The sequence below is a fragment of the Trichosurus vulpecula genome, chromosome 9, assembly GCF_011100635.1.
Source record: "Trichosurus vulpecula isolate mTriVul1 chromosome 9, mTriVul1.pri, whole genome shotgun sequence".
Classification (NCBI taxonomy): Eukaryota; Metazoa; Chordata; class Mammalia; order Diprotodontia; family Phalangeridae; genus Trichosurus; species Trichosurus vulpecula.
In genome coordinates this window covers 141,690,171-141,834,349 of record NC_050581.1, presented here as the reverse complement: position 1 = coordinate 141,834,349, position 144,179 = coordinate 141,690,171, and the positions used below count along the sequence as shown (strand labels likewise).

General features: G+C 43.5%; 1 protein-coding gene across 1 annotated transcript; it reads right to left on the bottom strand.

Annotated features, from left to right (window-relative positions):
- Window positions 1–25,243: 25,243 nt before the first annotated feature.
- Window positions 25,244–109,624, bottom strand: WNT7A (Wnt family member 7A). The gene is made up of 4 exons (XM_036739008.1): window positions 109,554–109,624; window positions 106,346–106,572; window positions 68,063–68,334; window positions 25,244–25,911 (listed from the first exon to the last, which is right to left on the bottom strand). Exons 1-4 carry the CDS (start codon window positions 109,622–109,624, stop codon window positions 25,432–25,434), a joined length of 1,050 nt encoding a protein of 349 aa, XP_036594903.1. The 3' UTR covers window positions 25,244–25,431.
- Between the last annotated feature and the right edge of the window lie 34,555 nt (window positions 109,625–144,179).

Here is a 144,179-nt window from a genome sequence, read left to right as displayed (position 1 = left end):
TGAGGTATGAGAGTAAGGCCATTATCAACAGAGATGATCAGGCAAGGCTACATGGAAAAAAGGATTTTTTAATTGGCCTTTAAAGACTAGAAAAGATTGAAATTAACCTTTAAAGAATAGAAAATACTATAATTGACCAAGAAAAAAAATTCTGCAGATACTGCATACTTAGATTTCATCAAGGTGTTTGATAAAATTTCTCACACTATCCTGAGAAATTTTATCAAACACCTTGATGAAAAGGTAGAGAATTATGGCCTGAATGGTATTATAGTTAGCTTAAGCAATTTTATATGCCCAAAGCATGTTGCTTAATGGTGGCTGGGAGTGGAAGTGGCATGAGGCTGTCATTAGCATGATTCTACCCAATATTTTTATCAATGATTTGACTGAACATATAGAAAGCATGCTCATCAGGTTTGCAAATGGCATGAAGGGGAGGAGAACTAATATACTGGGTGACTAAATCAAAATTGACCTAATTAGTTTTTCAGTCTCTAGGTTCAGTCCCAACTTTACTATATCTCATTTCTTTGGTACACTCACTGTCAATCTCTCCATCAACACCTGCTGGCAGCCAAAGCCTAGAGGAATCCATTTGTAACACTCACTTCTCCCAACAAAGGCCGGGAAGAAAGCTCTTCTCAGAGCTCACAATTAAACCCTTCATCTGTGCTTGTCCGGATCCTGGGGTTTTTGATCATAATCAACATCTTGAAATAACCTGAGCTTTCAGTACAAACCAATCAGTCACAGAGGGTGTCAAGCACTCACATTCACTCAGCAGAATCACTTCTGTTTATATATAAAAAGCCCAACTTGAGAAGCAGATAAATTAATAATAATAGCTGCATTTATATAGAGCTAAGCAGTTTGCCAAGTGCTTTGCAGACGTTATAACAGACCACATTTCTACTCTGTGAGACTGGTTGTATTAATATTATCTACCCCCATTTTATAGATAAGTAACTTAAGACTCAGAGGGGTTAAGTGTTTTCTAGACTCAAGTATTCTCAGATTGTTAGAGGTGAGAGAGAATGTAGAGGTCATCTGGTCCAATCTGTTCATCCTTCTAATGAGGTAACCAAGGTCCAGAGAAGGGAGGGGTTATCCGGTCTTCTAGGGGTCACCCCAGTTATCAAGGGGTAGAAGAGGGTGAGAAAGCAGGTCTCCTAATTCCAAGCCCAGCACCTATCTTCTAATGACCTCAACTCATTATTTTAGTTGATCCTCAGAACTGTTCCTCTCGTGAGAATAAGCTAAAAGAATTGGACATGTTTAGCCTGGAAAAGAGAAGACTTAGGGGAACGTGCTATCTGTCTTCAAGTATTTGAAGAGATGTCACAGGGAAGAACGATAAGCTTTTCTGTTTTGGTCCCAGAGGACAGAACCAATACCAGTGGGTGGAAGGTGGGCAGAGGCAAATTTAACTTTGATTCCAAAACTAAAGGGACAAACTGCGGACAAAGTTGGGTGACCACCTAGTGGGTGCTTTTTGCAGTGTGGCTTAGACTACATGGCCTCTTAGATACCTTCTAACTCTGAAATCCAGTGATTCTGTGATTCAGCGGGAAATAGGGAGGCATTCAAGATTTCTAAGCAATGCAGCGCATGATAATAACCAGCATTTATATATAACTTGGAAGTTTGCATAGTGCCTTACAGTTATCATTTCAATTCATTCTCATAACAACCTGGGAGGTGGGTGTTATTATTATCCCCATTTTACAGAGGAGGAAAGTTAGGCAAATAGAGGCTAAGGGACTTGCTCAGAGTCACCTAGCTAGGAAGAGTCTGAGACTGGCTTCGAACTTAGGGCTTCCTGACTCTAGGCCCACCGCATAAGGTGATTGGCAGCAGTTTGAAGAATAGATTAAAGGAGGAAGGGTGGGGGAAGGCTTTCCAGAGGGATATTGTAACAGCTTAGTCAGTAGCTATGGAAATCTAGTGGAAAGAAAGCATGGCAAAAATGGGGGAACCAAAAGGACTTGGTCATTGGAGGAAAAGGAGAGGGAAGAGACAGAGATAACAGGGTGAATATTGGGGCCGTGGAAAGGAAGAGGAATAAGATTAGGGGGAAAGACATTGGGCTCCTCATTTTACAGGTGGGGAACCTGAGGCTCAGACTGATTAAATGATTGGCCTAAGGCTACATGCTTCTCAAGTAGCCAAGTCATGTATTGTTGAGAATAGATAAGTCATTTAAAATTCTTCATTGTGCAATGTTGCTGTTACTGTGTACAATGTTTTATTGGTTCTTCTCACTTCACTTTGCATCAGTTCATGTAAGTCTTTCCAGGTTTTTCTGAAGTCATCCTGCTTGTCATTTCTTATAGCACAATAATATTCCATCACAATTATATGCTGCATAGCCAAGCTTTACCAGATCCAGATCTAAAACTTTATTATAAATTAGCAGTCATCAAAACTACTTGGTACTGGCTAAGAAATAGAGTGATGGATCACTGGAATAGGTTAGGTACACAAGGCACAGTAGTCAGTGACTATAGTAATCTACTGCTTGATAAACCCAAAGATTCCAGCTTCTGGGATAAGAACTCACTATTTGACAAAAACTGCTGGGAAAACTGGAAAATAGTATGGCAGAAACTGGGCATCAACCAATATCTTACACCATATCCCAAGATAAGGTCAAAATGGGTACACGATTTAGACATAAAGTGTGATACTATAAGCAAATTAGGAGAGCAAGGAATACTTTACCTGTCAGATCTATGGAGAAGAGAAGAATTTGTGACCAAACAAGAGATAGAGAAGATTATGAAATGCAAAATGGATAATTTTGATTACATTGAATTAAAAAGTTTTTGCACAAACAATGCCAATGCACCCAAGATTAGAAGGGAAGCAGAAAACTGGGCAACAGTTTTTACAGGCAGTGTCTCTGATAAAGGCCTCATCTCTAAAATATAGAGAGAATTGAATCAAATTTATAAGACTACAATTCATTCCCCAATTGATAAATGTTTTCAGATGAAGAAATTAAAATTATCTATAGGCATATGAAAAAATGCTCTAAATTACTATTGATTAGAGAAATGCAAACTAAAACAACTCTGAGGTACCACCTCACAGATATCAGATTGGCTAACAGGACAAAACAGGAAAATGACAAATGTTGGAGAAGATGTGGGAAAATTGGAACACTAATGTATTGTTGGTAGAGTTGTGAACTGATCCAACCATTCTGTGGAGCAATTTGGAATTATGTCCAAAGGGCTATATAACTATGCATACCCTTTGATCCAGCAATACCACTCCTAGGTCTGGATCCCAAAGAGATCAGAAAAAAGGAAAAAAGGTACCCACATGTACAAAAATATTTATAGCAGTACCCTACTGCTACCTCCCAATCATAGGATCATTGGATTATACATTCTCAGCTACAGCAGGGGCAGGGGGTAGGAGGGGAATGGGGTGAAGATTTAATACAACCTCCTAATTTTACAATAGGGGAAACCAAGACCCTGAAAGATTAAATGAATTGCCCGAAGTCTCACAGGAAGTAAGTGGCAGAGACAGGATTTGATCCCAGGTCCTCTTTGTCCTCCTATGATAGCTTTGGGATTAAAGACTTAAGTAACTCTCTGGCCCTAAACTTCCCCATGTACCAAGTCCCTGAAATGTCCTGAGACTTCACCCTCAAAACAGAGGAGACTACTTTGTCCCTAACAGTAAACAAAGGGCCATTGGCTTCAAATTCTTTTTGGACCCACCAGAAACTTTCATAAATGACAGCCTCATTGAAGACAGATGGACGTCTGATCCAGCCCCTAGAGCCCCTTCTCCCTTTGATCTGGGGAAACTCCGGCCCCTTGAAATTAGAGCTGAGGTCATGCCCAGGACATGGGGAAGGTGTTCCATGCAGCTGTCTTAAGGTGCCCTGAAGCTACTGTGTCATTTTTCCGGCACCCCTGGCCTTTGAAATTGAGCAACGCCCCTCCAAAAGCCCCAAAGGTTAAGGAAGGAAAAACTTGCTGCTCCACTGTATTAGGATATAGAGAAAGAAAGTTAGGCTTGGGACCATAAAGTGTGCTTCTGATTTGACACTGCTATTTAGAACTGTGGAATGGATGTTCAACAACTCGTGGGCTCATAGGATCATAGATTTAGAGGTAAATGTAGTGTGTACCATCCAATCTATTTGATAGTTGAGCAAACCAAAGCACCGAAGAGTTCCATGATTTGTCTGATGCCTGGAAATCATAAGTGGCAGAAGCAGAATCTGGACCTGGATCTCGTGTCTCCAAATCCCTCGTTCTTTCCTCAGCACCAAGCTGCCATCCCCCAAACCCCTTCATTTTTCTGGGCCTTGACTTCTTCTGCAAAGTTAATATAATACCTGTTCTACCTACCTCCCAGGGCTAATATGAGACAAATTAGATAATGCTTGTCAGAGTTTTGTTATAGCTACAGAGCATCATGTAAGTAGGATATTATTTAATTGTTTATCAGTCTGCAATATTAAGCTTCGACCTAACTGTATTCAAATTTTCACGAGTTTTGCGTTAAAGGACTTTGAATTCATGGGTTTCATTCAATTCCTCTCTGAAACTCTGGAGCCTGGTTCCTTGTAAGCCTCTGTTTTCACTGGGCCTGAGGCTCTGGGGATGTGGAAACCTGAAGGGAAAAAAGGCAATTCTCAGAATTATAGACTCAGCAAAGGAACCTTAGAACACAGAATAACAGAGCTGGAAAAGAAACCTTGGAACATAGAGTGGTAGAGCTGAAAAGGGACCTGAGAATATAGAAAGTCAAGAACTGAAAAAGAACCTTAGAACGTGGATTATCAAAGCTAAAAAGGGACCAAAAGCAAGAAAGAGACCTTGAATACAGAGTGCCTTCATTGCTTTAGAGCTGGAAGAGAATCTCAAGAGATCATTTAGTCCAGGCGTTCTTAACCTAGGGGCCATAGGCTCCTAAAGGGTCTATGGATAGATTTCATAGAGCCTGTGAACTTAGATGGGGAAAAAAAATTACATCTTTCTTTTCACTAACCTCTAACTGAAATTTAGCACTTTCTTCAATTATGAATGTATATAAACATATATACACATATACATACATATATTATATACATATATATGTGTGCATGTATATATGTGTGTATAAGATATAGATATAAATTCTGAGAAGGCTTCACCAGATTGCCAAAGGGGTTCATGACAAAATGATTTAATTCAATCCAAACCCCTCATTTTGCAGAGAACGCTGAGTTCTCCCATAGTAACGTGTTTTCTTCATTGCCCCGTACTCCTTCCCCCAGAAGGCTCAGAATTCCACCACCAGAGCCTCCATAGCCACTCCCTTCCATCTCTAAGGGCCAAGGGATTGGCTCACTGACCTAAGTGCTTCCTTCTTTCTCTCTGCATGGGGTGGAATGGAAAAGGAGAGCTGCTCAGATAAGCACATGCTGGGAAATCAGCCCTAAAGAAGGAGAGGAACCAGAGAGAAAAATCCACAGAAGGGGTGGAAAGGGCCAGAGGAGGTTTCCCTCACAGTGTTAACTTAAATGTTTCGTATTTATGTGAGTTTGGAAGGAAGGAAGGAGGGAGGGAAGGAGGGAAGGAAGGAAGGACGGAAGGAGGGAAGGATGGAAGGGAGAGAGAAAGAAGTAAGAAAGGAAAGAAGGGAAGAAGCGAGGGAGGGAGGGAGGAGCACCTAATCCAATCTCCCATTGTTTGTCATTCATTCTTGAAGAGGACCGACATCAGGAAGGTGATGCCATGATATGCAAGTGAATTAGATTTAAGTGAAGGAGCGTTGTGCAAAGTCACCAGCCTCACTCTCTTTTCTGGAGCCATCCAGGTCCAATGGCCAGACATAGATTGGGATGAATGGAGATGGTCCTGGATGCAGCAGGAGACCTCGGCCTTTTTATTTTAAGGACTTTCCCACATCTCAGCTTGATTGAGGACATAGTACAAGAATTCTCTCAATAACATCCTGGTCAGCCATTCAATCAGCATTGACTGCAAAGTTCTCCAAAGGCAATGAGGCTTTACCTGAATTAGGGTAATGTTATTAAGCTATTAAGTGAAGGAATTTTGACTTGAACCCGGTTCTTCTGATTGCAAGCTCATTAATCTTTCTACTGAATAAAAAAGCTTATAATAACCTATTTATGAATAACCTACTCATTTCCTTATGAAAATGGCCACTCTCTGTGGTCTCAAGAGAAGATAGCAAGGATGCCAGCAACCTAGTTAACAAGTTAGTTCCTGATTCTTAGACATTCCTAAAAAATAGAGTATGTCTTTCTCCTAAAACTCACATATGCTGCCCAGAAGATTCCCTGGAATTTTTATGAAGAGTTCAGCATGTTCTAGCAATAATTTTCAGACACTACAATTTGTGATAACACTGAACAGAAGAAAAGGAAGCAGATGAGAAGGGGTGCCAATCAGCTTACATATAGCCTACCCTGAGGTTGTTTTCATGGATTTTTGCTTGAACCTAGGGAGAATTATATTCCACAATCAGGTCTCAACCTCTTTTTCCAGTATGAGCTTTCATTGCTCCCCTACAGACACCTACATTTCTAGCTAAACTGGACTAGGGACTGTTCTGCACTTTCCCACCTCTGAGACTTTGCCCACACTAATCTCCATGCTTGGCATGTCTTCCCTGTTGTTGAAATCCTACTCATCCCTCAATGCCCAGTTCAAATGCCAAAGGCTTCAGGAAGCCTTTCCTGATCCCTTTTCTGCCCCAATAAAAAATTATCTTACAGAACATTAAAGCTGGAAGAGATTATCTAGTCCAGGGGTAGGGAACCTACAGCCTTGAGGCCACATGTGGCCTTCTATGTCCTTGGGTTTGGCCTTTTGACTGAGTCCAAGTTTTACAAAACAAATCTTTTTATTAAGGGGATTTGTTCTGTGAAATTTGGATTCAGTCAAAGGGCTGCACTTGAGGACCTAGAGAGCCACATGCGGACTTGAGGCTGCAAGTTCCCCACCCTGAGATTCTAGTCCAACACCATCCACCCATTTTATGGATGAGGTCACTGAGACCCAGAGGGGTAGAATTCTCCCTTTGTACCCCTTCTTATTATACTCTCACCTATACCATGTTTTACAACTGTTAGGTACAGAGCTCACTACTACACTATAAATTCCTTGGGAATAACAACTACTTAATAAATGTCTGATGGATGAATTCATTGTTCTCTCAGCTGCTCTCCCATAGTCTTGAGTGAAGTACCCAGTGGTGCCACTGGGTAGCCTTTCTCTGGAGATGGGCGGTTGAGTAGAGCAGCTGAAAGTCAGATATGCAGTTCTAGGCTGAATGTGGGACACACACTATCATCATCACTGCTCAGATGCCCCTTTTGGTACATTTTGGGGATTTTTTGGAGAGTGGGAAGGCAGAGCAATTGGGGTCACATAGCTAATAAGTGTGTCAAGTATCAGAGGCCAGATTTGAACTCAGGTCCTCCTGACTACAGGGCTGGTGTTCGTCTCACTGCACCATCTAGCTATGCCCCCCCCGCTTAGGTACCTTTTGTGCCCACACTCTGGGGTGGTACAGAACCTAGTCCCAGACCCACACCAATAGCCCAATACAAATCCTTATCACATTTCCCAGAAGTCAAGGTGTAAACACTACACAAGAAGAGACAGTGGGAAATTCAATGGAACCTCAAGACCACTGAAGTACAAGCTAGAGCATCACTTCTCCCAATCTTTCTTGGCTTCACCTACACAAACTCTCAAAACCTGCACAATGACTAACCCCAAAGACTGGCCAATGTGATTTCTAAACCTCAGTGCCATTCCGCCTACATGAGGATAGGGACTTGGAAGGCTTTGTCAAGGCTGCAGCTGTCTCTGGCCTTGTGACATAGTCATCTTCATGCACTCCATCAGTGCCCACCATAGGGCCACTGGCAGCAGCTGTTGCCCTTCTACGGCTAACAGCTCAGCTTCCCTACCACCCTGATTGCGCTTGTGTCCTAAATACCTTGGCTAACTACAATCCTAGGGGAACCTCAACTGAACCCAGCTGTTTTTTGCAGTCCCAACATGGTAGAAACATCCCAAGCACAGCTCTGGTATGTGCTGTACCTAATACTGCCTCCCCACCACCGTGTTTTCCTTCACCATAAAGTTGTGGTCCATGATTCTCCATCAGAAACATGGAGCCTTTCACTACATTCCTGAAGGTCTATACACCCACTCTGTTTTCCCTCTTTAGTTCTCCCTGTTGACGCTTCTCATTCACTTTATCAACATGTCTTTATTGAATACCTATTACGTACCCAATGCCCTTCTAGGCATTCTGATGAATTCAGAAAAGGCATGAGCCTTACTGACAATGAGCTTATAGTCTACTAGATTCAATACTAAGACCCAGGAAAGAGCTAAGGGACATCAACAAATCCAGAGCTTTGATTTTGTTTCCCTTATAACAATGCCAAAGTCTCCCTGGGATCCAGCCCTGAGATACAGGCTATACAACCAGGGTGCATTTCAGCGGATAACTTTAGGTCTTAGACACAGGGGCAGTCACTGAAGAATTCTGTAGCTTGGGCTACCCAAGAAAGTGACCATCAGGAAACAGCTGCTGACATCCTGATGGTGCTTCATCATCATAAAGCCTTTACTTCCACTAGCTTGTTTGCTCCTCACAACAACCCTATGAAATAGGTAGGGTCATGGTTCTTCTCATTTTACAGGGGAGGAACACTGAGACTCAGAGAAAGGCAACGATTTGCCTAAAGTTACACTAGTAAGTGAGGATTAGTAAGTCCTTATCAAAAGGTGACTACGTGGTGCAGTAGATGGAGTGCTGGGTCTAGAGTCAGAAAGACCTGAATTCAAATTCAGCTTCCGGTACTTACTAGCCATTAGACCCTGGGTAATCACTTAATCTCTGTCGGCCTCAGTTTCCTCAGCTGTCAAATGGGGATAATAGCACCTACCTCCCAGAATTGTAGTGAGGATCAAATCTGATAATATTTATAAGATAGCACAGCACCCAGCACATAGTAGGTGCTTAATAATTGCTTGTTTTCTTCCTTCCTAAGTAGAGCATTCTTTCCACTCCCCCACAATTGGGAGAGATTCTGAAGGGTCTAAGTCCAATTCCCGGACCTAGTTCCCCTCCTCACTCCCTTCCCTCCTTGCCCCACGGGACTAGCCCGCTCATACCCAGTCAATACGACCTCTTTGATAGGAACACCAGCATCCTGGGCCGGTGATGTCAGGGAAAGTATTTTGCTCAAGGAAGTAATTACATATTAAGTGAAAAAGTCAATTTAAGTGCTCAATAATTTACTTAAGTGGCTTCCTTGACTGATATGTTGCCGTGACCCAGTGGGGCCAAGCAGCAGACACTCGGTGATGGCACAATTCCAACAAAAACAGACGTCGTCAAGACGTCCGCCATAAATCATCAGCCACTGTCGCATTCCAGGTGTATGGAGCGGCTGAGAGAAGGAGGTGATAAAATTTATGTTGGTAAACATAACTCTGTCAGAACTAATCCTGCCGCTGGCAGATGAAGATGTTATCCACCTCACCCTGGGTAAGTGGATACCCACATTTTCAGGAAATAATGCCCTGGCTACAGTGTATAATTAGCTCTAAATGACAAGCCCAGGGAGCCCATGGTGGGTTTGGAAATTGTTTTCGTAAGTCTCCAGTTGTCAATCCTGGGCATTCTGTTGGCGTGCTGGTATGGATTCTCTAAGCACCATAACAATGTGTACTGAAAGGCAGTTGGCCTCTGGAATACCTGGGTTCAAATTGTGCCTCTGATGCTTACTGTTTGACCATGGGCAGGTCATCTAATGTCTCTGAGCCTCAATTTTCTCAGCTGTAAAATGGGGACAATAGTACTATTGGTATCTACCTAACAGGGTCTCTGGAAGGTTCAAATGAAATAATGTAAAGTGTTTTGTAAACTTTAAAACATTATAGAAGTGACAACTGCTATTGTTACTATGATCAGGAGCAGAGGCCCATCCACCCACAAAAGGGTGAGAAGCCCAGATGGAAAAGCAATACTTCCAGTCTTCAAGAATCTATGACACCCCATTGGTGTTAGCACTTCTTCTCTCCTTCCACCTTCAGTGATGAAAGAAGCCAGGCAGTCAATAGGCATTTATTAATCACCTACTGTGTGCCAGGCACTGTGCTAAGTGCTAGTGATACGAAGAAAGGCAAAAGACAATCCCTGACCTGGAAGAGCTTATGGTAGTGGTCTTCCATTGTGGGTGTCCTTCCAATGATCACTTCTCCAAATGTAGCTAGTCTGACCATCATGTGACAGACACAGAGTTTTTCATCAGCCCTATACCACAGATTCTTTTCCAGCCCAATTTTGTGCACTACTTGCAATCCTTTAAGAATTCAGATAACGTGATACAGTAGAGACAGTGACCTATTAGGTGTTAGAAGACCTCAAAGACCTCCAGTGAGGGAGGGTAACCTACCTTCTCTCAAAGTGTCCAGATTAATTAAGGGTGGAAAAGAATCTTAATGGTCATCTAGTCCAATTCCTTTATTAACAGATGAGGAAACTGAGGCCCAGAAGAGGGGAATGTTTTGCCTAAGGTTTCACAAGGAGTAAATAGTCTGTCAATAAACATTTATTAAGTCCCTACTATGTGCCAGACACTGTGCTAAGTTCTAGAGATACAAAAAGAAGCAAGAGGCAGACCCTATCCTCAAGGAACTCACAACAACAGGCAAACAAATATGTACAAACAAGCTACATACAGGAAAATAGTAAATGATTAACAGAGAGAAGGCCCTAGAATGAAGAGGGAATGGGAAAGTCTTTCTGTAGCAGGTAGGATGTTAGGATAATGAGACCCCAGCTTCTCTGGCTCCAAATCCAATGTTTTTTTCCACTGTGCCACACTGAGTCACTGATGTAGAAGGCACGGATCTTCGAAGTCTCCATTAAAAATAATAAATTCCAAATGATTTACAATTTGCTAAATTGAAAAAATGTATATAAATATATAAACTTTAACAAAATAATAAATATAATTACTTATTTTCTCCATGCCCTCTTCTGATCTCTTTTCTGTCTGCGATCATCTGTAGCTAACAAACCAACTAAACTGTGCTTCTGGAACTCCTGGTCTATAGGTCGGGACTAACTATTGACTAGTTGGTGCCTGGGGAGTAGCCACAAGAATAAAGACCTCTCAGTGGGAGTTGTTCTTGACATATTTTTCTTTGATTCTATGAATATGAGTAAATACTCTACACAGTTCAACACTACTAGGGTAATTGAACAAAATGTAGCACAAAGAGGGTAGGGAAGAGTTTTCCAGTTGATGGGGGCTGAGCCAATAGAATAATTGGGTATATCCAATAAATCACACTCCAAGACTAAGGAAGCAAGCATTCCCAATCACAAAAGGTACAAAGTTAAGAGAAGAGGTGGCCAGCTCTCTGAGAACTATAAAGAGTTTGGCTTGTCTCTTGATTATACTCTGGTGACCCATGGGATAATTAGAAGTGCTAAGTGCTTAGTCTTTATTGCTGAACATGACAGCAAGTGGCCAGCAGTGCCCTCTGGTGATTAAATCTTCAAAATGAGAATAACAGTCCTTGCATTACCTACCCTGCAGTGTTGCTATGAAGAAAGTGCTTTGTAAAGTGCTTTAGAAAAATGAACTATGACAGTTAAAGGCAAAATGAAACTGTCCAAGAGTGGGATATGAGCCTTTTCAATAGGCAGAACCAGGAATAATCCCAGTCATTTAGCCAGCCCAGAGTGGAACGAAGAAAGGTGAAAGTAGGAAGGGCTTCTCTTGGGATGCCCAACCAGAGAGTCCCTGCTCCACCTCATTAAGAACGCAGCATGGTGTGACCCTCACAGGTCCTCAAACAGGAAATGCTAAGACTGGGAAAAAGTCATTTGAACAAAGAGGCAGAGAATGAGCCTAGGTCTCCTGAGTGGCTCCCAAAGCTAGTTAGTTGATGAATCACTGGCATCATTGTAACCTTGACATAAGAAGGGAGCAGATGAGTTTGTTAGCTAGGTGGTGGAGTGTGGAAGGAAGAAACAACTCTATGTCTTACCTTGCATTCATTCATTCCTCAGGATAGCAGATCACTGTGCTCCTGTGTCATCTTTCATCTCATGCCCCAGATGATGGTGGTGGTGGTGGTGGACAAAAAAACCCCTCAAGTATCAGTCATTTCACCAGTATGAAAACAGAGCACAGCCCCTCTACAACTTAGTAAATGGTCTTTGAGAGTTAACTGTGGCCAAACTTCATTTCCCCGTTGCCGACCTAGTAATGAGCCTCTTTCAGCTTTGCTAAGCTGGTCGTCCTACAACAATTATACTGTATATCACTAGGGCCATATTCAAAAATCTTTCCAACTTGGCAATAATAGCTGACACAAATAGTGCTTGAAACTTTGGAAAGAGTTTTACATTCATCTGGTAGGCATTGTGGTCCACATTTTTCAGATAAGGCAACTGGTGCAGAAAGTTAAAGTGACTTGCCCAGGGTCACTCAGCTAGTAAGGTAGGACTTAAACACAGGTCTTCCAGATGCCAACACCATCATTCTGTCACCTATTCTGTATTGCTTCACCTAGGACCTTTCCTCTGCCTTTGAGAACCTAGGTTCAAGTTTATATCAGAATCAGAGTAAGGATTTGATGGAAGAATTACAATATGGAAATCTGCAAGGTTTTCAAAGTACTTTCCTCAGAAGAATGCTGTGAGGTTGGTAGTAGTAATATTATCTTTATTTTACAAATGCCATGGTCATACACCAGGACATCCAGTCCCTCCGTCCCAGGGTCACAGGATCAATGTAGGAGGCCTCATCTCCCAAGAGCCCCCATTCCCCCCAGCCCCCGTCTCCACATCTTAGGCCTCCATGTTGCTCTCTTTCCAGGTCCCCGTGCAATGGCCCAGTGTCCTGTGGTGGGGACACCTATGGCATAGAAAGATTGATGCTGATTGCAGTACAGCCAATCACCAAGCATTTATCAAGTGCTTACTATATTCCAGGCACAGCGCTAGGCTTTAGGGTTACTAAGACAAATATGAAAGTCAATGTCTTCGAGGCATTTACATGTGGAGGAGATTTAATAAGATAAATAGATGGATAGATAGATAATATATACATACATATACATATTTACACATGCATATATATGAGAATATATGCAGTAGATATATGTGTGTATATACAAATATATATAGTAGATACATACACATACGTACATATATATGCATATACATATGTGGTCATGTATCTATGTGTGTAAATGCGTGTGTGTGTGTGTGTGTGTGTGTGTGTGTGTGTGTGTGTGTGTGTAGTGGATAGAGCACTGGACTCAGAGTGAGGAAGTCCTGAAGTCCTGGGTTTGGATCCTGTCTGGAGTATTTTCACGATGTGACCCTAAGCAAGGTCCAGAATCTCTCTGGTCCTCAGTTTCTTCTTCTGTAAAATGAAGGGATTGGACTCAATGACCTTCAGGTCCCTTTCCACTCAAAAGCAATGATCATATGCTACTACATATATACAAAATATAAAGAAAATAAATGCCAGGTAATTAGGAGTGGAGAAGACACTAGTGACTGAGATGGTCATCAAAGACACTGTGCCCCTTGGAGAAGACCCCTGGGCCTCCCTCCCCTCATCGCTGATCCTGGTTTCTATATATGAATTTATGGCACAGGCAGTTACCAACTTAGCAACATAGGAACAACTACCTACCAGCCCCATCCGCTTCCAGCCCCCTCCCCTCCCATTCCAAACTCCCTCTCCCCTCCCCTTCCCACTGCAGGAGCACCATCCAGAGATGGCAGTGGCCCCTTGTGACAAGTTTCAAGAGCCTCAGGACTTATGGCCTCAGATTCATCGAAATCCATGACTCCACTCAGAGGATTCTCATTTCATAAAATTAGAGATCTTGGCCTGGAAAGAAACTTTGTTGTTGTTTAGTTGGTTTTCAGTCATATTCAACACTCTGTGACCCCATTTGGGGTTTTCTTTCTAGAGTGGTCTGCCATTTCCTTCTCCAGATCATTTTACAAAGGAAGAAACTGAGGCAAAAAGGATGAAGTGACTTGCCCAGGTTCACACAGCTAGTAAGTGTCTAAGGCCAGATTTGAACTCAAGTCTTGCTGACACTAGGTCCTGCAGCACTTAGAAGTGATCCAACCCAACCTCCTCATTTTACAGATGAGAAATTGAGACCTAGAGAGGTGAAGACATTTGTTCCAGGTCCCACAAGGAGAGAAAGGCAGAGCAGGGATCTGAATCCAGGTCCTCTGATTTCCAAATTCAGTGTTCTCTCCAGTAAAGCATGCTGACTCCAGAGCTCTAGATTTGGGACTTTGAGGAACTAAGAAGTCTTTGGATTCAGAGGAATTCAGACCTAGGGGTTCATGGACCTTTCAGGTGCATTATGAGTTAAATTAGCTCTTGTGGGATGGCCTTGGAATCTAAGCATGGCTCCTAACACTATTGTTAGGAGAAAGTGCCCCATGAACTCCACGGTGAGCTTCTAGAACCCGGCCCCAGGCGTGTCTGTGAGGATGCCAAGATGTGTTGGGTAGGTGGGTCCCTGTCCTTACATGTGGCTGGATACAATCATACATGGCTACACATGCGTGTGGGCATATAGGGTACATTGTGGAGATATTGACATGGGTGCTAAGGGCATGCAGATCTTGTACTCGCTCATGGATTGGCTTTCATGCATATCAATTTCTGTGATACAGTAATGGAGAGTACTAAACTATCTGAGTGAAGAGACCTGGTCCGAGTCCAACTCTGTAGCTTACTACCTTGGGCATATTAACTCTTTTACCTCTGTGAGGCTCAGTTTCTTCATCTTTAAAATGGGGATAATACCTCATCTATCTATTTTATTTGGTCATTGTGGTGAATTTTAAAACGCTGCAAAGACAGAAAGGTATTGTTGGGAGTAGGTGGGAGAGAAGGGGAGACAGAGAGACAGAGAAAGAGACTGAAGAGCTCACTGGATTTTTGGTCAGGGAGACCTGAATTAATTTTACCCTAGAGCTGAGCAGACTTTATGATCTAGGAAAAGCCATCCAACCTTTCCTTATCTGCGAAATGGAGACAAAGAAATAATGTCCCCCTCCCTGGGCTGTGGCAGAGGATTAAATGGTTTTTTGGTTTGTCTGTATTTCTTGCCCCGGCAAGAAGGGCATCTGCCATTCACAGCCCAACTTCACTGCTGATCATCATGGAAGCTTGGGGATTCACATGTCCTCAGGCAGCCGAGAGGCTCACCATATTGGTGCCAGACTTCGTAGATGTCTAATGGGTTTAGTCCCACTGAAACTCAGAACTCCCAAGTCAAGCAATTCAGCAGCCTCAGCCTCAGGGGGCAGGGGTTATAGACATGTACCATCACGCCTGGCAAGATAATTCATGTAAAGTGATTTGAAACCTTACAGTGATATATGAATGTTAGCTATTATATGCACATGTGTATGTATTAAGGTATATATACATTATATAGATATGTGTGTGTACCTATCTGAGCACATATATGTATATAAATACATTATAAACACAGAGAGATGAGAGAGAGGCAGTATTAGCATAGTAGACAGAGTCTGGCATTAGGAAGACCTGGGCTTCAGTCTTGCCTCTGATAAATTTCTGTCCAAGTCACTTAAATCTCTCTACGCCCTCAGACAAATGCCCAGGAATTTAAGGTACACTAGCAGAGGTGCATTAACATGTTCTCAGCCAGGAGTTACCCCCCACAGCTGGATTTCCCCTAGATGTGAGAGGCCGTGGTGCTCAACAGCTAAAGGGTCAGCTTCAGGGTCAGGACAATCCAGCTGTGAACTGTGCCTCTGACATTCCTGGCCATGTAACCCTGGGTAATTCACTTACCTGTGCCTTAAATCACTGTCAGAGATGGAAGGACAAAGGCAAGCCACCAATTGGCATCAGAACAGAGTTTCCTCATGATGAAATCAGAGATCTAGACTATTTTCCATATGTGTGTGATAGCTATGTTGCTGGATTTGAATACAGAAAGGTCTGGGTTCAAGTTTTACTCCCCCCCATACTTAGCTATGTGAACATAGGCAGCATACTTCTGCACCTCTCTTCACTTTTATAGATGAGTTGTGATCTGGAATAGTGGAGAGAGCTTCCATACCCACAAATTCACAGGCCCTCATGAGTTGGCAGATGACAAGAAGGGTTGTGTGTCCATGTGCCTATATGCGTGCATGGAGATGTATGTGTATCTGCCTCCCTGGGACAGGGAGGCAGATATCTCTGTGTCCTTGAGTACATCTGCATGAGTAGGTTGACGATCCCCTCAGGCTATGGTTTGCATCTCTAGCTCTCTGTTAACTCATGAAGAGTATGCCCCATCTCTTGCCTCCTTCTGAGATCCATTCCCAACCTTTTCTCCGCTGAAGTTCTTGAACTAGGCTCCGCCAAGAAACTGTAGCCTGACTGGTAACTCTTCAGTCTTACTTAACATTTCTCTTTTTCACAAACTCTTCTATTCCAGCTAAACTGGTTTACAGGCTGCTCCCTGAACTTGTTGTTCCATTTCTGTTCTCTGTTCATTTACACAAACTGTCCTCTGTGACTGAAATGCCATGCGTCTGCCTATCAGAATCTTCCCATCCTTCTTCCTTCAAAGCACGACTCAAACATCAATTCCTCTGGGAAGCCTTTCTTGACATTCCTCTTAATTATTCCTCTGTCCCTCCTCAAGTTACCTTGTTTTTATTTACCTGTTCTGGATCCTGTATTACTCAAGTGGAATGTAAGTCCTTGAGGGCAGGAACTATTTCATTTTTGTTTCTGTACCTACACATCCACAAGGATTTATTAAAAATGACTTCTAAATGCCAGACACTGTATATGCAGTATGCCCCTAAGCTCCGCCCTGGAACATATGTGATGCTTAATAAATGTTTGTTGAATTGTAAACCAATGGTGGTGGTGGTGGCAATGCTGGTAATTTGATTGAACAAACCTTTATCAAGCTTCCACTCCATGTTATGCACTGGGCAAAGCACTAGAGATAAAAAATTGAAAAGATGGCATGGTTCTGGATCTCAAGGAACTTATGGTCTCAAGGTGGAGGGAAGATGGGGGGAGGAGAGGTATATGACAGGTGCACAAATAACGAATGATGCAAAGTAGACAAGGGCAATAGTATAGTGGAAAGGCTGCTAAAGTCAGAAGACCCTTGGGATTCAAGTGCTGGGCCTGATATCACCTGACTGGGTGACCCTGGGTGATGATGACAAAGGAGAAAGACCCAGAGTAGTATAGGAAATAGGGGGAGGGAGTGACTGTTCCCAGCTGGGAGGATCAGAGGTTGGCGAAAATGATGTTGATGACAATCCCTAAGATTCCTCCCAACTCCAACATTCCACGAATGGAGGCTGGGCCAGGGGTAAGAGGGAGGGTTCTCTGTTGGCATTTTCACTGGGGTCTCTGAATGGGGATCCTTTTCAGCATTTTTCTTTGGGCTACTGAGTGTGTGTGTGTGTGTGTGTGTGTGTGTGTGTGTGTGTGTGTGCACGCGCACGCGCACACCCCCCTGCATAAACAGCAGAAACAAAACCAAGCCCTGTTAGGTTTCGTGACGATTTTGCTAAGGGAGGAGGAAGGTTCTCTGAGAAGCCTGACAGCATTCTCTACAGGCTGTCGGCGTTGTCGTAGCAACTGGTGGCTGCTGTGTCAATGGAAGAGATGCCATTGTAGCTGGAGAAAGGGAGAACAATGGCTCAGGCCCAGTCTCTGCAAGGCAGCATCCCTGACAGATTGGGGGGCTGGGACTCCACCAGGGGCATCCCTGCAAAGGCTTCCTGTTTGCCCAGGAGTGGATTTGGTTCCAACCCCAGCCTCCCATAGGGCAGGGTTCTGCTCTTCCAATTTCCAGCCTGCATTCTCAGGGCTCTTTGCCGTCTGGGGTTTTAGCTTTCATAGGATCACATCTGAATTCGGTCTATTCAGCAGGTTAGAAAAGGGCAAGTATTGTATGTTGTAACAGAAAAACTCCGGGGTTCAAGTCTGAGCTCTGACATTTACAAACTGTGTGACCCAGGAGTAAGTCACTAAACCTTTTTAAGGATCAGTTTCTTCCCCTGTAAAATGGAGCTGGGTTCAGATCTTGCCCTTGATACACACACATTGGCTGTGTGATCCTGAGAAAGTCTCTTAAACTCTCAATTTTCCTAGGCAATTCTTTAATACTGCAAGCCTCAGAAAAGATACAGATCTGACTCTTGGAGGTCCTCAACAGGGATGTTTTGTGCCCATGAAATCACAGATCTATTAGTATTAGTAGTGTATAAATATGGGGGTTAGTGAGATTGCAGCTTGGAGAAAACCGTGTTCAAATTTCAGCTCATTGTGTGTCCTTGGACAATTCAAGACCCTTCTTAGAGTCTCACTTTCCTCTTCTTTAAATTGGGAACAATAACATTCACACAGTGCTGCTGCGAGGAAGGCATTTCATCAGCCTAAAAGCCCTAACACCCAAATGGGTGTTGTTGCTGCGATCCCCAAGCAGGGAATAGCATGGATGTGTGAGTGGTGGGTGGTAGGGCTCAGTAATTGTATTGTCGTCCACTTCCATCAACCTTCTTTAGGTAGGAAGGAATGAAAGAAGGAAAGGAGGGAGGGAGGGAGGGAGGAAAGAAGAAAGGAAGGAAGGAAGGAAGGAAGGAAGGAAGGAAGGAAGGAAGGAAGGAAGGAAGGAAGGAAGGAAGGAAAAAAGGGAGGGAGGGAAGGAGGGAGGGAGAGAGGGAAGGAGGAAAGGAAAAAAGAAGGAAGGAAGGAAGGAAGGAAGGGAGGGAGGGAGGGAAGGAAGGGAGGGAGGGAGGGAAGGAAGGGAGGGAGGAAAGATGGGAGGGAGGGAGAGAGGGAAGGAGGAAGTAAAGAAGGAAAGGAGAGCGGGAGGGAGGGAAGGAAAAAGGAAGGAAGGAAGGAAGGAAGGAAGGAAGGAAGGAAGGAAGGAAGGAAGGGAGCGAGGGAGAGAGGCAGGAAGAGAGGGAGGGAGGCAGGGAGGGAGGAATTTATTATGCATTTACTCTGTGCAGGCACTATGCTAAGCACTTGACACATTATCTCTTGTAGCTGGGGGCACAGTGAATAGTGATGGACTAGAGCCTAGAAGACCTGCATTCAAATATAGCAAGTGCCACTTAGCTGTCTGACCCTAGGCAAGTTCCAGAGTTGTTGAGAGGACCAAATGTGATCATGTATATAAAGCACTTTGCGAACCTTAAAGTGCTCTGTAAATGCTAGCATTATTATTATTCCCTGTCATTGCCATCTGGGAGCCCTAAAGCCGAGGTCACTCTGCCGAGTCTCCATTTACTCATTTACAAAATACAAATAGTGTGGGAAAGATAATCCTAGAATACAAAGCTGGAAGGGACCTTAAAGATTATCTCAACCGACCAAAACGACGGGCTTGTCCAAGGTCGCACAGGTGCTAAGTGGCAGAGTTGAAATTGAGAGCCAAAGTTCTTCCAATCATGGATCTAGGGCCAAATGGACCAACCGGTCCACCTCCCTCATTTTGACAGATGAGGAAACTGAGGACAAGCGAATTGTGCAAAGTCGCCCAGGTAGTAAATATCAGAGGTAGGATTTGAACTCAGGTCCTCTAGCTCCAGAGCCAGGCCTCTTTTCACCAGGTCATCTGCTTCCTGGATCCAATACACTAGATTCCCCTGATTCCTCTGGGGTCTGCCAAGGAGTGCCAGGTGTAGAGCAAGGTCTGTGGATTCTCTTTTGGAGATGGCATACTCCTGCCTCTACTCAACCATGACTTCCTAAAGTAGAAGGTGAATCTGGAGTCTCAGCCTTGTCTGAGCCTGGAATGAGACCGAAGCTCATGACAGCAGTGGGCATCAATGGAGATGGCCCAGTCACATCACGCGCCATTTTCTTATTGGGACTGACCTGGCAATTTGCCCCAAAAGAGATAGGTCCCTTAACCAAGGAGAAGGGAATGGCATAAAGCCCTGCTGTGGGAGAACCGACATCCATCTGTCTCCTTTCGTGGATGACTGGCACCTTCTGCCACCCCCACAGAAGTAGAGAAATATATCCTTCCCCAGCACCCCAGGTCAGCCTTGGTTACCCAAAGGCAACATAATAACATAGAAATAGCAATATAGTGTAGACTGGAAGCATCAAAGGCTATCTAGTCCAACCCCCTAAGTTTACAGATAAAGAGACTGAGGCCCAAGAAGGTTAAGTGAATTGCCCAAGGACACACAGGTAGTGTTGGGGATGGGTTATGCAGTTAAAGGATGTGAATTCAAATCCCAGCACCTTTGGGACCCTGGATACATTTCTTCTTTTGTCTGGACCTCACTGTCCTCACCTGCAAAACGAGGGAGTCACTGCATGGTCTTCTGGGTCCCTCCTAGCTCTAGGATCTTATAGAACTTCCATTTACCAAAGCTAGGCCCAGCCTGAAGGGGGAGATGGCATCCTTAGCATTTCTCCAGCTTTATTTAGTCTCTCCAGCAGTGGGGAACCTGCAGCCTTGAGGCCCCTGGTCTAGACACAGCTCTAATAAGACCCCTGTATGGCTTGTCCCCTACCTCAGGCTTAGGGTAGATTCAGGGGAAGGACCCTTTCAGATGTCCCTTGGTCCATAGCTTGCTCATTTTGCCATCTTTGCCTTTTATTGGCATTTTTGAAAAAACACTTAGCCTGTTGGATGGAACAAGAACCACCCACATTCTATAGTACCTTTAAATTTGTACACCGCTTGTCTCTCAACAACCCTTCAAGGGAGGTTAGTTTAAGCATTCAGAATACCCATCCTCCTGAACCATGGTATAGAAGCTTTCCTTGAAAACATTCCAAGTTCAAGCTTTATTTTTCTAGGTTTTAAAGCTAAGTCAAAGCCAGGGGCCTGAGGTATGTCTGAAGGGTCCTGTAAATAACTTCCTAATAGAAATTTCATAAAATCTTCAAGCTCTTCATTTTCAGTGGGGAGGCCCACAGATAGGAATTGTCTTGTCCAAAGCGACATAGCAAATGAGTGGCAGATTGGGGCTAGGACACAAGTCTTTGTATTCTCTCACTTCCCACCATGCCGTCTTCTTAGAGAGGACCTTTTTGGGGACCACTTCCAAATATTGGTTGATGACGTAAGTTTTCCATTTTTGTTCCATGGCATTGCTGTTGTCCGGTGGGGATGGAGGGGAGGAAGAAAGCCACTTCTTTGGGAACCCAGAGGAAAAAGAAAACTCTCATCATACAGAGATCCAAATGTTTATTACTATGAGTAAAAGTGTTTGAAGAAGGGTGTTTTTTAAGGAGCTTATAATAATACTTAGCGCCCATCATCACTTTGCAGCTGAAAAGTGCCATACGAACATTAACGAAGGGATCCTCACAACAGCCCTGTGAGGTAGGTAGCTATCATTATCCCCATTTTGCAGGTGGAGAGACTGAAGCCCCAGGCACAAACAAGGTGACAGTCACTATCTGTGCAGAGATGGGACATCTATCTCCCTTCTCCTAACTCCGAAGGAGGAAGAAATGAACTCATTCGGGACTGGGGAGGCCGTATGCGTGTTGGAGGAAGGAGGGGTGGGGTGTGTGTTAGGGGGAAGGGTGGAGGCTCAGGACTCTGCTCCAAGGAGACCTCCTCCGTATTTGGGGGCACAAGATGAAACGAGCCTCACCCTTGGACTTGTAGCCTCCGAGGGCAGTGTCTGCCGTGTGTCTCCAAAGGCAAATCCAGAGCAAGAGCTGCCTGTGATGTTTTTGCAGGAAAATAACCAAGCTGACAAGATAACAACTTTCTTATTACCAAAAATACTTTCATTCTTTTAATTATATGCTCAGCTGGGGCCCTGACTCCCCACTGTGAAAGTAAATGACAATTTGATAGGGGTCACCTGGGGCTGAATGGTAGGGAGAGAGGCCTACTAGGAGGGTGGAGGTGGCAGGTGTGCAGAGCCAGGCTAGGGGCTTAATTACACTCTGTGTGGAGCACACTCTGTTTTCCAAGAAGAGGTTTACTCAAAAATCCCACCATTCAATGACCGAACCTGGAAAGGCATGTGATCTGGAGGCCCCATGCCTCCTTCCTAGTGGCCCTTCCCTGGCGCCATGATCACAGGGGCACTGTGGATCAATCAAGAGCCCCAACAGCTGAGTTCTAAAGCTCCCTGCTCCCCAACCACCCAATTACTCCCCAGGGTCTTTTCTTCTAAAGGGCAGTTCTTTCCCTAAGAGGAAAGGTTGGGTATACAAAAAGAACAGGACACCAATGGCTTCCGTCAACTCCTGTTCATCACTAAAGTGACAAGCACACAGACATACGGAACATGTAGACAATGGATGCAGAAAGAAACAAGGTAAAATGACTATGGAGGCATGGCTACATAAACATGTACATGGAGATGGTGTGGTGATAGAAGGAGCAGTGGATTTAGAATCAGCATGCCTGAGTTCGAATCCTATAAGTTCCTGGGCAAATCATTTCCCTCTGGACTTCTGTGTGTCATTTTTCCAACAATGGGGTTGGATTACACCAAACAGAAAGGGGGATCACTAAATTGCACATAAGGATCCTTGTGGGAGTTTATTGACTTAGAAAACCACTTAATAACATTATATATATTCTACCATATTTTTATTGATTCTGTTAAATGTTTCCCAATTACATTTGAATCTGGTTCAAGCCACCCCAGGTCATACTCAGCTCTAAATCCTATGCTCCCACACACAAACACAGAGCCATATATGGAAGCAGACCAACCTACAGAGACACATCAACTACTTGGCATCCAGTCCTCTGGGAATCACAGGATTTAAGCTAGAAGGGAGCTGAAAGGTCATCTAATCCAGGGTTTCTTAACCTGGGGTCCATGAACTTGCATTTTTAAATAGAGTTTTTCAATATAATTTTTATTCCTGGTAATCTTATGTTTTATACTGTATGCATTTAAAAAACTTTATTCTGAGAAGGGGTCTGGTCTTCACCAGCTCACCATAGGAGGCCATGTTGCAAAAACGATTGAGAGCAACCCCAGATGAAGAAACTGAGGCCCTGATAAGTTAAGCAACTAGTTCAAGGAAGGTAACTTACACAAGAATTAAGCAGCAGGGTCAGTATTCAAATCTAGGTCTCCAAATTCAAGGTTCTTTTCACTGCACTCTGAACACACTCCCCCAAATGAGACCTTCCTAGCCTGGGAAGCAATGGGTGTGAGAGGCTGGAGATCCAGGCTAGGCTAGGGAGAGAAGAGCTTCCATGATTTAGAAACTTTGTCTTACTAACTCCTAAGTGCCTCTCTCTACCTGCTCCCCCTCCCCACCACCCCCAGAGAAGGAAAGGCAAAAGGGGACAGGAGAGGATAGGAGAAGAGAGAACCTACTTTTTCTCAATTTGCCCTGGGTGGTTTGCACTTCCAGTCTTGGACAGTGCACTCTCCAGTTCATTGGTCACTTTGGGGCTGCAGCTGATTGGTAATGAATAGGCTGAGGAACCCAAAGGTCGATTGGTTGAATGTCCTATTTTCTGATGGGATATTTTAGTGTTTTGTGGAAAAGTCCTCTAAGAAAATGTTGGTAGGAGCTGGGGAACTCAAAGGCATCTCCCCAAACCCATTTCATCATTAAAACAGGGTTCTGGGGTAACCACTATTTGTGGGAGGCGTGTGTGTGTGTGTGTGTGTGTGTGTGTGTGTGTGTCTGGTCGGCAATGTCCAAGCCTGCTGATCTTGGCTGATCCAATCCATTGTGACAGTACCACAATGTGGGGATTTCAGGGCCAATACACCCACTGCCTTTGCTAATCACAGGGCCACAGTTGACTGATCCAGGCCACAAGGGGGAGGGAGCTTAAATTTGTTGGGGTTGGCTTTTTTTTTCTTCCCCCAAATGGGTTCAGAGAGTATCCCGTTAATACCAATCACGCCTTTGAACCATGTGACTGAAGGATCTTTTGCATGCTTGGCAAATTGGATCCCAAGAGCGGGTTTGTGTGATATGAGGGGAAGAGACCCATTTGGGCTCACTCTGAGCTCTATCCTCCTCCATCCCGAGGCTTCACCAGCCTTCCTCTGATAAACAGGATGAGATGGCTGCCTGGTTTGAGAAGTAGAACAGGTTATAGCATGATACAGGCAAACATAGTATAAATAAAATATTCATATAAAAATAGTCTCTTACAAAATATACTCTCTTATCCTATGGGTCATTTTCCAAAAGATGGAAATTGTCTGGAGTTAATTTCTGTTTCTCTTTATAGGCATCTCAAACTCAATTTTCAGGATGGTGAGTCTTACCTGGCAGGGAATAGCGGGAAAGAGGGTATTGGTATAGATCTCAAGATCAACGCCAACTTGAGTTTCCAGACAACTAGCAGCAAACAGCAAAAAATATATATGTAAAAAGATGCCTGCTTTTATACTTAAACATCTAGGACTGCAAGGAATAACTTGCAAAATCAACTAGTAGAAATATCTGCATAAAGAATAACTATGTACAATTCCAATTGTTCCTTGCCCAGTTGACAAAATTATTCCACAAAGAAAGCAAGGAGCCTACTTTGATTGCAGAACCTTTTCCAGTGGTAGAGTCCTTTTAATTAAATAAATTAATATTATTTTTATCTGAATAAATTGTTAAATATTGCTATTAGTAAGCTCAGGAGCCTGACGTCCCTGCTTAAAAAAAAATGGCAGCTCAAAGGAAGGCCATCTCACTTCTAGCCAAAATACAGCAGCAGGAGCAGTAGTGGGGTTTGCTGAAGTGATGTGAGTGAGATGAAAACCAGCTGAGAATTTCCTGAAGCATTTCCATGAGTGCTGAAGCTCAAATGTGCCTGGTGGTAGCACTCTGCAGGAATAATCACACTGGGGTACTGATCCCCCCAGCAACAATTTTCTCATAGTTCCAGTGCTTCTTGCTATGTTTGATTCCTGGTGAACAAACAGTCACTGTGCAGATCGAACCATTTGTTCCCAGGGGGAGGCTAACCCCTTGAGTCATGGGGTCCTGGCCTGGCCCAGCCTGGTGGTCTGCCTAAGGCCACCTGGGCCCAGAGTGACTCCAGTGACTTAGTGGCTGAATGTACTTGTAGAGGGGGTTGGATTGGCTGCTCTCTGCTCTTCTCTTGGGTCTCACGTGGAACGTCCCAGCTTCACCATAAGAAGCCAGGAAAAAACCTCCACTCAAGGCTGGTCTTTTGGAAGAGGCCCCGTAGATCTTGGCTACAGCCTGGAGAAGGTCAGGCTAGATCATGGGGAAACATCTTCCTGGGTTTTTTCCGTCTTTTTCCTTTCTCAGGGAGCAGTGGGATGGTGAGGGGGAGAATGGAAGGGTGGCCCAGCACTTGCTGTCCCCTCCCCCTTTCCGTCCACATCCCCGGCACCCACCCAGTCCCCCAGTATCTCCCCAACCCACACAGTTCACTTACAGGTGTACACTTCTGTTCGTTCACTACATGTGTTACATTTCACGTAACAACACCAGTGAAATTTGCAATTACATTGCCACACGCGTGCATACTGGTGGGTGTTGTAGCCCCTGCCGCAGCACATGAGGTCACAGCCGCTGGCCTGGGGGGCGGTCTTGTTGCACATGCGGCCCTGGGTCCCCACGCTGCCCGTTGCGGGGTCTTCCTCACAGTAGTTGGGTGACTTCTCAATATACACCAGATCCGTGTCCATGGGCTTTCGGTAGGACAGGGGCTTCTTGATCTTAAGGAAGGTGGGCCGCTTGTTGCGGCTGGCCCGCACAGGCTCCACGTGCACCGCCTCGTTGTACTTGTCTTTCAGGATGTAGCCCAGCTCGCGGAACTTGGGCAGCGTCGTCCAGCATGTTTTGGTGGTGCACGAACCTGACACCCCGTGGCATTTACATTCCAGCTTCATATTTTCCTGTAGTATCTGCAGGAAGAGAAAGGAGGAGAAGGAGAAAGAGGGGGGAAGAGGAGAAAGAGAAAGAAAGAGAGAGAGAGAGAGAGAGAGAGAGAGAGACAGAAGGAGTGAGAGGAGAAAGGGGGAGGAGAGGGAGAGAGAGAGAGAGAGAGAGAGAGAGAGAGAGAGAGAGAGAGAGAGAGAAACATAGCACAGTCATTTAAATAAAGCCATGGGACCAAACCCTCTTCCTGAAATCTTTCCCCACCCTCCCACTTCATAGGGACTTTTCTCCATCTTTTAATTCTGAATTTATCCTAAAAGCAACTGATTATGAATGTGAGAGCTCAGAGGAGCATAGCATGTTAAACCCTGCAACAGAGAATATCAAAGCAGCAAGAGACCCAAGAATATAGAATGTTAGGGCTTAAAGAAAAAAAAATAGGCCCTGGGGGAGGTGAGGGGTCAATTATCTAGTCCAATCCACTTGTTTTATGGAGAAACTGAGGCACAGAGACATTAAAGGGACAAAGCTGAGTTCCACGGCTAGTTGGTAACAAGGCTGTGGGGGACAGCTCCTGGGACAGACTTAGCCCAGTTGCATTCTGCTTTTGGATACTGTCAGAGAAAGCTTTGTCTAGAAAGGACATGCACATGTCAATGAATCCATTACTCTTCCCCTAGACAAGAATAAATTGAAACCTTCCCAGATACTTTATTTTCAGACTTTTTCTGTGAAACTTTGAAAAGTGTGGGATCCTTGGTTAAACAGGGCCACCGTCAATCAGTCAATAAATATTAAATACTAAGTGCCTACCATGTGCCTCGGATACAAAAAGAGGCAAAAGACAGTCCCTGTGGTCAAGAAGATTACAGTATTATAGAATCATAGGATTTCAGACCAGAAGAGACTTTTCACATCATCTAGTCCAAGGGTCCTTAACCTCTTGGTTGAGATCCTATCTTAACTTCTTGTTTTTTAAAAAATATTCTGATGACTGTGTTTCAATGCAACTGGTTTCCTTTGTCATCCTGTATGTTTTATTTCATACATTGAAAATGTTATTCTGACAAAGGATTCATAGGCTTCCCCAGACTGCCAAAGGAGTCCAAGACACAAAAAAGATGAAGAACCCCTGCTCTGGTCCAACCTCACAAATAAAGAAAATGAGGCCTAGAGGGGTGAAGATATTTGATCAAGGCCACACACATAGGAAGTGGCAGAGCTAAGATTTGAACCAATTCCAAAGAGCCAAATTTAGGGTTCTTTCCACTAGATCACTCGACCTCATGCCATATTCACTTTTTTTTCAACCCAAATATCCAACAACAAATCACGATAGATGTTGTTGAGTCGTTTCAGTCATGTCCAACTCTTTGTGAACCCATTTGAGGTTTTCTTGGCAAAGATACTGGAGTGGTTTGCCATTTCCTTCTCCAGTTCATTTTACAGATGAGGAAACTGAAGCAAAGCAGGTTAAGTGACCTGCCCAGGGGTCACACAGCTAGCAAGTGACTGAGGTTAGATTTGAACTCAGAAAGATGAGTTTTCCTGACTCCAGGTCCAACACTGTGCCACCTAGCTGCCCCCAGTAGACTCTCAACTAAATGGAATGGTCAGGAAGTGGGCTCTGGTTAAATTAACATTCTGGTTAATTTGGATAACCAGAGGAACCTTTTTTAGCTCAACACTTGTTGAAAATTCTTGTAAAAATGTCTGAGTCCAACATACCTACTTTCATCAGCAAAGTCTAGCTGTATGTGACTTACTTAGGCCCTTAGGGCCATCAAAGTGAAAATGAGTGATACAAAATCACAGAATGTCAAAGGTAGAAAGGACCATCCAACAGGCACAATATGTACACAAAAAAGAACTCCCCCTACAAGATACCCAACAAGTGATCATTCCACCTTTGCTCACAGACCTCCAACACAGGGGACCTCCTCTTCCTCCTTCTCTCCCTCCCTCTCTAGAGGCAGGCCATTCCATTTGGGGACAGCTCTAATTGTTAGGAAATTTTACATTTACCTCTTTGCCTGTGACCTTTCACCCAGTGTCTTTACTCCTATTCTCTGAAGCCAGTCTAGAGAATCCCACAAGTGAAGTCAATGCAAGTCAACAAACATTTATTAAGCACCTACTGTGTATGGTTCAGGCACTCTGCTAATGCACATGTTTCCTGTTGCCTGTTTCTTTTCCTGTGATCTGCCCTTTCTCCTAACACCTAATTCAAGATGCTGGTACATTGGTTTCTGGTTAACGGGGGTTTAGTTAGTACAGCAAACTAGACTTATGAGTGAGCTTTTACTTGACAAATCTGGTCTTTTCGCAGTCCTAATCTTTATCCACCTATTTGCTACATTTGACCCACCCTCTATCCTCCTGGATACTGTCACTTTTTTTTAATTAGTCAATTTATTTATTTTTAGTTTTCAACATTCACTTCCATAAGTTTTAAATTTTCTCCCCCTTCCTCTCTCCTTCTTCCCCAAAACAGCCTGCAATCTGATATAGGCTCTATACATACATTCCTATTAAACATACTTTCACATTAGTCATGTTGTATAGGAGAATTATAATGAATAGGAGAAACCATGAGAAAGAAAAACAAAACAAAACAAAAAAAGAAAACAGTCTACTTCCCTCTGCATTTAGACTCCATAGTTCTTTCTCTGGATGTGAATGGCATTTTCCTTCATGAATCCTTTGGAATTGTTTTAGGTCCTTGCATTGCTGAGAAGGGCTAAGTCTATCAAAATCAGTCATCACACACTGTGGCTGTTACTGTGTACAATGCTTTCCTGGTTCTGCTCACTTCACTCAACATCAGTTCATACATGTCTTTCCAGTCTTTTCTTAAGTCTGCCTGTTCATCATTTCTTATGGCACAATAGTATTCCATTACATTCATATACCACAGCTTGTTCAGCCATTCCCCAATTAATGGGCATCCCTTCAATTTCCAGTCCTTGGCCACCGCAAAGAGAGTTGCTATAAACATGTTTGTACATGTGGGTCCTTTTCCCGTTTTTATGATCTCTTTGGGATATCGGCCTAGAAGCAGTATTGCTGGGTCAAAGGGCATGCACATTTGTATAGCCCTTTGGACATAGATACTGTCACTTTTCAAGTATTCTGTAACACGACTCTCTCCTGCTCTAGTTCCTACCTACGGACCTGCTTCCTCTCAGTCATCTCGTATGGTTGTTCATCATCCACTTCACCCACCCTACCTATGCATATTCCCCAAGCTTATATCCTAGGCTGTCTTCTCAGTCTATCCTTTCTCATCTGTCCTTATGAGTTTAACTATTATTCTTACGTACAAGACCTATATATCCAACCCCAGGCTCCCTCAGCTTCAGCCCAACACCACCAGTTAAGTACCTGGTGAAAATTTCAAGCTGGACATCCAACCTAAACTCAACGTGGCCAAAACTGAGCTCATCACTTTTCCTCCAATCCCACCTAGCTTCTGTGGAAAGCATCACCTTCCTTCCAGTCTCCCAGGTTCACAGTCTAAGCATGATGCTGTCCTCCTGACTCTCTTCCTCACCCCACATATCCAACCAATTGCCAAATTTTGCCATTTCTCTCTTTAACACATCTCACATCCAGTGGCACCTCTCTATTCACACAGCTACCACCTTAGTTCAAACCCTTTCGCCTAGATTATTTACAACATCCACCTAATTTGTCTCTTTGCCTCAAATCTCTTCCCACTCCAGTTCAGGCTGCATGATGCTAGGAAAACAATTTTCCATAAGCATGAATCTGACCATGTGATTCCCCTACTCAATCAACTCAAGTGACTTCCTATTGCCCCTAGGATCAAATAGAAAATGCTCTCTCTGTTCAGCTTTTAAAGCCCTCCCCAATCTAGCCCCAAACTACCTTTCCAGATTTGTTGGACTTTTCTCCTTATCCTGCCCTTGGTGAACTGGGCAAACTGACCCAATGACCTTTTCTCCATTCCTCGCACATGATGCTCAACCTCTCAACTCCACACCTTTGCACTAACCATCCCACGTGCTTAGAATGTACCTCCTTTTAACTTCTGCTTCATAGAGTTTCTCTCTTTCTTTAAGACAAACCTCAGGCCAGCATCATCATCGTCAAGAAGCCATTCCTGATCACCCTAACTGCTGGTGCCCTTCCTCCTAAACTACTTTGCACTTAATGACTTTGTATATATTTGTATTTGTTAACTTTATACTTGTACTATACACACAAATACATACATGCATATACACACACTATATATTCATGCACATATGTGTACATGTGTATGTGTACATATACATACATATATGCACACATTCACTTATCAGCTCCCCAATTAGAATATAAGTCCTTTGATGGTAGGTATTATTTCATTCTTTGAACTTGACCTAGGGCCTAGCATAGTACTTAGTACATAGTACTAAGTATAGAGTAGGCACTTAATGAATATCAGCTGATTGGTTGATTGTAATATTTCAGAAAAAATCCATAATTTCATCAGTATGGCTAGTCCCTCCACTGATACAGATCACAACCCCTCTCCTCACCAGACGCTCTTTGTGAGTAGTCGTAGCCCCAAATAAATCCATCACTTTGTCGCTGCCTTTTCTCTGATGATAATAAAAGTATTTAGGGCTGGAGGGGTCCTGAGAAATCACCACAGTTCAATCATCTCATTTCATACATGAGAAAACTATGGTCCGTCATCATACAGGTGGTAGATAATAAAGTCAGTATTCCAACCAAGGTCCTCTAACTCTCCTTCTTTCTACTTCCCCACTATCCAATCCTTCCTCTTTTCAGATTTAGCTGGGCTTGATCATAGATTCATAAACCAAAAGCTGGAGGAGGCCTCAGAGGCCATCAGGTTCACTTCCCTCTTTTCACAGATGAGAAAAGTCAGGGTCGAGGATGCTGAGTAGCTGGCCCAAAGGCACACAGGTCAGAGGCATCAAAGGGAGGATAATTCAGGTTCTCAGACTTTCGAGTCAGTGATCTTCCCCTCCGCCATACTTCCTGCTGCAATCTATGGAATCTGCCACTGGGTCCATAGTCAGAAGCTCTACCTTGATAGGTTTGCGTAGACTGGCATGAGCTTCAAGAACCCAGGGTCATCTCTATATGGGGTGGAACTAGATTGGGGGTGTCAGATATGGTAACGTTGGCACTGCCTACCTCATGGCACTGTTTAATTCAATTCCACAAGCAGTTACCAATGATCTAGTATGTGCAAAGTACTGTGCTGGGTGTTAGAGACACAGAAACACAGCAAGCAAAAAACAAACAAATTTTTAAAAGCCCTTGCCCCCAAGGAGCATACATTCTCTTATTCTGGGAATCAAGCAAAATAATGTTCCGGAAGTACGATAAAAACATGAGTTGCTGTTTTTACTGAATTAGGGACTTCAACAGGCTGACTTCAGATGATGTTTTCATCTCACATAGCCCTTGATTTGGACCTATCTTATGCTTTTATCTTTTGTAATATATAACCTCCTCAAGAGTGCTGCCTATGGCACGTCTTATCTATTTTTGCATATCTGTACAAAGGGCTCATAAAGGACCTCACACCAAGTGGCACATCAGATAGAGTGCCTGGAGTCTGGAAGACTCCTCTTCTTGAGTTCAAATCCAGCCTCTGACACTTACTAGCTATGTGACCCTGAGCAAATCACCTAACCCTGTTTACCTCAGTTTCCCCATCTGTAAAATGAGCTGGAGAAGGAAATGGCAAACCACTCCAGCATCTTTGCCAAGAAAACCCCAGATGGGATCACCAAGAGTTGGACACGACTGAAAGACTGGACCACAACATAATAAATATCTGTTGAATTAAGTATCCTCTTAATAAATATCTGCTGAACTAAATTGTGTGTTATTTTGTATTAAATGAAAGACACAAGAGCTGACTTAGGGAGACAAAGACATGGGTTCAAGTCCTCTCTGTGGCATACACTGGTTGTGTGGTACCCTGGGTAAATCATAACTTCTCAGTGCCCCCAGGCAACTCTCCAAAACTCTTAATTACAGAGAATGTGCCAATCTGCATTGGTAGAGGAAGTTCCTCATGAGAGTCACTACACCAAAGAAAGCAAAAAAAAAAGTGTTATTATTGTGTATGTACTATATTCCCTTACCAGATTTTAAGCTCCTGGAGGGCAGGAATAATATTCCATCTAAACTTGCATCTCTGTCAAACTGAATGGAATCCCCTTGAAGACTGACTCTCAGCCTTCCTTCTGGATAAGCAGTAAGGGTGTTTCATGTCAGTGATTCTGCTGACAGGAATAGGTAATAGAACTACTTAATTCATTAGGCACAGCGAGCTCCTGTGTGAAGAAACTCCCTTTAACAAGGACCTACTCCCTCTTCACCTTCTCTGCAATGTACAGTAGAGTTGCCTGAAGAGCCAAAAGAATAAATTAGCCCCCTAGCATTCCACAGCCAGTCTGTTTCAGAGGCAAGACATGAATCTCACACTGCCTGGTTTCCAGGACATCTCTCCATCCACTGTGCCACGCTGACTCTCAAATTTCATTCTGGTAAGCAGTAAAGGTCAATGATTTTACTGATACCTGTAAAAAGATAAATTGCCTAAGCCTATTTATGAACTGCTAATCCTTGGATCCTAATCTACAAGTCTGTTTCTTTCTTTCTTTCTCTCTCTCTCTCTCTCTCTCTCTCTCTCTCTCTCTCTCTGGAATTTCTGTACTTTATCACCTGCATGAAGTAACTAATCCTCCTTAAACACTCGCCTTCTACAAGGGCCTTCACCTGATGTCCCAGGAGGCTTGGAGCCCATTTTGGACTTGGGTGTTCAGCTCCATCCCCCTTTTCCCCACCCCCACCCCTACCCCAGTGAGGCAGCCTCCTCCCTTTGTTACCATGATCAGCATGCAGCAGGCATTTCAGGGAAAACAGAGTGATGGGCACTATAATCACATTAGCTTCACCAGCCCTAATCCTGCAAACTATGCTTTTGGGAAGCCTCAGTGGTCTCGCTGGGTTGACATTAAACTGGATCTAATCTAGGCCAGGACCAGCGCTGGTCACTCAGCAGGCTCCTACCCAGGGTCTCCTTTGGATCAAAGGAGCAAAGGAGGCAGGTGGTCCAAAAAATCTCATGCTAAGCCATGTTCCATCTTCAAGATCCCCGACCCCAAAATATAAGCCCCGGGCCAGCTCAAAAATGTGTTTCATCCAGCTGGGAAGTTTCTGGGCTCAGTAATACCGGTGCCCCCCTTTATCTGGGACTCCTCTGCTCTCTCCACTCGCTGTGCACTCCATCCAAGTGAAAGGCAATGAAGCACAACAGAAAGCCTGTCACACTTGGGAGTGGGAAGATAGGAATTTAAGTCCTGGTTCTGAGGCAGCTTACTAGAGTAAGTGTGGCTTTGGTTAAGGCACTTCTGTCTGAGCTCAGTTTCCTCACCCAAACAATGGGGACAATAACCCTCGAACTTCCTACCTCTGAGGATGACTGTGGTCAAGTAAAAGAGTGCCCATAAGAGCCATTAGTAACCATCAGGCAAGCTAGTAGTAGTAGTAGGACGATGATGATGATGCTTATCTTTTCTTGAAAGGCCCAGGTCAGCCAAAAGGACAGAAACTCCCTCCTAAAAAGTACGCCACAACCTTAAATTATTTAAAGGGAGGTACCTGAGGAATAACGAGGGGAACTGATTTGTTCAATGTCACCCAGAAACAAATCTGCCTTTCTGTCGATCTCCAGCTCTCAGCAAGGCACCTGACTCTCAGTGAGCAGCTAGACTCGTCCACAGCATCAGGGGCAGGATCTGAACCAAGGCTGCGCCGACTGAAAGCACCTTGCTCCGGCCTCCACACCACCCCACCCCTCACCTTTGTAGAGAATAGTCAGGTTTCTTGGGTTCAGACAAAGGGTTGGCATAATATCCAATTATTTCTTTTCTCACTATTGTTAATGTAGCCCACACCTGTTGTTCAGTCTCACTGGGTAGGATGGAAAGGGCAATGAATGTGAAATTATAAACCCTGAGTTCAAGCCTCAGCTCTGGTGCTTACTGTATGACCTTGGTTAACAGCGTCAATAATAACAAACAACTGGCATTTCTGTAGAGCTTTAAGGTTTGCAAAGTACTGTTATATGTTAATTCATTTGATCCTCAAAATAACCCTGAGAGGTAGGTGCTATTATGATCCCCTTTCTACATATGAGGGAAGCAAGGAACAGAAAGGGTTCCTTGCCCAAGGTCACACAGCTGCTAAATGTCAAGTCATAACTTCTCTGAGTTTCAGTTTCTTCATCTGTAAAATGAAGAGATTGAAATAAATTACCTCTAAGTTCCCTTGCAGCTCTATTATTCAAATCCTTGCTCTTCCCCCTTAATACCTGTGGGACCTTGGATAAGTCACTTCTCTTGGCTGGGCTTCTATTGTCTTGCCTGTAAAATGGGGCAATGATCCTTACCTGGGTACCTGCTTTCCAACAGCCTTCCTCCTTGCCTGGATATGAGCCATAATGCCACATTCTGATCTTTCCCCTCCACTCTGACCCGTGCTCCCAGACCACTGGCTTCCAGGCCTCACCCTGCAGCTGGCCCGCTTGTGTGTCTCTAATTTATCTGGCCTTCTTTGCCTCAGTTCTGCTCACACTGGCCCAGTTCAAGCCCCGAGTCTAAGTCTCGATGAATGAACACAGCTCTTTCTCTCCTCACCCACTCTCAGAGCTGGCTTACTCATTTGCAGTGAAGATTGAACAGAAGTGCCTGGAGAATCAAAGAAGCAGCCTGGGGGCCTCAGAGCCACAAAGTCAAGGTTCTCGTTCCACCTCTGCTATTCACTGTGTGAACTTGGAAGTGACTTGACTACCCTGAGCCTCAGTTTTACCATCTGTAAAACAAGAAAGTCAGTGTAGATACTCAAGGTCCCTTCTGACTCTGAAAAATTCCATGACTCCACACACTTAATGGTATCCCTGAACTCAACTCCCCACCTCTCTGTCCACTTCTGCCCAGTACCAGGAACAGAGGAAGTGGAAGGAGGGAGGTTTCACACCCTTGGAAGGAAGGAGGAAACTGTCCTCCCCTTGACATTTCACCTAGGGAGTACCAACAATGTACCAGAGTGAGCCCCAGGCATCCTCCTCTCCGGGAGCTGAGGAGGGGCCTTGAGAAACACTTGGCTGAAAGATAACTTCCTGGCTCATCCCCAGAATAGATACTATCACACTTGGGTTGGTTTGCTCTTTTTTCCCCAACAGCTGATCTTTCAGAGTCTAACCAGTGGGTTATGTGTCCCAAACCAGAGAAATATAAGTGGTCCTGAATTGTAACCGGGGTGGGGAGTGGAGATTACTCTACCAGCTTGGAGCGCATCCCTGGACTTAGAGCACAGAAACCCCTCACTTTCCACAACAGCCACAGGCCTATCAAGTTCTGGGGAAATCAGATTCATGTAAATTAAATTCTGCCTTACAGTGTACATGTATTTTCATTTCAGATTCGGTAACTAGGCTCATTATGAAATAAGCAGACACTTGAGCTTTAAAAATGTCTTTGCTGCTCACCCCACCCCTGCACCCAGCCCCTCTGTCAAAGAACCAGTCGGTTAACAAGCATTTATTAAGTGCCTACCATTGCCAGGCTCCATGCTAAGCTCTGGGGATCCAAAGAAAGGTATAAAAAAAAACAGCCCCCGCTCTCAAGACACTCACAGACTAATGGGAGGGACAACTTGCAAAAGCTCTCCAAAAATATAATATAGACAGGATAAACCTGGGGCAGTGTCAGCGGGAAGGCATGAAGATTAAGGCGCTCATGGAGAGGCTTCTCATCAAAAGAAACCCAGGGATTGATCACTTACTTCTTCTGGGCACTCAAAGATTTATAAAGGGCTTTTGCTCACAGTGGTTTCAGAATTCTTAGAGGCTCAGAGCAATCAGATAACTTGTCCACTCTCTCACAGCTACTATCAGTCTCCCTACTCCAAGTTCAGCATTTATTCTACTCTAGACCAGTGCCATTCCTCAAACACTTTCCCAAATGCCTTTTAATTCCAGCGCTTTCCCTCTCTTATTTCCCATTTCTCCTGTACGTAGCTCATTTTGCATATTTTTGTTTGTATGTTGTTAGATTGCAAGCTCTTCACAGGCAGGGACTGTGTTTTGCCCTTTTTTTGTATCCCCAGAGCTTAGTAGAGTGCCCGGCACATAGTAGGCCCTTAAACGTTTACTGAATTGAATACTTAGATACACTGGGACAACCTTTATTTAAAGGGACTTTGCAGCAGGGAGAGCAATGTCTCTGGAGTCAGGGACCTGCATTAAAAATCTTGGTTCTAACACTAATTGTGTGACCTTCAACAAGTCACAACCTGCCTGGGCCTTGATTTCTTCAAGATCTGTAAAATGAAAGGGTTGGATCCTCTCTGGATCTAAGATCTATGAGCTTATCCGTGAAATGATAAAGTTAATCATCTCCCCCTTCATTTATTGGTTTGGTACTTTGGGTTACATACCAAATACAGTGCGTTCTTCCTTTCTGAGATTTTTTACCGAGGAATTTGAGTAAGAACAGGTCAGCTCTTCTAGGGAGGGAGCCTGCTGGCAATTTAGAGACCTTGTTGGCCACGGGGTCCAACCTATTTATCTCACAGATGAGAAAACTGATGCTAAGTTACTTGCCCCAGGAAGACACAATTAGGAAACCTCTAAGGCAGGATTTGCACCCAAGGATCCCAACTACAGGTCCGGTGACTTAGCCACTATATCAGACTGCCTCTCACTGGAAGTGAGAATCAGGAAGGCCAAAGTTGGAATTCTGCCTCTGACATTTACTGTGTGACCATCAACACATCTCTTAGCCTCTGGAGAGCCTCATTTCTCTCATGGGAAACAGGAGGATTATAATATCTACCTCCCAAGGTGATCATGGGGATCAGCTGAGACAATCTCTATAAAGCAGTGCTCTCATAATGGCGGCCACTCATCAGGTTTAGGATTACTTGGGCCCTCTGGTTCCTGCCCTTTTTCCCTTTGTGCTCTCTACCTTGTAGCATTCCAACTTCAATTGGGTCAGGAGCAGAGCTAGGAGAATATGCATGTCAGGTTCTTAGTAGTAGCTCTGGTAAGAGGCTATCAGGGACATAGTCCCATTGAATTTAATAATCAATAAATATAAATTGGGAAGGGATGGGAATAAGAGACTTAAATATTGTTCAGAGGTAATGCCAAACTTCAATTATATGCAAGAACTGGGCCTGCTGGATGAGGAAGAACTCCCTCCACCAATATGAGTTGGCATCTTTTCTGCAATCTTTAGTCCTAGAGAATTGCCTGGAGAGCAAAGAGAGGTTAAGCGTCTTGCCCGTGATCACACAGCCACTTGAAACTTGAACCTAGGACTTCCTGACCCATGATGCCTTAATAATGATGATGCTGAAGAGGATAATAATGACAATGGATGGCTATAATTTTTCTTCTAAGAGCTAAAGCTAAAGTATTTCTTCCTTGGAGTCACAAAAGTCCTACAAGGCAAATCAGAATTACTGCCTCCTATTCATACTTGGGGCCAACCGAACAAAGGGAGATTCATCGGCTTGCTCCACGTCATACACAGGCTGAGGCTCTGGCCTCTTTACTCCAAGCCTAGTGTTCACTTTAATCCAGCCACCAGTAATGGGGTACCAGGGAAGGGAGTGGTCATCGCTACCCATCCCTGGGCCATGTTGGTTGTTAGGAGACTGATGGTAGGACAGACAGTAAACAGGAAAGAGGCTGAGGACAAGGGAGGAAGAGTGAGGGGAGGAGTCCCAGCTGAGGTGGGAAGTGGTCTAAGGACTACTGGATGACCAGATGGGAGGGAGTTCTGAATGGATTAACTGTGGCCAGACTCGGCTACATCAGAGTGAATGAGATGATCATGGGATTCAGAAATAATCTGGTCCAGAGCCTTAATCTCAAAGATGAAGAAGATGAAGTCCAGAGGAGAAATGCGATTTTTCACACAGTTACAGGTGGCAGTCAGGATTCCTCTGAGTTCAAATCCAGGGTTCTTTCTATTATACAACTAAACTAGAAAGAAAAGACGCCAGGGACCGCTTATCCCATGGTGATCATCTTTAAATACTCAAATTCGACCAGAACTGTGATCTCTCATTGATTTGAGAGTTTGCCCAAAACAATGTTTTGCATATTGCAGATAACAATCCATCCCTACCTTCCCATTCTATGCAGCTCTTGTCTATGTCCTTCCAAAAAGTCTGCCACAGGGGGTCTGCCCAACATGCTAGAGGCTTGACTTCCTTCAGGGTACCAGGGGAATACTCTGTCCGTCCACTTCTTTTCCTGTTGTACAATCTCTCAATGTCATCCTGTTCTTCAGAGTTACTTATAAGCTATGGGCCACAACCTGCTCACACCCACCATGCCCCTCGCCATTGTCCTTTGTACAGGGTGTTCCTAAAGTCTGGACATATAGGCAAAATGCATATTTTCAAGAAATGAAATGGATGAAATTTTTGACCACATTTTATTTAATTGGAATATTAACAAATAACATCTTCAATATGATTTCCATCATTTGCAATGCAAAGGTTGACACGCTTTGCAAGATTCACATGAACTCGATGCAATAACTCCACATTGCCATCAATTTTCCTATGTGTCCAGACTTCAGGGACATCCTGTATCATACACAACTTTAGTTCTGTGGAAGCAGCAGTGTTCTAGCAAAATGGTAAAATGTTGGTATTGAAAAGATGGACCTTGCTTTTATGAGAGGCTTGGGGTCAGTAAAAGAACTTTGTACCTTTACCAGGAGGGGAAAAAACCATTAGAAAGAAGGCTATAGGTGACGCTGGATTGTAAAGATTTAGAGGCCTGAGATCATCTAGGAAAGACGTTAGATACTTTTGCTTTGGGGCATAGAGTCCTCATGCTCAGCCTCAAAGATGGCTATGGGCTTCAAGGCAAAGTCAAGAATGCACTCAAGGAACTACCCAGGCTGCAGTGGTTAGGTTAGGGGCCCTCAAGAAGACCAAGGTCCAAATGTCTTTGTCACTTAGAGTGTTGAAAAGTGAGTTGTGTGAAACTCCAACTGAACCTTAAAGATTATCTAGCATCTAGCCTCTTCATTTTTCAAACAGGAAAACTGAGGCCCTATCACAGGAAATGCTTTGCCCAAAGTCAAGCCCTGGGGTTGTAGATTTTGATTTGGGAGGAACCTGAGTAATTATCTAATCCAACCTTTTTAATTTAAGATTGAAGAAACTGAAGCCCAGAAAGGTGAGGAGGATAACCTTGCACAAAGTCACTCAGGTAGTAACTGGTACAGACACAGCTCAAACCTGGGCTTTTGTGGTCTTCCGGGCTAGCAGTGTTTTCACTGTCCTTCCCTGCTTCTACCTGAGCAGTGGTCCCTGGGGCCACAGGTCACAAGCATGCATCACTGGGCTGCTCCCACCACATACTGTAGGCTCAGAGCAGCAAAGCCCCGGGGTCAGAAGATCTGAGTTGAAGTTCCAGCCTGGGACAAATTCCCTAGACCTCAGTCTTCCTGACTTTATCTGCCCCTTGGAGACAGTGAGAAGAAAGAGACTCTAAAGCCTGCAGAAATGGGAGCCACTCTTACTATCCTTACCGTCCCAGAACTTCTACGTCACACAGTGTTGATCCCTCCCCACCCAAGGCTTCACCTCATTCAGATGCAGGTGTGTTCCTTCTGGACAATTCAGATGAAAGCAAGAGAGCGGGAAAGAATTCTTCAGTGAATAGTTCAAGTTTTTCTTTCTGGCCACATTCTTCTAGTCAGGAGGCACTTCGTGGCTTCTGCTGAATATTCCTGTTTGACTGAGCTGGAAACGGTAGCTATCCCCAAACATAGTGGTTGGAATGCAAGAGAAATTGCCCGGAGTCAGACAGCTTTGCTTCAGGTCTGTCTGTCCGGCATCTACAGGGAGAGTGCCGCTGTTGTCGGTTTCAACACCAACCAGAGAGAGATACCTCATGGCCCAAATCTGTCCTCTTCGGAAGCTCAAGTATCATCGTGTCGTTCGACTGCTGGAAAACATTCACTGACTCTCCATCCCACCCCCACCACCTACAGGATCAAATCCTAAGTAGTCTGTCTGGCATTCAAGGCCCTCCACAAGCTTGCCTCACCCCACCGATCCAAACGTGGCTCCCATAACTCCCCAGTGTGTACACGCATAGCTCCAACCAGATCACCTACCCTCCAGGCTTACAGTCCCCCACCTTTGCTCTCACACTCTTCTCTGCTCCTTCTCTTTCTCCTTCCCCTCCACCTATCCAAATTCAGCCTACCTCTTTCTGGAAGCCTGCCTTTTCTATTCTTTCTCTCCATCTCCAGGTTCCTCTAGCACTTATGATCTGCACCCTAGACACCAATAATAATAATCACAGTGGCTCACATTTATATAACACTTACTAAGCACTTTGCAAATGTGTCATTTGAGCCTCACAACAACCCTGGGAGCTAGGTGCTTTTATCATCTCCATTTTACAGATGAGGAAACTGAGGCAAACAGTTACTCGCCCAGAGTCAACAACTAGTAAGCTTCTGAGGCTGGATTTGAACTCAGCTCTTCCTGATTCCAGAACTGGCTCTTTATTCACTATACCAGCTAGCTGCCTATATCAGACAGATACTGTGGGGGTTCAGAAATAGAAAGAGCCCTAGGTAAGGTCATCTGGGCCAATCATATCATTTTACAAATCCTTCCTTTCATGATAATTTAACTGTTTCACATAGGCAGGTCTTCCAGCCTCAGTGAGACTTTAAGCTTCTTAAGTTCAGAGCAATTGTCTTGTAAGTCTCAAGCGGCCTAGCACAGGGCTGAGGATATAATAGCTGCTCAACCAAAACCTAGTGAAAGGAAGTGAACTGAGTTGATTTTGAGGCAAGCCTCTCCGCTGTCACAGAGGCCCTAGTTGTCGGGGCAGGGAAGCCAGGGAAGTTGTGAGGCTTTTGGTACAGCCTCTCTTTGCCTCATAGGACTTGTAGAATCCCAGACCAAATTCTCTTCTGGCATCAGAGGCCTGGCACATCTCCTGGGGGTGCCCTCGGAGAATCCTCCAAAGTACGATCTGCATTTGGAGAACGGAGCGATAATCTACTGAATCAATCAGTGCAGGTGGCCCGCCTGGATCATTTAGACTGGAGGAATTTTCTGGCTTTTGTCTCAGTGGCTGGGGATTCCCACCCATCCCCCACCCCTCACCCCACTTTTGTCCCCATGCGTCTCTCTCTCTCTCTGTTCCCTCTTTTTACTGAGTCTTGGCTCTGGTAGGATCATAGGCTGCACCCTCTTTTAGCTACCTTAATAACCAATTTCCGCACCTGAGTAACTGACCCAATTCAGCCATGGTTGCCAAACGGCATGTCCTTAATCCAATCCCAGTCCATAAGAACGTTCACCCCCTTGGATTTTCATTGATCCTGGCCAGAGACTGAACCTGAGAAGCTCGAGGGAAAATGGGACAAGAAGCATTTCTCTCTCCTTGGCCAGAGTTGAATCATGGCTCATCTTGGTGGCCCCCCTCAGCACCTAGCTGGAAGTTTTACATACCAAAGGCACTCAGTTACTATTTGTTGAATAAATGAATGAATGTGAAGCCATAGTGGTGCTGGCCAGTTGTAAGAGGGGAGTTCTTAATCCTCCCAGTCCTGACCCCTCATTTCTTTTCACCCACAAAGGCCAAATGGCTCCCAAATCAGAATTCAGTCCCTCCCTCCTTCCCAAAGGATCCAAATCCTCTTTTCTATTACATATCTGGAGAAAGGAAGCCGGTATCCCAGTGACCAGTTTAGCCATTCTGGGAGCTGGGCTCAGCTTCCATCCTGCCCCCCACCCCCACCCTGAGCCCACAGGAGTCAGGCTCCCAGAGGCCAGTTTCCTAATATCATCTTTCCTGTTTCTGGCTGAGTCCTTTTACTTTCCAGCCCAGCTTTGGGAACCACCCTGAATTATCTCCCTCCTTCCTCCTCATTTCCAGCTGAGAGTTGGGTGGGGACTGGAAGGTGGGGGAGAGGAAGAGAAGGGAGAATCTTGATGAACCACTACCCCTTTACCCTGAGGTAATGACAGTGGTGGGGGTGGGGGGAGGCTGCTGAGTAGTCTGCCCCTCACCCTTTTGGCTAGAGAATCTTCATTCCAAGAAGAGGCTGGAGGCCCATGGGCCCCACTCTTTCAGGAGACTAGAAAAGGATTGAGTCGTGAGGGAGTCTCCATTCAGATCTGACTTTGTTTTAGCTGAGTACCATGGGAGGATCCGAACGCAGAGAGAGTTAGCTCAAGTTTCCAAACCCAGGGAGAATCGGCTCCAGGAGAAGAGATTGTGCTGAACATCCTAGTAAGCCTCTCTGATCCACTAATAAATTGATAGCAGAGCAACTCCAGCTAAAAACACAGCCCAAGGGGGTGGGAGCACTCACAAAAAGGAATTTGCAAAAATAACTTGCAAAAATAGAAAAATAGTCTTGCAACTAAACCAATTACGAGGAGAGGGTGGGCACCTTCTCCCAAAAATGGGGTAACCAGCTAACATAGTAAAACGAAGCAAGCTCTGCACCTGATGTCAGAGGATCTGGATTCCAATCTTTATGTCTCCTACCTGTGTGACCCTGGGCAAATCACTAAACTCCTCTGTGTCTCCGTTTCCTTATCTATATGAGGAGATGGGGGATTAAATGCTCTCTGAGGTTCCTTCTAAAACAGGGTCATCTTAAGTATTTTTTTAAACTTTCTGGAATTTTTCTTAACAACAGAAAGATATCTCCAAAAAAAAATTTACTTGGAAATCCATCCATTCTAAAAACCCTAAAAATGCCTCTTTTCCTTTGATTCTGAAGAGTTGGCCACTGTGTTTTCAATGGCACCAAATACAGAAATGAGCACAGGAGTAAATCACTCACAGGTGCCAAGTTTTAGCTCAGGGCACATTTTTACGGTTGAGCTGTAAACCATTGAAAGGAGGGAGCTGTAATTAAAATGCTGACAGACTCACAACTGTGAAAAGGCAGAAAGAGCCATGGCTAGAATCCCCAACAGAGGAGCCCAGGAAGAAAGGCACAGCCCCCCACTCCCTGTCCTGCCCCAGCCCACCCACCCCCAACCATAGCAGAGCGAACCCCGGGCTAGCTGGGAGACCCTGGCAAAGGCCCAGGGGCTAAGGTCAGCCAGCCTGAAGGTGAAGCACAGAACCGGGCACTGGTCTGGGACCTGAGGGGTTATCTGGTACATTTTATAAATGGGGACCCTAAGGACGAGAAAGAGAGGAAGTGATTTACCAAAGGTCCCCCACAGCTAGTGAGTGACAAAGCCCAAAGTTGTAGAATTGGGTTGAGTTGTAGAAACTCAGACTGAAAAGACTAGATGTGGGGACACTGCCTGGGTATGTCTACCATCAAAATACAAAGAGCTCAGCTGAGATATACCTGCACCCCCCCTCACCCCACCCCACACCCCCCTAAACTCTACCAAAAAATTGCCCTCCTGTCATGGAGGCAGCCGGTGACCGCACATCTCAGGGTCACAGATATCTCTGAATATAAGTTGGCTAGTCAGCTTCTGCCTTTCACCAGCCTCATTGTTGGTGGTAATTAAATTAAATCAAGCCCAACCTTCTGAGCCCGGCATTCAAGGTCTTCTATCATCTAGCCTCATTTTTCCTCTCCAACCTTCACTCCTCAGGGTTAATCATTAGCTCTAGAAAGGCCTCAATCTCTACCACCTTCATTCCATCTCTGTGCCTCTAATCAAGATGTTTCCCTCTCTCCCCCCATGAGGGCTCTCCTTTTCACATAGCCAAGCCTCCTTAAAGTCCCAGAGAGAGTCTGTCCTCTTCTAGAGGTATCCGGTGGCATAGCAGATAGCCTGGGCCTGGAATCAGACAGACCTGAGTTCAAGTCTTGCTTTGGGCACTTACTAGAGGGGTGACTCTGGGTGAGTCATTTCACCGCTGCCTGCCTCAGGTTCCCCATCTGTAACATGGAGATGATAACGGCACCTACTTCCCAAGGTTGTTGTGAGGTGACATTTGTAAAGCACTTAGCATGGTGCCTGGCACACGGTCATCGTCATTCAGTCATATCCAACTCTTCATGACCCCGTGGACTTTAGTTTGGCAAAGATACTGGAGCAGTTTGCCATTTCCTTCTCTAGGCAAACCTAGCAGGTATTTAACCAATGCTTGTTTCCTTCCCCTTCCCCCCCTTCCTTGAGGCTGCTGACTATTCCAGTCCCTGCAGCTCTCTCTTTAGCACCATTCATTTTAGTTCTTAATTATACCATTATGGATTGTTCCATAATCACAACGTAATAAAAAGTATGAGGAACTCTGGAGTCAGAAAGGCTTGGGTTTGAATCCTGCCTCGGACACACGCTAGCATGTAGCCCAGTGTATATGCATCACTGCTGCCTGCCTCAGCTTCCCTAACTGTAAAGTGGGCATAGTAATAAGCACCTGCCCCATAGGGTTGCTGTGAGGACCAAATGAGATGCTATGTGTAAAGGAAGCCTTCCAAGCGTTAACACACAACGGAGCTCTCATCTGTACCAGTCTCACCTTCCAAAATAGCTCGTATGCCCAAACGGGGATAGGCTCATGATGTCCACATCAAGACAACAGGGATCAGGTCTTTCCCTCCCTCAACAGTTATCATAAGAGGTAGATTAGCACCATGAGTAGAGGCTGGGTTTTACAGCCTGCTTCTGACACTAGCTGTGTGGGATCGTGAGCATGAGGACCTCTGAGCCTCAGTCTCTTTCATCTATAAAATGGAGCTAAGGGTTGCTATAAGGCTCGAATGAAGTGGTCTCTGTAGATGTGATTTGCAAACTTTAAAGCACTATAAAAAAAATCAGCTATTGTTACTGCCACAAGTCTGGGCACATGTGCCCGGAAAGACTTCTAGGTAAGTGGTTGAGTTGCAGCGAAGAAGAGCCTTTTCTGAAAGACAGTAGCTTTCACCTGAGTTTGAGAACCAGTTCTTAGATTTATTAACTCATGACCGTTTGTCATTTACCTTCTGTGGGCCTCAGTTTCCTCCCCTGGAAATTGGATATAACAATACTTGAGTTGTTATGAGTACTTCACAAACTGTCAGGCGCTAAGAAAATGCGAGTTATTGTTACGATTACTATTAGGATTATTTTTCCCATAAGCCAAGTATTTTGAGGCTAATGGACTCTCCCAGTGGGGTCACCTGAAATGGAACTCTTGACTTGCTATGGCCTCCAAGCATTTTGGAATGACTCCAGTTAAAAGGCGGCTCACTCTCATTTACCCAAAGCAAAGGGGATAAGCAGCAGCCTCCAAGCAGACAACACTTGCCCCCTCTTCTACACCAAACCTTTTAACAAGAGCCAAAGGGATTCTTTCCCATGACTCCTCCTTTACCCTTTTCTGATAGGTTTCACCTGTGAGCAGTGAAATGGCCCAGAGTCAGGTAGAGGCAACAGAAAGGCCAGAATCTAGGTCAAAATCGTCTCCCTTTGCACCAAGGAAAGACTACTGAAAACTACCTTAAAAAATATAAATTAGGGGCAGCTAGATGGCACAGTGAGTAGAGCATCAGCCTTGGAGTCAGGAAGACCTGAGTTCAAATTCGACCTCAGACATTTGACACACTACCTGTGTGACCTTGGGCAAGTCACTTAACCCCAATTGCCCTGCCTTCCCTTCTCAAAAAAATATATATATAAAATAGAGAACACTGTTGGAGTGACAGAAACCACCTTCATGTCCTTTCTTTTTCATTCATTCTATTATTCCACAAATTTTCCCTGGGTACCTACTCCGCACTGGGTTCAGTGTAAGGTACTATGGTCAGCACAGTATTGAGAACTGGTCCTTCTCAGCACCATCCATAGAGTAAGTGCTGAATGAATGTGTTTTCATTTATCCATTTCATTTATTCAGGGAATCTCATTCTCCAAAGAAGTTAAGAGTGAACTTTGCTTTACACACAAGTTACATTTCCCCTAAAAGCGTGGCAATGAATGAAAAATGTGCCTCCTACAGAATGTGACATTGAGCTGGACGTCTGCTCTACTAAGTTAGTCCATCAGTGTCTAGGAGAGGCACTCAGGATGAGTTGACTAGGATGAAGAAAGCCGACGATATTGTATTTTAGAAGTATGTGTGCTTTTTTGATCCCTAGCTACTTTCTAACATACAAAAACCCTGAAAAAGAAAAGATCATTAATGTATCCCTTAGCTCCTTTTAAAAGCTTTGGTGTGGAAAAGGTGGAAAGTATTGTCGGCAGGCAGGCTGCCATTTATCCCAATTGTTTAAGATGAATTTTTGAAAATCAAATTCCATTTTAAATTTAGTAGGGGAAGTGGTCAGCTATTGTGATAACTATCACATTTCCTGGGTGATACCCCTTAAGCCACTTGTTCAGTACAGGTCATTATTAGAAGTATTTTCCCATTGGCCCACCTATAACTTCAAGTCTCTAGAGAACATGGTGCTCCATGACCCACAACATCACCAGGAGAAAAATGATCTTTTATTTTCAAGGATTTTTTGGTATGTTGGAGATCAGCTTGGGATCTAAAGAGCACGCAAACTTTCCAAAGTACAATCTGGTCAGGGTCCATCTTGAGCACCTCTCCTAGATACTGATGGACTAAGTCAAAAGACATACAGCTCCATGTCATATTCTATGCAGGGGGCATCTTTCATTCATTGAGCTTCTATGAGAATTCTTGGATCGTTTGGTTGGTTATTTGGCAAAAGCAAAAGATAACATATGGCCACAGCCTGAGTCCTATACTGGTCCCAGCAAAACATTAAAAAGACCAAGAGAAAGGTCTTCATCATCTTGAGTAGACCCTTGGCAGAGAATCTATGGGAAAACCTTTAATAAGAATCATACAGGAGTAGAAGGTTTTGATTAAGGGTTCTTAACTTTTTTCTTAATATCTATTTTCATATATACTAGCTGTATTTCCATGTAATTAGTTTTCTTTGGAACCCTACACATTTTATTTTAAGCAGTTAAAGCCATGATTGTGAAAAGGGGCCCAAAGGTTTCACCAGACACTACACAGGGGACTCACGAGACACACAAAAAGTTTACAAAACCCTGATTTTGATACAGACCAATAGAAGGAACACCCACACTCATCAAAGAGACTGCAGATCCACCAAAGTTTTATGACTTTGAGTTTGGAGTTTGGAGTTTTTGTTTTTTTTCTGTCCTGAACATGTGGGGAACTCACGGCTTGAAAGTACCACCTATCAATGTAGATTGGCAACTGGTGCATAACATACAGTCTTAGTGTGTCTGGGCAGAAAAAGAACGCAGGTCTTCCAGATTCCAAGTTCACTATAGCATGATGCCTCTATAAAATACTGTTAATTATATTATTACATCAATAATAATAATAATATTTGCACAATGCTATGGTTTTCAAGTATTTGCACACAATTATCTTGTTTAGTCTTCTCATTAGCTACAAGGAAATGCAAGCCCAGAGAGGTTAATGAATTTGCCCTGGGTCATGCAGACAGTAAATACCAGGGCTAGAGACTCTTAACCCAGGTCTTCTAATTTTTAAGTCCAGACTTTTTTCTACTTATTTAAGTATGCCCTGTGATGAATCTTTTTTCTCAACTGAATTATTGGCCCCTAACATTAGCTGGGATGTCATAGATTGGGTTTGCTTAAAAGAAGAAGCGGAGTTATCCATGTGGGTTATTTGTACTCCAACCCCCTGTGTGCCCACCCCAAATACTACCCTTTTGGAAACCAACCCTGTGTCTTTACTTCTCTGCCCCCTCCTTGCCCCCACTCCTTGCCCCTTCAGATTTGATAACACACAGAGCACTGTGGGTCCCCAGCAAATGGAGTACTCCACCCCTAGGGAACAAAGGCCTGATTGTCACCTGTGAGCGGCGTTTGACTCAGGGCTCACTGAAACGTAAACTGAGACTCAAGAGTTCATCTCACTTAAGACTGGACCCCTGAAACTAATGACTCTAGCCCCTCCAGGGTGGGCTGGATTTCAAACATGTTCCTGAGCTGAATGGCCAGCAGCTAAATTTTCCATATCCTGGGTGAAATTGAGTGGCCAACGTTTGAGGCCCCAAGGGGAAAGGTTTCACCATTGGACACCTGAGCCTTTTGCCAGGATGGAGTCTGATGTCCCCTACATCAGCCCTTTATGGAAATCAACCAATACAGGAATTGCAAACTGCTACTCCTGACAATGCAGCATATAGGAACCTCTGGTCTGCTTTCGGAGACAAGGCGTGGGCTTTTTCTTTTAGGTTGTGTCCAAAATCTTAATGACACAGGTCCAAGCTAAGGTCTCAGTCCCTTGGAGGCAGGTAGGTTTAGGGAAGTACATTGCAAGCAACTAGGCCATAGTGGGGATGTAAGGTTTTAGAGAGGGTAGAGACCTAAGAACATTGAATGTCTGAGCTGGAGGGGACCTTAGAGAAGTGAGGTCAAACTCAAATGGAAATGTGGGCCATTAATCCATACATAAAGAACCCTGGGGGCCACATAGGGACAATTTTGAAATGTAATATTACCCATGTTTTATTGTATTTTTATTTATTTTGTTAAATGTCTCCCAACTACCTTTTAATCTGGTTCAGATTGATGGGAGTGTTGCTGGCCACATGTTTGACACCTTGGCCTTAAAAAATAAAATCTCAGAGCTAGGAAGGAGGTTGGAAGATCAGAGCCAAAAGGGACCTTAGTAAATAGAATATCAGAACAGAGAATGTCAGACCTAGAAGAGATCTTAGAAAATGGAATTTGGGGACATAGAATGTCAGAGACAGAAGGTAAGAGACCTTAGAACTCAGAATTCTGAAGCATAAAAAGTCAGAAGGAACGTTAAAATATTGAATTTTGAAACAGAGACTGTCAGAGTTGGAAGAGACATTAGAACATAGAATGTTAGCACATTCTTTTTGCTCTCTCTTTTATTTTTCCTTTTTTGGTTTTGTTTCTCCTTTCTCATGATTCATTCCATTGGTTGTAATTCTTCCTTACAACTGGACTATTATGTAAATAAGTTCAGTGTGAAGGTATATGTAGAAACTACGTTGGATTACATGTTGTCTTGGGTGGGGGGGGAAGGGAGAGGACAGGGAGGGAGAGAAAATTTGGAACCCAAAAACTTTGTGGAATTGAGTGTTATAAACTAAAAATAAAAACAAATTTATTATAAAAATAAATAAATAAAATTTAACTTTAAAACTCAAAAAAAAATGTTAGCACATTGAATGCCAGATGCAAAAGACCTCAGTAAATGGAATTTTAGAACACAGAAGGTTAGAGCTGGGCTGGGACAGAACTTTAAAACAAAAAAGTTGAAAATTGGGAGGGAATTTTGAGATCCCTTCCTCCAGTCTCTAAGTGTTTCTTTCCATGAGTTGGAAATTGTTGTTTAAGAATCTAACTGAGATTTACAATGATGAGTCCCAGACCTTGAAAAGCCCTTTTCCAGCTGATTTTCTACAAGGAAGCTGGCTAAACAGCAAACTAAAAGAAGAGGCTAAAAGAAGAGGAAAAGGAACTTTTTCCCCCAGTGCCATCTACAAAAGCCTCTGCTCCACTCCCACAGCTAACATCACCCTCATCTTCAACAACCTACATAGATTGAATCCCACCAACACCAGCCAAAAGAAAAACACACAAGAACAATACTACAAAATAGTGTGTGACTAAGCAGGAGATTGCTAGTGAAAAGATGCTAGTGAGAAGAAGAGAGAGATAAGAGACAGAAGTGATAATCAAGGAAGGCTTAAAGGAGGACCTGAAGGGAGCCTGGGAAGATTGGTAGGATTTGGATAGGCAAAGAGGCGGGGAAAAGGCAAAGGATACAGAGTGAATGAATGAATGAATGAGTGGGTGAATGAATGAGCGAGTGAATGAATAAGTGAATGAGTAGGTGAATGAATGAATGAATGAAAAAACATGTGATAAATATTTACTGTGCTGGATTTGAAGGGAAGGGGAAGGAGGTGGAGATGAATACAAATATAAAAATAAGGCAGTCTCTGCCCTCAAAGAGCTTCCATTCTAATAGAAGAAGACAACACATACTATAGGGAAGTGGTAGGTGGGAAGAGATCTGGGAAGTCACAAGGATGGTGAGTTGACCCCATAGGGAAGTCAATTGAGATGTCCTTTCCAGAAACAACAGTAGTGAGGTAGACGCTATTCCTGAGGCCTAAAGAGTTGTAAAAGGTGTGAGGCATGATCTGGTCTAGTGTTCTGGAGCCAGTTAAATAACAGTGGGCTAATTAGGTGTGTGCTCACCCATTCACTAACCAAGGTAGTTCAAGCCCAGGGCAGGAGTCCCAAGCAGCAGGGATTACTGAGCAACAGAGCTGTCAATGGCAGAGGTGGCCCCAGTGGCCTGGTAGTGGCAGCAGCATGGCAGGCACTGGAAACCAGGAGAGAGCGGAGAGTTTATCAGCCATAGGCAGCTCCTGCTTATGCATGCCATTGGCAGCAAACGTTTCTTCCCCCAAGCAGGGGGATCCTGAATTTTCTTGTAGTGGCAACTCAGTCCCAGAGTGACAGGAGGCTTCTCCTAGATGGGGAGGCAAGGGGTGGAGGGAACCTCCCCTAAGGAATTACCCTGTCTACATTGGCTATGTTTCCCTTGTGGTACTAACAGTCCAAGAAGAGATAGGGGATCAGAGCAATGTATCTCCTTGATAAAGATGATGATAAGGCTCTGGAGGCTGCTGCCACTGCCAGCCATTTTCTTTTCTCTGTGGGAAATGGAATCCTGAGGTCCTCCCTGGCAACTCCTTCCCTCCCAGCTTCCCAGGAACCCCTCTTATCTCAGCTCCACCCTTCCTGACCAGCACCATGCCTTTGCTATCAAGGTCCCCATCACAAGCTCCTTAAGGCCTTGGAGATGCCTCTTTGCTGTGTCATCTCAGGAAGCTAGAAAACCCCAGTCTCCAGCTGGTACCCATCTCCACTGCTCCAGCTGTCCCCCAGCAGCCACTCTGCTGGCTCCTCACCAGTTTCCATTTCCAGGAGCATGGGCCCTGGGGCGTGATGGGTTTTGTGGAGTCAGGCCCAGCCTCCTTCTCTGGGCCTGCTTTGCCCAGCCTGTCCTCCTATGCTTCCATTACTCAAAGGGCAGTTCTTCCTCCCCACTCATCCCTTCTCCTTGTCTCACAGCCCCTGTGAGGAGCCCCTGTGCTCATTCTTGGGAGGCCTTAGCTGCCCCCTAACCACAGCCCAGCCCCTCTGGCTACCTCCCCTCAGAGTGACGGGGAAAGAATTATGTCCTGAAGGACTAGCCGAGCAGAGGAGACAGGAGCCTGGAGCTAAGAGTCCACCAGAGTGACACCCTTCTCCCAGTCCCACCCCAGACATACCTGGGCCAGAGGCACTCACCCCCACCCCTGTGGGAGGAGTTGGAGGCTGCCTCACCCTCCTAGACTCTAGGGAACTTGGAGCCAACTCATGCCTCAGAGAAGGGAAACGCAGAGAGTTTTCCAGTGGGGTGGTGGCTGACTCCCAGGCTGAGCCCCTGCCTTCCTCTCAGGTCAGAATCTATGAACCTCAGTCCCTCTTGCTAGGCCCTTGTCATGCTTCCTGGCCCTTCAGAGGGGGCAAATATGTAAGTGGCCCTTGTGGCTGAAAGGGCAGCATTGTGGGGAGATCTTTATCTTCAGCCACTCCCCTGATTGCTCTGTCCTGGTAGTCATGGAGATGGGTCCTCGGAAGACCTCCTGGGTCCCTGACTCACCATACAGTGAAGCAGGGGTGGGAATTCACCTCTCGCTGACGCCATGAGCACCCGAACAGGGGCAGGAAACTACAAGACCAAAATCCCTCCGCCAAGGGCCTGGTGGGGTGACTCCCTCACTCTCTTGCTAGGCTGAAATTCCATCCCCCTGAGCTCACCTCCCTGGAGCTGCACATTCCAATCAGGCTGAGCCCCAGCCGCCCCTGCCCCTCCTGTCCCCCACCCTGGGGGCTGCAGGGAGTGGGAAGCAAGATGGAGCCAGACTTGATCCAGCCCTCACCCACCTGGTCTGGCCCTGGCCTAGTCTGAAGCAGCACACTCTGGGCAGTATGGACATCACTGCTTTCTTATTCTCCATAGATGCACTAAATATAAGAAGGGATTAGCTCAGAGATCTACTCCCATCTAAGATTGTTGGGGGTTTATTTGGGGAGTGGGGAGAAGTCTAGCAATAGGAAAGAAGACATAGTCTGACCCTACAGAAAAGATGCTAGTCTACAAGATGCTCCACCTGGCTACTTTTAGTTTCTCCATATATGCAGGTATTACATGAAGCCCCATAGTTTCTTTTGAGGAGGTGAATTAGTATTGGCCCTCCAAAGTCCCCATAACTGGTAACATTTCACCCTGCACCTAAGATACTAATACAGAGTAGAAACAATGGCCCAACCAGGTATTGGGGGAGGGGTGTCCCTAGAGGCTCAGAAAAATTACTGTTGGGAGACAGAAACATCTAGATTTAGGCGCAGTGTTTTTCCCCCTCATATGCTTTGAACTGACCACCTGCTGCTTCCTAGAGTTTTAAACAGCCACCCCATGCTGCCTCAGTTTCCCTAAGACATCCTAAGATGATAGCACTTAGAATGGAAGGGCCCCCAAAAATCATATAGTCCAACCTTCTCATTTTACAGATGGGGAAGCTTCAGGCCATCAAGCAAATGATTTCCCCAAGGTTGAACAGAGCCAAGTCCCAAACCCTGACTGCTTCCTCTCCTAAACCATATGATGTCTTAGAATGAGGGCCAGACATCCCCAACACCAGCACTCCCTAGAGGCAATGGGAGAACCTAGTCACAAGCCCCCAGTACAGGAGGAAATAACCAAACCCCAAAACTTATGCATACTCTGTGTGGCAGGATGGCTCTCTTCACCACCCCCACATCCAAGCTGGGCGTGGGCACCACTCACCTGGGGCTTCCAGGCTTCGAGTCTCTAAAGCAGACTGCAGGTGAGCAAGCAAATTCATCATCCCTTAATCTGCAGGATGAATCAGGAAGCCTCTCCTCCACCCCCGGAGATGGAGCAGCCAGCTGGGAGTCAAGGTCCCGCAGGCAGAAGGGTCAGAATCTCATACTAGCAGTAGGAAGAGAGCTCCTCCTCACCCATTTTGACTCCAGTGCAGCCTGATGCCATCTTGTAATTCAGAATGACATTAATATCCCCTTTATCTCTCACTCTTGCTGCTGACAAGACATGCCCAAGGACGACTATCTCCAAGGCAAGAGTGCACGAATGAGTGATAAAAATACATCTTTGATCCTTCCAAATATCGTCCAACCCAAAGGTAGTGAGACAGCCAGACCCCAGGCACATCCTTCCTTTCCTGCTCCCTGTAGATGGTGCCCATGTGATTGAACTGCGGGACCAGTCTGGGCAAGAGGTGGGTGTCTGCTTGGGGCAGCTCAAGGCGAGTCAGCAAGCTCTTGGAGAAACAGACGGGGAGTCACCACCATGACAGGACAGAGAGAGTCCACCAATCCCTGCTGAGCCAAACTCAGCCATTAGTCAGGGGATCATCACACTCAGCATTTGCAGGGTCCCAAGAGACCAAGTAGTCCAAGTTCTGCGGAGACTGAGTTCCAGAGAAAGCAATGGAGAATCATAGACTTAGAAGCCGTCTGCTCTAACCCTCTCATCTTACAGAAGAGGAAACGAAACCCAGAACGGGGAAGCAATTTACCCAAGACCAGGATTTGAACTCAGACCTCTAATTGCTGTGTTCATGTCTTTTCCACTGTGCTATCCTGCCTTCAATTTACCCCAAGATCACAGGGTACTAAGTAGCACAGACAGCGTCCAAACCTTTGGACTCCAGCTCATGGGCTTTAACCACTAAGCGACAGTGCTAGTCTCATCAAAAAACCCAGGTCGCTGCCACAAGGGCAGTGAAGACTGAAAGAAAAGAAAGAAAGGAAAAGAGACAACAGAGAGGAGTGGAAAGGATACTGAATCTGGAATCAGAAAGACCCAGGTTCAAATCCTACCTCCGATGCTTATGGACTTAGGAGGTATTTAACTTCCTCAAGCCTTAGTTTTCTCATCTGTAAAAAAAAAAAAAATAACTTGTAGTATAGAGTTCATCAGTGCATGATGCCCCAAGGATCAAATGAAGTAACAATGCTTTGCAAACTTCAAAAAACTATAAATAACGAGTTCATTTTTACACAGTGTTTTGAGGTCTACAGAATGCTTTTCACATCACCTCCCTTGATACTCACGACAACCTCGTGAGCGAGGTGTTAAAAATGAATGCTAATAGAATTAAAGAGAGGAGAAGGAAGGGCAGGCGAGTCTGGACCTACCAAGGCTGGACTAAAGCTGAGTTTCTGTCTGGAGAATTAAAAGGGTGAGTAAAATCGGGAATCTCTATGCCCCCACTCCTAATGCCAAGTTCCATGGGATGACCTTTTCCCAGGCCCTGACCTTGTTAGAGAGCTGCTTACAAAAACACTCAAACCCCACCACTAATGGGTATTGGCTAGGTGAGGTGGGAGTCCTGCCTGCCCTGCCCCTGAAAGACAAAATTAGACTCACTGCCCCCCTTAGGAGGGGATCCTCTGCTAGCTTCACTCCACACACACACACACATACACCCCCAACACCCCTATCCTGACCCGAAGGCCCTCATGTCCCTACCACCTCTGCCTAATGGTTTGGGTACAACCTACCCTCCCAGTTGGCCTAAGGGAGAGGATCCTTCTCAACACTTGCCCCACCCTCAAAGAGGAGGCCTGCCCTGAGACCATGGGTGCTCTGAGGCCAACCTCACTTCAATGTTTCATTGACAAAGTGGTTCCAGTGCTTTATATGGGGAGAGCGTCATGGAATGAAAGAAAGAACTCTGGACTTGGAGTTCTGGTACCAACCTTTGTCATCAGCCAGCTGAGTGACTATGGACGAGTCATCTGACATCTCTGAAACTCAGCTTCCACAAGTTGTAAAGTGAAGGGGCTGGGAGAGATGATCTTCAAAGTCTCCTCTAGCCCGAAATTCATGACCTTGTGATCTCATTCAATCCTCACAACAGGTCTGTGGGTGTAACTACTATCATACACATTTTGTTAATGAGAAGACTGAGACTGGAAAGGCATACTCCTCTGACCCTGGTCATAAACTCAAAAACTCGGGATGCAAGACCCCAAATTCATTTTTTTTCTACTATATCATGCTAGATTCCCAAGGTTAAAGACATCACAAAGCCAAGGGAATCCAATGCAAATTAAAGTGTTGTAGAAATTTGGGGGGTCACTGGAGCTTGGGGAGGATATGGACAGCAACCTAGATTTAAAGAAGAAATTGCTCTCAAGGCTTGGCTCAAAAAGCTCTAATCCTCACCCTCTGCTTCGTTTAGTCTGTTAAGAGATGAACTGAGAAGCTGGAAGGGAGAGACATACTGCCCTGGGAGGAAAGGGCTTTTCTTTCTAATGGAGCTCAGATTCGTGGTCCCCCTTTCCTTCCACTAAACCAGCTTATGGACTTTTCCTCCAGCCATGAGACCTCAGGCCAGCTCAGCTTAGATCAAGGACAGTGAGTAAGGACAGATCTAGATTTGATTTCCTCCTGTGCCCCCTCCCAACACTAGGGTCCCTCAAGGATAAACTTCATCCCTTCCTGGCCCTGCTCCCTTCCTTCTTCCTTCCTTCCTCCTTCTTTGTCTAACTCTCCACCCCTTACTCCATGAGTGCCCAATGTACTTGCTAAACTATACCCTTTGCATTTCTGCCTTCCAAGGAAATTCTCCACCCTTCCAACCCTTCCCCCCATTCCCAGTCATCCTCTCTGTGGTCATGCCTGTCTCCCTTTTAGTTATGTAGAGAGAGTGAATTTTCTCTTCTAAAGGGGAACAAATCATGAACTTTGCGGGGGTGTTTTAACTAGAAGACAGTTATTGTAGAAAATAATAAATTGTACCTGTGGTTAAGTTTAAAGGAAAGGAGGAAACTAGTCATCACTTGAGTATGTGTGTGAGAGCAGAGCACCACAGGCCTAACCAGCTGGCCATATATGACTGGCTGATCTTTCAAATGGACTGACCCTCTTGTTAAGTCCTACTCTGATGCTGTGGTATAAAGATAACCTTTGGTTCTTAAAGATAATGGAAGGAGAATGGAAGCATTGGCAAAGCCAACCAAGCTGGAAAGGCTTTGAGTAGGGGCCCCATCACAGACTGTGTATCTTTCATCTGTGAACCACGTTGGCTAAATCTGGAAAGGTTCATCACCAGACTTTGGGCCTTCTCCCCTCTAAGGAGATCAGATGGATCTGTGAATATAGGTCTGAATTCTTTGCTTGACTCAACATTTGTTCTTTTCCATTTTAGGTGAAAGGATTGGAGACACTGGCATCCCAGCATCTGGGTTTGCTGATAGTTCAGCATCAACGCTCCCAAGGAGCAAGGAGTGACATTTTGGGACCTAGGCCAGTAGTAGGTTAGGCTGTATTTGATGTGAACTTGACGGAATCAAAGCTAGGTAGGATCTGAGCTAAGTTTGAGCCCACTGTTTCCAGAGACTGAACTGGAAGAGGAGAAAGCGTGTCCCCCAAGGAATTAGGGGGAAATGTTTGTACTTTTGCTATTGTCATGTCTTTGAAATAAATATCCCTTTGTAAAAACTAATTGATGTTTAGCAATTAAATGGAAGTAGAGCACTTGTCTCTGGTATACTGCTGATGGGGGCTCGAGCTGATGGCATTAGAAAAAAAGACATTTCTATCCCTTATTGAACCCTAGAAACTGGAAAAGACGTAGTCTTCTTCACTCTGGGATAATGAGTCAGAGAATAATCACTACCCCTCTCTCCCTCTCCCTCTCATATGCATATACATATATATGTTTATTTATATACAAATACAGATATATATATATATATGAAAGAAATACGCAAATGAGATACATAAAATGCAAACTATATGTATATACAAATGCACATATATTTCATACTTTATGTATCTTGTGTAAATTATACACACATATAATATAAATTATATGTATATTAAATTATGACCATGCAAACTAATTTATACATATTATACATCTCACATCATGTAATATACATACATGTCCTTTTTAAAATGTATCTCATCATTTACATGTTTCTCCTATCAGAATGTGAGCTCCTTGAAGAAAGAGACCTTTATTTAGCTTGTTTTGGGGTATTTTTTGTTGTGTTTTCTTTGTATCCCCAGCACTTAGCACAGTGCCTGACACATGATAAATGCTATTAATAAGTGCCTGTTGACTAAAGACTGGTAGGTTGGCCGCAGGCAATAAATGTTTTGGCCACAGCATCTCTTGAAGACATCTTCTATGTCATAAAGAGATGTCCATCTGCATAGTTAAAGGGGGTGCCTACATCAAGAATTACAAAGTCATGAAGAGCTGGAGCCTGGAGAAACAGGAGATGGGTGTGGCCAAACCAACACAGAGGGCGTCAGCAGGGACAATATTAATGAGGAAGAAGTTCAAGGCTCTAGGTCCCTGGCTTAGAGATAATGATGGACCCGACGTGCCAAGTTTGCTGACAGAATCTGAGCCATTTACACTTGCCAGTCAGTCACAGGAGGATGCTAGCACATGCTAATGGATCAATCAGGCACCGATGCATCCAATTTCGATTCCCAGCCTTATGACTTACAACCTGCATAACACTGGGCAAGCTATTTCTCTTCTCTAAGCCTCGGGAACTGGACTAAATTATTTTAAAGGGCCCTTCCCACTCTAAAAACCGACGATCTTTGCAGCTTGTTGATTATTTATGGATTTAGCCTTCCTTTCAAAATATTATAAACTCTTAAAACAGATACAAGCACAAGAGAGTATATGCAAAGGGTATTGGGAAGAGGGATAGGTACTGAGAGAGAAGCCAGAAAAGCTGATCCCAACCTACCTTTCTAGCTTTTCTTTCCACTGCTATCCTAATGCAGGCAGATTGTTCTTCCCCACCCCACCCCCAGCCACCCATCAGTGTCCCAGTCTGATCAGCTCCAGCTTAACTGCATCTGTGGCCAGACTATCCTCCTCTGCACTACCACAACTCCCTACCCTCCCCCAACAGTTTCTGCCCCAGGTGAAAAAATGCCTGTTTACAACTCTGCTCACTCCAGCTTTTTGTTCATGCCTTTTCCCTACCTGAAATAGCCACCACGATTCAGTCTACCTGCATTCAGTTCTGCATGCCTCCTCCATGAAGCCCTCCCTGAGACCACCTGCCCACAGGGACCTCTCTCTCTCCTCTCAGAGCCCATGTAGCATATGCTGTCTGTTCCATTCCTTTAACACACATGACAACCTGCCTTACATTGTCAGGAAACTTTTTCTGGGTTGGAGTTTTCAATATAACAAATCCAATAAACTTTTTTTAAATGCCTACTATGCCAAGCTGTGAGTATACAATGGTAAAACCAAAAATGGCCCCTGTCCTCAAATAGCTTTTATTTTACTGGAAAGAAATAGCAAGAAAACCAAGATATACAAATGCATACACACAACTCAAGGTGGGAGAAAACACTGACCACCATCCTTATCTCTCCAGCTCGGCTTTAGGCTCCCTGTGACACTGGGTCTAGTATATCCCAGTCAGTGCTTTGGACACAGTCAGGGCACAATACCTAATTACCAATTGCTTCTTCATCATAGAATCACAGATTTTTGACCTGAAAGGCATTTAGTCCAACCCACTCATTTTAGACGAGGAAACCCAAGGCCTGAGAGTGACTCACCCCAAGGTCAGACAGGTAATAAGGATCAGAGTGGAATTTGAACTTAGGTCTTCCGGATTCCTATCCTAGAGCGATATCCACTATACCACACTGCCTTCACAGAAGTGGGATGGTGCCATGTCTGGCAGGGTGATTCCTTTTCTTAGCAGAGGCTGCTTCCTAGCTTGTTTTCCTACTGCTGAATTGTCCTTGCATCTTTGGTCAAGAGCAATGGATTTTTTGCTGAAGCCTTTTTGTCTAGTGTAACAGGACTTTGATTGAGGCTGGGTACTAGAAACCACTTCCTAGCCTGGCCTAAGGGCAATTCTCAGCCCCATACAGGAGATTCCTGGGAGGGAAAGCATGTCTCATCCTCACACTTCCCCAGAGCTCTCCTCATTCCAGACAGCCCCAGACAAGACCCCACAGCTTAAGAAAGTATCACCATGAGTTCTCTCTCTCTTCCATAAATGACTGGGACTGCTCTGTTGCTGGTCTAGAGAGAGACAGCCAATCAGAAGCCACCTTGAGGTACCCTTGCTCTCTGGTCACAACCACCCAGGTAATGATGGATCATGGTGACTCAGGAGACAGCATGAGGTAGCCCTAACACAGAGGCTTGCTGTTCAAGGAAGGGGGATGGGGGCGGGAGGGAGCAAAGGAAGAGAGAAAGGGCAGCCAGAAGGAAAAAAAAAGCAATTTGATCTTGTCCCCACCACCCACACAGAGCAAGCAAGTAACAGAGGATGACAGGACCTGAGAACAATAGAAGAGTCTCACACTCCTTTCCCCTTCATCTCAATCCTTGACATCCACTGACAGAGACACAGCTCTCTGGAGTGACTCTCTTCCTCCCCTTTGAAGGTATGAAGGACACAGGCACACACTCTCACTTCTCAAACACACCTATACCCTTGCTCCTTAGAGGAACAACAGCTCCAACTCCTTGGGGATCAGGGGGTGGTAAGAGCAGCCACAGGCAGGAGCCCAGCCAGACTTGGGTCAGTCCCAAAAGGGTCCATCCTGCAGCCTTGTTCTGGACCCTACAACTGGTCTAGGGTCTGGATACTTCAGTCCTGTTCTGGGAGCCGCTGATAAACTTATCCTGGTCCCATGTCTGGCATACTCATAGAAAAGAAAATATTAGTTGGATCCATCTCTCCTACAGTCACATACACACATACATACTCATAAATACACTCGACCTAACACAAATACTCAAAATGAAGTAAAAGGAATGATTCACATCTAGAACGATGTAGTAAGAGACAGCATGGGATAGTGGATAAGGGGCTTTACTCAAAGTCAAGATCTATGTTCAAATCCTGCCTCTGGTACTAACTAGCTGAGAAGCCAAACTCAAGGATTTTAATCTCTGAGTCTCAACTTCCCTATCTGCAAAACAGGGACAATAATATCTGTAATGTATGTGCATACACACATATACACACATATATATACATATACTACATATATGTATGCAACAGATGTCACATAATAATATATGTAGTTCTCCTACATAATAATATTAATCATTATAGATTATTATAGATCTATAATATCTATTCCATAGAGTTCAAAAAAAGCCTGTAAAGTTATCTATATAATATATAAATATGCCTATGTAGGCACATATGTATGTACATATACACTATATAAGCACTATATAAATATCAGATGTTATTATTATTAATGGAAAGACCTTGAATTTAGAGGGCCTAGGTTCAAATCCCTACTCCACTTTTTACTACCTGCACAACTACAGGCAATTCCCCTATCCTCTGTTAATTAGGCTCTGTTGCCTTAATTTCCTCATCTGAAAAATGAGAGGGTTAGCCTCAATGACCCCCCAAGGTGCCTTCCAAGCCCATGACCTATGATCCCAAAAGCCCAGGGAGCAGAACTAGAGACGCAGTAGCCAACTGGGGTTAGATCCTAAGATTGTAGATTTAAATCCAGCAAGGTCCTGGAAGGTCATTGAGTCCAGATGGTGCCAACAGGCAGGGACCCAGAAGAGAAAGAAGAAGAATGCTCAGCTCTCTCGTGGTTGACTGTCGGCCTGTAGATGAGCTATGAAGACAGCATCGAGAAGCTGGGAAAAAGATAAATTAGGCCTTGCCTTCTCACAGCTGCCTAGTCATCCCAGCAGATGGTGATGCTCAGACCACTAGCTCATCTTCCTTCCAGTCCGTTCCAGGACACACAATGACTGTGTAGGATCAGTCCTGGTCGCACAGTGTGATAAAAAGAGCCAATGGGAAGGTCTTCCCCACATCAGTTCCAAAATACCATCCCCACTGACCTTACCAGTAGATCTTTAAATCTACAATTAGTGATTCATTTCTTTGGACTAAAGTATTATGTCTTCAAAACACTACCGTTAAGTGAAAATACCCCCTCAACAGAGTAACACAGCGATTTGTCGTCAAACTTTATTTTCTAGTTCAAATAGGCTTATCAGATGAATAGGGAAGGAAGAAGAAAGGATAGGGCACAGGACTGGTCAGTTTTTATAGTAGCAAGAGGAAGGGAAGGTCCTAAACATGGGATACTATAGGGAAGGGTATGCCTGGGGAGTTCTACAAGTCAGGGGTCTCAGGACCGTTTGGAAAAGAGACAAGTGGGCACAGGAAAGTCATATAGGAAGGCACAAAAGCTAAACTGCTCAGACTTTACCATTTGACCAAATATCACCCCTTACTACACCCTACCATGTGTGTACCTTAATAGTGCCACATCCTGCCTTAACACGTACATGGCATGCCCTAACATGGTTAAGCCAAGACTTAACATTAGTATAACCACACTGTACTCTAACATGCCTACATCCAGAACTGGCGAGGTGTCACAGTGGATGAAGCCTTGGACCTAGAGTCACAAAGACCTGAATTCATATCCAGCCTCAGACATTTATGGGTTGTGTGACACTGGTCAAGTAAATTGGCCTATCAGCCTCAGCTTCTTCATCTGTAAAACGAAAGGATTAAATTCAGTGGCCTCAAAGCTTCCTTCCAACTCTAAACCTGGGATCTGATGATCTTGCCTAATGGAAATGACCTTGGGATAGAAGTCAGGAGACCTGGGTTCTGGACCTTATCTTTCTTAAGTCTCAGTTTCCTCTACTGTAAAATGATCTCAAAGATTCCTTGCATATGTGGCATTTTGTGATAATAATCAACAAGCATTACTGAGTACCTGCTACATGCAAAGCCATGTACACATCACAGAGGAGGGTGCCAAGATGGCCAAGACCCAGTCCCTACTCAGGAGGAGCTTACTTACATTCTTGCAGGGCAAATAAGACATAAAGACAAAGAACTCTAGTGGAAGACAGAATGTGAGAAGTACCACATAGGAGATACCAACAAAGTTGATACGGGAAGGAAGTTCACAAGTTTGGATTCAGTCAAAGGGCCGCACTTGAGGATCTAGAGTGCCACATGTGGCCCTGAGGCCGAAGTTTCCTTATGCCTGGTATAGACCATGATCAGAGAGTAGAGAAAAAAGAGTAGCCTAGCTGGGTGACCACACAGGACAAATATGGAAAGATGAGTTGGGGCCTTGAATCGCTGGAAAGGAAGTTTGAACTTCATTCCATAAGGAGTGGAGAGCCATTGAAGGTTTTTGACCAGAATCGATCCTTTAGGAAGATTCTACAATTCGATAACATATGCCCTGCCCCCAGTGTGACTACACCCCATTCTCACATGTTTCTAGCTTGCTTTCACATCAGATAACCCTGGTCAGTGTGTTTTCCATTCCAACAGAGAAGGGAGGGAGGGAATGAGAGAGAAAGAGAAAGAGAGAAAGGGAGGCACTCTGGGATCTCCTGCCAACCCACCACTTCTCGAAGTGTCAGGGGAGCCAGCCAGCCGGGTGGAAAGTGATCCCTATAGCAATTACTGTGCTGATGAGGAGGCATGTCGGAGCCTGAAGGGAATCCAATTCGGCTGCACAGTAGCTGAGGCTGCTATCACCAGTTCCCAGTGCCTCAGACATAGGGCCTTGCCGTCTCTTTTTCTTGAAGCTGCACAGTCTTTTTTTCCCTTTTATAAGTATTTTTATACATCTAAACAGTGGGTCTAGGCAACAATCTGCTTATGGGAGGCAGGGCAGGGATGCCCATCCCAATGGATGAACAAGGAAACTGATGTACAAGGTCGTCCAGTTTATGAATGGCCCCAGGTTTCCTGACTCCCTACCCCTGACTCTTTCTATCAGCTCACGCTTCCTTTCTTTGGGAAAGAGGATATGACAGTCTAAAGGCTATGCTGTGCCCATTATGATCTCACAGATTGATAGACTGATAGTTTTTGGAGAAGGAAGAGAATTTAGAGATTGTCTAATCCAGGGGTTCTTGATCTTTTTTGTGTGTTATGGACCCCTTTGGCAGTCTGGGAAGCCTAGGCACCTCTTCTTTTTAAATGCATAAAATAAAATGTATAGGATTACAATAGAAACTAATTATAGTGAAGTAGTTATGAAAATATTAAAAAAAATTCATGGGTCCCAGGTGAAGCACTCCATCTAACCAAACCCCCAATTTTCATTTTGTTTTTGTATTTGTATCCCCACCATCTAGCACAGTGCCCTGGGCATGGTAAGCACTTTATGCTTATTGTATTGAACTCAATCTCCCAAATGAGGAAACTGAGGCCTAGAGTGGTTAGCTGACTTCCAAGACTAGAACCCAAGTCTTTTAAGTCTGTCTGGTCCTCTACACCAGTGATATCAAACTCAAATAAAAATAGATCCCTGCTAGCCTCATATTGCCTTGAAAAACCACAAATTAACATTATTTATGCTGCATTATCTTTTTATTTTGTTAAATATTCCCTAATTGTGTTTTAATTTGGTTCAGGCATTACTTGAGAATATTATGGGTTGCTTGGTTTGACAGCACAGCCACCTCCCACCATATCCCAGTTGCCTCAATCCCAGAGTTAAAAGGGACCAGAGTTAAAAGGGCCCATCCTGTGTAATCTATACCTGAAGAAGAGAGTACCCTACGATATATCCATCAATAAACATTTATTAAGTTTCTACTATGTGCCAGCCATTGTGCTATGCTCCCTGAGTACTCATCCAGTCTTTGCTGGAATATCCTGGTGGAGGAGGGGCGTAAGGTAGGGACTGTAACCTACTACTCCCCCAAGGCTGCCCATTCCACTTTGGGACAGCTCTAATTATTAAGAAGTTTCTCCTTACATCAAACCTAACCTAAATTTGCCTTTGTAACCTGTCACTCCCAGTTCTCCCCTCTGGGTCCGTGAAAAACAAATCTAATCCCTCTTCCATGTGACAGCGTTCAAATACCTGAAAATAGCTATCCTGCCCCACCCCTAGACCCAAGTCATCTTTTCTCCAGGCTAAACATTCCCCACTCTCTCAGCCAACCATATGGCATGATCTCAAGTCCCTTCTCCATCCCAATAACCTTCTTCTGGATGATCTTCTGCCTATCAATGTCCTTCCTATAGTATGGCACTGGTAACTGAACATAGCCATCTGGATGTGATGTGATGAGGGCAGTAGACAAAAGGATTATCAATCCCCCTAGTCCTAGATGCTATATTCGTTTCTTAATGCAGACTAAGATCATTGAGCTTTCTTGGCTGCTATATCATACTGCTTGCTCATATTATTAAGCTTCCAATCCATTAAACACCTGAGCTTTTTAGCAAACTGCTGCCTAGCCACATATCATACTTATGAAGTTGATTTTTTTTGAACCAACAATACGACTCTAGTCCTATCCTTATTCAATTTTATCTCCTCAGATTCCCCTGGTCATTCCCACATCTTATGGTCTTTTCATCTTCTGTATACATTATTACCTCTCAGAAACTCTGATATCCTGCCCAGACTATCACTTTCTCTGTTCCTCATGAAGGATACTCCATTTTTAGAGTGACAGAGCAATAGAATAGATTAGGTACACAATACATAGTAGTAAATTAACATTGTAACCTAGTGTTTGGTAAACCCAAAGAGCCAAGTTGTTGGAGTAAAAAGTGACCATTTGACAAAAATTTCTAGGAAAACTGGAAAACAGTTTGGCAGAAATTAGGCGTATATCAACATCTCACAGCTTCTACCAGAATAAGGCTAAAATGAGTAAATGATTTAAGAGACAAAGTGTGACATCATAAGTAAATTAGAGGAGCATGAAAAAATGTACCTGTCAGATCTATGGATAAGGGAAGAGTTTATAAACAAACAAAAGACAGGATCACAAGAAGTAAAATGGATAATTTTGATTATGTGAAATTTAAAAGTTTTGCACAAACAAAACCAATGCAGCCAAAATTAGAAGGAAAGTGGGAAGTTGGGAGAAAATTTTATAGCAATTTTCTCTGATAAAGGCCCATTTCTCAAATATATAGAGAATTGAGACAAATTTATAAAATTAAGAGCCATTCCCTAGTTGATAAATGGTCAAAGAATATGAAGAGGCAGCTTTCAGAACAAGAAATCAAAGCTATCAAAAATGCTTCAAATCACTATCAATTAGAGAAATGTAAATTAAACAACTCTGAGGTACCAACTCACACCTATCAGATTGGCTAATATGACAGAAAAGAAAAATTATAATTTCTGGAGGAGATTTGGAAAAAATAGGTACATTAATGAATTGTTAATGGAGTTGTGAACTGGTTTAACCATTCTGGAGAACAATTTGGAACTATGCCCAAAGGGCTATAAAATTGCACATTCCTATGAACCAGCAATATCACTACTGGGTCTGTATCCCAAAGAGATCAAAGAAAAGGGGAAAGGACCTATGTGTACAAAAAATATTTACAGCAGCAGTTTTGTAGAGGCAAAGAATTGGAAACTAAGGCGATGTCCATCAACTGGAGAAGAGCTGAACAAATTGTGATGAAATACTACTGTAATATAAGAAATGATGAGCAGGATGGTTTCAGAAAAGCCTGAGAAGATTTATATGAACTGATGCAAAATGAAGTGAGCAGAACCAAGAAAACATTGTAGACAGCAACTGCAATATTGTAAGGATGATCAACTACAAAAGACTTGGCTACTTTCATTAAAACAATTATCCAGGACAATTCCAAAGGACCCATGATGAGAAATACTATCCACCTCCAGAGAAAGAACTAGTGGAGTCTGAGTGCAGATTGAAGCATACTTTTTTCATTTTCTTTATGTTTCTTGCTTTTTTCTTTTTTGCAACATATCTAATACGGAAATATGTTGTGCATGACTTCACATGTATAATTGAAATCATATTGCTTGCCTTCTCAAGTGTGGGAGGGAAAGGAAAGAAAGAATTTTAATGAATGTTTAAAAATAAATAAGTTGAACTAAATAAAATAATATGTAAATAAATAAAATGAATGTAAATAAATAAGTTGAAATTTTAAAAAAATAAGACAAAAAACCAAATGATATTTCATCTCCCATCTCCATGCCTTTGCCCTGACAGTAATCCATGGCTGGAATGTCCTCTCTCCTCCTCATATTCACCTCATAGAATCCTTCTCTTCCTTTATGATACAGCTTTATGATACCACCTCATACATGAAGCCTTTTCTTATTCCCCAACTGTTAACACCCTCTCTCCCTAACTACATTCCCTTTAACTACTTTGTATGTATTTATTTACTTGCCTTCTCTCCTGTCAGAATATAAACTGCTTGAGAGTGGACATTGTTTCATTCTTTGTATTTGTGTGCCCAGTGCCTAGCACCATGCAAGGAATATAGTAAGTACTTAATAAATGCTTATTGGCCTTGGATCCCATTTCTTCTATCCAATGTGTTAACTATCTTTCCTAGTGTCATGGCACTGACAAATCTGATAGGCATGTCACTGATGCCTTTAGCCAAATCATGAATCAATAAAAAGTTAAACAGCACAGGCTCATACAGAGATCCCTCGTAAACTATGCCTACAGTAGTTCTCTGACTTTTCAGTGTAGTAATCCTGTCAAAAAATGAGGCTAAGTTGGCATGACTTGCTCTCGATTTAGTTATGAAAGGTCTTTGGGAGCACAGCTTCCTTTTCTAAACATTCACTAACCCTCCCTTTACTGTGTTCTAGAATCTTGCCAGAAATGAAAAGTCAAGCTCATTGTCCAATTATTGGCATATTTCATTTTCTTTAACAAAAATTGGGGTGTCATTTGCTCTATTTCAGTTTTGGGGCACTTCTGTTCCCCAGGGTCTTTCAAAAGACACTGACAGCAATTCAGCAACTATATCCAGTCTTTACCTTGTAATAACAACCACACACACACACACACACACACACACACACACACACACACACACAATGGGGGCCAGAATATCATGGCTTAGAATCACCCAATCCTATAATTGCAAGGCACTTTAGCGAGCATTCAATTTAATCTCAACCCACAGTACGAATTCCATTTATAACATCCTGACACATGTTGTCATCCAACCTCTGTTTCGACTCCTCCACTGACCAAGAATTCATGGAGCATCCCATTCCATTTCATTGGTAATGAGTTCATCTCTCCAGCCAAAATCTGTCTCTCTGTTTCCTTCACTCCTTGATCTTAGTTGGCCCTTCTAGAGTCCAAGCAGAAGCTTATTCTCTCTTCTAGAAGAAAGTCCTTTGGATATTTGAAAGTAGCAAATGGGTGTTCCCAAACCCTCTAAGCCTTCTCTTATTTTTTTGACATAGTTTCCACATCTCTCACCACCCTGGTCACCCTCCATTGAATACACTTCTATTTGTCAGTCCTTCTTAAGATACAGTCCCCAGACCTTAACACCATCTTTCAGATGCAGTCTAAGCAGGGCACCTCCTCGTCACACACCTGCTGTGTCTCGGTCACCAGGATTCCATGAATACTGCTTACGTTCCTGTGAGCTTTCTCAGCAGCTGCTGATTCATGTTGAAGTCGACTAAACTACTGTAGGAGCTTACAGAGGTCTCAAGGAGCTCCAGACTTCCAGGCAAATATGTTGGGCTTTATCTTGCTTTTGTTTCATCGATGAGAACAATAAGATACACCTTAAATCAACATATGTGGGTGTATAGACAGGCAGCATTACGAGAATTGGGACATCAGGCCCTTCCTCTGGCACATATGAACCCCCTCTCAGGACCCTCCAGCAACTCTCAAAGACCAACCGTTAGAGACAAAAGGCAGATCTGCATCAGGGGAGGAATTTTCCACACCAAGAGTTCCCCCTACACTGATGAAATCAGAGGTTCAGACAACACACACATACATACATACACACACACACACATACACAAAGACATACACGTACGCACAACTGTATTTGCATTTTTGCAGTTTTTTAAACAGTGGAATGCATTTTAAGCATACATTAAATATACATATATAAAACTATATAAATGTCTTAACACATTTTTCAGTATCTAACCAATAGCTGATGCCCTGTCCTCCCCAACCCATCTCGCCTGCCTCCCAGACCCCACAGCCTGCCTACCTTGCGTCCAGCCTCATTGTTGTGTAAGTTCATGAGGGTCCTAGCATTCTGCTTGATCTCCCTTGCATCCACGAAGACCTTGGCAAAGCCAATGCCATAGCGAATGTCAGCAGAGCAGCCACCCCACTTCCAGCCTTCGTCCCGGTGATATTGGCCCTGCTTCTCTTTGTCACAGCCACAGTCACTCAGGTTGCCCTGTGTACAGGCGGCTGTAATGGCATGGGCCACTCCCGCGGCAATGACCGCATAGGTGAATGCAGCTTCTCGGCTCCCTGAAAGAAAAGACAGGCATCACATCACTGCGGTAGGAACCCCGATACTGAGGAAAAGGGAATTGGGAACCCAGACTACAGGCTCCATGCTGGTAGGTACCCGTCCCCCAGCGCAGGACTCTGTATATGGTAGTTGGGGCTGAGAGGAGAGCAGGAATCATGAGGAAAGCTGATAGTTAAATCTGTAATGTGACCATTTGCCCCTTAGAAATCTATAAGCTACAAATCAAGACTTGATTTATTGTTCAGAATAAACTTAAAAGTGTGTCAGGCTTACATTGTTTTTAGAGAGTCTGTTGTTAAACATTTACCAGCAGGCTCCTGTAGGGGTTTAACAGGTAAATGCCAACTTGTGATTTCATTAATGAAGAGAATTCCTGGTGGGGGGAATTTCCTTCACTCGTGGTTAATCACAACTCATCTCTAATATAGTAGATAAGTTCTAAGGAACTGCCAGAGGCACATGAACCATTAGTGACTTGTCCAAGGCCAGAGTACTACTAAGCACCAGAGCTACGGTTTGAGCCTAAATCTGCCCGATGCAGAGCCCAGCACTTTATCCCATAACCACATTGCCTCTAAAGTCTTTAATAAGAATTCTTTTTTCACCTGAATTAAATTGAGGTTAAAGGAAAGATGATCAATTTTACCTAGAGAAGAGAAGGCCTAGAACCCTACTTCCCATATGTTTTCCCTCCAAGACACTTGTGAATTTTTGCCAGGACGGAAATAAGAGAGAAGTGATATCGTGTCTCTCATCCAGCCATCTGTCATCTATGAGCTTAGTCAATAAAATTATTATCACAATCAATGATATAATATATAATAAATCCACCCAGTCACCCCTACATATACTCACATATAAAGACAGCCCCTCTACTTATTAGCTGTATAACACCAATTATGACCTGCATAGGTGGGGCTGATAGCCACACCAATGAGACCCAGATTGATTGAAGTATTTTGAGGAATAATGGACAGATGATTTGGTCTCTCTGGGTCTCAGTTTCCTTGTCATGGGGGCTAATAATTCTGGCACCACTTACCTCACAAGGTTATGGTAGAAAAAGAGCCCTTATAAACCTTGAAACCTTAAACTAAATGCTGCCTTGGCCCCACTTCTCCCCACTTAGAACAGTACCATTGGACTGGACATCCCAAAATCATGCTCTTGGTCAGTGGGAGAATTAATCCCCTCATCTTTGGGATGTCTGCCCAGGCATTGAGCCGTCTTGATCAGAAATGATCACTGAACGAATGCAAACTTGCCTAGTCGCACTGTATGTGGCCATGCTCTGCCAGCCTTCCTTCCTTCCATATGTCTCTGTTCTTACTGAGGGCACTGCCCTCCTCTTCTCCCAGGCTCACAGTCTTAATGTCATCCTTCCCTCCTCTCTCTCACTCACATATTAAACGTAGCCAAATCTTGCCATTCCTACTTTCAGGACATCTCTCACACACCTCCCCTTCTCTCTACTCTTGCATCCACACAGGAGCAGCCCTCATCATCTCCTCAGCTGGACTATCCTAACAGCCATACCTACCTCCATCTCTCTCCACTCCAATCTCAGGTACAGAAGGGTAGGTCTGCCAATGTCACTCTCCTCTGCTCAATGAGCTCCAGTGACTATCACCCCAGAATCAAATATAAAGTCCTCTGTTTGGCATTTAAAGCTCCTCCTAGCCCAGCCCCTCCCTATCATTCTGGTATTCTTATACCTTACTCCCCTCCACAAGCTCCACAATCCAGCTCCAGTTTCTTACTTTTACCTCCTCAAAAATAACATTTCACCTCCTGCCTCCTCCACCCAGACTTCTTTCAAGATTTAGCATAAAGCCCACCTTCTGTAGGAGACCTTCTCTAGGTCCCCCTCCCTCAGCTGCAAATGGCTTCCTCTTTCAGACTGTCTCTATTGTTGTTCAGTCATGTCTGATTCTTCATGACCCATTTGGGGTTTTCTTGGCAGAGATACTGGAGTAATTCACCATTTCTTTCTCCAGCTCGTTTTATAGATAAGGAAACTGAGGCAAACAGGGTGAAGTGACTTGCCCAGGGTCACATGGCTAATAAGTATCTAAGGCTGGATTTGAACTCGGGCCTCCCTAACTCCAGGCCTGGTGCTTTCTATCCACTGTGCCACCTAGTTGTGTACATCTTGTAAACACCTAGTTATTTACAGGTTGTCTCCTCCACTAGAACGTGAGCTCTCTAAAGGCAGGGACTATTTTTGGCCTTTCTCTGTATCTCCAGTGATTAGCACAGTGCCTGGCACATAGCACTTTGATAAATGCTTGTTGACTGACTCAGTCAGTCAAACATTTATTAAGCACCTAGTATGTGCCAGGCACTGTACTGAGCTCTGGAGATACAAAAAGAGGCAAAAGATAGTTCTTGTTCTCAAGAAACTTACATTCTAACAGGGTAAACTCCAAACATTCAAATCTATACAAATAAGCCAGACCACAGTATGAATAGGAATTACAATCTAACTGGGTTAACAACAAATGTATAAACATGTACAAACAAGCTATACACTGTATAAATAGGAATCACAATCTAATAGGGTAAACTACAAACATGTTCAAATAAGCCATACACAGCATAAATAGGAATCACAATCTAACAGGGTAAACAACAAATGTATAAAATATGTACAAACAAGCTATACACAGTGTGAACAGGAATTACACTCTAACAGGGTAAACATACAAACAAGCCATACACAGTATAAACATGAGTTATAATCTAATAGGGTAAACAACAAACAAATGCGTGCAAACAAACTATACACAGTATAAAAAGGGATAAGAGAGGGAAGGTGCCAGAATTAAGAGGCATTGGGACAGGCTTCCTGTAGAAGATAGGATTTTAGTTAAAACTTAAAGGAAGCCGGCAAAGTCAGTAGGAAGAGATGAGGAGGGAGAGAGTTCTGGGCACGGGTGAAAGAGAAAATGCCCAGAGCTGAGAGATGGAGTGTCTAGATCATGGACCAGCCAAGAAGCCAGTGTCACTGGACTGAAGAGAACGTGGTGGGGAGGAAGGTCTTAGAAGACTGGAAAGGTAGGATGGGGCTAAGTTATGAAGGGCTTTGAATGTCAAACAGAGCATTTTGTATCTGATCCTGGAGGCAAAGGGGAGCTGCTGGAATTTATGGAGAAGGTTGTGGGGAGGGGGTGTTGTGACATGATCAGACCTGTGCTTCAGGAAAATCATTTTAGTGTCTGAATGGTTTGGAGTGGGGAGAGACTTGAGGCAGGCAGACCCCCCAGAAGCTATTGCAGTAATCCAGGTGTGAGATGATGAGGGCCTGCACCAGAACGATGGCAGCATCAGAGGGGAGAAGGGGGCAGATTGGAGACACAGTGCAAGGGTGAAATCAACAGGCCTTGGCAACAGCTTGGATATGGAAGTAAGAGATAGTGAGGAGTCCAGGATGACCCCTAGATTGCGAGCCTGAGAGGCTGAGAGGATGGTGTTGCCCAGCACTGTAACAGGGAAAGTGGGGGTGGGGGGTTGAGGGACCCTAGCCAGGCCTAAATCACACCTCATATCTATACACCTGTCATCTTGTCTGTCTTTCCACCAGGAACCTATCCCTCAATCAGTTTTCTGCCTCTTGTTCTGGGAACAGTGAACAAATTGATAGTACCATCGCTTCTGGAAATGTATGGGTTAACTCACCAACCTAACTAGCACTCTCCCCTTTGGAATGTTAAGTTTAGAATGTTTCCTCCATCTAGTAGAATGTAACCTCCAGGAAGGCAGGAATTTTTGTATGTGTATCCCCAGAACTCAGCATTGCTGGGAACATACTAAGAAAGTAATAAATGGTTTGTTTGTTTTTTTCACTCATCTGTTCAAGTGCTATTTATTTAAACACAATTAATATGTAAACATCCTCACACATGCATCCATACTCAGCCACAGACATATGCCCATACAGATGTACCCATTTTGCCAACGTAAACAAACCTATACATATATGCATTTTTAAGATAGATGAATAGACATGGATAATAATGATGGCATCTGTATAGCACCTACTATGTGCCAGGCACCATGCTAAGTGCTTTATAAATATTATTTCATCTGCTCCTCAGGCAATATTATTATTATATTATTATTATATATTACATTATATTACTTTACATTATATTGTATTATATTGCATTATGTTGTGTTGTGTTGTGTTATGTTATATTGTATTGTATTGTGTTATTATTATTCTTGTTTTACAGTCAAGAAAATTAAGGCAAACAGAAGGTCATATGACTTGCTTGGGGTCACCCAGATAGTGTCCAAAGTCAGATTTTAGTTCAGGTCTTCTTGACTCCAAAGCTAGCACTCTATCCACTGCACCACCTATCTGAGGCAACTCCTGTAGAGAAGGGGCCAGGCATCCCCACCAACTGCTGCCATCTGCCATTCAGACAGCGGGCAGGCCAGCCTATCTGAGCCAGTGGGGCACTCTGAGGAAGAGACAGGGGGCACCATGTACTAAGCGAGTCAAACCACCACTACCGCCACCACTTGACCAGAATCTCCCCTCAGATCCTCATGGAAACAGCCCAAGAGGCTTTGGAAATGGTTCCAAGTCAGAGCCTTTGGCCATCATTCCCAGAAGTAGATACTATGGAGATGCAGCTTGGCAGCTAACTGCCCCTGGAGGTTCTACAGCCGTATCTATCGTAGACCCAGAAAAGAAAGTTCCAGTCACTCAGTGTCTGGCACTGTTAAATGAGTCAACATCAGAAATTGATAGGATGTTATCAGTTGAAATGACATTAAAGAAGAGGCATTGTCATCCACTTTGCTGCTCCTCCCAAGGCTCTGACTTTCAACTAAAGCCTTCCATGGGCCTTGTCTCCCCCCATTAGAAAGGGAAGGTCAGAACAATACGATGATCAAGTCTGGTTTCCTAAAGGAGGCAGTATTTGAAATAGGCTTTAGAAAAATGGGTCCAACAGGCACAAGAATGGAGGGATGCCAGACCTATGGAACAACCAGAGCAAAGGAATGCTGAACATGGTATGTGTTTAGGAGGCACAGAGTTGTTCAGTTTGGCAGGAACATTAAACACATGAAGATAAATAATGAAAAAAGGCTAGAGAGGTGAGATGGCAACAGATTGTGAAGGGCCTTGAATGTCAAACAAAGGATTCTGAACTTTACTTGGGTCAATAGAGATCCATTGAAGATTTTTAAGCAGAGCAATGCCATGACTGGATCAATGGGTAAGCGAGATTATTCTGCCAACAGTATGTACCAGAAGGAGAGACCAAAGGCAGGTAAAGAGCCTGTTGCAATAGTACACATGGGTGGTAAGTAGGACATGTACTAAGCAAGTGGCAGTGGAAATCAAGAACTTATCCATATACATATTTGTATTTATGGATACAGACAGACATATACAGCATGAACGTTGGCCTCTGCTCCCTGTAGATGTCAAAAGCTCTGCCATTAAATATCTCTGTGCCCCTCCATTGGTCAGTTCCCCACATCGGGTCTCAGTTTCCCAATCTCTATGAGTTTTCTATAGAAATCTGCACATGTCTACCAGCTAACCCCTTCCCCCTTTCAGCAAGGACCCAACTTTCTTCATGCCATTGGTCAAAAATCAGCAAAGAGGAATGAAAAAACCCAGAACAAAAGTGCACTACATACAACTTTTTGATGTATGAATGCATCTTAGTGCACTGATTCGGAGATTGTAACCTAGGAAATAGCAATTAGCATTCAAGTCCATTACAAAACAGATAATAATCAGCTATTCTCCTTCTCCATGAGGGCTGGCCAAAGAAAATAAGCTATAATTACTTCCTGCATCAGGATGGCTTCAAGTTAGACTTAAGGAAGAAATTTTTTGACAGTGAACAATACTATATAGGGAAATTCCTGGGGGGAGGGGGATGATTGGAGAGGCAGGATGTGTGAGATGGCCAAGATGAAGGAGGTTGAACAATCTACTTTTCAGGAGATCTTTGGAAACAAGGTCAGTTCTCATCTATATAACATGGTTTAGGGATGATCCTACCTGGAGGAAGGGGATATACCAGGTGACTTCTCAGATATGTCCTGGTCTCAGGATTCTAACGATAAGACTAAGTACCCCCAAGGTAGGCACTCAACATTCCAAAAGGCTCTTGGCAGGTGCTACAGTCAGCCTCCTGCAGACACACCTTCTGGCCGTTGGTGGGTCTGGGCACAAGACTTATAAAGCTCTTTGAGGCATAGCCAAAAGCTACCATGGCTTAGAAGAAACTTAAGGGATATAGAAACCAATAATTAATTCCCTTCTGTTCTAAAAGACACATTACCCCCTCAAAAAGATTCTTCCCTCAGTCACTATTTCTAACTTGGGACTGAGTCTTAACTATACCCCAACCTGGTGAAGGTTCCCCTTTATTGCCACAGGAGAGAATGATCTCAGATTTCTTTGACCCTCAGAGGCCATGGGTTATTATTACTGACCTCTGATCTCACAAGACTTTCCACTCCTCTGAGTATTGCTTGACTTGCTTTCCATTTTTTGTAAAATGAGAATTAACAGCACTACCTACTTCACAGAGAAAACTGCTCATAAGTTTCAAAGTACTAAAGAATTGTGAGGCATTTTTTGTTACTGAGTTCTAAATTGTGTTATCTGTTAAAGCATCGAAACACATGAGTACTGCCACAAGGGCTATCAACAATAACTGCGAATGACTAAAAACGAAGGACAGCACAATAAATTTGGAAGGGATGGAAAACTTTACAGTGACTTCAACTCAACACTTACTCATCACCAATTCTGAACAAAGCACTAGGTCCTGTCTCAAGGAGCTTACAGTTTTCTGGGGATAAGGCTAGCAGTGGAATATGACAGCAGTAAGCATGCTCCGTGGGAATGAGGAGAAGGCACTTCAAGCTGGGGGAGGTGGGGCTTCCTAGAGAAGATAGCACTTGAGCTGAACAGAGGAGGAGGAGGAAGAAGTCCATACCAGGCATGAGGGGCAGCCTGTGGAAATGTCCAGATAGAGTGCCAAGTGTGGTCAGTTTCAGGCCACTTTCATTAAGATATAGGATGAGGGGCAGCTAGGTGGCACAGTGTGTAGAGAGCCAGCCCTGGAGTGAGAAGGATCTGAGTTCAAATCCGGCCTCAGACATTTGACACACTATCTGTGTGATCTTGGGCAAGTCATTTAACCCCAATTGCCCTGCCTTCCCCCCTCAAAAACAAACAAAAACAAAGAAATAGGATGAAGCGGAATAACATGAAATAAAGCAAGAAAAGCAGGCAGGAGCCAGATTTTGTAGGGCCTTGGACATCTAGAAATGACCACTAACATTCCTTCTCACTCTACATCAAAGATCCTAAATTCCAAGCTGGACACTTTGCATTTTATACTGGAAGCAAAACTACAGATTTTTGAGCAGGGAAATGATATGGTCGGACCCATTCCTTAGGGAAATTGTTTTGGCAGCCCTTTGCAAGATAGACTGGAGTAGGGAGGGAATTAAGGCAGAGAGCTAAATAGGAGGTTTTTGTCATATTCCACAGCAGAAAGGTGATGAGGGCCTGAAATAGAATGCTAGTAGTATGAGTATGAGTGAGTAGTTGGGTGGATAGAGCACCAGGTCCAGAGTCAGAAAGACCCATCTTTCTGAGTTCAAATCTGGCCCCAGATACTTACTGGCTGTGTGACCCTGGGCAAGTCACTTAACCCTGTTTGCCTCAGTTTCCTCATCTTTAAAATGAGCTGGAGAAGAAAATGACCACACCACTCTGGTACCTTTGCTAAGAAAACCCCAAATGGGGTCACAAAGAGTCAGACCTGACTGAAAAATGACTCAACAACAAAAGAGAAAGGGACAGAGGCATGTGATCAAAGACTCAACAAGATTTGGCAACTCACTTGATGGAAGGGGAAGAAGGGAAGAGTTAAGTGTGACTAACAGTGTGAGTCTGGGTCACTGGGAGGTCTGCGCTGTCCTCAACAGACATAAGGAAGTCTGGAGAAGAGGGGAATTTAAGGGAGAGGGGGAATATGATAATCAAGCGTTGGCCATGCTGAGTTTGTGCTGCCAATAGAACTTCAAGTTATATAGCAAATGGTTAGTATTTAGAGACTATAATTTAAAAGGCTAGATGTGTCAATCTCAGAGTCATCTACCTAAAGATTATAACTGAATAAGGTGAGAGCAAACATAGTACGGTGCAAAGAGTACTGTACTTAAGTCAGAGAGCCTGAATTTAACTCTTTTCTGTGCCATTTACTATCTATGTGACCCCGGGCAAGTTATTTGACTCTCGAGGCCTCAGTTTCCTCATTTGTTAAAAAAATGGGAATTCTACCAGGTGGTCTCTAAAGTTCCTTCCATATCTAAATCCATTAATCCATAATCTATAGACCCATGGGAACAGCTGAGATTAACAGGGGAGAGAGACAGAGACAGAGACGGAGAAACAGAGAGAGAGAGACAGAGATGAGAAAGGCCAGGATGGAACCCTGGGGGACACCCACTCTTGGGGTGATGCAACAAAGTGAGAATGGTCACATACATAAAAGGAGAACAAGTAAACATCAATGTTCATAAAAGTCAAGACAGTTGAGAATCTGTCCAAGAGAAGGAGATGGTAGACAATGTCAAGAGCTGCAGAGATTTGGGCAGGGAGTGGGGTGGGAGAGGAGAATTTGAATATATTGTACAAGGTTTATCTTTCTGCCATTGGCCAAGTAATTACTATTTAAGGCCTACCTCCTAGAAAGGAAGGGAAAAGGAGAAAAAAGAATGCCTCCCCACTCCTGATGTTATCAGAGAGAATTAAATATTCAAAAAGATCTTTACTGCCTCAAACACTGAGCCAAATTGATTAAGATGAATTTTAATAGGGATAGATATAAAGTCTTGAATTCAAAAAAATCAACATCACAAGTAAAAGAGAAGTCAAGGCTACCAAGTAAATTCATCTGAAAGAGGTCTGAGGGTTTTAGTAGGGTGTCAGCTAAGTGAGTCCACAGTGCAATATGGCAGCCAAAAAAAGGAATGAGCTCTCGAGGTTCCTTAAGAGAGGATTAATGATCAGAAGAGAGGAGGTACCAATCTAGGCTATACCTTCTCCTGATTAGGCTCTATTTGGAATATCACCTTCAGTTGAATGTGTGGTTATTGTTATAATCATTAATAATAATAATAGTTCCATTAATATTCTATATATCCAGCACCATATTCTGGGAAGGAAATTGGTAAGGTGGAAAGCACCCAGAGAAGTTTATTTACTGCCTTGAGATAATGTCATATGAGGACTGGTTCACGGACCAGGGATGTTTAGCCTTGAAAAGATAAGGTTTCAGAGGAATGTGATAAACGTTTTCAAGGAATTGAAGCATTCTCAGATAGAATAAAGATTTGACTTCTATTTCTTAGTGCCAAAGGGCAGAATTGGGAGGACGGGGTAGAAGCCAAAGAGACAGATTTGAGCTTGATTTAAATTAAAGCTTCCAAAGAACTAGAGATCTCCCAAAGTGAAATGGCCTGCCTTCGGAGGTAGTGTGTCCCCCCCTCATTAAGGGTCTGTAGAAGAGATTCTCAGGTACAGGTTGGACTAGACAGCCTCAACATCCCTTCCAAATCTACATTCCTTGATCCTAGACTATAAGGTCCCTGAGGATAGGACGTGGGTCTTATTCTAGCTTGTACTGTCCTATAGCACAGAACTCTACATAGAGCAGATATCCTACAAATGTTAGCTGAATCTGTGTAATAAGAATAATTGTAATTATTAATAAAAATGATTTGTTGTTCAGTTGTTTCAGTTGTGTCTGACTCTGCATGACCCCATTTGGGGTCTTCTTAGCAAAGATACTCAAGTGGTTTGCCATTTTCTTCTCCAGCTCATTTTAATAGATGAGGAAACCGAGGCAAACAGGATTAAGTGACTTGCCCAGGTTCATACAACTAGTAAGTGTCTGAGACCAGATTTGAATGCAGGTCTTCCTGAATCCAGGTCCAGTGCTCTATCCACTGCACCACCTTGCTGCCCCAATAAGGACAAGAGTTACAATAATCAAAGAGGTCTCAGACTTTTGGATATGCACAGCCTACACTTGCATCCCTGGCTGGCTAAGAAGGCTGCTGAAAGACACCATTGTTCCTACTATAAAACAAACCCAGGGCCCATGGATATTCCAGGCATGAAGTGAGCAGTGAGTACGTGGACTCTCTTAGGGGAGAGGGTGGAGAGAGGTGCCCCCTTGTTCCAAGAGGTGCCACCTCTGGGAAGCCAAGTCCCAGTGGCCTCCTCAAGCCCCGGCCAATAACCATCCCTGATTCCTGTAAGAAAAAAAAAACAAGCTATGTGAGGTCTTTAGAAATGGTAGTTATAAGAGAGGGCTACTACCATGCTACAGGATGGGCAAAGATTGTTTCTCAGATTGTCTTAAAAAAATTACTCTTTGAACTGTAGTGTTCAAGAAGTGGTTTTTGAACTGAGTCTCCCTGACTGCTTGAGTAAAGAGCCAGAGGAGGACTGGGGGAAACTTCCCAGCCCCCAGACAGCCCCCGGGTACCACTTGGTGCTACCTGGGCCTGAAAGGGCAATATGGTAGACCAGTAAGAACATGGGTCTTAAAGTTAGAAAAAGTAGGCCTGAGTCCCAGCTTTGCCAACTGTTAGACATGTGCCTTAGGACAAGATATCTTATCCCTCCCTCAGTTTCCTCATCTGTAAAATGGAGGAATTGGACTAGATCTAGTTCTAAGGTTCTATGAATTGTGCTGGACCCAGGAAGGAGTGGGAAGTAGAGAACGTCTGGCAGCCAGAGACTGCCCGCAAGTCATTGCTGATCTCTAGGGGATGGTGAGATACTGATAAGCAAGACCCAAGGACATTATCGGAACACGATGTTAACAGTCTTAGAGAAGTTACGGGAATTGCCCAGAGTCAGATAGTCAATAGATATCAGAGGCAGGACCTGAACCCAGGAATCTAAGAAGCTGGTTCTCTTTCTGGTATGCCAGCCTGCCTCTCAAAAGCTTGAAGTTATCAAGAAGGCTGCCCAGTCCACCCTGTACCTGAGAATCTCCTCTACAGATCCCTAATGAGGGGGAACATACTACCTCCCAAGGCAGCCCATTTCACTTTGGGAGATCTCTAGTCCTTTGGAAGTTTTTATTTAAATCAAGCTCAAATATCCCTCTGTGGCTTCTACCCCCTCCTCCCAATTCTTCCCTTTAGCACTAAGAAATAGAAGTCAAATCTTTATTCCATCTGAGAGTGCTTCAATTCCTTGAAAACATGTGGCAATGGAAGTTCCACACCAAGAATTCCCTAAACCAGTGAAATCAAACCCAGATCATTTGATTACAAATCCATGGAGACCCTAGCTTGAGCCTATGAAGAAGGGAGGAAAAGGCTTCCCCTATAATAGCTTTAAGTCAGTGGTCTCACTCTGGGCGGGGTCCCCAAGACCCTTGCAGAGGATCTACAAGATCAAAATTATGTTCATCAGAGTACTAAGACAATTCATCCTGTTTGTCTCTTTTTTCTACAAAATCACTTGCATGTTTTCTGTTAGACTGATGAGTTCCTTGAGAACAGAGAGTGTTTCTGCCTTTCTTTGTATCTCTAGAACTTAGCACAGTGCCTGGTATATAGTAGGTGCTTAATATTGAATGTTCAATGATTTGGTTTGACTGGGAAAGTCCTCCTTAAACTTCCAGGAACATGGCAATTTCAGGATGGGGTCCCAAAACATTACTCCAAATTCTGTGGAATAGTGGGTCCTATTTAAAGGAAAGGTTCTTAACCTTTATTTTTAATCTGCAAATATTTTTTACTTAATTTTTTTCAAACAAAACTCCACCTTCAGTTCCTCACATTCCCCAGTTGAAAACAAAACCCCTGTTCCAAATATGCACAATCAAGCAAACAAATCCTCACATTGATCATGGCCCCCCCAAATGTGCCTCAAAGCTGCACTCCAAGTCCTTCATGTCTCTATCAGAAGGTGAGCAGCACTTTTCATAATGAGTCCTCTAAAATTATGTGGTCAGGAATGATGCTGATCAATGTTCCTGAGTCTTTCAGCATTTACTTAAATGCTTAACATTTTTCGTATGTCAAGAATCCCACTTCAGCGGCCAGGTAAAACCCACGGACTCTGTTTCTGAATAATGTTTTTAAAAGAATAAAATAAAATACAAAGAATAACAAAGGAGACCAATTATATTGAAAAAGTTCCCAAAGTATATTTTAAACAATTTTTTTTTAAAAAACAAGTTCCCATACTCCAGGTTACCCCTGTTTAGAGGATCTATGTTCCAGGGCTCTATGGTCACTCTTGGAGCAAGGAAACATCGATTTAATCACAGTCAGGCTGAATAGTCCTTTGCTAAACTCTATGGGAGAAACAAGAGAAATAGAAGATGGTTTCTGCTCTGATGGCATTTATTGCTTATCACTTCCAAGCCAAGATTAACTGGTGTGAACCAATTAAGAATTCAAGAAAACCTAGGTGGCATTCAGTGCCCTTCCCCCACATTCTCTTCTGGATGCTGAAATCTACCCATCCTCCAAGTGCCACTCCTCAATCAACCAATCAAAAGTATTTATTAAGCACCTACTATGTGCCAGGTAGCCTAGTACTTCAACAGCATGAACCCCTGCCACTGGAAAGGCAGACTGACTTTAGTGGAAAGGCACAGGATCTGGGTAGGCAGCTAGGTGGCACAGTGGATGGAGCACCACTCCTGGAGTCAGAAAGACTCATCTTCCTGAGTTCAAATCCACCCTCAGACATTTACTAGTTATGCGACCCTGGGCAAGTCACTTAGCCCTGTTTGCCTCAGTTCCTCATCCGTAAAATGAGCTGAGGAAGGAAATGGCGAACCACTTTAGTATTTCTGCAAACCCCAAATAAGGTCCCAAAGAGTCAGACACAATGAAAAATGACTTAACAACAACAATACAGGATCTGGGTTCAAATTCCATCTCTGCTGTTTCTTGGGCAAGTCACTTAACATTAGTTTCCACATCTGCAAAATGAAGAATGGTATTTATATAACATCTTAAGGTTCAAAATGTGTTTAAATGTATTACCTCACTTGGATCTGTCTCACAACCCTGTGAAGTAGATGCTCTTATTTTCCCCAGTTTACAAATAAGGAAACTGAGGCTCGGGGCATCTTGCCTAAGATCCCACTGCTAGGAAGTGTTAGAGATGAAAGTCAAGCTTATCACCATAACATACTACCTGCCTCACATGGCTGTTGAAAGGAAACTGCTTTCTAAACCTTAGAGAAATGAAAGTTATTATCATCCTCCAATGAGGATGTAAAGGACTCTGTAACCCTTAAAACTATACAAAGGCTAGCTATTATTATTTACAATTATCATCCTTTTCTCTGCTCCTCCACCCCCAAATGGCATTATTCTTCCTTGGGCCTCCCACAGCACTTTTATTTCTCCCTCTTTTATGTCCTTGTATTGCTTTATTTGCCCAATGGTCATTTGTCTGAGAGGCTGCCTGGGCTGGTAGACTGAAGTGGCCTCACATTGAAAAGACTGGATTCAAACTTGTCTCCAACACCTATGGGCTTTATGTCCCAAGGCATGTCCTTTAGCCTTCAGGGTCCTAAACAACTCTCTTCAGACTAGAAATTATAGAGCTGGTGCCAACCTGCATTGCCAAAGGGAGCTCCCTTTATCAGCCAAACAATAGGTCTGGTCAGAGAAGAAAAAAAAGGCATTTCCATAGATGTGGCCTCCTCGTCTATAATCTAGACCACAGGCTCTGGACCTTTTTTGTCATAGACCCCCTTTGGCAGTCTGGTAAAGCTTAACCCAACCGTGCTTTGTTGCCTATGTTCCTGATGGAAGGGAATGCTAAACTGTTGTTCAGTCGTGTCCAACTCTCCATGACCCTGTTCAGCCTTTCTTGGCAAAAAAAAAAAATTGGAGTGCTTTGCCACTTCCTTCTTCAAAATTGCAGTTAGAAATTAGTAAAAATAAAATATAATTTTTTCCATCCATGTTCACAAACCTCCTGAAATCCATGGACCACCCCCTATTCCCAGTCCTAGACCATAAGCTCCTTGAGGGCAGGGGCTATATCTTATTTAACCTCCCCTAGAACCTACCACAGAGCTCTGCATAGAGTAAGTGCTAACTCATTATTCATTGGATTGAAATAAATATGTTATACAAGTAGTAAGACCCTGGGGGGCTGAGGGGAAAGGAGAGAAAAATAAGATATCAGGGCATACCACAGTTATCATGTCAGGGGAATAAGGAAATCAGTTTGCAAAGCATCAATATAGTGCCTTTCACATAGTAGGCCCTCCATAAATATTTGCTAAGTGATGTTCCCAAGTGGTAACTGATAAGAAAATCCAGACACTCTGAGTCATTTGTTGACATTCCTACCAAGGTGTGGAGAGCTATTATAAAATATGGTATGGGGCTGGCCCCTGCAAACCTTATTCACCAGGAAGGAGAAGGAATCTTAAAAAAAAATGGTGAAGAAAAGAGCTGATCTTCCAAAGGAATGAAGAAAAACATCTTTTCCCAACCAAGGGTTGGATACTTGAACAACAAAGGGAATGAAGGGGGTGAAGGCATTAAGGGGAGGAGAGACTGGTCTGGCCCAGAGAGTTTGGGAACAAAAATTTGACAGTATCTCTATTTTCTTAGGAAGCGGGGGATTTGAAAAGGGAAAGGATAATGTTCTTAACACATATATGTTGGTGGACAGATAACATCTGACTGAAAATAAAATGATCAGATGGGAAAGGAGGGAAGGGTCTATGCCAGGGCAAGAGGGAAGAATGAAGAATCTATAACCTTCCCAAAACAAAACTGGTTTTATAGAAGAAACATGGTGAATGGGATGAGCAATGACTGAGTCAAGAGACCCAAATTCAAACCCTGATTCCATCACAAACTGGTTTCAGTTTCCTTATCTGGGAGAAAAGGAAGGGGAGGGGGACAGAGAAGGAATGGCATAAGTATTTATAAAGTACCTACTACTATGGAATAGGTCTGGGGCAGCTAAGTGGCAAAGTACATAGCGTATCAGGCCTAGAGTCAGGAAGACTTATCTTCCTGAGTTCAAATCCAGCCTCAGACACTTGTTAGCTGTGTGACCCTGGGCAAGTCACTTAACCCTTTTTGGCTCAGTTTCTTCATCTGTAAAATGAGATGGAGAAGGAAACGGCAAACTTCTCCAGTGTCTCTCACATGAAGACTCCAAATGGAGTCACAAAGAATAGGATGGACATGACTAAAATGACCAAACAACAAAAATGTGACAGTCACTGTGCTAAACACTTTACAAGTATCATTCTGTTTAATCCTCACAACCCTGAGAGGTGGACGCTGTTATTATGCTCATTTTACATGGGAGGAAACTGAAGCAAACAGAGGTTTAAGTGACTTGCCCAGGGTCATGAAGCTACTAAGTGTCCTAGTTCAGCTTTGAACACAGGTCTTCCTGATTCCAAGCCCAGAGCTCTGTTCACAGAATCATAGCCTCAGGAATTGTGAGGGTCCTGGATGTCATACAAGCCTAGAACCAAAATCTAGAAAGCACCGTAGATGCCATTCTCTCTACCAAATCAAGGCCAGAGGACCACTCGTTGGGAATCTCCCTCAGTGACTCTCTCTACATCATCCTTCACAGGTCTCTCTGATAGAGTCCTTCCAGTGACAGAAGATTCAGTGCCAAACGAGGCACATTATTCCATTATTGGACAGCTTTATTTTAGAAAGATATTCTGCATAACTTTTACCCATATGTTCTAGCTCTAGGTCCTGGAATCAGTGTCTACGGCTTCTTCATCACTGCCTTTCAGAGATTTTCAGGTGGTTACGACATCTACTAAGCTCTCTTCTCTAGGTTAAATAGTTTGTGACCTTTTCCTTACATATTGCATTATTTCCAGAGCCTTTACCATCATGGTCACCTGTCTCTGGACACATTTCATTTGGTTAATGTGTTTCTCAACATGTGGGACCAGAACAAATCCAGTGACACCATTCATTACCCCTTTTCTGGATGCTTTCTTTTTTCAGGGAAGGGGGTGAGTGGAAGTGGAGATCTTAACTAGTGATTTCATTGGTGTAAGGAACTCCCAGAGAAGAAATTCCCTCCACCAATGCAGGTCTGCAATTTAACGATTTTAACAAGTTGCTCAGGGATGTTAAAAGATCAAGTACCTTGTCCAAGGTCACCCATTTAACATTATATGTTAAAGGTAGGACTTGAATCTAAGTTTTCCTGACTCTGAATAAAGCCTAAAGTAAGGATTTTTTTGCATCCAAATGGCAATGTTGAGATGGAAATCAGCTTAAGCCCCTTTAAAAATTCCCAATGTCTCTTTCACAAAACCTGAGGTCAAGATACACCTCTCCAATTCCGCATTTGGGCAGCTGACTTCCTGAGCTCAAGGATAAGATTTTACATTGATCTCAGTGAAGTTGCCTCTTGATTTCAGCCCATCCCTTCAGTTTGTCAAAAATCATTCCTAACCTTCATCCTGTGATACATTAACCATTCCTCCCATCTGCAGATGTGACAAGAACAATGGCTAGACCATCATCTAATTCACAGATAGAAATATTAAATGAGATAAGCCTATGGATGGAGCCACCATGAAAGACCACCTTCCACAATTAAACAGTCATAGATTTAATGCTGCAAGGACCTTAGCGGTCACCTAGTCCAACTGCCTTATTTTACATATGAGGAAACTGAGGATCAGTCATGAAATGACCTACTCAAGGTTACACAGAGGGAGTAAGCAGTAGAGTTGATTTTTAAATCCTTGTCCTCTGAGTCCAAATCCAGTACTTTTTATCCACTGCACCATCCTACTCACTAACCAGCATTCTTTGGGCACAGTTTTTCAGTTTGCTTCCAATCTACCTAATAATGCTACTATCCAGCCTACATTCCCATATGTCTTTCACAAGAATATCATACGGATATTGTTAAATGCTTTACCAAATCAAGATACATTTACTCTAGCATATTCTATCCATCTTATAAACTAAAAAAATGGAAATCAGTTTAACTTGGCATGATTTGTTCTTAGTGAACCCATTATGCCTCTATGACTCACTCATTTCCTTTCCCTACCTATCCATATTAAGGAAATATTATGAAGAACGAATGAAATAATAATAATAGCTTTTATAGTACTTACTATATGACATATACTATGCTAAGCACTTTATAAATGTTATCTTATTGGATCCTCATAATCCTGGGAAGGAGGTGCTACTATTATCCCCATTTTACAGTAGAAAAAAACTGACTTGCCCAGGATCACACTGCTAGAAAATGTCTGAGGCCAGATTTGAACTCAGGTCTTCCTTATTCCAGGCCCAGAGCTCTATCCATTGAGTCACCCAGCTACCCAGATAATATGTCTAAAAAACACTTTAAAAGTATAAATCATTACATACATTTCTTCTTTTTTAAATGTCAAATGTCCCTTTTCACACTGGGACTCAGTTTTCACTGTCATAAGCTGCATGTACACTCTGCCAGGCTCATTTCTTTGATTCTGGATAGGACCTATTGAATGAAATGCTAGCTAGACTTAGAAACAAAAAGATGGCTGGCACTTGGTAGTGGGGTGAGCTTGGGTAACTGAACTTCTCTATAAAAAGGTGATCATAGCACCCGTCTCACAGGGTGGTTGTGAAGATCAACTGAGTTCATGTAAGTAAAAGGCCATGAAAACCCTAAGTACCCTATAAATGTCAGCCGCTGCTTTTTATAGTGTGGTACAGTTGTTTCCAACAGCAATTTGGGGAGGGGGATGGATGGAGTAGATACAGTGTGAGCATGCTATGAGCCACTAGGGAATTCTCTCGAGATGTTCTATAAAAAGTGTCTAGAACTCACAGGAAGAAGAAAACAATTCTAGCTATGGAATCATCATTGCCCTCACTGCTGCTGTTAGCAGGGATGAAGACATGAGAGACAGGAATCTGCCAGGGAAGCCACAGGGCAGCCACACAGCTCATTGGCTGTTATCCCACTCTAGAACTCTGTCTTTTGAAACATCTGCTCTGAATCACGTGGCAGGAAGGTGTTCTAAGTTCCCATAAAGCATGGTATATTTTATTTGGGATCACCTGACTCCCAATCCCTATTACTGAATAAGCACTTAATAAATGTTTGTTAATGGACTGACTATATCTGTTAAGTCCTGGGGTGTTAAGGTAAAGACTATAGGGAGAGACTAAATTACGGATAGGGTAAGGATGAGGGTTAGGGAATAGACCTGTGATTTCATTGGTCTAAGATAGTGGTTCCCAAACTTTTTGGCATCAGGACCCCTTAAACACTCTTGAAAATTTTAGAGGGCCCCAAAAAGCCTTTGTTTATGTGAGCTGTGACTCACATGAAAACAGTTTTGACTTCATGGGTGCCTGAAAGAATCTCAGGGACCAGTAGGGGTCCATGGACCACATTTTGTGAACCACTAGTCTCAGAAACTTTCAAATGATAAAAACTCCTTTTACCAGTGCAGGCTGACACCTCCTACATAACTTACCATCTTACATAGTTGCCTAGAGCAGTTTGAGGTTAAGAGACTTGCTCAGGGTCACCCAGTCAGTATATGCAAGAGGCAGGTCTTCCTGCTTTCAAGGCCTTTTCTCTATTCGATGCCTCTTTAAACCTCCAAGTTGGAAATGGAGACCAGAAGCTCAGTACTCACGTGGAAGATAAAGGGAAGCCAACAGTGGGCTGGGAGTGTGGCAGGGAGAAAGGGAGACAGGAAGGCGGTTTCAGCTGCGGCGTGTGGTCCATCTACCCAAAAAAGCATATGAGAGGGCAATTCCACAGCCCAGAACCCAAGGTCTCGCTGACCTTGGCAACAACACAGCAGCTACAGCTTGGACAGAGAAAGAATTATTTTTGGACAGTTTCTTCTGCTCCTTCAGACTGCACTTCAGCACTGGGCAGAAGAAGAGAAAAGGTCTGATGTTTCTGATCCTAGAAAGGGGATGGGAGGATGGGTAGAAATCTAGCCCCTCTCCTAACCAGCCTTTATGGCTGAAATCTCTCCCTTAGAAAAGGACCTAGGTAGCATGTCCTGGGTTGACAGAAGGGATGGCATTGAGAACAGCATGGAGTAGGAAGGAAGCATGGTGATATAATGGAAAAAATTCGAGGTATGGTATCAGGAGACACAAGTTCAAATCCCAACTCTTAACATTGTACTGTGTGACCTTGGCCTAGTCACTCCACTAGATAAAACTCAATTCCCTCCTCTCTTAAATGAGGAAAGTAATTCTTCTACTACTAACCTAACAGAGTGATTGGAAAAAAGAAAGCATCGTCATTCCTAACATGTCAAATAAATGAGGCAGGTAAGTATCCACATATATGGCAGAATTTTAGGATTGCCAAGAACACTCCTTCTCCCCAAAATTTCCCCTAAAAAAGGAAGATGTCTCCCACTACTTTCCTATAGCCTGGACATGAGAGAATCTTTTTTTTCTTTACTTAAGTCATTGGGCTTTGTGAAAATGCAAAAGAGCCGTTTAGTCATTAACAACTTTTGGTAGACTTACTCATCAGATCCTGTCCCAGGTCATAGCTACTGGAACAGGATATCCTAAAGATGAGAGTGGGAAAGGGGTCTAGTGTTCAGGTCTATATGCAACTCAGGTGGGGACACCCCATACAGCCTGGGATCAGCCTGAGGGCTCCCTGGCACCTGCTGCTAGAGCTGGGGTTCTTCATCAGGTGTCCAAGAACTTGTCTGTTCATTTTAATATTTTGATAGCTGTCTTTCAATGTAATTATTTTCCTCTGTAATTTCATGCATTTAAAAACTTTATTCTGAAAGGAGGGCTATGGTTTCTCCAGACTGCCAAAAGCATCCATAACACAAAAAAAGGACAGATCCTTGCATTAGAGCATCCTGAGAGGGGGTGGCAAAGGCAAGCCTCTTAAATGCATAATTTTGCCTTGGCCCAATCTGCTCTATTTAGAAAAATCTCAGTGACTGATTGAGCCAGCTTAAGATCACAGAATTAGTGCTAGAAGAGCCCTCAGAAGCCAGCTAGACAGAGGATCACAGATCTGGAGCTGGAAGGAACCTCAAAGGGCACCTAGTCTGACCCTCTTATTTTACAAATGAGGAACCTTGCCCTAGGTTATACAAGTATTACGTGTCAGAAGCAGAATTTGAACACAGGCCCTCTAAAAGAGTTGATTCTCTTTCTACTCTAACATGCTTTTTCCCTAAGGTTTAACAGCAGCAGAAACTAAGAGGATTTGAACATCAGTCCTCTGACTTCAAATTTAGCATGCTTTCTGCTCTATCAAATTGCCCCCTAGCTTCTTATATTTCTGAGTGTAACAGCAAAGCAAGGAATATGGGGTCCTAAAGCAAAATATGCCCAAAGACCTCCTTGCTCTCTGTGATTTGCCCAATGTTCACCTTTCTGCCATATGGCGGCCATTTGGGTGGTTTTCACCCCCACTGAAGGAAGGATATCACTACTGGAATGTCTTAAGTCTCTATATTAGGCCTCTCCTATTTAATGATTAAGCAGTGACTTGTATATGCTGTCTTATGAATATTCTTTCAATTAGGATGCAAAAAAGATCTCAACAAGTTCCAATGATGGGCACCATCAAATGATAGCGCTTCAGAGCTTCAAAGAATTTTAGTGCTAGAAGAAACCTAGAAAGCAGGATTCCAGGCTCCAAGTCCAGCTGCCTTGTTTTGTAGACAATATCGCTGAGGCACAGAGAGGCAAGCCTGCCCAGCAGAGTTGACCCCAGGATCCAGGGCTGCTAACTCTAGGGTCAGTAAGGCTGTTTCCTCACTGAGGACAATGAAGGCACTTTTTTGGTTATTCTTCTAGAAACTGTCATATGCACGTAGGAAGCTGCTACATGATGAGAAGAGAGCCCTTCCCTTCCCAAACACCCTCTCTCTCTAGCCGAGGCTGGAGCTGACCAGGACCACCTGAGAGGCAGTCAGGAAAGCAGAAGCTTCTCTCTCAAACCCTGGGTTTCTGTGACCAGCTTGTGCCCCAGAGACTGGAGGGGCAGTCAAGCCCACAGAGCAGGCCCCGGGGTAAACAGGAAGGTTCCTGTCTCTAGAGCCCCAGGATGCTGACAGGCCCAGTCATCATCCACAGTAAAAACACCAGCTTGAAGATGAGGTCTTGCCATGGGGGGAAAAGACAGATTGACTTCAAAGTTATTTTGTTTTAAAACTGACTCTGAATATTGAACACCTGTGTTGACAACTTGTGAATTCTCAAAACAGGCTTTTCTCTCTGTTAGTGGAGGCCAGAGCCTGTCACTTCTAGTTCATTTAAATGAAAACAGGGAGGATAGCTAAACTCCCACTTTGCATTTCAGCAAGATAGTAATCCAGGACAGCTTGCTGTGACAGAGGAAACAAAGTTGTATCCAAACCTGCCTAATAGATTCCATTCCACCACCCTGTAGGCTTGCTATAAATGGTCTGCACCGGAATATTATCAGGGTGTATTTACAGTATCTTACTGGAAACCACAAAGTGCATTGTATTTTTTTTTTGGCTATTTAAAGGCAATGGGTCAGAAAGGGAGTTATCTGCAGTGACATGAGCTGAAATATATGATGATTAGGAAAATATACAGATGGAAAACACAGTCCATCTTGCCAGTCCTGTGGGATGGTTAGCTCTCGTTCAAGGCTCCTCTGAGCTCATGATTCCCACTGTAAAGGGCCCAATGAAGACAAACTAATTCCTGGCCTACTTCCTGGGATCCAGCTTTTCCTGCCTAGGTCTATAGCTATAAATCAAGCTGAAATGAAAGGCAGAAACTCAGGAAGGACATCTGGCTATTGATGGAGGAGTATTGAGGATAGGGGAGCCAAAGTCTAGGCAGAGTAGATTAAACATTTATATGAATGTAGGAGCTCTATGTATGTGTGCAAAAAATGGAAGGAGAGCCACATAACCAAAGACAAATGGAAAAGAGTCATCCAAAGCTATTGGTGGGGTGAAAAATTCACTTGACTGGGGGGGCCTCTCATCTCTTTTACGAAGTCACTATAGGACCTTGGACAAGCGACTTCGATTTTCTGGGCCTTGGTTTCATTCTAAGAAGAAAGAGAAGAGATTAGATGAGTTTTCTATTTCTTTCTGCCTCTAACAAGGCAGGGGCCGCAGGCCTCACAGGTCACAGACACTAAATAATAGACATCATTGAATGCAAACCCTTCATTTGGCACAGAAGAAAACAGAAGCGCAGAGAGTTTAACTGACCTGCCCAAGGTCACTTAACCTGAAGTTAAGCAGAGAGTTAGGATTTGAACCCAAGGCCTCAAACTCCAAATATCAGGCTCTCTCCACCAGGCCATGCTGTCTCTTGCTCCTATCCAAATCATGAATACCATTTATATCGTCCAAGATGAGATTTACCATATTGATAGCAATTCATGTGGGGAAAAAGTCAGGATTTTGGAGTATTCCAGGCTTAATATGAGTTAAAAGTATGCTTCAGATTTAAAAAAAAAAAAGCTAGCCCATCAGTCTGCATTAATAGAATGTAGGAAGCCATAGTGTCTCTGTATCCTGTACTGGGGAAACCACATCTGGAGTCATGCCTTCATTTGTGGCACCCTATCCTAAGAGGGCCACAAACAAACTAGAGAACATTGAGGGCAGGATGGTAAGATGATGGTGGGTCTGGAAACCAAGTCATATGAGAAGAGGTTGGAGGAACGAGGTATGCACAATTTATAGAAGACTTAAATGGAAGAGTAGGCAATCTTCAAATAGTTCACAGAACCTGATTTTTGAAAAGGGTATTAGAAGCCATCTTTTCTAAGCTCCTCCCTAATTCCAGAGTCTCCTTTAGAATATCTTCACAGTCTCAATTTCAGTGACAGGGAACTCACTATCTCAAAAGGCAGCCCATTAGACAGTTTTCATCATCAGAAAATTATTGAGTCAGTCTTCCTCCCTGGAATCCCTGTCCATTATTGCTTGCTCTACCCTCTAGAGCAACAATAAATTTCTATGTGGCATCCTTAAATGTGTTTTCAAACAAACAAACAAAAAAGAATGCCTCTCCCAAATTAGCTCACGTAGCCAAAATTTATCGTGGTATGTTCATCTAACCAGGGAGGGGGAGGTGATTGTAGAATCATAGACTTAGAACCCAAAAGGACCTTAGAGGCTCTTCAGTCCAACTAGCTCATTGGACAAATAAGGCTCAGAGAGCAGAATGATGACTTGTCTAGGGTCACAGCTAACAAGTGTCTGAGGTGGAATTTGAACCTAGGTCTTCCTGACTCTAAGTCCAAGAAATGGCAGATCCCCCAAACCAGCTTGTCTTGGTGAATAAGAAAACTGACATGGTTGGGTCACCTGCTCTGGGACAAGGCTACTAGGTTGTAAGTGCCAAGGCTGACTTCTGTGGCAACATCTGATGTGTGTCATCACAGCATGACAGAAACTGAGTACCAAGTAATTAGAGAAATAGAAATAGCGTCTAAGTAATTCAGACTGAAAGATTGCTCTAGAGAAAAAAATAATTTAAGGGGATCTTATTAAATGTGTAACTTGTGAACACAGATCCTATTCACTGAAGAATTATTCAATATTCCATTTCTTCTTCCTTTGTGGTCATAAAGCTTTAGAGTATTAACAGCAGAAGCATACATAGAATCAACGATTCACAGAATGTTAGAGCTGAAAGAAACCTCAAAGATCATCTGGTCCAGCTTCCTCAACCCCATTTTGAAGACTGGGAAACTTATCTAAGACCCTTTAATGAGTAGATATAGTCAGAAAAATATCACACAACTCTGCCACAGACACACTCCCCAGACAAATCCCCCCTCAGAACCCCCAACAGTCACAACATGTCAGAAAAACTCCCCATAGATAGAGTACTTCAAACAAATCCATAGACCCAGGTTACCACATATATGCCCCAACACAAACACACCCATAACCCCCAACTACCCGCACCACCACTGACATCTCCATCAATACACACTCACAGAAAGATTAGAATTACTCAGATGCAACCACAAGGATATCCTTCCACACACATCCCTATAAACACACCCTCCACCAACGACCTCATAGGTACACCTTCACATAAACACATATTCCCAAAGACATACCCCATAGAAAAATCCCTCGGACGTACCCTCTCATATCTCTTCCAAAACATCCTTTTCAGTGGTACTCCAATAGAAATACTACAATATATATGTACATCCCATATATTATCTCGGAGATGCCTCTACATTCGCACAGGTGTCAATCAATCACCCAGCATTTAAGTGGCTAATATGTATCAGGCACTGTGCTTAGCACTGGAGATACAAAGAGAAAAATTAAGAAAAATTAAATAGTCCCTGCTTTCAAGAAGCTGACATCATCCCCACAAACTCATCCCCACTGACACACTTCCATAGTCCATGTCCAAACTAACCCATAAATACCCCTCCACAGATACCTCACAGAGAATTCCTAACATACTTCCCCCAAAATCCTGACATGCTCATATTCACATAGATACCACCTAGATTCATGATCCCAAAGAGACACTTCTTTTCACAAGTCCAAGCTGTTATCCCTCTGATCTCAGTTTCATGAGAAAGGTATTTTTTTCCAATTCTAAATGCTTCAAATAGTTTAGCACATTTACTTTAAGAAAGCAAATCCACAAGCCCTCCCAACCTCTGTCACCTCTAACCATTTCCCAACTCTATTTCTGTAAGTTTAATTTGATTTCATGAATCCATTGATTATTTAACATTCTAATCAGAGGCTGAAAGGACCCTGCCAAGGAGAGGAAGAGATCCCAAAGGCAGAAACAACTTTGCCAAGTCCCTCTAGGAATGTGTGACTCATCCTTATCACTTGTTACTGGTCACCCCCTTGACGTGATAGTCTGTGACAAAGGTTCACTAACTTGGGAAGAAATCTATCTCTTGTCCCAAGTGGGGGACAAAGTGTGCTGGAGCCAACCTGCTACCTTATCAAGTTAGTCGATCTTTTTGGTTCTTTTCAGCTATGTACCTGCAGAAGATTATATCCCAAAGTTATCATTAAAAGGGAGATGAGGAGAAGAGCCTATCCATGCAAAAATATTCATAACTGCCTTCTTTAGAATAGGAAAAAAACTGGAAACAACTCACACATCCAATGGCAATGACGGAATGAACTAATGGCTCCATGGTCTATGAATACAGTGGAAATATCCCCATAAAAATGACAAACATAAACAATACAAAGAAACGGGAAGAGATATATCCAAGGTGATACATAAGGAGTTTAGCAGAATAGGAGACAAAATGTGGATGTTTGACTATATCCTTATAAAAATAAAGCTATCAAAAGCAACAGAACTTTATAGGTACATAAACAGATCCAACAGTGGACAGAGAGCCGCAGAACCGCTCACATACTGCAAATTGCTCAAAACTTTTTGGAGGAGTAATTTGGCCACACAGGAGAAGATAGAAAGAAAAATATCCAGACCCTTTGACCCTATGATTCTATTATTAGTTAAGTACCTGAAGAGTCATCATAAATGGAAGGGGGAAAAAACTATAGCATATGTTTAAAGGTAGTGATATTGTTCGCAATTCCAAAGAAATGGAAAACAACCTAAATATGTCCTACCATTAGCGGATGGATGAATAAATGATGGTATATCAGTTTGAGCAATGAGTTGGCTGTAGGAGGATAAAATTTTAGACTGTCAACCAAGTCAGAGAAAGGTTATGTTCTGTGTCAGAGGACTGAGTTCCCACACCAACAAAGTCACATACTCATCAACAAAAAAGAATACCAATTAAATGTGACAAACGTGAAGCTCATGAAAAAATTTAGAGAGACACACGAAATGATGGGAATTGGAGGAAGCAAAACTGAAAATGTCATTTAATCTCTCTGGGCCTCGGTTTCTTCATCTGTAAAATGAGAGAGTTAGACGAGATGATCTTTAAGTAGCTTGAAATCACACGGTCTTCTGAGCAATATAAACACTGATAACCACTATGACCTTCTCAACTCTTTTTTAGTTTGTCCTCCCCTTTTTTCTTAAAACCTTAAACATTCTCCAGAAGGAGAGTACTAATACAGATGAGGCCAAGTTTGAAAGTTCTGTTCTTGACTCCAAGTCAAATACCTTTCCTGACTAGAGCTGGCCAGAGCCCTCCTAAAGTCATCTCCAAAACACATGTTGACAGGATAAGTTATATAAAGCACTTTTTAATCCTTAAAGTGTGATATAAATGTCAACTATTATTATTACAAGCAAAGACTCTATGGCTATTTGTTGGTGATGTTGTAGACTGGATTCATCCACTGGGCAGGGGGTTGGAGTACACGACCAACTTTGTCCTTTGAATGCTAAGCGTCCAATCCTAGTAATCTTCCAGTATTTCTTTAATATTTCAACGATCTGTGATTTCATCTGTTTGGGTTTTCCCTCCATTGCCAGGCTTCTGAGGCAATGGGCTATTTGAAGTCAGAAGGCTTGAGCACTACATATGTGGCTTTGAACAAGCCATTTCTCCATGAGCCTCAGCTTTCTCATCTGTGAAATGAGAGAGCTGGACTAGGTGGCCTCCAAAGTCTCTTTTAGTTCTTAAAAATCGATGGTCCTATGATCATAAGAAGGAACCAGTGACAGAATGTGACTAATTCAACAAACAATCCTGTTCAATGAACAAACATTTAAAGTAAGTGCCTTCTCTTAAGCAGTGAGGTGGCAAGAGCAAAACTGAAAAAGGCCCTGCCCTGAAGGACATTCTACTGGATAGCACTGAAGTCAGTAGACGAGTTTGAATCCGGACTCTTGACACTGAGTAGTTGTCCACATCCTGGACATCTCCAGACGTGCTATTTTCACTCACCTCCACTTGAGCCATCACATTCACTCACTTCCCACAGGAAAACTGGACTCTGCCAACAGGGAACATCTCTGGGCTTTGAGAGGCCAGCTTTGGGCCTTATCCTGTTCCATTTCGGACTTCCCCAGCACTTCCTGGACATCTCCAGCCAACCCATCATGCCTGTACAAGAACCCTTTGACAACTCCCCTTTGGGTGTTTGCTTCCCTCATTGGAAAGGAAGCTCCTTGAGGACACACACTGGGTTACTTGCTTTTAGGACTTATTGAAGTTCCTGGCACACAATAAGCACTTAATTACTGCTTTGTCTAGCTATTCCCTCACTTAACCTCTCTCTGGCTCAGTTTACTCATTTGTAAAATGAGGATAAGCATATCTGTATCACAATTCTCATAGGGCTGTTATGAGGGAAGCATTTTGTAAAGGTCAAAGTGCTTATTGTGACTTGGTGATTATTGTGACTTAGAACAACAGATCCTACTAGTGGAAAAAACTCCAATTTCATGTCCTCCCTATCATAAGCGGGACAACATCACTAACACTATTGTAACCAGTACTTAGAATTACAAGGTTACTGTTTCAAAATAGGGTGAGAGCCCCAGAATTTGGGAAAATCAGAAACTGTAAAGAAAATCAGCCAATAGAGTTTAAGTTCCTAGCGGGTAGAGCTTCTGTGTTTTTGATTTTGTATCCCTAAATCGGCACATAGTAGGCACTAAATAAATGTCTATTGGGTTGAACTTAAATTGGATTGGGTAAAAGAAACTCACTCAATGAACAAACACAGCCCCAAAGAAGCAAAAAACAATGTACCTCCCTCCTTTCCTATTGGAGAGGTGGGGATTATAGGTGTGGCCGTGTCCACTGATTTTGCTGAATTTTTTTCTTTTAATCTTTGTTACTGGGGAAAGCTCATAGAAAGGCCCTCCTCAGTTTCAGTCTATCCTATTCCTTCTCTATGACTGTGAGAAAAAAATGGGCAGTAAGTCCTATGCCATCTGACATCATCCCATCCAGCATTTACCAGCAAAGCAGGGCCTGCTAAGCTCCAGAATCTTGCCACCTACTCCACTGACCCCCCTTCCCCAACCCTCTGGACCTCGGTCTCCAGAGACTAATCCCATGCCAAGAGGAGGGAAGCCCTCTTGGATCATGAGGCATCATAACATTTTCTTCTGTAGGTTCACCAGGAAACTCTTACCACGCTGGTTCAGGCCCTTATCACCTCCTATGTGGACAATCACAACATCACCCCCCAACCCTGGTCCCCTTATCTCCAGTTTCTCTGGCCTTCATTCCTTCCCTTCCCTTCCTGAAATGCCTCTGTCACTTAGATCATTCCCTTGCTTCAAAGCCTACAGGGATTCCACATGCTCTACAAGGCAAAGTTCTAGGTCCACTTCCATGGTCTGGCCTAACTCTATCATTTCCAGCTTCTTCTCCCACTACTCTACAAACAGCCACCCTTCCAGGCAAACTGATCTTACTACAACCTGACCACCTCCAGTGTCTTCCCACCTACTTTTGATTATGACACTTCTTTGAAATCAAAAAACAAAAAATAAGTATTAGGCACCTACTGTACTGAAGTAGGAACTGGAAGAACCACAAAGTCTAGATCTCCTGCCCTCAAGGAACCTACAATCTAGTAGAGAGTTAAGGCACAAGCATAGATATAAAGTACATAATAATACAAGACAAATGCATTAAAGGGTTACCCAAGTGCTGTGAGGTGGGAGGGGGATCTCATCTACTAGTAAGATCACCTCCAGACATCCTTTAAAGCCTTGCCTGACCTTCACAGGACTTACTATTTATCATAACATATACAGCCTTGCCCATACATTGTGTCTCCCTAGCTAGAGTATAAGCTCCTCGTCTCATAATTGTTCACATCCCATAATATATCCTAGTAGGGTCTTGACCATAAGAGATACTCACTAAATATCTGTTGATTGAGTGATTAATTCCATTTTTTCCCCTGAGTCCTGGTCTCCAATTTGAATGGGGCCCAAGAAAGCCCTTTACTGCAAAGACCTCAGAAGAAGCCCTGGGAAGCCCCGAGTTCAAGGTCAAGCCAATTTGACAGCTTTTCCTTTTAAGCTGGTAGGCATACTTGGAGGATTACTTAGGCAAATTTATTTTTAATTTACAGTAAATAAGGAATCACTGATCACAGAATAGGGAAAAACAGCGGCTTAACCACATCTTGGGAGGGATTCTGAGCTGCTTTTGCTCTCTGTTCCAAGCCTTAGGGGGGTTAGGATGAGAGAGAAAACACAAGCTGGCCAGGATTACAGAGAGTGAGAGGTTGGATTCCCAGGGCCCAATGAGGCTGTTGTTGGAGGAGATCTCAAAGGCCAATGTCCTATCTGAGGGGTCCTGAATTTAGACAATGTACATCCACTGTAGCCCAATCTTCCCCCTGATATCTGACCTCCCCAGGACTTTCTCTGCTTCCTCAAAGGGCCACATAGAATACAGCTTGGGGGCAGGACCACTAGTCCAAAATGCAAAACATTGGCAAGAAACAAACTCCTTCAAGCTCTGGGTGACCAGAATTGGCCTTCTAAGACTCCTAAGGCCCTCCTCCCACCTGGCCCTGCCTCCTGCCTCCTTGGGAAGCTAACTCCCAAGAGCACAGGAATCTACATCCCATAAACACTATCCTTTCCAGGGACTCCTTTCCATTTAGATCTGGTTCTGGGTTTTCTGCCATCTAACATTTCATTAGCAGGTTGGTAAGACAGTGGATAGAGAAGTGGTGGGGAACCTGCAGCCTCAAGGGCACATGTGGCCCTCTAGGTCCTCAAATGCAGCCTTTTGACTGAATCCAAACTTCACCAAACAAATCGAAAGGACCACACTTGAGGACCCAGCAGGCTACATGTGACCTCAAGGCTGCAGGTTCCCCACCCATGGGACAGAGTGTTGGAGCTGGAGTCAGGAACACCTGAGTCCAAATCCTGACTTACACTTAGTAGCTGTGTGCCTCTGGCCAAGTCACTTAATGTCTCTCAGCCTCAGTTTTCTCATCCGGCAAATGGGGATAAAGTCTTACAGGACAGCATATATGAAGTGCTTTGCAAACCTTAAAGCATTATTTAAAGGCTAGCTATTATTGACCCCTCTGAATACTCTTTACCTGACATTTACCATGAAATCAAAGGACACAGAATCAGTCAGAATGGACCTCAGAGGTCATATAACAACATAAATTTAAAGCTGCAAGGGATCTGATTTTACAGATAAGGCAACTAAGGCAAACAGAGGTTATATGACTTTCTCAGGGTCACACAGCCAGTCAGTAGCTGAGGCAGGATACAGAGTCTATCTGTCTAGTGCCCTATCCACCTCCCAGCCTCTACACAGCTCAGGAATCCTTTCTAATTAGCCCTGACAAGGTAGTCATCTACTTCTGCCTGAATTGCTCAAGCAAACTTCTCCTCTCTTCTTCCCAACGTTCCCTTATTAGAAAACTCTCCTTGAGCATAGGAGCCCAGATGTAGAGTTGAAAGGCCATCTACTCTTTTTACAGATGAGGACAGGGAAGCTCAGAGAGGTTAAGGAACATGTCCAAGATCACACAGGTGGTAAGCATGAAAGGTCTGACTCCAAATATAGCTGAGGAGAGAGTCCCGGTCCCAATTCCATATCCAGTCCTGTTTCTGCAGTATCATGAATTCCTCCTTCCCCCATTTTGTTGGAAAGTAAACGGAAACTTGTCTCCCACTAACTTCCCCCACCCCATTGCTACTAGGTGTGTCCTTTGAAGCCACATGAAAGAAATTTAAACTCTCTTCCACAGGCCCTACAGACATCTAAGGACTCAATACTAATCCTGCCATGCCCCCGGCCCCATTGAAGACTTCACTTTACCAGGCAAAGCCTCCATGCCTGGAGCTCAGATGGTCTGCTTTCTCAACCTCTCACCACCCTGCTTTACACCTCTGGAAGACATCCAGCTTATAAATATCCCTCTTAAAGTAGGGCACCCAAAATACTCCAGATGTGGTCTGACCTTCTTCTGGACGCCACACTTCTCTCAGGATGACCTCAGATTGCATTAGCTGTGTTGGCAGCCACATCACATTGTTGACTCATACTGAGCTTTCAGACAATTAAAACCTGTTGTCTTTTTTTCACATGAACTGCTGTGAAGCCAAGGCTCACGCATCCTATACTTTTGTAGTCGATTTGTTTAACTTACATGGAAGATAGTCATCCTAATTTGATTTTGACTCATTGGTGAAAAGCAGTGTGGCATAGAAGACAGACGGCTAAAATTAGAGTCAGGAAGACCCAGGTTCCAGTCCTACCTTAAGACTAGGATTCCAACCTGAGTGACAATCTATATGACTATGGCCAAAGGATCCCAGCCTTCTCTGGAGACCATCAGTTATAAAACTGTGGTTGATCTGTATTAGTGAAGGGAGCTTCCCTACTGGGAGTTCCCCATACTGATGAAATCATGGTTTAACCTCATGTTCCAAGTGGTCTCAAGACTGTTTTGAGTCCTGACTCTGGTAGTTCCATATATAAGCTCTCTTTCCTGTTTTATGTCACCTTCATATCTGAGGAACATTTTTCAGGGGGGCAGGGAGATAAGAGAAGGCAGGATGGTGGTGCTGAAAAAGCAAGGACTCAATTTTATAAGAGGCATCCTCCAATTAATAAATGGTCAAAAAATATGAATAGGCAGTTTTCAGAAGAAGAAATCAAAGCTATCTATAGTTATATGAAAAATTCTCTAAATCACTATTGATTAGAGAAATGCAAATTAAAATAACTCTGAGGAAAGCACTATTATTATCCCCTAAAGATGGGAGGACTAAGGCTGAGAGTGGTTATGCAACTTGGCCAAGGGTGCACAGCTAGAGAGTGGAATGAAGAGAAATGTTCCCAAAAAGTGATAAAACATAATAATTAATTAAAATAACTTTAAAAAAACCTCAAATTAAAATAACCACCTCATACCCATTAGAAATGACAAATGCTAGAGGGGATGAGGGAAAATAGGTACGCTAATGCACCACTGGTGGAGTTGTGAACTGGTCCAACCATTCTGTAGAATAATTTGGAACTATACCCAAAGGACGATAAAATTGTGCATACCTTTTGACCCAGCAACACCAATACCAAAGAGATCAAAGAAAAAGGAAAGAGCCCTATATTCACAAAAATATTTGTAGCAACTCTTTTTGTAGTGACAAAGAATTAAAAATTGAGGGGATGCTCATCAATTAGGGGATAGCTGAACAAGTTGTGGCATGTGATTATGATGGAATACAGTTGTGCTATAAGAAATGATGGGGGGGGGCAGGGTTTTCAGGAAAAAAACAAACCAAACCAAACTATAGCAAGACCCATATGAACTGATGCAAAGTGAAATGAGAAGAACCAGAAGATCATTGTGCACAGTAGTAGCAACATCATAATGATGACCAACTGTGAAAGACCTGGATACAGCGATCCAAGACAATTCCAAAGGACTCTTGATGAAAAAATGCTATTCACCTTCACAGAGAGAATTGTTGAACTCTGAGTTCAAATTGAAATGCAATTTTCTCACTTTTTTTCAATATGTCTAAAATGGAAATGTATTTTGCATGATTTTACATGTATAATTGACACCATGTGGCTTTGCCTTCTCACTGGGTAAGGAAGGGTTGGAAAGGAAGGAAAGAATTTGGAACTCAACATATTAAAAGAAAAAAATGTGAAAAAATAAGTAACTTTTATGACTTAAAAACCTAAAGATATCAATAAAACTTATTGTCATGAAAAAAAGGAGTAAGAAAAGAAAAATAAAAAGCCTGGACTCTGGAGTAAGAGGGCCTGGGATTCAAATATTGCCTCTAATTCTTACTATCTGTGTGACTTCGTACAAGTCACTTAATTTCCCTGGGCCTCAGCTTCCTCAACTATAAAAATAAGGGAATTGGACGAGATTGAGATGGCTTTTAGGCCCCTTTTAACCTTAGATCTATCATTCTCTGGTCCTACATCTCCATCGAAGTCATTGGTAAAAATGTAGAACAGGGCAGGGCCACGAACAGAGTCCATGGCATACCACTAGAGACATCACTCAATCCTCTTTACACTCTTTTGAGACAGTCATTCAAACAGTTCTGAATCCACTTAGCTGCCCTGCTACTATTAATAATCAAGTTATCATTTATATATTATTTTAAAATTTGCAAAGTACTTTCTAGTACATCACCTATTCTTACTGCAACCCTATAAAGTGTCATTATTATCCCCTTTCTACATAAGAGGAAACTAAGTCTGAGAGAGGTTAAGTGTCTTGTCAAGAGCACCATAACCAGTAAGTATCTGAGGCAGGATTAAAACTCAGGTCTTCCTGACTCCGATGCACCATGCCACCTAGTTGTCTCCTATCTGACAGCTGACATCTTTCCTTCTGGTCCACAAGAATATCCTGAGAGATTCTACCAAATGTTTTGCTGAAAATTCAGGATAAATATATCTACAACATTGTCCTGATCTACCAATCTAGTAAAGCTACCAAGAAAGCCAATTCAATCAAACAGGTATTTGTTAAACACATACTAATCACAAGGTACTCTCCCAGATGCTAGGAACTCAAAAACAGTCCCTGCCCTTAAGATGCTTACATTCCCCTTGGGGGAATAAGATATGTAAATCAATAAATGCATAACATCTGAAGAAGGGGCAATTATTAACAACTGGGAAGATGAGAAAACGTGTCTTGGAATGGATGGCATCTAAGCTGACCCTTGAGGGAGCCCAGGACAGAACCCTAGGTCACACCTTTCACTGGGGAGCAAGTCATGCATGATGATCTAACAAAGGAGGCCAAGTGGGCAGAGAGAAGAGTTAAGAGAGAACAGTGTCAAGAAAGCCAAGAGAATATCTATGAAGGGGGAGTTATCAAAAGTGCCCAACCTGCAAACCAGTCAAGATAGACGAGTGCTGAGAAAAGGCCAAATAAGATTTACCAATTAAAAATAGCTCATTTTTACGTATCACTTTGAGGTTTGCAAAGAGTTTTACATACTTTATCTCACATGATCCTTGCAACAATCCTGTAAGGAAAGTGCTCTTATTGTCCCCTTTATAAAGACGAGGGACTAAAGCTGAGAGTGGTTATGCAACTCGGCCAAGGGTGCACAGCTAGAGAGTGGGATGAAGAGAACTGTTCCAAACAAGTGATCTTAGGATCATAGAGTTAGAAGGAACCTCAGAGTCCCTTATACTTCCTCATTTTTACAGATGAAGAAACTGAGATCTAGTGAGGTTAAGTTATTTGGTCAAGGTGACTCAACTGAAAAGTATCAAAGCTAGGATTTGAACCCAGATCCTTCAACAGTATTCTTTCTACTATACCATGCTACTTCTCCAATGCTGGAGCTAGAAGTCAGATTATAAGACATGAATTCATCTAGGCATGGCTTATTCTTAGTGAACCCAGGCTGGCTCCTAGTACCACTATCAACATAGCTAGTAGTTGTTGGCTTCTGGCCTCCTTGATGGCATCCTTAGCATCTCTTTCAAAGGCTTCTTCACCCTTAGCATTGGTTCCCTGTCTAATAATTGCTTCCCCCCCTTACCTAGCCCTAGCAAAGACCACTCACTGGCCTCTTCCCTCTTGGGGAAGAGTTCCCTGGGTTGACGACCTTGTATCAGTCTCGGTTGACTACCTTGTATCAATCTCTAAATTTCAGACTGCTTCCTTTGCCCAGCCTTCACCACTCTCTAAGATATCTCCTTGTGGGATTTTGTGTCTCATCTTGAGTTACAGACTACACAGCAAAAGGAAGACAGCTCTTTTCCCCCCTCTCTTCTTGATCTTCAGCCCCATTCTTCACCACCACTGGAGGAACCTACCTTTCCACAATCTCACTAACTTGGAAACAGTAAATTGAATCATGGAATTGTCTTTGGGTAATTGTTCCCCCTGACAGGTACTGCAATATAGTGGGAAGGGTGCTGGATTTAGGGTCAGGAGAACCTCAGTTCAAATTCTGATTCAATATTTATTAGCTGTGTGACCCTTGTTAAGTCAGACTCTGTGGGCCTCAGTTTCCTTTCCTGTAAAATGAGGAGACTGGACTCAACAACCTCTAAGGTTCCTTCCAGTTCAAAGATCTAGGATTCTCTGATCCTATTTCCAAGGTTCAATCTTTTGTTAGGTTCTCTTTCTGATCAAGGCTGATTCTCCCTTTACCATTAGAGATCACAGCATAAAATATCATAGCCTCTAGAGCTACATAGGACCTCAAACAGCCAGTCGACAAACATTTATTAAGTGCCTTCTGTGTGCCAGGCACAGTAGGTGAGGTGTCTAAGATATAGAGACTAAAAAAAAGGAAACAATTCCTGCCCTCCAAGAGGAACCACATGCTCATAGGATCATATATTTAGAGCCAGAAAGGACCTTAAAAACAGACCATCTAATCCAATTTTTTTTCATTTTACAGATGAGGAAACTGAGGTCTGGAAAGGCTAAGTGATTTGCTGAGTGTTACATGGCTAGTAAGTGTGAACGGTAGGATTCGAACCCAGATCTTCCTAACTCGAGGTCCGGCACTCTACCCACTATATCACACTGACAGTAAGAGTAGAGATGCTAAGGCACAAGGAGGGAAGAATAAAGAAGGAGGATAAAGAGTGCAGGGAAATTGAGAAAGGAAGCAGAGAAAACGGAGAAGTACTTGTGCCTGAGAGAAACCCAGCAACAATGGCTCTAAGTTACCCACTCTCAGCTAACTGAGAGCAAACAAGATGACAAAAGGACCTGAAATCATGTCACATGAACTGGAGGATCCAGGGGTGTTTAACTTGGAAGAGTCCTGGGGGAAACATCTTTAAAACCCACCTGCCCTTTGGAAGAGGAATTAGACCCAGTCTGTGTAGTCTCAGAGGGCAGAACTACACCAATGGGCTCAACTTACAGTAGGATAGATTTGAGCTGGATAGAAGCTCTATTCAACAATGGAATACCCCACTTCTGGAGGGACTGAGCTCTCTGTCACTGACAGCATTCAAGAAAGTGGTTGGATGAGGTTGAGAATGGCAAAAAGTCAGGATTTGCATTCAGGTAGAGGCTGAGCTGCCTGATGCCTGAAGTTCCTTCCAATGAAGATTCTCTGATTCCCTAAGGCTGCTCTGCATGGCATTACAAGATCATTCTCCTGCCCTTTGCATGTGCTTCTTAACACCTTTTGTGCTGTTTCCTTTCACCTATCTCTGCATGACTTTCTATTGAGCCAGTCTACCTCCAACAGGCTTCCATTTCACAATGGCCACTTCCTCTGCTCCTTACCTCTCAATCTCACTCCTTATCCAAGATGACTTCTCTGATGGGGCAAGAATCACTTCTCTTCATCCTCCTCAAAATACCAAGATGCAGGCACCCAAAGCTATCTGACCCCACTAAAAAGAAAGTCAAAGTGGAAGCAACCAGCAAGGACTGATTCCAAGGAATGAAACCTAGAATTCATCTCAAGCCAGAGAAGTGATTAACTGCAAAATATTTAATGAAGGATGTCAGTGGCAGAAGACCACTGGCAAAATGCAAATTGCCAGCATACTTCTGTTGTAGCAAAGTGAGATATGTTACAGTATCACCACTCCTAAGAGTTAGGAATTCTCTCTAGCATAGAAAGGCAACGTGATTACAGTGATCTTGGAGAGTCCTTCCTTTTTTCATGAGTAAACTCCCTACAACTTTCTAAGGCCCCTGCTCTATTTGATTCCCAAGGGGCACGTGTCACATGTTTGTGTTCCCTCCAGGAAGTAGCCCTAAGAAAAGTTTTTCTCTCTGGGCCCATAGAGACAAGAAGCTTAGGAGGCCAAGACAGTACAGTCACCAAGGTGATTATCACCATTGATGATAATCACCTGTATGCCATATTTCTAGTATTACTCTCAACTCTGATGGTTTCCCCCTTTGTCCTGAGAGTATTTCTGCTCCAGAAATTGTGGCCTCTGACACAAGAACAAACAACAACTCCTCCAAGCAGTCTGTCGACTTCCACAATAAAGATAGAAATAGAAAAAAATGCAACGAGAGACCACTAACGTATCAGTGGGAGAGCACTAGAATAAAGGAAAACCTCAATTTCAGTCCCAGCATTGCTACTAACTGTCTGACTTTGGCCATAGGTTCCTTAACTTCTCAGAACCTCAATTTTCCCATCTGGAAAATGAATAATAATCTCGGCCCTGTCTAAAGTGGTTCTGAGGGTCCAATAAAATAAGAGAAGTGAAAGAAATTTTGGAGGTTTTAGGTGATATCCAAGTAAAGTGTTGCTTATCAGTGGTTAGCTTAGAAACCATGGTACATGATTATCATAAACAGTCCAAAAATACTACCTCCTTCTTGACAGGGGGTTGGTGTCAAAATCATACAACAACCTAGTACAACTCTCTGCCTCCCTTGGCTCAGCCCAGAGAGAAGAGGCAACCTTAAATCCACATGGACTGGCTACTTCTCTGGGTCTGGCATTTGGACAAATATTGGCATCAACTGTGTACTACTTTATCCCCCAGTTTTCATTGATTGCTGAAGAAACAAATACCTAAACAGTGTGTGTATGTGACAGAGGGAAAGACAGGGACAGAGAGAGACACAGAGTGAGAGACACAGAGAGAGAGAAAGATGGAGTTCTCTCCAATAAAAAATAGGAGACAGGTGAAGCTAGGACCCTTTAAAGAAGAGTAGTCTTTTCAAAAATAAGGGCATCTTGGTGACAAAGTAGATAGAGTGCTGGGCCTAGAGTCCTGGGCAAGATCCTGGGCAAGTCATTTAATCTTGTTTGCCTTAGTTTCCTCAACTGTAAAATGAGCTGGAGATGGAAATAGCAAACCAGTATCTTTGCCAAGAAAACACCAAATGGGGTCATGAAGAGTCAGACACAACAGAAACAAGTGAAGAACAAATTTTCAAAATCATATTTCCACTGAGGGAGGAAGAGCATGAAGTAAACAAGTGGAATGGATAACATAAAGGGAGCTTACAAGGTAACCAGTAGTCCACAAATGACTAAGGCTCAAAGTCCTGCCTGCCACTGTTTGGGGGCCCTGAGATTCTTTCTAGCTCTGCAGTAAACAAGGAAGAGGTAACATACCCACTTTCAGCTCTTTCCCAAAGACAGTCCTCTCTCCCAGGGCTGAGCAGTTCCAACGACCATTTCGGAACTGAAATTGACACTCGTTGATTCCCATCTGAGACCCTTCTCCGATCACGATGATAGCGTCAGGTCGGCTCTGACAGATTGCCCTCTGTCTGGGAGCTAGCCCTGGGATCTTGTTACAGATGATGCTGGCCCCAAGAGCCACCACAGAGGAGAAGCCCCTGCAAAGGAAGAGAGAGACAGACTGGCCATCAAGGCAGGGAGCAATTTGTGGGGTCAGGGTCAGACCAGGCCCACCCTCTGGGGCAAACACTGACTCCAAGCTTTCTTTTTTAACAACAGAGGCTACAACTTTATCTCAGCCAAATATCTCCCTCACTCATTTCGAGTGCCTACTTCAAGAGGATAACAACTCAAAATAGTCTGCTCTCTGAACCTGAAGCTTTAAAGAAGGATTCTAGAATGGTTATAAAACTGATGTTGACAATATGTACCATAACAATAAAACAATTATTCATTAGTTGTAAATGGATGGCAATACAGGTAAGCCTCACTTTGTACAATAAATGTGTTTCCATAAATTCATGTAAATTACTTTTTTCTAGAGAGAATTATTTTTTAAATGTACTTGAGGACATTGCTTACAATTCAAAAACCACTCACCTCAATTTGAAGACTTGTACATTTGAATTTTTATACAATGAATTTGCTTAAAATTGGATATACCTGCAATAATAACCTAAGGAATGGGTAGATTATTTAAAGTAATTAGCCAATAAGCCCATAACTATTATCAGTATGAACCAAAGTTGTCTCAGTTAAGGAAAGAAAATGATAATGCAAACTGTATGAATTGGAAATCAGAAGACATTGTGACACTTAAGAGTCATGTGACTGTGCAAGGCACTTAACCCCTCTGGGCTCAGTTTCTTCATCTGTAAAAAGAAAAGGTTGGTCTATCAGGGGTGGGGAACCTGCGGCCTTGAGGCCACATGTGGCCCTCTATGGTACGGCTGTACTTGAGGATCTAGAGGGCCACATGTAGCTTCAAGGCCACAGGGTCCCCACCCTTGGAATCATCTTTGAGTTCCCTTCAATCTCTATCTTACATGCCATGACTCTCTAATGGCATTTGACCAGAATTCAGAAGGGAAAGTTTAGACATAGACTGTATCACTGGGAGACTTCTACATCAATAATACAGTATACAGTAAAAAAAAAAAAAGTTCTCAAGGAAAAAGGCTAGGACTCCCATAACAAGTTAACATATGACTTAGCTGAGTCATAAAAGTAAAATAGTAATGAGGGTGCGAAAGAAACCCACACATTTCCAAAAAGAACTGATCACTTTATAGTTGTAAGTGTAACTTAGTCCAATCCCCTCATTTTGCATGAAGTAGAAAGAGTGCTGATTGGAAATCAGATAACCTTGGTTCAAATTCCATCTCTATCCTTACTCCCTGGGTAACTTTGGGCAAATCGCCTAACCTCTCTGTGCCTTGGTGTTCTCATATGAAAATGAGGAGGTTGGACTAGAAAAGCTATGAGGTCCCGGCTCTAAATTCAAGAATCAGATAAGAATTTGAGGCTGACAGAGGGGTCCAGTGACTTGCCCCGGGTCAATGAGCTAGTAAACGTCAGAGACACGTTTGGAACAGTTCTCCTAATTTTCATTGCATCCAGTGCCCTTAACACAATGGCACCAGAAAGTGAGAAAGCAGCCTGAAGCTGCTCATCACTATAAGTGGTACACAGACTCCAAGAAAACTGAAAGTGCTCCTCCCCTTCTCAATGAACCCACCCCACTTCCAATCCTCTGTCCCTTAGGCAGGGTACAACCTGGGGCTCCAGGGACCAGGAGGTTTGGGTCATGATCTCAGAAAGGAGTAGGGTCAATGAGGGCAGGGTGGGAGCTTTTTTTACCCCCATTTCAAATTAAAAGGAAAATAAGGAGCCAATGGGTCATTCCTCAAAGTGTCCCCGCTTCCTGATTGCTAAATGAGGACGATAGGCCGGCATGTGTAAAGGAAAAACTGGAGATGGGGGTGGAAGGGGAGTGGAAAAATAAATCAATAAGGTTATTTTTTAAAAGAATCGGAAAAAAAAAACCTGGCAGCGGCCTAGTCTGCCTGCCCCTGCCCCCACCCCAGCTGTGCTGCGCCGCACTGCCTGGGGGAGGAGTGAGCGGTAGGGGGAATGTGCTCAGCTCGCACCCAGCCAGCCCAGAACAGCACCTGCACAGGGTCCTGGGGTCCCGCAGGGACTGAGAGGTTAGTCTGGAAGGTCTCTGGTGCGTGGGTGCTGGGGAGACGCGAGGAAGACTTCTACACTGTACAATAAAGAGGGCGCCCCGCAAGCAGAAGATAGAGAGCTAGTGGGACCTTTTTGCCCACTCCCCAGGTCCAACCGCTGCACCCCACCCACCCTGATCCCGGGGTCTGCCTCTTCCAGGTAGATAGGAAAGTGTGCTAAGAATGAGAATAACTAGCTAGACTGTGAATCGGGATGAGACTTCGAAGAGGCAGCGGGTCCGAGCTGTGTAGGATTGGGGTGGGCATCTGTCTGGGGTGTGTGTGTGTGTGTGTGAGAGAGAGAGAGAGAGAGAGAAAGAGAAAGAGAGAGAGAGAGAGAGAGAGAGAGAGAGAGAGAGAGAGAGAGAGAGAGAGAGAGGTGGATGTATGTGTGACTACCTGTGTGGGTGAGCTTGTACCGGGTGTATTTATATAGTGGCTAGCTAGCCGGCTGGCATGCGAGTGTGCTCTGGGTATCTTGTGTGACTGAGTCAATGGCTCTGGACGTCTGTGGATCTCGCTTTGTGTCTAAGTGTCTCCCTGCGTGTCTGTGTGTGTATGTGTCTCTGTATCTGTGGGTCTAGGTGGATCTGGTGACGTGAGCGCGCGTTGATCTCCATCCCTACGCCTCTCCCGTCTGGCTCTCCGCTCTCCTCACCACCGCTCCAGGCTCCAGTGCCCAGAGTCCTGGACAGGGAAGTTTGCCGCCCCCAGATCTACCTATCGCAACCTCCCTCTCCTAGTCTGCACCGCAAACTTTCCGACAGAGGCAGGAGCTGGCACGGGCTGGAGAAGGGACAAAGAGCTCCGCAGGGAACCCGATTGCTGGGATACCCATGGTAGCGGGCCCCCGTCCTGGACCGTGCGCCCCCGCCCAGCCCAGCCCTGCCCAGCCCTCCAAAGTGCCTTACCCAATTTTGATGTAGACGATGCCCAGGCTCAGGAAGATGGGGCAGATCCAGCGCCTTGCTTTCCGGTTCATATTCCCCGCTGGCCGGCGGCGCTCAGTTCCACATGCACTAGGTGGGGAGGGGGCTGAGATTTGGGGCTCAGTCTCGGGCCAGGGTCGCCCCCCAAGGGGCTGAGCCCCCCCTAGTGACGCAGGGGACGGGGCCCCGGGGGCTAAGGGCAGGAGCTGGAGCAAGAGCCCTGAGCAGGCGGAGCTGTCTTTGTAAATCCCGAGAGGCAGTGGAGACAATCACCATATCCCGCCCTGGGGTCTCCGGGGTGCGGGGGGGCTGGGGTCAGGGGGTCGTCTCGGGGCGTCGGTCCGTCTGGCTCTAGACTGGCCTTCTCTCCCGCGCTCGCTGGCTAAGGGTCCGCGTGTGTGCGTGTGTGTGTGTGTGTGTGTGTGTATGCGTGCGCGTCTGTCTGATCTCCCGGGTTCTCGATGTCTGTCTCCCTGGCTCCCTCCTTCTCCCAGCCTCTCCGTCGCTCCCCCCACCTCGCTCTCCTTTTCTTTTATTCCGGCTTTCTCGTCTCGTCTATCGCCCGTCGCTCCGCGAGCGGCAGGTCTGCGCACAGCCGGAGCCCCTCAGGTTCAATGCTACTGCTACTATCTGCCTCTTCTCCAAATACTCGGGGCGTGTTCTCCGGGAAGGTGGGGGTGGGGTGGGGGTAGGGTGCTGCTTAAAAAAAAAAAAAAAAGAAGGGGGCGGGAGTGGGGGAGAAACGGTGGGGGCCGGGAGAGGAGGAGGGCTGTATGTGTGCGTGTGTATGTGTACGCGCGTGTGTGTCTGTGTGGAGGGGAGGAGGAGGGGGCGTGAGAACTCTCTCACTATCACCTGCCGGGGCTGCCCGGTCCGCCTTCCGATCCCGCGGCTTTCAGGGCTCCCCTCCCCAGCCGAGGGCAGCCAAGGAGTCCTGGCCTCGCGTGGGGGAGGGAAGAGGGAAAGCTGGGGCGGGGGGCGAATAAGAGGGAGGGGGATACAATCTTCCCGCGCGCGCGCGCAAGCTCGCGCACTCCCCAAGCCTGCCGGCTCAAGCCAAACGCCCCGGCTCAACCGCGCTGCGCCCAGGCGCTACCTCTTCCCGGAGAACTGCCGCACCTCCTGCTTCGCTCCCCGGGCCTTCCCCACCTCTCCCTCTCGGTCGGAAACCAGCCAGCGTCCAGAGGGTCCTCGGAGGCCAGAGATTTCTGCCCTACCCCCAAGCTACTCCTCCTCGGGGCTCCCTGCGGTGGAGCCCCCAGGTCCGCCGAGGTGCCCGCCGGCCCCAGCTGTCAGCTCGGGGCTGGAGGGGGCCTCACCTAGCGGGGGGTTGGGGGCGCAGGCTTTGAATGCTGAGCCCAGGTAGCCCCGCAGACGCTCCCGAGCTGCTCCCCGAGACTCACTGACTATCTCGCCTGCCGTTCCCTCCCTCCAAACAGGAGAGCCCCGTGGCCCCGGACAAGGTGTGAGAGCGCGCCAGCACAGCAGCTAGCCCGAACCGGGAGGCGGCACCAGCACCTCTGGCCTCAGCCGGCACCCTCCCCGCACGTCGGGCCAAAGCCCTCGTCTTTGGCACGGAGAGCCCTACACAGATCTGGCGTTCGTTCCTGGGGGACTGTCCCCAGCATCCCGGCCGCACCCGGACTTTTATCCGCCCCCGCCCTGAGCCTCGTGGCCCCGTAGGGGGCCGGGGAGGGAACTGCCGTGATAACGGGGGTGGGGCCCGGAATCAGGACTCCGCTCCTGGTGTTATTCCTAAAAAAGGAAATAATATTTTTTTTAAAAGCTAAAAAATAAATCAGTAGTCATACTCCTCCCCCACATTTACACACTCTAACTACAGCTCCGCATGCTCGCTGGGCCTAGGGACTAGCCCATAGGCATGGATGGGGAACCCTGGGTCCACACATTGTCCAGGATGGGGAGTCAACGCTCTGCAAAACCGGGGTGGGGGTTTCCCCATTCTCCTGCGGAGGGTTCCCTGCTAAGGAGAATGTCAAGGCCAGTTCTGCCCCGACCGCTCTTGGAGCCAGGCTGGATTCGGGCCCCTGGACAGCTGAAGAGAGGGCAGGCTGCGAGGCTGGGTTTGGGACAGGGGACTTGGCGGGCTGAGGGACAAAGTCAGTCCACCTGGATAGAGCCCCGGGGCAGTCGTACTAGTTAGCATTCGCTGCGCCACCTGGCGGGAGTGAAGGAGCGGTGCATCGCGTCTGTCATAAGGAAAAGTCCCTGCTGTTAAGAGACCCGTGGAGGCCAGACAGGTGGAGGTCAGGTCTGGTCCTAGGCCTTCTAAGGTTGCAGGTGCAGGGAGGCAACCCCGCCAGAGACGAAAGTAGAAGGACAGGAGAAAGCCACTCTCTCCGGCTGAAGTTTATGAAGATGAGGGAGACTGGGATAAGCAGTCAAGACACCTCAGTTCCAATCCTGGCTCTGACTTGAACTAGCTGTTTTACTACGTGCAAATCAACCAGATCCTTGGTTTCTTTATCTGTAAGATGGAGATAATACTTTCACTGTTGACCATACAGAGCCATTGTAAGGAGACATTTTGTAAAACTTAAGCCTTAAGAAATATGAGCTCTGATAGTGATCATAAAATGTGAGCCCCGAAAGGGGGCAGCAAAGTACGGTGGAAAATATGGTAGCTAGAGGGCAAAAAGACTTGGGTTCAAATCCTGCCTCCTCTAAATACTGCCTATAAAATTACTTCAGAAAGTCCCTTCCATCTTTGATCCTATGACCTTAGAGATCATCTATTCTAACCCCTTTATTTTAAAGATAAAGAAACTGAGGCTTAAGGTAAAATGATTTGCCCAAAATTACACATCAGTGACAGGTGCTGGACTAAAACCTACATCTTTCCTTAACCTTCAAGCAGCTAGGGTTTTAACTCCCCCACCCCAAATTTATATTGTATCTATTTTGTATATACTAGGAAATTTCTTGGATAGAGCAAAAACACTCTGAAAATGACTGTTTCATTTTGACATAGTAACCAGTGCCTAGCATAGCACCTGGCACACAGTAAGGGCTCAATAAATTCTTATTGATTGATTACCTCATCAGAAAATATGAGGAAAGGGAAATAACCTATAAGAAGCCTAGCTTCTCACAAGCTCTTTTTAAAGGTCTTTTTTTCTGATGAGTAGCTAAAAATCTATAAATGATCTCTACGCAAACACTGTCACTCTTTAGAAAAATGTTACCATGTTTATCAGGTGTTCCCCAAACTCCTATTTTATAGCTAGATTAGCTTAAATAGTTAAATTTAGCAGTTCCATTTTGTATTAAAATTCTATTGCCAAAAAACCTAAAGAAGGTTTCAAAGGACTCCTCCTCCTCCATTCCCAAAGATGGAAATCTGTGAGCCTTTCTAGACAAATTTTATCCTAGAAACAATAGAGAAAACTCTGAAGGATTTTGAGTGTGGAAGTAACATTAGCAGAGTTAGGCTTTAGAAACATTATTCTGACACTTTTTGCAGAATAGCCTGTAGCAAATGGAGTTAGAGAAACCAGTTAGAAGTTTGTTTGTTTGTTTTTATTAAACGGATGATGATAGTCTGTGGGTGGTGGAAATGAATGAAAGGAAAGGACTAGATGTGGGAAAAGATGTGAAGATGAACAGCACTTGGTGAAGATGTGGAAGGCAAGGGAGAGACAAGGGGGAATTAAAGATACCTGAACCCTGGAACGTGAAGTATATGTGATTTTATCCAACAAACATTTATTAAGAGACTTCAACATTCAAGGTACGTTACTGGGCACTAGGCTTACAAAGAAAAATACAAAAAGAAGCCCTAATGTCAAGAAGCTTACAGTCTACAGGAGGATACAACGTGAGAGAATATAAATAATTCCTGATTATTTGAGAAAGAAGAAAAGGTGGGGGTGGGACAGTGTCAGAAAAGGCTTTCTATAGAAGGTAGTGTGAGAGATGGAGCTTCAAGGAGGCTAGGGAAAGGAAGTCAGGTATAGCAGATAGAAAACTAGCCTTAAAATCAGGTAGATCTGATTTTATATCCTGCCTCTGACACATTCTAGCTGTCTAACCAGGAGCAAATCTCTAAGAAAATGGGTTACAAATTAATTGCTTCTGAATCCCTGGTGATCCCTGCCCTGAAGAAATCACAGGTCCAGTAGAAAAAGAGTCTGAGATGGAAATTTTGGATTCTAGGATGCAGAGAAGGCAAAGATCAGAAGAGATTAAATTCTGGGCATACATAGATTAAAAAAGGAGGAGTTGGGATAGAATGCCAAATTTGAGGAACAGAAAACCCACCAGTTTTGATGGCCTGAAATACAAGCCAATTGTATATGAAAGAACACCTGACCATGAGTCAGGGGACTTGGGTTCAGGTGTCAGCTCACTGAGCTGAGATTTAATCCCTTCCATGTGCTTTACAATCCAGAAACACTGGCCTTCATGCTGTTCCTTACCTATAACACTCTGTCTCCCAATTCTGTACCTTTTCATGGACTATCCTCCTGTATTGAAAGGAAAAGAGTATGGAAGAAGTCTGAAAAGGTAGGTAGGAGCCTACCTTTAAAGTGTAAAACACTTTAAAGGCCAAGCTGAGAATTTTATCCTAGAGAACATAGGGACTGAGGAAACTTTCAGAACAGAGGAGTGATGTGGTCAAACTTGAATTCTTTGTGGCATTTAATACTATTGATCATCTCCTGGATACTCCCCACCCTCTAGATTTTTGTGACACTCCTATCTGTCCAACCACTTATTCTGTCTCCTTTCCTGATTCTTCATCTATGCCACACCCACCAACCGTGGATGTCCCCCAACTCTCTATCTCTTATCTTCTTGATCCATGCTATTACTTGGTGACATCATTAGCTCCCATGGGTTCGATTATTATCTCTATACAGGATTTCCAGATTCATATATATTTCCCACCCTGCTTCTAATCCAACCCATCGTCAAGGCTTTATGAGTCTGTCTAACTTTATGAGTGAATGGGGAGGGGAGGGGGAAAGGGTAGTGAAGATAGTGTTACGTGTTGGTGAATTTTCTGGTTGGCTGTAGTTAATAATAATTTCATTCAGTCATTTTTCAGTAATGTCTCACTCTTCATGACCCCTTTTGGGGTTTCTTGGCAAAGATACTCGAGTGGTTTGCCATTTCCTTCTCTAGTTCATTTTACATATGAGGGAACTGAGGCAAACAGGGTTAAGTGACTTGCCCAGGGTCACACAGAGGAGTATTTGAACTCACAAAGATGAGTCTTCCTGACTTCAAGCTCTCCACTCTATCTGTTGTACCACCTAGCTACCATAATAATAATAATAATAATAGCATTTATATAAGTACCTACTATGTGCCAAACACTATGTTAACTGCTTTACAAACGTTATCTCATTTGATTCTCTTACTAGCCCCATTTTACCAGTGAAGAAACTGAAGCCAACGGAGTTTAAGTGACTTTCCCAGGGTCATACAACTACTAAGTATCTGGGCACCACAGCCACTGTGCCACTTAGCTGCCAATAGAAGATCCATAGAAATTGATTGCTCAGGAGGCACAAAGCCAGAAATGAGTTTGTAGATAAAAGGATGGGTAAGACCTCTCCCCCAAAGGCTCCCAGAAACAATTGTTGGTAACCGAGTCCATGGGAAATGGTAGCAGGGGTTTTGACAGAAGAAATACCTGCAAAAGGAAGTTCACCTGAAGGTGGCAGCAGCTCCAGAGATAGAACAGAGAGAATGCCAGCCATAGCAAATGATCCTTGAATCTAAACCAAGAGATACACCCAAGAAGAACTTCATAAGCACTGCACAAAGAGAGAAAATGACACCCCCACCCTCTCCCCCACCCCCCGCCAAGAGCTTAGAAGTACTTTCAGCTTCACATGTTCTTTACAGTGTACCTGACTACATTTGTATTTTAAGTTTTGGGCACTCTCCTCAGGGACCTTGTATGTGTTCAAGAGGAGAATGTGACCCCTGTTTTGTAGGGGCTAGGAGGGGTTGTTTTTATAATCGCTGTTCTTGCTATACCTTCTTAATAAATATGCTTTTATAAAAGCTGATTAATATCAACTGGATGAATAATATCAGGGATCATATTGGATAGGGGCTTGTTTGGGTCAATACTAGAAACCCCAACCCCTCAGCATTACCCCTAGAACCTTGAGGAGGAGAGGAGTAAGTTACCATCTGGGGACCCAATCATCCAGTGTGGAAATTGACAGAGTGAGCCCAGAAGAGATTCTGCCCTTTTGTTTGGGAAACTTACTTTGGTGGCTATATGGAGGATGAATCGGAGAGAAAGAAACTGGAAACAGGAAGTCCGTTTAGGAAGTTAACGCAATAGTCCAAGCAAGAGGCAATGAGGTCTTGAAACAGGGGAATCGTTACACGAGTGGAGAAAAGGGAGAAGATACATGAGATGTTGTGGAGACAGAATTAATAAGACTTGGCAACTGACTGGTTATAAGGGAGGAGGGGATGAGGAAGAGGGAAAAGTTGAAGCAGATGATAGGTTACAAAACTAGAAGACTGAAAGGATTATATTAACCCCAGTAGATACAAGAAAATTTGGAAGAGAAGATATTGAGAATATTACATTTGAAATATCCATGCAACATACAGTTAGAGATGTTCAACCAATAGTTGGTGATATGTGATTGCAGCTCTAGAGAGAGATTAAGGCTGGATATGTAGGTCTTGGCATCCTCTTCATAGAGATGACAGTTGAATCCACTGGAGCTGATAAGATCACCAAGGGGTGGAGGTAAAGAAAGTGCAGAGAGAGAAGACCTAAAAGATAGCACCCTTGGTGATACCAATTATCAGGGAAAGGGGCATAGATGATGATTCAGAAAAGAGACCAAGGGAGTGGTCATAAAGTAAAAGGAGAACCAAGAAACAACAGTGTCAAGGTCATTTGATTTGACAATTAAGATATAGTGGGTAATCTTAGAGGAATCAGTTTCAGGAGAGTGATTGGTTCAGAAACCAGAGCACAAGGGGTTGCAAGGTGATTAGGAGGAGGGAAAACAGAGAGGAGGGTAGACACATTTTGGGGAGAAAGTAAGAAAAGGCAGAGTGGAATAGAGAGAGAATGTTAAGGTCAAATGAAGATATTTTTAAGGGTGATAGAGACCTGGGAATATTTATAGCTCAGGGAAGGAACAGGAAAAAGAATGAAGACCAGAAGGGACTAGCGTGTAGGTTTAAGAGACAGAATCCCAGAGGATATAGGAAGGGGTGGCAATGAGTAGACAAATAGAAGGTTTGGCTTTGCTGAACAGGAGAGATTTTGTTGTTGTGCAGACATTTCAGCCATGTGACCCCACTTGGGGATACTGGAATGGTTCGCCATTTCCTTCTCCAAAACAGAAGAGGTAACTCTTTGCAGAGAATGGAACAAGGTAATGGAAGTTTGAGATGATGTTGAAGAACTGTGAAGTAAGGAACAAGGGAGATTAGGAAGCTTATGATATATATCCTCTATTTTCTACTTAAATAAGAAGCAAGATTCTCTGCTGAGAGGGAGAGGGGTCATATGGTTGGACTAAGTTGGGACAACTGTTTAAGATGAGACAAAGAGGCAACCACAGGGGAATAGAAGAATTGCCATGCAGCTATGAGGGCCAAGTTAAGATTAGATTGCATAAATCTGTAGTGGATCCAGTTGGCATGGTTCTGGGACTGCCACCAGTCATTCAGCAGCATGTGTTTTAAAGGAGAGATGGCAGATGGTGGGAATAACCTAGGGTTGGGGTTTGTCAGGACAAAATAGGTGATAGGATGAGGTGCCAAGGATTGAAAAGTAGAAGACAATGTATAGTTGGAACTGGTCAACTTCAGGTTCAAGATTGGGAAGGATAGAAAGGAAGATAAGAGTAGGGGTAATGAACTGGGAGAAGTAGGAGAAGTAGGTGGACTGACTGAGGTCAAGATGAGGATAAAGATTAAGATCAGAAAGAGTAAAACACAAGGAGAAAGGGAAGGGCATGAAATCATGGTAAGGAGTAACGTCATAGTTTTGTATAATGGAAGTGGAACACTTATGGGGTTATGTCCATCCCTGAAGATGGCTGATGGTTAAGTTGAGGAATTCGAACTGATATTAACATACATTGCTGTTCGTCCTTCACTCTGGAAGGGGACCAGTGACATCAAGATGGTGATGTCTTGACTTGCAATTGAAATGGATTTAAGCAGGGCAGGACTGTGCAAAGTCATTGGCCTCACTCTCTCCTCCAGAGTCATCTGAGTCCAGTGGCAAGACATAGGTCAGGACAACTGGAAATGACCCCAGATGCAGAATTTTGGCCTTTTTAAGCTAAGGTCTTTCCCAGGTCTCAGTTTGTCTGAGACAACACCCATTCAGTGATTACCCAAGGCAAAGGCAGAGAGGCTTACTGAGAGCCAAGTGATGAATTCCTTAGAAAAAGGGGAAGAATGACCTAGGGACAATCTGGAAAGGGTGATGAAGGCAGGTGGAGTAACTCTCAAAAGAAGAAAGGATGCTGAGTGACAACAGCTGAAGGAGGTGAAGGAAGTGGAAATGAGCATTAAGGGATGTGCCTTTTCCTCCTCCTGGTCCTTTGCATTTGGAGCAATGAGAGAGAAAGCATCCAGCAATGAAGAAGGTATTCAGAGATATGGTATCTTCAGAAGGAAGAAGCTTTCTGTGATGGTAAGAAGATGGAAGGAATGTGAGAGGAAGACGTCTAAGATTACCAGGAGAATCTTATTTTATTTATTGAGCTTGCACCCTGGGCTAATTAGGGCAGGGCAAACATTGCTCCAGAACAATTAGTCTTCCCCCTCTTAATGAGTCCTTCTCCCCAGGAATCTATATTGTCCCCCCAGCTCATCCTACTACCTCTTTTTGCAGGGTGGAAAGCAGAGCAATTGGGGTTAAGTGACTTGCCCAAGGTCACACAGCTAGTAAGTGTGTCAAATGTCTGAGGCTGGATTTGAACTCAGGTTCTCCTGACTCCAGGGCCGGTGCTCTACTCACTGTGCCACCTAGCTGTCCCCATCCTACTATCTTTTAATTTGGACTCTCCCTTGAAGGAAAATGGACTTGGGTTACTTGACGACAAATCCTAGAAACCTGTAGAGATCCCCAGCCTTATAATACCACCCTAAGTGTTTGTGCTCTCTTCAAATATATTTGGCACTTGGGGTTGCCAAAAGAGGAACTCCTTTCTCCATGGATCTAGGTGGAGCAGCAGACAGAGTGTTGGACTTGGAGTCAGGAAGACCTGACTTTAGCTTCTGGTCCAAACACTTACTAGCTGTGGAATCCTGAACAAGTTAATCAATCTCTCTCTGCCTCAGTTTCCTCATCTGTAAAATGGAGATGACAACAGCACCAACCTCCTAGGATTGTTGTCAGGCTCAAATATGATAACATATGTAAACCTTAAATCACCTCGTAAATGCTATCTATTTTTATTGTTATCATCAGATCTGCATAGTCTGAATAACTCACAGTGAGGGGTGGACATTTGTCTCCTGGATGGTGGCTCTGTCCTTTGCTGATGCCCAGCCTCCTAGGAGGTAAGTGGTGCTGGCATCTCTTCTCCAAAGGCTTCTGAGGCTGTGCAGGATCTTTCCCTTCTCTCCAGGAGGCAATGCCTAGGCCCCTCCCCATTTTCTTTTTAAAGTGCTAGGTCCTGGACTTTTTATTCCTCCTCCAGAAGCCTGGGCCCAAGGCTCTTGTCAGTCCTCCAGAAGCCCCGAGTCAAGCAGCTTTCACCATATGCTTCCCTCATTTCCTGAGGCTAGGTAGCTGCCAGGCCAAGAGCCTCTCCTTGGCTGTCATCCCTGTGACTGTGGCTGGCAAATAGAGAGGTAAAACATTTAGTAAGCGTCAGAGAAAGGGCTTTGCCAATCCAAAGTTCTCACCTCCCCATGGGGAGTCAAATTCCACTCTGATCTTTGATCTCACCTGACTCTGAATCTCCCCAAAGCTCTGGCAGATATGGCAGCCTTTTCTTATAGACCCCAAGTTTCAGCTTAGATCCACAAGAGCCCAACCCAATTAAATCCCACCCAAATGGCTTGCAAGACTCAACCAAAGACTCCTATGGAGGAGACATAACCAGCATCCCACAAGTTCCGTCTTTTAACCTTTTTGAGTTCTGTAGGCTTATCCCTGTTCACATCTTCCCCATTGACATGCATATTCTAGGTATTTCCAGCCTTGTTACTCTGTTATTACCTCTAGCCATCACTCCCCTTCATGTGTTCTGTGGTCCAGACAATCTCTTCTTCAGCAAGGCCCCCCAGTTGCCACCTCTGTATCTTTGCACAAGCTGCTGAGAATACCCTGCACCCCTCCCCAGCCTGCACCTCTCAGAATCTCTAGTTTCTTTCAAATGCTACCTTATTAGTGATGCCTTGCCTTGCCTGTCAAGCTATTAGTATCCTCCTCCACCCATCACTTTGCATCCATTTTGTATACACTCTGTATATGCCTAGATCATTTTTGAAACAGGAGATATCCCTCTCCTCTAAAAGTCTTGTGAAGACCCAGGTTCAGTCATGGGGGAGCCTAACTCCCAAAAGAGAGGATTCCTGATTTTTGTTATACTCTGGCTCACTGTGCTTCTATCCCAGAGTAGAATTCCAGGGGGAAATTTCTTAAACAAAGCTTAAGGATGAATCATACCTAAGGACTCCCCAAAAGGGATCAACAGCAGCCCTTCTAAGAAAGGTGTTCATTGCACAAAACAGTAAGAAACAGAGAAGCTGTTTAATTCTCTTTTTCTTAATAGCATTTTTTCCAATTACATGTAAAGATAATTTTCAACATTCATTTTTGTAAAATTTTGAGTTCCAAATTTTTCTCCCTCACTCCCTTCCCTCCCCCCTTCCCAAGATAGCAAGCAATCTGATATAGGTTATACATGTACAATCATAAATATACTTTCACATTAGTCATGTTGTGAAAGAAGAATCAGGACAAAAGGGAAAAACCATGAGAAAGAAATAAAGTGAAAGTAGTGTGCTTCAATCTGGATTCAGACTCCATCCATATTCTTTCTGTGGGTATGGATAACATTGTCTTGGATCATTGGATTACTGAGTACAGCTGAGTCTATCATAGTTGATCATCACATGATATTGCTGTACTGTGTACAATGTTCTCCTGGTTCTGCTCACTTCACTCAGCATCAGTTCATGTAAGTCTTTCCTGGTTTTACTGAAATCCTCCAGTTCACCATTTCTTAAAGAACAATAGGATTATTCCATTATATTTATATACCACAGCTTTCTCAGCCATTCCCCAATTGACGGGAGTCCTCTCCATTTCTGATTCTTTGCCACCATAAAAAGAGCTGCTGTAAATATTTTTGTACATGTGGGTCTTTTTCCCATTTTTATGATCTCTTTGGGATACAGCCCTAGAAGTGGTATTGCTGGACGAAAGGGTATGCACAGTTTTATAGCTCTTTGGGCATAGTTCCAAATTGCTGTCCAGAATGGTTGGATCAGTTCACAAGTCTACCAACAATGCATTAGTGTTCCAATTTTCCCACATCTTCTCCAACATTTATCATTTTCCTTTTTTGTCGTTTTAGCCAATCTGCTAGGCATGAGGTAGTACCTCAGAGTTGTTTTCATTTGTGTTTTTCTAATCAATATTGATTTATACTATTTTTTTCATATGACTATAGATAGCTTTAATTTCTTCATCTGAAAACTGTCTAGTCATATCCTTTGACCATTTGTTAACTGGGGAATGACTTGTATTCTTATAAATTTGATTCAGTTCCTCTACATATTTTAGAAATGAGGACTTTATCAGAAACACTGGCTGTAAAAATTGTTTCCCAGCTTTCTGTTTTCCTTCTAATCTTGGCTACATTGGTTTTGTTTGTGTAAAACCCTCTTTTAATTTAATGTAATTAAAATTATGCATTTTGCATTTTATAATGTTCTCTATCTCTTGTTTGGTCAGACAGCTATTTATTCCCTCCACCACAGAAGAAATGCTAAAAATACACAAAAGACTCAGAAGTGGGTACTGACAAATACTTGGAATATTAAATGCTTTGTGAGACTGCTGAACAGATGACCCACACTGGCTCAACAACTAACAAATCCAGATCTCCTGGAAAGCTAGGGCCTGGCTTCAGGCCTTTTGCTTTGGAAGACTTCTGGTGGTTTTGCCTGGTTATAGTTCATCTTCTTTAAGAAGCTCCAAATTTGCAAGATTGACTTCCCACTGTCCAACATATCAGTACGCAAGAATGCCTGACCTACACTCACCAGATTGCTACTGGGACTATAAAGACCACCGCACAAAATTGCTATTTGGTCACCCTTGCTAGGGAAGCTAGGTGGTGTAGTGGATATAGCCTGGAGTCTGGAGGATTCATCTTCCTGAGCATAAATCTGGCCTCAGATGCTTACTAGCTGTGTGACCTCCGGCAAGTCACTTAACTCTATTTGCCTCAGTTTCCTCATCTATAAAATGAACTGGAGAAGAAAATGGCATATTATTGCCAAGAAAACCCCAAATGGGGTTACAGAGAGTCAGACCCAACTGAAACAACTCAACAGCAACTAAACACCTGTGCTTAGGAAAAGAAACAAAAGGGGCAGCAGGAGATTCCAGGTCCTGTCTCAAGCATGCCTACACACTTCCTATCAGCAGTGTGTAACTTCCATAAAAGCTCCTGGGGGTTGAGGGAGAGGAGAGAAATTACCTCCCCACACATACAGCCAGAAATCCAAAAGAGAATTGACTTTGGTTGTGTCCCAACAAAGATGACACTACAAAAAGGGAAAGAACCCACATGTCCTCACTCTTTATGGCCCACAGAGAAGCTTTTCCTGGCCTCCTCATCACTAATCATTAATAACTCAGTGCAGCACCTGTCGCGGGAACCAAAGGGCAAACGAAGAACTTCTGGTCACACATGCCCTCTAGCAAGGGGCTATACTTATATATGTACATATTGTCTTAACTGATGAAATGCAAGCCTCTTGAGGGAAGGTGCCATTTCACTTTTGTCTTTGTGCTGTCAAACCCTAGCATGTAATAGACATTTTTTTTCTTTTAAATAGCATTTTTAAATTTACATGTAAAGACCCTTTTAACATTCATTTTATGTAATATTTTGTCCAAATTTTGTCCCTCTCTCCCCTCCCACCTCCCTATGACGGTGGGCAATTTGATATAGGTTATATGTGTGCGATCATGTAAAACCTATTTCCATATATAATAGACACTTAATAGACATTTAATGAATTATTTTTGATTGGCTGATTTCACAGCTATAATCTCATTTAATGCTTACGACATACACTATCCATCATTTTATTTCAATGATATTATATACATTATATATAACTTGCCATTTTGTTTTTATTTTTATGTTATCCACAATGACACTGAGGCCCAGTGAGCCAAAGTGACAGAATCACACAGCCAAGCTGTAGGATCCTGGCATGCCTGGCTTTCTTCAAGTCCCACATAAAAGACTATCTTCTACAAGAAACCATTTTCCCTCAATCCTCAATGCTGTCCATGCCTTCCCTCTGAGATTATCTCTAATTTATCCTGTATATGTGTGTATGTATGTATATACAAAAATCTATCTATGCGTATCTACCTCTGTATATCTATATATACCCAGATATAGTTGTACACAGTTGTTTGAATGTCGTTTCCTTAATTAGATTGTGAGTTCCTTAAAAGCAGGGACTATTTTTTTTGCCTTTCTTTTTGCCCCCAGTTTTTAGCATACTGCCTAGCATATAGTAGGTGCTTAATAAATGTTTGTTGACTGACTGGGTAGGAAGAGCTAAAATCTGAATCACCCAAGTGGTCTAACTCTAAGGATGTCTGTGTGTATATATATACTTGTATATGTTATACTGTGTATATGACATATATACAAGGATAACATAATTAAATATTCTATAAATACACATGCATTGTGTGTATGCATGTGTGTTTATGTGTGCATAATGTATACATAAATATATAAATATACTAGGATTGGTTGAAGGAATTGGGGACGTTTAACTGGTGGGTGAGAATATTTGGGGAGGACGTGATAGATGTTTTCATGGACACGGAGCATGGCAAGGTAGCACAGAGATTAAATTTGTTCTTATGAGGTGGATGATTGGACTTGTTCTGCTTGGCCCCAGAGGACTGAACAAAGAGCACATTACAGAGTCAGAGTGTGACTCGAAAGAAAGGAAAATGTCCTAAAGGATCTATCCTCAAGCAGAAAGGACTGCTTGTAACAAATGTGAATATTTCCCATTGCTGGGGGCAAGCAGAGCCTGGATGTGCATCCATCTGAGATGTTGGACAAAGGATTTCTGCTTGCTGTGATTTAAGGTGCAGCTTGGTCACAGGTCACTTGCAACCAGTCAACAAGCATTTATTAAGTGTTTGCACTGTGCCGGGTACTTTGCTAAGCACTGGGGAGACAAAACATGGTTCCTGCTCTCAAGGAACTCACATTCTAATGGGACGAGGGGATCTATGAGTTTACAGTATGCTGTGGAGATATGGGGGTACAATGGGAAGAGAGGAAGATAACAAGCGTCTACTAAGCGCCTTCCATGTGCCAGGCACTGTAGTAGGAGCTTTATAAATATTATCTCATTTATTCTCACAACAATCCTGAGAGGTAAGTGCTATATTACCACCATTTTACAGATGAGTAAACTGAGGCAAATACCAGTCAAGGAACTTGCCCAGGGTCACACAGCTAGTGAAGTATCTAAAGCCAGATTTGAACTCAGGTTTTCCTGACTCTAGGCTCATCGCCACCTAGCTATACTAAATTTGGAGTCAGTTGACCCTCATTTACATCTTCATTTTAATTAATGCCTAAATGACTTTCCTCTATCTGGGTCTGTTTCCTCACATAAAAAGTGATGGGTTAGACTAGATGATGTAACCTAGTAGGCCTTCGAACTCTAAAATCTATGAAACAACTCCTGAAATATTATTTACTGGGTTAATTAAGTAGCCCTGATTTGGATCCTACACACAGGGTTAAGTTATTTTACTACAAGTACAATATGATGAGGCATGTGTGTGTGTGTGTGTGTGTGTGTGTGTGTGTGTGTGTGAGAGAGAGAGAGAGAGAGAGAGAGAGAGAGAGCGATAGAGAGAGAGAGAGACACAGAGAGAGAGACACAGAGAGAGAGACACAGAGAGAGACAGACAGACAGGCAGACAGACAGAGACAGAGGAGGAGAGAGAGACAGAGAAGGAGAGGAAAGAGACAGAGAGAGAAAGAAGAGAAGAGAAGAGGAGAGGGGTGAAAGAGAGAGAGGGAACAGACAGAGAGACAGGGACAGAGAGAGAGAGAGAGAGAGAGAGAGAGAGAGAGAGAGAGAGAGAGATTTCCGGTCAGGTTTCCTAAAGATAACCCTGGTCTTCATTGCTTTTGAGTCCAAGTATTGTACATGTTGAGGGCCTTGGCCCGAGGTGATTTGGGGGAGGGGAGGAGAAGCTGCCCTTCTGTGCTCCTCACAAGAGCCAGCTGATAGTTGGCTCTGTGGTCACCTCGAGAGGACAGTTATCGGGCTCTCCCACCCTTCAAGGTTTTTCCTCAGGATAATCAGGGCTGTGGTGATTCATCTTGTGGACCCAGCCCTTCCTCTTTGGACTAAAATATCTCCCTCCCTGCACAGTCCCTGGGTCAGGCCTGTGCCACATGTGACTTCCTCCCCGGCACATGCCCAGGCAAGCCAAGCCCTTCCTCCCCCTCTGTCCCATTCTCACTCCCCAGCCACCCCTTTCCCTGAATAGCACCTCATTCTCCGAGGTCGTGTACCAGGGTTTGGTTGGTATAAGGGGTGGGCCTCTGGGTCAGGGGACTCCTCTCACCTTCAGCCCATACCACCACTCTTCCTGCCCACACCATTACCACCCACCTCCCATCCCACTACCTTTCATGTACCTTCAGCCTTCATCAGGAAAGGTTTCCCCAGTTCATCCAGGCATAGCTGAGCTTTATTTATTATAGCTGACACCCAGGGTCACCACTTTCCAAATAAGACCCTGGGACCTCATGGGGCTCGTTGAGGGCAGAGGTGCCAGGGGAAACATGCTTAATCCAGTGTTTGTGGGGAGAGGAAAAGACCAGGAGTCCTGCCACTCCCAATATGCGTAGTGAACTTTCGCATGCACTGTCTCATTCCAAATCAATCGTTCACAGAGAGCCTCTGATTTACATGGCACCATGGTGCAGTGTTACAGTAAGCCCTGGAAAGATAGGAAAACCTGGGTTCATATCCTACATGTGCCACTCTGTGCCTTTGAACAAGCCTATGTCATTATTTAATCTTTCTGAACTTCAGTTCCTTCATTGACAAATGGGGGATAATATCTACATCATCTTTCTCCATAGAGCTGTAGTGAGAATCACATGAAATAATGTATGACAAAATATGGCTCTTATCTCTCTAAGGGTCCTTACCTCCCCTGCAAGCACTCAGGCTAATGAGGCATCAGGCAATGCTGCACACAAATGAGAGAGACAGAGACAGAGACAGAGAGAGACGGAGAGACAAACACAGACACAGAGAGAAAGAGACAGACACAGAGAGACAGAAACAGTCAGAGATAGAGAGAGACAGGCATAGAGAGAGAGACAGACACAGAGACATAGCACAGAGAGAGACAGATGCAGACACAGAAACAGGGATAGAGAGAGAGCAAGCTCTTAACAGGAAAACTTTCCTCCCCTTTTTGAATAGCATCAAAACAAAATCTTCCTATCTGTTGGTTCCAACCTTCCCTTTGAACCTGTACAGTCTAAATGATTCATTGAATGAATGAAGGGATAGGTCTAGGTTGCTGCTCAACAAGTATGGTTCTTCCTCTTTTGGTATCCTACAGACTCAGTGGCCTTTTTCCAGGTGGGAGTGAGGCTCAATGGTTTCTCCTTTTCCACTTTCTCTGATAGAAGCTCTAAATCCCTATCTTCTCTCTGTTGTTGAGATTCTGCCACCAGACCTCCAAAGTCCCCTGGGACTCCATTCAGCTTTGGAACTTTGGAGCATTGGAGCCACGGTGTCCTGACTGGTGAGGGAGGCCAAAGTCAAGTGGTCCACAATATCTAGCTGGCATCCAGATGCCAGACTGTCCCATTCAGCCATCCACCCTGGCCATCTTATTGCCTTGTTCAAACTTTCCCTGCACCATCTCCACCACTTACTCTTGTGAAGTGTGGGTTCCCATGAAAGATGATCATTTCCTTATGGGATGTCTCAATACACAAACAGGTGGCTCAGGGTTGGCATGGATAGATCTTTGGAATTTTGCCTATACTTCCATAAGAGATATTTTGATTCTTGCCTGGAGGGGAGTAGGAGGAAAAGTCATGAGTCTGGCTATTCTAGTCTCCTCCAAGAAGGGATACCAGCCTAGAATTGTATCTCTCTGCCCTTCCAAATATTGCTGGTCTAGAGGAACTATTTTTTTTTCACTTCAAAAGCAACAAAGTCATTACCTTTTCTGGTTACTATCCCTTAGAGGACAAAGGTAAACCAAGATTAGACTTGACTTCTTCCTACAAATGCTAGTTACACAAAATGATGTGTGCTTCTTAAGGGCAGAGACTGTATCACTTTTGTGTTTGTATTTCCAGGGTTTTGTTGTTGTTGTGGGTAGCTAGGTGGCACAGTGGACCTGGAGTCAGGAAGACCTGAGTTCAAATCTAACCTCAGAAACTTACTAGCTGTGTGACCCTGGGCAAGTCATTTAACCCTGTTTGCCTCAGTTTTCTCATCTGTAAAATGAGCTGAAGAAGTAAATGGTATCTTTGCCTCCTGACTTCAGGGCCAGTGGTCTACTCACTGCGCCACCTAGCACCAGTATCTTTGCCAAGAAAACTCCAAATGGGGTCACAGAGAGTCAGACATGATTGAAATGACTAATAAATAACAACATGATATTAATAAGAGCTTATTTTTTAATTCCTTCCTTCCACCTCTCCTACATGCACATGGTTCTCTATAGGAGCCACGAGTATTCTCAGACCTCTCTTCAGGACTATGTGCAGCCTGGGATTTCCATGTACAGTTTTCTCTCTGTGTCTGTTTCTATTTAAGTGTGTTAATGCTGCCATGAATGTCCACACAATGACTTTCACTGCTCCCTGAACAAAGGTTGATAGGACACTGAAGATCGAAGACAGAGCATTCACACCTTGTTCCTGAAACAGTAAAGAAGTGATGCTTTACTCTTTGGGGTACATGTCTGAGCATGCAAGCTATAGGAGGTTAAGTTGATCTTGATAATACGTCTATGAAGGAAGCAAGGACAATGGTATTATTCCCATTTTAAAGATCAGGCTACTGAGGTGTAGCAAAGTTAAGACTTAGATCACAGATATAAAACTGGAAGTGACCTTAAAGGTCATTTAGTGCAACTCTCTCCTTTTGTAGATGAGGAAACCAAATTGCAAAGAGTTTAAGTGATTTACCCAAGGTCACAAAGCTAGAGTCCAAATGTGAACTCAGGTCTAACGCTGAAATCTAACACTCTTTACACCAAACCATACTAGTTCCAAATAACTTTATAAGCACTAACCCATTTAAGGTCTATAGGTATGAGTATCCCCATTTTACATACAAAGAAACCAGGACTTGGAGAAATGATGTGACTAGACTATGGTCACATAGTGTCAGATGCACAATCTGAACCCGGGTCTTCCTCACTCTAATTACTATACTGCATTGTCTCTCAGTGTGGGAAAAGCTGTTGCTGTTGCTCAGTCATTGCAGGAAAGATGGATTGATGCAAACAAGTGACAAAAAGAAGGCATAACTACTCAATTTCTATTTTGATTCCATAACCTTCATCAATGAGCATGTTGCCTTTCACTTGGAACGAACATTGCGAAGGTGGGATTGAGTCCCAACATAGATAAAGGATAGTAACAGAGAATCAAGGGACTATATGTGAGTACATAGCTCTAGACTCCCACGAACTATATCCTAAAATGCAGAGAGAGCTTAAAATGGTGAACTCTGGGGTATATAATCATTGATTTCTGAGAAATCACAGAGAAGAAGCAGCAGAAAAATGAAGATACAAATACTGAGCCATTTTTCAAAGCGGAAAAAGAGTAGGCCCCAGAAAGTCCATATATATAAACTTGACACCAATCTCTAACAAAATTCCAGAATGGATAATTTTTAATTGTTTGTAAGAACTTAGAAAAGAATACAGTATTCTTGGTCTAGATCTTTTCTTTTGTCTTTGCGGTATATCCAAGCTTTTCTTTCTTCTATAAAATTGATGCACACTCTTATGTGACCCTGACTGTGGTACCTTAGTACTGAATTTCTTTTTTTTCTGGCAGCTTACATTATTTTGTCCTTGACCTGGAAGCCCTAGATTTAGCTATGACATTACTACAAGGGAAGGCTTCCATTTGGAGAGGGAGTAGTAGGGTGGTATATAAGTGGATAGTAACAGATACAACCCAAAAAAGCATCAATAAAAATAAATTTTAAATTTATAGAATGGAACAAAAAGTGCAGAAGGGCCACAAATAGACCAGTTTTGTTAATACCTTGTTAAATTTTTTTAATACACACACACATATGTGAGTATATATACATACTTCTTAACCACAGTTCAAGGTTTCTTATACAAGCTTCTTTCTTGTTCTTTTATATATTGAAATGTTTGTTGATGAATGTTAAGTACACAATAAAAAGAAAAAAAATGTAAAGAACTTAGAAAAGAATGAAAGGATAATTAGGAACCAGCATGAATTCATTAAGAACAAGTCATTTTGATCATTCTTATATACTTCAATGTATCCATGATCTTAATGAATTGGGTAATCCCTCCACCACATAGCACAATCTATTCATACCATCTCATCTGGGGAACCTCATTAGCATAGATTGTGGACTTCTATGGGAACTATTCAACAGACTGGCAATATTCCCAGGCTTTTGAATTATTGTGTGACTTGTCTTACTACTGTATGCCTTGAATTGCTTCTACATGAAGTCATAATAGCACCTTATTCCTCTGCTGCTATTAGTCAAGCATTGGCATTCACCTATGCTGCCATTCCCAATTTCTATTAGACCATCCTCCCATGCTGTGACTGATAAAAGACTTTCTTCCCCATGCCCAGGGACATGGATCCCAAGGGTTGCCTAGGCAATTTCACAATTTGTGTAGCTCTTCAAAAAATCTTGACTGTTGCATATCTTGAATTCAAGGAGTGTTTGGATCCCTAGGTTGATTCTGCAGAGAAGAAGTGGCACATTTGTTCCTGTATTTTGCCCGATAAGCTGGATAGTTTGAGCCATTAGCAAGTGAGGGTTCCCAGCTGGCATGTCCCTTGGCTCAGCTTCTAAAAACTAAAAGTGCCTATCTGCTCCATCAATAAAGCTGATTCAGTCTGCATACTGCTGAGGTAGTCAGACCACTACACCATGTTTTCCCATCAATCCTCCATAGAAATTTCACCCAATGCACTGGAAGACTTCCTCTTGGTCATTCAACATCTTGTGAGTCGTAGTATAGGAACTACTATCTTTTCCTCTCACTACATGCCTGGCCCACCCATTTTTCTGGTCATATGTTTCCTGAATGAATGTTTTCTGCTTTTTCAAACAAAACATCAAGTGTAACACAGTACAATCTACTGATGCCCACTGTGTATCTCACCATTGCCATTGGGGGAAAAAGTGGATGAAGGATGTCCAGACTCTATCCCATGATTGGATGGGCAGTCTGCTTAGTTAGTTCTTCAGTACATCTATCTCATCCTTCAGATGGAAAGACATTTTGAACTGGGCTCAGAATTAAAAAGGAACAAGAAAGTGGACTGGATTGCATTTGGGAAATAGTGCAAGGCTTTCAATCCCAAATCACTCTCTGGCACAAAATCCATCTTTTTATCACCAGTTTTCTCCCAGTGATGATGTATGGCCATGAATCACGGGACACTGCAGTAACTGCTGACATTCACATAGCATTTCAAGGCTTTTGAAGCACTTTATATACATTAGCTCATCTGACCCTCACAATAGCCCTATGGGGGTAAATTCTATAGTTACTATTATCCCAATTTTACAGATAAGGAAGCTGAGGTTTAGAAAGATTAAGTGGTTTGCCCATAGTCACATAATTAGTAAGGGTCAGAGCTGGGATTCAAACCCAGTTCTCTCCTGATAGTACTCTTCCCACTATACCAAACTGCTTTTATCATTCTGCCCTATGACCTCCAAAGAATTAAAATTATACAAAAGAAATCAAATTCATATATATTATTAGAATGATAATTCGTGAGTTTTTAGAAAAGAATGAGGTGATCACTAGGAGGGAGCATGGATTCACTAAGAACAAATCATCTCCAATGAGTCTCATTTCTTTTTGTGGTAAAGTCACTAGAATGGCAATCCAGGCAATAATCTAGAGACAGTGGGTATCTGCACCTCAGTGATGCATTCCTCCATTAAAGTGCTTTGGAAACCACAAAGTGTGATATTAAATTAAGTGATCATTATTATTTTGGTTAATATAAGAGGAAGTAGGTATCCTGAAGTAAATGACTGAGTCACTGAGGTGAGAAAAAAACAGAATTAGGATTTACAATAAACATTGAGAAATTATTCCTAAACCAGGCTCTAGAGCACATCGGAGTCACAGGCAGCTACCTTTGAGAGTAATATTAATGATCTCTTCTATGTACATGGTGCTTTATGATTACAAAGAGCTACAAATATATAGTCTCAAAACCTCAAAATAAGCCTTTGAGGTTGGTTGGACAGTCATGTTACCATCATCTTACATGCAAAAATGCTAAAGTAATAGGGTCATAGATTTAAAGAGGAAGGTCACCTATTGCAACACCCTCAATTTAAAAAAAAACATATTTATTGATATAACTTGTTTTTATGTCACCTAGACTTTTCCTGTATCCCTTGCCCTCTCTTTCCCAGAGAGTTATCTCTTATAATAACATAATTTTTTTAAGAAAAGAGAAAGAGGGTGGGGATGGGAATTCAGCAAAACCAATCAATACAATGAACAAATCTTACATGATATGCAATGGCAGCTAGGCAGTGCAGTGGATAGAGTGCTGGGCTTAGAATCAGGAAGATTCATCTTCTTGAGTTCAAATCAAAAAAATCAAAATCAAAAGCCTCAGAGACTCAGACAGCTGTGTGACCCTAGGCAAGTCACTTGATCCTGTTTGCCTCAGTTTCCTCATCTGTAAAATGAGCTAGAGAAGGAAATGGCAAATCACTCCAGTATCTTTCTCAAGAAAAACCCAAATAGGGTCAGGGAGAGTCAGACACAACCAACAATAACCCACCCATGGACCCTGCGCCTCTGCAAAGGAGTCAGAGAAGTAGGAAAGTATAAGCAGGGAAGGGGAGAGGGAAGTGAGGTGGATGGGGAGAGAGGAGAGGAAGGGAGAAAAGGAGAGAGTGGTATTCTTCCTAAGGACCAAGCTTGTTCTTTGTCATTGTACAATTTTTATTTTTGATTGTTTTGTAACAGCCTCCTTGTTTCAAAGATGAGGAATCTGAGACCCAGAGACATTAGGTTCCTTGCCCATGATCACTCTGACAAGAAGCAGAACTGAAATTTGAATGTAGGTCCCCTAATTCCAAAGAGTTCTTTCCAGAACATCCCTCTGAATAGTCCAAAGTCCTGTGGCCAAGGAAATGTTGAATATAGTTCAGTCTCTGCTCCCCACAGAATTCTCCAGCAAGATTAGAGGACTTACCCAAGGTCATTCAGCTAGTAAATGACAAAAGAACTCAAACACAGGTCTTCAGACCTCATATCCAGAGCTATTTCTTGCTGAACACTGTATCCATGTTGTGGTATTCTGGGACCACAGAAAATTATGCCAATGGAATTAGCCATACGGTACTGTGTGATAACACTTCACTATAATCAAATGAACTCCTGTCATTTCTTCTGGAAAGGGGATGTGAATCAATTTCCCTATGGCTTCACTCAATCATCCCAGTAATTTTCCACACCAAAATATTCTTTCCTGGCCACCAGTTTCCTCTATGTGTTATCATCCCCTATTTGAAGTAAGCTCTTAAAGCTTACTGTTCTCACTTTTGTATTTATAGTCCCAATGATTAGCACAGTGCTAGGCACATAGTAAACAATGAATGTTTTTTCATTCAGTTCTTAACCCTTTACTACTCTGAATTTGTAGTCGTTTAGGTGTTAGGGTTGCAAGTCCATTCAAGGACGAGATTATAAAGCATAAACCATTGTTTGGAGACAGCTGAAAGGCACCTCCTCATGAAATGTGAGTATGCCCATTGGAGACACATAACAATTAGATTTCGGAGACTATGCCTACCTTCTGATGACTGTCAGAATCAGCTACCTCTCCACATGTCTGAACAAATAGAATTAGTGAGTCTCTCTGGGACTTCTACTTTGCCCTTTCCCGTTGTTCTTTCTTTCAAGTGTTGAATGGTGGGGAAGGGATTTCTCCCTCCTCTACCCTACCCCAAGACAGTTAATGATGATTTGTAGGAAAACTGCAATGTGGCCTGAGAAGGAAGTTCAAAGACACAGTAATGAACCCCTGTGCAAAAAATTCCTTCAAGATCATAAATTTGGAGCTAAAAGAGTCCTTGAGGAGATAGATCCTATCCCCTTCATTTTAAAGATGGGGAAACTGAGGCACAGAGGTGTTAAACAACTTACCCAGGATCATGAGTCTGAAGCAGGGTTTGATCCTGACTTGACAGGTTGACCTTACAATCTAGCCTAGTTAGAAAAGAGAGATTTCCTAGGAAGCAATAGCTTTGGGAATTACATCATGGGTAATCCCAAGTTCAAGAGTTCCCAAATATGAGCATCTGACATTGGTCCTTCTAGAGTCAGAGAAGGGAATTCTCTGATGTACCTTATTTCTGGGAGAAATTTTTGCACAGCATCCTATTTGTAGAGTTAAGGCCAGATAGTTACTGGGACATCATAGGTCTGATGGGAAGGGGATTGTTTGTTTTACAATCCCCAAAGTAAATTTATCTTTCTGAGGAAATCTATAACACAGGAGTGCCATTATGAGCCTAGAAGGGACTCTGTGTATGACTGTGGCAGAGAGATATTTACACCAAAACTTCAGAATGCTACCGTAATATCCTAGCTAGGTGACACAGTAAGAAGTGTGCTAGGCTTGGAGTCAGGAAGACCTGTGTTCAAATCCTGCCTCTGACAGTTAGTAGCTGTGTGGTCCTGGGAAAGTCACTTAACCTCTCTGTGTGCCTAAGTTTCATCATCTGGAAAACAGGGATAACAATAGCAACTACTTGTAAGAAGCAAATGATATAATATATGTAATATATTTTGCAAACTTTAAAGCACAATATAAATGTTAGCTATTATCATTTTAATCTTTATTATTATAAATTATAAGTAGCAGCAAGCTCAGTTTCTTTCTGGAGGGACTGTTTAAGTGCTCTGTGTGTTTCTGTATCTGTTCATGGGATCCTCTGGGCCTTTTGTGTCTTTTGCATTTCTGTGAGGGTGAAGAGAAGGCTGTCTTTTATCTAATATCCAGGTTGCACTTTTAGTGCATATACCGTGGTGGTCCTTTTACCTACTTTGGAGGAGACTTGGATGTGAACTGTATCATGAGAGTATGAGATTTTCCTGGAATAATTCCACATGAGATCAATGAGCCAGAGAGAGAAAATGGACCCTCTTGAGATCAGTCCCCTGATTGAATCTGATCCATGAGAGCCCAGAGCCTCAAGTGGGCCCTGGTCCACAGGTTGTTGTCTGTCCTTCATTCTCAAAGAGGACCATGATATCAGGAAGGTGATGTCATGACTTGCAAGGGAATTGGATTTAAGAAAGGCAGGGCTGTTCAAAGTCACCAGCCTAACTTTCTCCTCTGGAGCCATCTGGGTCCAGTGGCCAGATATATTCATCAGGACAGCTGGAGATGGCCCCTTGGTCTATAGATTACAAAAAAAGGAAGATACACAATGTTTTTTTGAGAAAAAAAAAAACTCATTTCAAGCCTTTTTGAACATTTGGGTAAAAACTACCATTGTCTACATGACCTGGACATTGTCAAATGAAGGCAACTGTATTTCCCCTTGATAATCCAGAATGTCCCAATACCTCATTAGAATTCATTGCCACCATTTCTGATATCTCTGGGTGGTAGCATTTTAGAGTAAGAAAGAATCTTAAAGGTCATCCCATCCCAATACTCTGTATTTAACATCTCCTTCATCCTAATTAATGCTATCCTTCTAATCTCCCCATTCTCCAACTTCTTATTCATCCAGCATTGTGTTCCTATTTTTATTTATTTATTTATTTATTATATTAGTTTTCAGCATTGATTTTCACAAGAGTTTGAATTACAAATTTTCTCCCCATTTCTACCCTCCCCCCCCCACTCCAAGATGGCGTATATCCTGGTTGCCCCGTTCCCCAGTCAGCCCTCCCTTCTGTCACCCCACTCCCCTCCCATCCCCTTTTCCCTTCCTTTCTTGTAGGGCAAGATAAATTTCTACGCCCCATTGCCTGTGTATCTTATTTTCTAGTTGCATGCACAAACTTTTTTTCTTTTGTTTTTGAACATCTGTTTTTAAAACTTTGAGTTCCAAATTCTCTCCCCTCTTCCCTTCCCACCCACCCTCCCTAAGAAGTCAAGCAATTCAACATAGGTCACATGTGTATCATTATGTATAACCCTTCCACAATACTCATGTTGTGAAAGACTAACTATATTTTACTCCTTCCCAACCCATCCCCCTTTATTGAATTTTCTCCCTTGACCCTGTCCCCTTTCAAAAGTGTGTGTTTTTGATTACCTCCACCCCCATCTGCCCTCCCCTCCATCATCCCCACTCCCCCTTTTATTTTTTTTTTATCTTCCTCCCTCTTCTTTCCTGTGGGGTAAGATACCCAATTGAGTATGTATGGCATTCCCTCCTCAGGCCAGATCTGATGAGAGCAAGATTCACTCATTCCCCCCTCACCTGCCTTCTCCCCTCCTCCCACAGAACTGCTTGTTCTTGCCACCTTTATGCAAGATAATCCACCCCATTCTATCTCTCCCTATCTCCCTCTCTCAATATATTCCTCTCTCATCCCTTAATTTGATTTTATTTCTTTTAGATATCTTCCCTTCATCTTCAACTCACCCTGTGTCTGCTCTCTCTCTTTTACATATATATATAAAAACACATATATATACATATACACATACATACACATACACATAGATATATACATACATACACATTCACTTATATATGTATACATAAACATATATATATATATGCATATTCCCTTCAACTACCCTAATACTGAGGTCTCATGAATCATGCACATCTTCTTTCCATGTAGGAATGTAAACAAAACAGTTCAACTTTAGTAAGTCCCTTGCAATTTCCGTTTCTTGATTACCTTTTCATGCTTCTCTTGATTCTTGTGTTTGAAAGTCAAATTTTCTATTCAGTTCTGGTCTTTTCACTGAGAAAGCTTGAAAGTCCTCTATTTTATTGAAAATCCATATTTTGCCTTGGAGCATGATACTCAGTTTTGCTGGGTAGGTGATTCTAGGTTTTAATCCTAGCTCCATTGACCTCCGCAATATCGCATTCCAAGCCCTTCGATCTCTTAATGTAGAAGCTGCCAGATCTTGGATTATTCTGATTGGGTTTCCACAATACTCAAATTGTTTCTTTCTGGCTGCTTGCAGTATTTTCTCCTTGATCTGGGAACTCTGGAATTTGGCGACAATATTCCTAGGAGATTTCTTTTTGGGATCTATTTGAGGAAGCGATCAATGGATTCTTTCAATTTCTATTTTGCCCTGTGGCTCTAGAATATCAGGGCAGTTCTCCTTGATAATTTCTTGAAAGATGGTATCTAGGCTCTTTTTTTGATCATGGCTTTCAGGTAGTCCAATAATTTTTAAATTATCTCTCCTGGATCTATTTTCCAGGTCAGTGGTTTTTCCAAGGAGATATTTCACATTGTCTTCCATTTTTTCATTCCTTTGGTTCTGTTTTACAATATCCTGATTTCTCATAAAGTCACTAGCTTCCACTTGCTCCAATCTAATTTTTAAAGTAGTATTTTCTTCAGTGGTCTTTTGGACCTCCTTTTCCCTTTGGCTAATTCTGCCTTTCAAGGCATTCTTCTCCTCATTGGCTTTTTGGAGCTCTTTTGCCATTTGAGTTAGTCTGTTTTTTAAGGTGTTGTTTTCTTCAGTGTATTTTTCAGTATTTTTTTGGGTCTCCTTTAGCAAGTCATTGACTTGTTTTTCATGGTTTTCTCGCATCCTTCTCATTTCTCTTCCCAATTTTTCCTCTACTTCTCTAACTTGCTTTTCCAAATCCTTTTTGAGTTCTTCTATGACCTGGGGCCAGTTCATGTTTTTCTTGGAGGCTTTGGTTGTAGGCTCTATGACTTTGTTGTCTTCTTTAGGCTGTATGTTTTGGTCTTCTTTGTCACCAAAGAAAGAATCCAAAGTCTGAGACTGAATCTGGGCATGTTTTCGCTGCCTGGCCATATTCTCAACCAACTAACTTGACCCTTGAGTTTTTCAGTGGGGTATGACTGCTTGTAGACTAACGAGTTCTATGTTCCATGTTTGGGGGGGAGGTGCCAGCTCTGTCAGACCCGCACTGCTCCTTCCCCAACCCCCAACCCGAACTGGGCTCAGATCTTCGGCAGGCTGTGCACCCCTGCTCTGATCCGCCACTTAATTCCTCCCACCAGGTGGGCCTGGGGCTGAAAGCAACTGCAGCTGTACTTCTGTAGCTGCCCCACCTCCGCTGCACTCGGGGCGGTGGCCCAACCGTGAACTCCTTCCACTCTTGCAGCTTTTCCCACTAACCTTCTCCACTATCTTTGGTGTTTGTGGGTTGAGAAGTCTGGTAACTGCTGTAGCTCACTGATTCAGGGTGCTAGGGCACACTCTGCCCAGCTCCTGGTCTGGTTGGTCTGTGCCACTCATGCTGGGCTCTGCTCCGCTCTGCTCCCAGCTCAGTGTGGGATAGACCTCACCCAGAGACCATCCAGGCTGTCCTGGGCTGGAGCCCTGCTTCCCTCTGCTGTTTTGTGGGTTCTGCAGTTCTAGAATTGGTTCAGAGCCATTTTTTACAGGTTTTTGGAGGGACTTGGCAGGGAGCTCATGCTAGTCCCTGCTTTCCAGTCACCATCTTGGCTCCACCCCCCAGAATCAAGATACACAATTTTCACACACATGAGTAGGTTGGGGCCTATCGCCAACAATGACTTGTGTGCAAGAAGGAGCAAAAAAGATACAACCTAAGAGTGGCAGGACTGGAAAAGGAAGAGGGAGAGAATTACTGATAGCAGAAGATAACAGATAGGCCATGTTCTTTGCTGATCCCAACCTCATGGGAAGAGACTTAGACAAAGGTACCAAGCATATTGAATAGACCCAATCTGAAGGATTTTTTAAAAAAAATAATGATGAAAATCATAATAAATATAACAATCACTGACACTTTCACATCTCTTTATATTTGGGGGTACTTTGCAAATATTATCTTGTTTGAGTTTCATAAACCAGAGAGAGAAATGCTATAGATCTAATTACCTTGTTTTATATCACCTCCTATCTGATACATCCCTCTCCTTTCCCGTACACAACAAGCCATTTCTAGTAACAAAGAATTTTTTAAAAATTTAAGAAAATAGTACAACAAAACTAATCAACACATCAACCAAGTCTGATAGTATAACCAGGGGTGGGGAACTAGTGGCCTTTTAGAGTCTTGGGGGTAGCCTTTGGACTGAGTCCAAGTTTCATAGAACAAATCCTTTTATCAAGGGGGTTTGTTCTATGTGAAGTTTAGATTCAGTCAAAGGGCTTCACTCAAGGACCTAGAGGGCCACATGTGGCCTCAAGGCAGCAGGTTCCCCATGCCTGGATAAGCAATGTCCCACCTCCACAAAAAAGGGAGGGAGACATGTTTTCTTACTTCTTCAAGGCCAACGTTGGTCATTATAATGATACTGTGTTTGGTATTGGGCTCTTTATTAGTTTTTACTTGTTTTCTGCTATTTTTCAAGAAAGTATGCTTTAACAAAGCTTGGAAAAAAGAGAATCTTTTAACAGATTGCAAGCCTTGATTTGGGATCACCATGGATTTGAAACACATCTTTTGCCCTAAAGAGGCTTGTTGCAGGTAGAACTGAGGTATGTACTTAAAAAGATATGATACAAGGAAGCATATGCTAGATGCCAAATGAATGTTCCTGAAATTAAACAAATGCTATCAAATTCATAGGAAGAGACTTATTAAAGGCTGGAGTGGGTGAGGAAGTCATTACTGAAACTGAGGATATCTGGAAGGAAGAGGGGAGGACATTCCAAGGAGGGAAATACTGTGAACACCAGCTGAAACCACAATGATGTAGAGATTGAAGAAAAGAATGAGCACAGACCAGCTTGGCTTAAGTACAGGGCTCCCTGCATGCACACACCACACTTTTCTTGGCATTCTTCATCACAGCCAGAATCATATTATCCCAAAGGGCAACCAATGGCAATCCTGTAGGGGTTTGACATTGTGCAATTTTGTCCAGGTTGCTTTGTAGAGTTGTCTTCAGTCCTTAGACTCATCTTTATCTCTAAACCAGCTCAGTCTCTGATGTGGTATAACTTCCAAGAATGACTGCCAAGTGAACCGAGGTACACATTTTTAAAGGGCATGGGCTAGTGCTGAATCTCAGCTCCTTCCTTAGCTAGGTGGCGTGGTGGATAAAGTGCCAGGCCTGCAGTTAGGAAGACTCATTCAGTGTCTTTGCCAAGAAAATCCCGAATGGGGTCTTGTAAGAAATGGGAGGAGGAGTTTTGTTTCCACAGAACTAAAAGTGTGCTTCCCTGCCCTCCCCCACCCCAGCTTTAGCAGAGACCAGGCCTCAAGGTCGGTCAGGTGAGAGGTCAGAGGCTTGTTCACATGTGCATACTTTTTGAGAAGGCAGTCTGGGGAATTAGAGAGGCCAAACCCACTTGAACCTGTTCAAGCTTATCTAGGGTCTGGTCTTGGTCAAGAATCCAAGCCTACTGATTTGCATCATTTGCATGTGTTAAAGAGGGAAAGTAGGGGAAGTAAGAGAATATAGTTTAATCCTAAACTAGGACAAGGAAAATCTAATTAACTTCACTTTTGCTTCTGTATCCTTATTATCCTATTTATATAAACTGTATAACCTAGGAAAACTATGTAAAAACAAAGACTGTAAACTAACCATGACTCTAGCAGGAGTAGAGGGAATGGTTACCCCTGCTCCTGCAGCTGTATCAGTGTGAGTGTTCCCGCGAGCACTACACCTGCTCTCTCGGGGAGCATAATAAAATGCCTTCCTCTGCCCACTCTGGTCCTGAGTTCTTTGGGTGTGAATGGGCAAATCACATGGATTTTCCTAAGGTCAAGTGAAGGGAAGCAACAGGCAGCGGAAGCTCGCCAGGCTTACTCCTGGACCTTGTCTTGGGGTGTCCTGTGATCCCCACTGCAGTGTTAAGAGGGCTACCACTCTGGATTCCCTTGGGGAACCCTGTGGTCTGCACGGCCTTCTTAAGGGGACATCACATGGGACTTCCGGCCCAGTCTCGGGAGCCTTGTGATCTTACTGCCATCCTAAGGGGCCATCACTTGGGTCTTCCTTAGGGTCTGACCCCTAGGAGGCCCTGTGATCCCCACAGATTAAGGGATGGCTACCACTTGGTCTTCCTCTGGGAGTCCTGTGGTCTGTACAGCCCTCCCTAGGGATTATCACAGGGTTCTTCTTCAGGACTTTGGCCCTGCCTAGGAAGTCCAGTGATCCCCAAAACCACGTTTCTCACAGGTCTCAAAGAGTTGGACATGACTGAACAACAACAAACCTTCCCCCTGTACCTCAAATACCCTCCCCTTCTCTCTGACCTACATGAATCTTACCTATCTACCAAGGCTAAGCTCAAGGCTTACTTCTTCCATGAATACTTACTAAAATTCTATTGATTCAGGAAAGGGAAATAGTTTTCTATTCTAAGGAGTTGTCAGTGAAAGTAACATCTTTAAGAAAGTTCATGACTTCTGAAATAACCAGAGTCATGAGAAATGTCCGTTCTTTATTCAGGAAACAGCTTCCCTCCCCATCTCTCCCTCCCAATTCCTTGTATCTTGTCTCCTTTCCAGCACTGACCTCCCAGCCTGAATTGCTGCTCTTACAAATGGTTTCCTGCTTCTGGCTCAAACCGTTGGTTTTCAGTAGGCTTTTGAAGAAACCTTAGTACCCACTTGGCCTGGTACTTTCTGACTAATGCTTAGATTCTCATAAGGACCAATCCTTCCTCCACCTAGGTGTTGGTCTTCAGCACTAGAGTCCCTCCCTGGCAGGAGGGCCCAGGAGCCTTTTACAAGGTAGGTGGATAAATGCTTATTGGACGACATGGCTGGCTATGCAAGTGTGATGTAAAAAGTTCGAGAGACATAGTTTCTGGGTAATTGTTAATTTTATTAATTATGCTGACAAGTAATTAATAAAAGAGGTCAGTGGCACCCCAATGGATCCCATTCAACACTATGTGCCCTTGGAAGAGGGGGTGTTCCTGAGGGTGGAAATCAACTCTGATTGGTTAACAAGTAATGAGAAAATGAATATATAATGAGAGGTAGACCTATTGTAATGAGAGCCTGGGGGGGTGGGGTGGGATATGACTTTGATCACTCTTGTGCCCAGACCACCCCAAGCCTTGGGCAATCTAGACAAAGGATCTATTCCCCAGCCAAGCCAGAGTAGAATACAATGGGCTTCCCCACTTGGGTGGGATCTGAACAAGATTGAGGAAAATGTTAATCCAATCTCATCAGCAATGCCCTTCAGTGGCTGGCTTGATCAAACAGAGAATGGGAAAGTAGGAAGGGAAAAATCCCTGGATCTCCCCAATAATTTGTTGTTTAATAAGCATTTTTCTCACCAGGTGGGTATTTTGTAAACTATACTTCATCCCTCCCCCTCCCCTAGTAGTCCCTATTTCTCTTAGCATAATGCACAATGAAAGTAATAAAGTTGTGATTCTCTTAAAACATTTTGCAATTTGTACTTCTCACTAATTTGACCAGGCTGCCTAAAACCAAACTATGAAGTCTGGTTCCTAGTTATGCTCCTAATCTCTTCCTTTGACTCTTACTAACGTAGAAGGTGCTCTGCCTTAGCTCATGACTCAGGTCCTGCTCCAGATGGGGATGCAAAGGTTGTCGTTAAATGCTCAAGCTGGAAGGAATATTAAAGAGGCAGTGGGATGTAGAGGAAAGATCTTGATTTGCAATCAAGAGACCTTGGGGTCCCATCCTGGCTCTGACCTCTAACACTTATGTGCCATGTGACTAAGGATGACTAAGTCACCTCATTTCAATTCAATTCTAGGCCCTAGAGTTAGGAAGACAAATGAAACAATCCCTCCCACCAAGGAGACTATATTCTACTGTGAGGAGACACCAGATAGACTGATAAGTAAATGTAAAGGATATATGAAGTAATTAAAAAAGTAACATCATGATGAGACAATACTAACAAATAGGGAAAAGGAGGGCCTGAGACTCAAAAGTGCTAAGGGTTCCAAGAAGCACAGGTGAGGAGAGAAAGCATCCCAAGGAAAGGGATGGTCTGTGCAAAGGTGGGGAGGTGGGAAACCAAATGTCCTATAAAGAAACAGCAAGTAGAACATGAGAAACAAAAATATCACGTTAGCACTGACAAAAACCACCATCACAGCTTTAGTATAATGTGTCCCTTTTCAATTGCTTCAATAGATGCTACTGCCCCCACCAATCAGCTATTAACCTGTAGTTCCAGTCCCTCTCTCAGCAAAGTACCAGTTTGAAAGTAACAAGGTGATTGCATAGTGGAAGGGCCAGTAGAGGAAGAAAACTTGTCTCTGCATTTCTATAACCCAGAAGTCATTATTACTAACTTAGGCCATCTCTGCTACCTTAAAATAAACTCAGTTTCCTCATTCAGGAAAACTGAGAATTTCAGCTTGGGTACAGGAAACCTGACTGTCTCTCTGTTCTGGGATTTATCCATTCCAGTTTCTGATATGATAAGAGTCTGGATGCTCTACCCCCACCCCACCCAGGGTTGTTGTTAAGGAAATTCCTGCATCAGGTTAGAGGTTTTATTGGGTGACTGCTAAAACTCTAATTCTGAGGTTTATCCTCTATACCCAAACCCATAGCAACACAGTCTCCCCTTATTTGTTACCTGTTCCCTATTCTTTCTCCATCACTCCTCATAGTAAATAAATGGTCACCAAGCTTTTTTATCCCTTTACATAAAACCTTGGTTTTGGCACCTGGAACATGGCATGCAATATTCAAATACCAACTCCACTAGGGAATCTCCCATGATCCTTTGGCTTGATAAAAAACATAAAACAAAAAACCTTCCCCTACTACTGTAGACTTTCCAGTTTTCAGGCCTTAGATTTCATTATAACAGGCTTAAACATGCCCCACTTCCTTAGCCTGCCTCCCTCCTTTTTCTGGCATTTCTAACCAATTGGGCCTTTTCTTACAAAATCCTTACCCCTCTTCTGAATCATGGAGTTTGTCTGATTTGTGAATCTGGGAGCCCCACCTATCAAATCTGGGAGAAGGAATGAGAGCTTGGTGTATTGATATACTGAATCTGGGGGATAGGTACTACCCTGGTGATTGTCCTATTCTTTTTTTTTCCTGCTTCCTCCTTCATACTCCTATCATTGGATGCCTCAAGATAAGGCACATAGTCTTTCCTTCTATAAGTTAAAACTCAACCAAGAAAGACTTCTTACTTTGCCTTAATGGTCAATTTTTTTTTTTTTAATGAAGTCCTCTTTACATCTCAGAGTCGTTGCAATGGAATAGAACACCCACAGACCTCATTCAGCACTTTTATTTGTGCTACTCTTCCGAATGTATTCCATAATATTTTATGTTTTGATCTTTACTGTGTCTTCTTCCACTACCTAAGGCATCAAATTGATAACATATTAACATCCATGGAAAGAGGCTGAACTTGCTGTCAGGAGATGGAGATTCAAATTGTAGCTTTGGCATTTAGTAGTTTGACTATGAACAACTTAGAGCCTCTCCAAGCGTCCATCTCTTCATCTAGAAAATGGAGATAATAGATCACCTGCCTCACAGAGCTACAAAATCACAAAATTTCAGAGCCTAATCTAGTCCAATCCATGAACAAGAAGCTCTTCTATAATATCCTTACAAATGATACCTTGGCTTCTGTTTAAAGACCTCCAGAGATGGGGAACTCATCACTTCTCAAGGCAGCGCATTTCACTTTTGGACACCTTCTATTATTAGAAAGTTCTCCCTTATAAGCCTACATCTGCCTCTCTGCAAGGCCAAACCCCTCTTTCATAGTGAAAGCTTTTTTAACATTTGAAGAGTTATCAGATTTCCCCTTCCATGCTCAGGCCATTCCATCTGTCCTTTTTCACACTATAACACAATACTGAAGCTCTCCTGCACCATGCTTCCACTTCTTTAGATTCTCTCAACCTTGTCAAAAATCTTTCCTAAAATGTGGCATTCAGAGCTGAACACAAAGCCCTACATGTGGTTTACCTAGACCAA

Coding starts and splice junctions, on each gene's coding strand:
- WNT7A (XM_036739008.1), bottom strand. CDS start 109,624: ATGAACCGGAAAGCAAGGCGCTGGATCTGCCCCATCTTCCTGAGCCTG. Junction 68,335..106,345: donor TGGGAAAGAGCTGAAAGTGG/GTATGTTACCTC, acceptor CTTTTCTTTCAG/GGAGCCGAGAAGCTGCATTC. Junction 25,912..68,062: donor ACAATGAGGCTGGACGCAAG/GTAGGCAGGCTG, acceptor CTCTTCCTGCAG/ATACTACAGGAAAATATGAA.